Source organism: Scyliorhinus torazame, chromosome 11, assembly GCF_047496885.1.
Source record: "Scyliorhinus torazame isolate Kashiwa2021f chromosome 11, sScyTor2.1, whole genome shotgun sequence".
Lineage (NCBI taxonomy): Eukaryota > Metazoa > Chordata > Chondrichthyes > Carcharhiniformes > Scyliorhinidae > Scyliorhinus > Scyliorhinus torazame.
In genome coordinates, this window is record NC_092717.1 from 238,714,418 (window position 1) to 238,858,596 (window position 144,179).

General features: G+C 47.0%; 2 protein-coding genes across 4 annotated transcripts; one reads left to right on the top strand and one right to left on the bottom strand.

The window, feature by feature from the left end:
• Positions 1–341: 341 nt before the first annotated feature.
• pop1 (POP1 homolog, ribonuclease P/MRP subunit) lies at positions 342–76,532 on the bottom strand. 2 transcript variants are annotated; one of them, XM_072468465.1, is made up of 16 exons: positions 76,399–76,532; positions 70,569–70,736; positions 55,260–55,427; positions 48,061–48,233; positions 46,651–46,899; positions 42,333–42,420; positions 40,379–40,554; positions 37,264–37,511; positions 33,502–33,595; positions 30,284–30,398; positions 27,242–27,361; positions 21,977–22,092; positions 15,911–16,102; positions 11,784–11,938; positions 9,854–10,222; positions 342–1,658 (listed from the first exon to the last, which is right to left on the bottom strand). In XM_072468465.1, the coding sequence occupies exons 2-16, from the start codon at positions 70,732–70,734 to the stop codon at positions 1,004–1,006; spliced, it is 3,084 nt and encodes a 1,027-aa protein (XP_072324566.1). In that variant the 5' UTR covers positions 70,735–70,736; positions 76,399–76,532; the 3' UTR covers positions 342–1,003. The 2 variants fall into 2 exon arrangements, with proteins under 2 accessions (XP_072324566.1, XP_072324565.1); XM_072468464.1 differs by having other exon boundaries at positions 33,442–33,595.
• A 55-nt stretch (positions 76,533–76,587) lies between these two features.
• rida (reactive intermediate imine deaminase A) lies at positions 76,588–105,848 on the top strand. Of its 2 annotated transcripts, none has more exons than XM_072468467.1 (6): positions 76,588–76,756; positions 95,037–95,142; positions 98,875–98,929; positions 99,717–99,785; positions 101,209–101,264; positions 105,672–105,848. In XM_072468467.1, exons 1-6 carry the CDS (start codon positions 76,692–76,694, stop codon positions 105,744–105,746), a joined length of 426 nt encoding a protein of 141 aa, XP_072324568.1. In that variant the 5' UTR covers positions 76,588–76,691; the 3' UTR covers positions 105,747–105,848. The 2 variants fall into 2 exon arrangements, with proteins under 2 accessions (XP_072324568.1, XP_072324567.1); XM_072468466.1 differs by lacking the exon at positions 76,588–76,756 and adding an exon at positions 80,335–80,470.
• Positions 105,849–144,179: the final 38,331 nt, after the last annotated feature.

Below are 144,179 nucleotides of genomic sequence, written 5' to 3' on the forward strand. Positions count from 1 at the left end.
GTAGGTTCTTTACTCAGATAGTAAGGGCGTGGAATGCCCTGCCTGCAACAGTAGTGGACTTGCCAACACTAAGGGCATTCAAATGGTCATTGGATAGACACATGGACGATAAGGGAATAGTGTAGATGGGCTTTAGAGTGGTTTCACAGGTCGGCGTAACATCGAGGGCCGAAGGGCCTGTACTGCGCTGTAATGTTCTATGTTCTATTATGGTCTTATCCCTATCTCTGACCTCATGAGTCGTGGAAGGTAACTGATGAAGCAACTGAAAATGGTTGGGCCTGGAACACTGCCCTGAAGAACTCCTGGGGGAAAAAAATTGAACACAACCATAAAACAAATTGGACCATTCACAGCAATTTTATTTTTTAAACTGTTCATGACAAAGTCTATTTGAGGTTGAAGCAAAGGGCAGATTATTTCCTGTTCAGAAATCCTCCACAATGATTATAATTATGCCAATGTCCATTTTAATGTTAATTATATGCTGCAGTTACACTGAAATTCATCTATGACAGCCGTAATTATTGGAAATGGTCTTCATCAGGAAGGTTGTCTTGTAGGTACGCCATTAATGGGAGCAGCATTTAAAAAAAAAAAAAAAATCAGACCAGTTGTAGATATCTTAGAAATGGAGCCAATTCTAGATTCCTCAATTCATCATCACTAGAATTCAAGTCCAAAAGGAGGTACAAAAGTGAGATCAGACAATGCCGGAAATACCCAGCAGGTCAGACAGCATCTGTGCAGAGAGAAACAGAATTAACTGTTTCAAAGAAACATTATCCTCTTCACAGCTGCTGCCAGACCTGCTGCGTTTTTCCAGCATTCTTTGCTTTGTTTCAGGTTTTTAGCACCTCCAGCGCTTTTGTTTTTGTAACAGGATTATATCGGTTATTTAAAAAATAAACTCTGGCCCTTTGAAAGGAAATGTAAACATTTAACTTCATTCATGCTTTGAGGTACTGTTTTAAATCGAACGGTCTGAAATTTGTGTCAGGGTTTATACCTCGATGTTGATCTTGGCAAATCGGTACTGCAGGGAAGCTGGGCTCCGTACCAGTGCCAGACCACGTCTCTCAGCTGGCTGGCTCAACACCATACGCAAAAGTCCCAACAAACTCACAAATCCCCATGCTTCCCCGCAGCCAACAGTTAGTGAGAAATCCCCTTGGCTGACATAGCCAATTGTTAGTCTGGAGCAGTGGGACATCACATTCAGTGGCTGAGTGGGCCATAACCCTCGAATTAAAACCTTTCCAAAGCTGGAAGCTGATTTCCGTTCCAAATCTCCAGCTGCAGTTTCTGAATCCTGCGGCAAAGTCCTTTTCTTCTGGCTCTTCCTCAGGGCTTTGCACTCCTGTTTGAACGGGTCCCTGTGCTTTGGTTCTTGAGGGCCAGAACAATTGGGCTCCGACGCCAACCGCTGAAGATCCTCTTTGGAAGGAATGCAAATGGTGGCATTAGCGACGGGGCTGCCTTTCTTCAGCAATGACAGCCTGACCCAGACGAGGAACCGGGGATAGGAGCAGATGACGGACTTCACAGTGTCTGCTGTCATCTGTACCGGTGCAGACCCTCTGTATTGTCGGGTCTGCTGACCCCTGCTGGATGTAGGTCGACACCACGCGGATACTTGCTTCAGCAACTTTCTATTCCTGGGACAACAGAAAAACATTCATGTCAACAATATGTCGCCTATTACAATTGAACTACGGTTTGAAATAAAAGGTATAAGCATACAATGCAGTTATGTTGGAAAGCTACTTTTCACCATTACTGACCATTTATTTGCGCTCTGCTTCCCCCCTCCACACCCAGATGTGGGCGGCTGATAGAATTCTTTGTCACTAAAACTCTGCTGTTGTTTCCCCAATCCTCTGCCCGAAGACAAACCTCCCAGCTCAGACCCCATTTCCTTCTCTAGTTTCTCTTCCATCTCGCCTCCCACTCGCCCCCAAACTGATTTTGCCCACAAATCCACTGCCTGTTTCTTTGAAGCCATCTTCACTAAAACTGATCACTCCATTCTCCTTCCTAATTCCTACGCTTTCTGATGTTGCAAACAATTCACTCTCCTTGGCGACTGAAAGGCAATTTTATTAATTAATCCATTCAAGGGATGTGGCCATCACTGGCAGGTCAATTCTTGCTCACCCCCAAGTACCGTTAAGAAGGTGGTGAGCTGCTTTTTAAAAATGGCTGCAGAGCATGTGCTGCAAGTACAGCACAGTGCTGTTCGGGAGAGAGTTCCAGATTTTGATCCAGTGACACTGAAGGGACAGCGATATGATTCCAAGTCAGGGTGCGGTGTAGCTTGGAGAGGGAGCTTCACACATCTGCTGCCCTTGTCCTACTAGCTTGGCCGTGGTCATGGGTTTGGAAGGCGGCTTGGTGAGTTTCTGCAGTAAATCCTGTAGATCACACACACGGATGCCAACTTGCACCAGTGGTAGAGGAAGTGATTGTTCTGGAGGTGGTCGGATGGGCTGCCAAACAATTAAGTGAGCTGCTTTAGAACATTACAGCGCAGTACAGGCCCTTCGGCACTCGATGTTGCGCCGACCTGTGAAACCACTCTAAAGCCCATCTACACTATTCCCTTATTGTCCATATGTCTATCCAATGACCATTTGAATGCCCTAAGTGTTGGCGAGTCCACTACTATTGCAGGCAGGGCATTCCACGCCCTTACTACTCTCCGAGCAAAGAACCTACCTCTGACATCTGTCTTATATCTATCTCCCCTCAATTTAAAGCTATGTCCCCTCGTGCTAGACATCACCATCCGAGGAAAAAGGCTCTCACTGTCCACCCTATCCAATCCTCTGATCATCTTGTATGCCTCAATTAAGTCACCTCTTAACCTTCTTCTCTCTAACGAAAACAGCCTCAAGTCCCTCAGCCTTTCCTCACAAGATCTTCCTTCAATACCAGGCAACATTCTGGTAAATCTCCTCTGCACCCTTTCCAATGCTTCCACATCCTTCCTATAATGCGGCGACCTTTGTCCTGGATGATTTGAGTTTCTTGAATGTTGTTGGATCTGCATTCATCAAGGCATGTCATTCATCACAACTAAGTCTTGCAGATGGTGGAGAGGCTGCTTTGGGGAGTCAGGCATCAAGATGAATGCAGCAGAATTCCTAACTTCTGACCCGCTTTTGCAGTCCGTGTTTATGTGTATAGGATTATATTCATTGGAGTTTAGAGTTTAGAAGAGTGAGGGGGGGGGGGGGGGGGGGGGGGGGGAAAATCGCATAGAAACTTATAAAATTCTATTAGCCCAGGTAGATTCAGAAAGAATGTTCCCAATGGTGGAGGAGTCCAGAACTAGAGGGCCATAGTTTGAAGATGAGGGACTTTCAGGACTGAGGCAGTTCCTAATATTGGGTGGAGTAAATCGAATTGGCTGAAGACGGACATTTGAGAGGTTGGGACTTCAGGAGGAGGCAGAGAGATTTGTGGCTGTAGATGGTCGCAAATGCTTCAGCCTGGTATTTCGCACTGATGTTCTGGGCTCCCTCATCACGGAGTCTCCTCAGTTAATTGTCCACCGCTATTCACTTTTGGCCGTGGCAGCGGCTTTGGTCTGGTCTATTGGTTGTAGAATTGCTCAGCCTTGCCTGGGGCCAATATCAGGGATTTAGAAATAGGAGCAAGAGAAGGCCATTCGGCCCTTCGAGCCCATCCGCCATTCATGATCATGGCTCATCATCCAACTCAATAGCCTAATCCCACTTTCCCCCATATCCTTTGCCCCAAGTGCTATCTTGAACTGCTTCTTGAAAACATAACAATGCTTTGGCCTCAACTACTTCGTGCGGTAACAAATTCCACAGGCTCACCACTCCCGTACCAGCCTCCCCGAACAGGCGCCGGAATGTGGCGGCTAGGGGCTTTTCACAGTAACTTCATTGAAGCCTACTTGTGACAATAAGCGATTTTCATTTTTCATTTCATTTTTTCACTGTGTGAAGAAATATCTCCTAATCTCTGTTCTAAATGTCTATCCCATATCCTCAGACTGTGACCCCTGGTCTGGACACACCCACCATCGGGAACATCCTTCTTGTATCTATCCTGTCTGGTCCCGTTAGAATTTTATACGTTTCGATGAAATCCTCCCTCATTTGTCTGAACTCCAGCGAAAACAATCCTAACCGATTCAATCTCTCCACATACGTCAGTCCCGTCATCCCAGGAATCAGTCTGGTGAACCTTCACTGCACTCTCTCTAGGGCAAGAACATCCTTCTTCAGATAAGGAGACCAGAATCGCACACACTATTCCAGGTGTGGCCTCACCAAGGCCCTGTATATTTGCGGCAAGACATCCCTGGCTCCTGTACTCTAATCCTCTCACAATGAAGGCCACCATACCATTTGCCGCCTTTACCACCTGCTGTAGGTGCATGCTGGTTTAGCACAGTGGGTTAAATAGCTGGCTTGCAATGCAGAACAATGCCAGCAGCACGGGTTCAATTCCCTTACCGGCCTCCCCGAACAGGCGTCGGAATGTGGCGACTAGGGGCTTTTCACAGTAACTTCATTGAAGCCTACTTGTGACAATAAGCGATTATTATTACCTTCAGTGACTGGTGTACGAGAACCCCCATGTCTCGTTGCAAATTCCCCTCTCCTAATTAATAATAATAGCTTATTGTCACAAGTAGGCTTCAATGAAGTTACTGTGAAAAGTTACATTATGGGCAGCACAGTAGCATAGTGGTTAGCACAATTGCTTCACAGCTCCATAGCCCCAGGTTCGATTCCGGCTTGGGTCACTGTCTGTGCGGAGTCTGCACATCCTCCCAGTGTGTGCGTGGGTTTCCTACGAATGCTCCGGTTTCCTCCCACAGTCCAAAGATGTGCAGGTTAGGTGGATTGACCATGATAAATTGCCCTTAGTGTCCAAAACTGCCCTTAGTGTTGGGTTGGGTTACTGGGTTATGGGGATAGGGTGGAGGTGTTGACCTTGGGTAGGGTGCTCTTTCCAGGAGCCGGTACAGCCTCTTTCTGCACTGTAAATTCTATGAATTCTATGATGCTGCATCTGCCATTCATTTGCCCACTCACTCAACTTGTCCAAATCACACTGAAGGATCTCTGCATCCTCCTCACAGCTCACCCTCCCACCCAACTTGGTGATATTTGGAGTTATTGTATTTTGTTCCATCATCTAAATCATTAATATATTGTGAATAGCTGGGGTTCCAGCACTGATCTCTGCGGTACTCCACTAGCCACCCTCTGCCAATTTGAAAAAGACCCGTTAATTCCTACTCTGTTTCCCGTCTGCCAACCAGTTTTCTATCCATCTCAATACACTGCCCCTAATCCCATGCGCTTTAATTTTACAACTCATCTCTTCTGCAGGACTTTGTCAAAAGAACGTCCAAATACACCACATCCACTGGTTCCCCCTCATCAACTCTACTAGTTGCATCCTCGATTTGTGAAGCATGATTTCCCCATCATGAATCCATGCTGACTCTGCCCGATCCTGCCATTATTTTCTAAGTGCTCTGCTATAAAATCTTTGATAATAAAGTCTAGAATTTCCCTCACTACTTAGGCTTACTGGTCTACAATTCCGTTTTCTCTCTACTTCCCTTTTTAAATTGTGGCGTTACACTAGCTACCCTCCAACCTTCAGGAGCTGTTCCGGAGTCTCTAGAATGCTGGAAGATGACCACCAATGCATCCACTATTTCCGGAGTCACTTCCTTAAGTACTCCAGGATGTAGGTTATCAAAGCCTGGAGATTTATCAGCCTTCAATCACAACAATTTCCACAACACCATTTCTCTACTAATATTGATCACCTTCAGTTCCTCCCTCTCACTAAACCCTGCGTCCTCCAACATTTCTGGTGTCTGATTTGTGTCCCCATTTGTGAAGACAGAACCAAAGAATGTATTTAGTTGCTCAGCCATTTCTTTCCCTCTATTATACATTCCCATGCTCTGACTGACTGTAATGGACTTACATTTTATAATATTAATAATAATCTTTATTCGTCACAAGTAGGCTTACATCAACACTGCAATAAAGTTACTGTGAAAGTCCCCTCGTCGTCACATTCCAGTGGTATGGGTTTCCCCCAAGCCACCCCACTAGGTGCCCTCTGGCCCCAGCCGACCATCAGTGGGATAGGCGCGCTCCAGCGCAATCAGTGCCGTCTGGTTGGCTGGGATAAGTATGCTCGGGGAGTGAAGTATGTATATGCGGCAGCAGTTTGTCGGCCTCCCGAGCGTCAAACACGGACCTGGCGAATCCCACACCTTTTTCCACGTGGCGCTTGTGTTAGCAACCACACCCCCCCCGCCCCCCAATTTGTGTAATTAGTTCATCTGCTTTATTGCGAATGCTCCGCACGTTAAGGCACAAAGTCTTTAAGCTCGTCTTTTTAACATTACTTGTCTCGCTCCCAATATTTTTCAGTGGCCCTGTTTGAATCTGGCTCTTGGTTTCTGTCGATCACTTTTCTTATTTCCCTTTCTGTCTTTTGTTTTTGTCTGTCCCCCTGCCATTTTAGTTTAAACCCTCCCCAACCACTCCAGCAAACAACCCCCCCCGCCCCCCCCCCCCCCTCGGAGGACATCAGTCCTGGTCCTGCTTCTCCCAGAACCTGTCCCAATGCCCCAGGAATCTGAAACCCTTCCCCTCACACCATCTCTGCCACGTATTGATCTGATGTATCCTGCTATTTCTACTCTGGCTAACAAGTGGCACTGGTCGTAATCCTGAGATCACTACCTTTGAGGCCGACTTCTCAACTTTCCACCTAACTCCTTACATATTCTGCTTTTAGGATCACATCCCTTTTTTTTTAAACCGATGTCATTGGTACCGATGTGCACCATGGCCACTGGCTGCTCATCCTCCCCCCCCCAGAATGTCTTGTATATCCACGACACTCTGTGCCTCGCGGATGCTCCACAGTGTCCCCAGTCACCACTCCAAAACCTGGGCTTCCAGGAGCTGTAGCTGGAGACACTTCCTGTACACATGCTGGGTCCAGGCACTAGAAATGTTCTCGGCTTCCCACAAGAGGAGTAAGAGGAGAAAACCAAGGCTTTGAGCTTTCCGGTCATCTCTTGCCCCTTTAAATTAAACCTTTGGAAGATGCTCGATACCAGATTAAATCCAATTCTCTATGGCCCTTCTTTCCTTCTCCTTCAAACAAAGAGCGATGAATACGTGAAATAGACTCCCAAGATAGTTTTTAAAATCTTGAATCATTTTGAAAATATGGTGCATTTGGGGTACTTCAGGTCTTTTTCGAACTGATGGATTGTGGAACTGTCTTCCACAGGGCATTTCAAACTGGTTGGCGGCTGTCGTGGGCTGATCGGTTGCGAGCGAAGGACTCAATGGCTGTGACCGGCTTTTAAGAATGCCAGCCGCTACCGGCTTTTAAGTGTGAATGATGCATTCCTCCTGGCAGAAGTGGCAGTGGGGAACAGGTCACGCGCCCGGCACATCAGTGTATATCCCTGCTTTTGTCAGAAATCACAGATGAGAGATTCCTCCATTTTCTAGCTGCGAGCAAGCAAATCAACAGGACTGTGAAGAAATAAAGATGGATTGTTTTGTTATAAGGAAGAGAGGGGATGAGGCACAAACAGATTAGGATCTCACAACTGAATCTGCTTGAGAGAGTTGTTAGGAAAGTCCATGGCAGGACAAAGCAGTGCTAATGTTAGCTGTATACAGAGCTCCAGAGCCTTTGGTGAACAGCCTAAGAAACTGAAATCGGAAACAAAGCAGCATAAAGATGATTTCTTGAGGTATGGCTTTGTTAATTGTGCCAATGCAAATCAGAATGCAAAGCACATGTGTGTTATATGCAGAGAAATACTGGCAAATAAGAGTTGGATGCTAAAAATAGCTCATCTTATAAAAGACCATAAGACATAGGAGCAGAATTAGGCCACTCGGCCCAACGAATCTGCTCCACCATTCAATCATGGCTGATATGTTTCTCATCCCTATTTTTCTGCATTTTCCCCATAACCCCATGTAACAGTACGGTAGCGCAGTGGTCAGCACTGTTGCTTCACAGCTCCAGGGTCCTGGGTTCGATTCCCGGCTTGAGCCACTGTCTGTGTGGAGTCGGCACGTTCTTCCTGTGTCTGCGTGGGTTTCCTCCAGGTGCTCTGGTTTCCTCCCACAGTCCAAAGATGGCAGGTTAGGTGGATTGGCCATGCTAAATTGCCCTTAGTGCCAAAATAGATTGGGTGGGGTTGCTGGGTTATGGGGATAGGGTAGAAGTGTGGGCTTAAGTAGGGCGCTCTTTTCAAGGGCTGGTGCAGACTCGATTGGCCGAATGACCTCCTTCTGCACTGAAATTCTATCCCCTTATTAATCAATAACCTATCTATCGCTGTCTTAAAGACACTCAGTGACTTGGCTTCCACAGCCTTCTGCGGCAATGAGTTCCACAGATTCACCACCCTCTGGCTGAAGAAATTCCTCTTCATCGCTGTTTTAAAGGATCGTCCCTTCAGTCTGAGGCTGTGCCATCGGGTTCTTGTTTCTCCTACTAGTGGAAACTACAATTGAACAGACTGAACTTCTGCGCCTCACCTGTGAGCACATTAAAAACATGCCACAAGTCCATGAGGCTGTCAGCATTCTGGGGTAGCGTCTTCGAGAAGTATCCAGCGCTGAGTAAAACAAGCATTTTGTTGCTATTGCCCTTCACAACGATCTACATGTGCAAGATTAGGCTTTCCGTCCTCACAAAGATGAAGTCAGCAAAGATGATATGCGCATTGCCCTCTCCTCCTGTGAACCTGATTGGAGTGAGATCGTGAGGACCAAGCAGGCTCACTTCTCGCATTAAAGTTAAGCAAAAAGTGGTGTGTTGTGGAGATTGCCCGGCATGGGTCATGAAGGTCGACCAGTTGGTAGAAGTGGGTCCCAGGAAAAAAAAGTTTGAAAAAGGTTGCCTTCCTGATCCATAATTATCTTGTGATTTTAAAAATGTTCTCCCATTTCCTGCATCTTGACCACACATCGCCCAGCTGATTTTTCTCTGGTTTTTTGGCAATGCACCTGATTCCCACACTTTTATGGCAGAGTGCTATTGTAAGCAGAAATGAATGCTATATTCTTCCAAGTACATTGAGACTCCAAATGCACCAACCACAGAACTGAGGTGACAATTTACTGTCTATATGCCTAGTTTTAACTGAAGGTGAAGAGAAGGGAAGGTAGTTTTGTGGTCACTAAGTACCAAGTTTCGTGAGAATGTCTCCCTAGTGAAATGGTCTCAGCTCCCAGTTAGTTGAAGCAATGGAAAATACCAATTCTGCAGGTGGATAGGAGCATTTATAAACTGCAGTTTATTCAAAGCACTTAACTATGTAATAGTGGTGCCTGCAGTGTGCTACTTCACCTGCATGTGTGTTACTTGACCACTGAATCATGCTATTGCCTAATACAGGCAGAGAATCATTTTAAGAATATTTTCACAATCATCAGGTGACTTTTAAAACATAGAACATACACTGCAGGAGGCCATTAGGCCCATCGGGTCTGCACCGACCCACTTTAAGCCCTCACTTCCACCCTATCCCCGTAACCCAATAACCCCTCCTAACCTTTTTGGACACGAAGGGCAATTTAGCATGGCCAATCCACCTAACCTGCACGTCTTTGGACTGTGGGAGGAAACCCACGCAGACACGGGGAGAACGTGCAGACTCCGCACGGACAGTGACCCAGCGGGAATCGAACCTGGTACCCTGGCGCTGTGAAGCCACAGTGCTATCCACTTGTACTACCGTGCTGCCCGATAAGATTTTAGATGAACTTAAAAAGAAAACATGCCATATACTGACCTCAAAATAGAAACGTGACCGCTTTTTGAGGAGCAGTCTCGATTACTTGGATTGTGGATATTTTTGCATCCTGTGTTCTGCTCAAGAGTAGTCATACTTTCAGATTCTTCCTCCATTTTCTCCTCCAAGTTTGGAGGTTTCTCTTCACTCGATATTTCCTCGAAAGCGCCCTTTTCGTGTACCCCAACGGCTTCCCTGTTTGAGGCCTGCAGTTCAGATCTCAGCCCTTGTTCTTGGTCACTCATAGTAGGTTTGATACCACCATCTTGGTTCTGGGTCTCCCAATCCTCTACTAGTCGTTGCCAAGGACAACGGAATGGAGTCATGGTGCCATGATGGATATAGTTAGGCCTCTTGGCTGGTGGGTACCTGTAGAGAAATTTGGTAACTTAATCTGTAGAAAGTGAATAAAACATAAACGATCTTTCGACATTATCAAGAGGATTGAAAAAAAGAACTACCGCACACAACTTGAGTAAGCCATGACATAAACCATAACCGTATGGTTTTGCTATGGATAAGCCAGTTTGTAATGAATGTCTTAGTTCAATTCGACTTCTATTGTGTTAGGTGATGGCTAGATATTTGCTAAATTAATTAATTACTTTCCTTAAAGTTGAACTTTTGAAGCAAGTACAAATCTGGGATGGAATAAGAAAACAAGCAAACAGGCACATGTGAGTGGTGCATCAAAAGATCAGGCTCAAAATCAACCAGCAGAAAATAGTCACTCTCTCTTTCACGAGATGGCCCAAGTGGTTATTAAAGCGCAGAGAATTCAGTGTGTTACCAATCACCAATTTGTAGCCAAGGATCTATGGAGCTATCAAGATAGTCAATTTGGTCATGTGGTCAATGGTTTTGTTGAAAGGGATTATAGATAAGCATTGGGGAAAATAATTAAAAAGGCATCTTCAATTTGACGATTAAAAGATAAAACAAAGCCATTTTCATGACATGTCTGCTGAATTCTAATTAAACAAGTGTGTTTCGTGTGATGCAGCGGCACTGTGGCACAGTGGTTAGCACTGCTGCCTCAGTACCAAGGATCCAGGTTCGATCTCGGTCTGACGCTGTGTGTGGAGTCTGCACGTTCTCTCCGTGTCTGCATGGGTTTCCTCCGGGTCCTCCGTTTCCTCCCACAGCCCAAAGATGTTGGGATAGGGCGGAAGAGTGGGCCTAGGTACGGTGCTCTTTCAGAGGGTTGGATCAGACTCGATGGGCTGAATGGCCTCCTTCTGCACTGTAAGGATTCTATGGTTCACAGTGAAGTACTGATGCCACCAGGATGGACAGAGCAGATAAAAACTTCAGGAAAAGCAAAATAGGCTGAAAAAGCTGGAGACACTGCAATGTGCTTCAGGGTTGAATTATAATGAGCACGGTGCAGAGTTTATCCAGATGTCTCAATTCGAGAAACGCCAGGTAGGCAGAGGAGATAACATTTAGCAGAGAAAAATAATTTGTCAGAATCAAATCAAGCTGAACTGAAGCAGTGAATCACAGAGTGCAGCTGTACTGAAATCTAGGATTCAGTCCACACAAAGCTGGTCAAACAAATTACAAGGACTTCAGTTAGAAAAAAATGGATGTTAAACAAAAGCAAAGAAGATTTTCCTGTTCCTGAAGGCATTAGAGAGACTGGGTGTAGCTAAAGTAGAAAAATATCAAACAGGGAGGATAGAAATACAGGGGCCAATGGTTTGCTGAGATACATTCATGGCTGGGCTCCATTGTAGGTGTGTATTCTTCAATACATGATTTGCCCGAATTTGCTCTGCCTAAGCCATCCGATCAGCCCAGATGCAGGGCCAAAATATTTGGTCCACAATGTTATGATGGGAGTTTTTGCGCAGTTTCAGCTTTTTTGTTTTTAAAAACGGCACGTCAAATTGTTACATTGCTCTCCGCGAATGGGCTGGTTGCTTACTTCTTATATTTAGCGATCAGTTCCTTCTCAGTCTCCTCACTGTGCTGCATGCCTGCTGGGCAGTCCGGGAAATCATCTGGGAAGTGTGGAAGCCCCTTGTACTGAGTGTGCTTGGCTCCTTCTTGCAAACCTCCTGCTCGAGCCCCCCTGTAGATCTGATAAAATGGTCACCGATTCAAAACCCCCCCCGAGGCAAAAACAAAATGCACAATATTCTATTCTAAGCATTTATGACTTACTGATCCATCGAAAATCAAGAACTATAGCCAAGATGCTGATCTGAAATTATTTCGGCAATTCAAAAAAAAACAAAGCACGTTTATTAAAAAGGAATTTCTTAAGCAATTTGCTACATGAAAGTGAAAGATGCCATTGTCCCCAAGGATCATAGGCTGCTCTCCCCTTTTGAAGGGGAGAGCTGACTGGTGATGATTTAACTGGAGGCCCGCCACATCTCAGGCGAGAGGCATGGTTGAGAAGGCAGGACGGGGCCTTCATGGATAACCTCAGTCGGTACGGAGGACATAACCGTTACAAATGGGATCCCTGCATGGTTATCAATCAATGATTCTTCATACAATTCAGATTTGTAAACGCTGCAGCTAATTTGCACTCAGCAAACAGCAGTGCGGTAGTGACCAGATAATCTGTTTGTGATGTTGACTGAGGGATAAATATTTTGTCAGAAATTATTCCCCTGCTCTTCTTCCAAAAAGTGCTACTGGGTATTTTTTAAACATTCACCCAAGCACGAGGCCTTGATTTAACATCTCAACTCCATTTTGGTGTTCAAGCCCTCGAGTAGTAATTTAATCGAGTAGTAATTTAATCTTGAACCTTGTGGTACTAACTGAACCACAGTTGACGGAGAGAAAAAGGCTCCAATCACATTCAAAATTTTTGGAGTGTGCAAATTGAGCAAGAGCACGGAGCAGCTGCCAATGTAGCAACACCTTTCAAAAACAGTAAAATCAGGCAACATTAGACTAGTCAGTCTTCAGTTGTGCATAAGGTTCTGGAGGTCATGCTAGGAGATAAAATTAGCAGTCACTTAAAACTATATTGGTTAATTAAGGACAGCCTGCAGGGATTTGTAGAAGTCAAGTTGTGCGTCACAAATTTAAGGTAAGTTTGTTACGGACGTTTTTCAGTGAATTGCGAAAGAAACAGGGTAGATTTTCAACAGGCATTCAACAAGGTGCTGCATGAGAGGCTAATTGATTAAAATATAGTATGAAGAGTGTGACAGCATGGCAGGAAGTTGGTCTTCTCCTTGTACAGCTAAATAATCTGGACTTGTATATAAGAAATGCAATATCAAAATTTACAAAGAAATCAAAGAGTGGTAGGTTAACTTTGAGGAAAAACTGTAGACGACTTCAGAAGGACATAGGCAATTTAGTAGATTGAGCAGATGGATGAAATTGAATGCAGAGAAGTGCAAGGAGAAATTTTGGGACTAAAGTACAAGACATGAATAAATAATAACAATAATAAATAAACAACTAAATAATAATAATCGTTTATTGTCACAAGTGGGCTGCAATGAAGTTACTGTGAAAAGCCCCTAGTCGCCACATTCCGGCGCCTGTTCGGGGAGGCCGGTACGGGAATTGAACCCGTGCTGCTGGCCTTGTTCTGCATTACAAGCCAGCTGTTTAGCCCACTGTGCTAAACCAGCCCCTAGTAAAACTTAAAGAGCTGACAAGAGGTGCCAGGGTTAGCAAGACAAATCATTATGAGCGACAAAATAGGCTGATAAAAACATAAGGGGCCCTGGGTTTTATAAATTGAGTTTCAAGTACATTGTAAAGAGATAATGCTAAACTTATCAATTAGGTGTCTTACTTCAATGAATGTTTGAACTAAAGAATAGACAATGAAGATATCAAGGCGCATGAAAAGGTGCAGAGAGATTCATGACGAGAGACTTTTGCTTACGAGGAGAAACTACATGAGCTGGGGCTTTTTATTCGTTAGAATGAGGGCTGAGCGGTGATCTGATAGAGGTGGTTAAAGCAATGAGGGACAAACTGTTTTTCGCTGCTTAGCGAGTCTGTCATTAAATTTAAATTTGAACAATAAACAAGAGAAAGAATGAAGTGAGAGCGTAGGAATTTTTAGTTGCGAGGATGTGAAATATCTTCCCAGAAATAAAGGGAAGAAATATCCACAGCAGTTTCAAAAGATAAAATGCATATAGATGAAAAGAAAGTACAAACGAATATACGAACTGGGAATAGGCTACTCGGCCCCTCGATCCTTCTCCGCCAATTAATAAGATCGTGGCTGATGATTGTAACCTCAACTCCACATTCCTTTCAGCCCCTTGCGTATCAAGAATCTATCTACCTCTGCTTTAAAATATTCAAAGACTCTGCTTCCGCTGCCTTTTCAGGAACAGTTCCAAAGACTCACCAACCTCTGGGAAAAAACAATTCTCCTCTGTCCTAAATGGTGACCTCTTATTTTAAACAATGATCCCCTAGTTCTAGATTCCCACAAGAAGAAACATCCTCGCCCCATCAACCCTGTCAAGACCCCTCACTAGCTTACATGTTGCAATCAAGTTGCCTCTTACTCTTCTAACCTCCAGCAGATACAAGCCGAGCCTGTCCAACCTTTCCTGACGAGACAACCTGGGGCTGTTTAGCACAGGGCTAAATCGCTGGCTTTGAAAGCAGACCAAGGCAGGCCAGCAGCACGGTTCAATTCCCGTAACAGCCTCCCTGAACAGGCGCCGGAATGTGGCGACTAGGGGATTTTCACAGTAACTTCATTTGAAGCCTACTTGTGACAATAAGCGATTTTCATTTCATTCCTGGAATTTGACTAGTAAACCTTCTCTCAACTGCTACCAATGTATTTACATCCTTCCTTCAATAAGGAATCCAATATTGCACTCATTACTGCAGATGTGGTCTCACCAATGCCCTGTACAATTGAAGCAAAACCTCGCTAACTTAGTATTCAGTTTGCCTCGCAATAAATGAGAACATTCTGTTAGTTTTCCTAATTACTTGCTGTACCGGCAGACTAAAATGCACAGAAACATACAAAGATAGAAAGAATAGGCTATTCGGCCCTTTGAGCCTGCTACGCCATTGATTATGATCATGCCATATCATCAAATTCAATACCCCCCCCCATATACTTTGGTCGCTTTAGCCCCTAGAGCTCTATCAAACTCTTTCTTGAAATTACACAATGTTTTGGACTCAACTACTTTCTGCGGCAATAAATTCCACAAATTCACCACACTTATGGATGAAGTAATTTCTCCTCACCTTCGTGCACGAGGGCCCCCTTATCCCTCTGCATCCTCTCAATTTAGATAATATACTTCCTTTTTACTCTTTCTGCCAGAAAAGGACAATTTCACATTTCATGGTCTCAATTATAACATTTTTCTTATGACAGATGTTTACCGAACTGGCCTGCAGTTTTATGCTTTGTCTCCTCGCTTTTTGAATAAAGGACTTACTTCAATCTAATGGAAGCTCCTCAGAATCTAGAGAACTTGAGAAAATTAAACCCAACATATTAACTATTTCACTAGCCACTTCTTTCAAGACCCCAGGATGAAGTCCATCAAGATCTAGCAACTTGTCAGCCTGCAGCTCCAACAGCTTGCTCAGTACCACTTCCCTAGCGTGACTGCAATTATTTCAAGTTCCTCCCACACTCCCATTTCCTGATTTACATTTATTTCTGGGATGTTATTTGCAACGATGATCACTGGACAGGGAGCCACAGTGTGAGGATTGCCCTCTTTCGATGCTACAGAATTCCTTAATTCTAGACCATTTGGAAATGACTTTAGTGATCCAACTCAGAATTAATACAGGTCTATCACTGAGAACCAACAGGGATATCCTAATATTCAGACTTTAAATTAAGTGCTAAAAATGTAAATGTCGCCATAGTCCCAGAGGATCATAGGCTTTTTGAGAAAGAGCGCACTCGGGCGAGGGCTAAGGTTGAGAAGGTGGGGCCTTCATGAGGAACCTCAGCTAGTACGGGTATGGGAATTGAACCCCCGCTGTTGACGTCGCTCCGTATCACGAACCAGCCGTCTAGCCAACTGAGTTAACCGACCCCCCCAAAAGTATTGCATGCATTAATACCAACGGGATCCAGAATGCCATTCCCCAGCCTTTTGGGATTAGGATATCCCAGCCACTCCCCCAACCTGTGTGCTCTTGTCCAGCCATCTTCCCAGGCTGCTGCACTAACAGGATGGGAATCTTGGATTCTTGTGGCCCTAGATCCAGGCGAGTCCCAGGGACCAACAGTTTGCTTCTCATGCCATTCAGTTCCTGGAATACAATAAAAATAACACAATCTTTATAACTTGCAGGTAGAAATATGTCGATGCCACTTTACTTGTTCATTTTGTGTTCTTAAAATAACAAAAACTAGTTTACTAGTTTGGCCAATTGGACATTTAAAGTTCATTGCAGATTTCTTTTACAATGGAGAAGGAATCTATTCAGTGTGACATTTCTTTACCAACTCTTTGTTAGAGTGCTCCAAAACTAATCCCATTGGCCCACTCTCTCGTCATATCTCACTCAGCTTCAATTATTTAATCGCTCCTTCGCAGAAAAGGTGGAGCAGTCTCTGCCCTAACTGTTCTGTGTAGGAAAAGAATTTGACTAATCAGACAGATATAGACCTCATTAAATACAACATTAATGTAGCAAGTACTCTCCATATTTTGGGTATATGCCCCGAGGGGTCCTGGCATTAAAAATGTGTATTTTAGACAGGCTGTTAGCAGCAAACAGTCCAGTAATCAGGTCTGAATGTGGAACTATTTCCCAATTAAACCAGAACAGAAATAACTGGGAATACAGGTACTGGCTGACCAGCTGTGTAAAGGGGAAAGGTTAGGAGACTTCACTGTGTTCCCTTTGTCAGCGTTGTTCATTTGGGGCTGGCATGAATCACATTTGCATGAATGATGTAGGATATATGCTCCAGGGTGCAGAATAGTTTCAATTCACTCAGCAAATACAATTGGTAGGATAAGAAGAAAATTGTTGCTGCTAAATGGATTACATGATAAAATGCTGCTGATTGAGAATAGACTCGATACATTGTGCTGGCCTTTTGTGTGCACTGTAACTAAGAAAATATGTCAGAGATTGAAGAGAAACTGGTTTCAAACTTCATATCGTATGTCACATCAATGGACAATCCAGAAAAATATACATTATGAATGTAACGATATTAAAAACATACTAAACAACAGCAATAGAACCAAAGAGGATATGTTTATAAAACCCATTATTTCAGTAACTATAACTTGTGACTCAAATCAGATCCAGTCAACAGGAGTTCCCCTGCTAGCTTCAGAGCCCTGACTCAAATATGTGGGGGACAGTTACTTACCCATTATCTTTCCAAAGAAAGTTAATAGCCAAAGGTCAGACACATCATCCAATGAAAGATGGCAGGAGGGCTCTGAACATTGGAGGGTTAATAGAAGAAGCCCATTCCCCTTCTTATCCCAGAAGTGGGCAGCACGGTAGCATTGTGGTTAGCACAATTGCTTCACAGCTCCATGGGTCCCAGGTTCGATTCTGGCTTGGGTCACTGTCTGTGCGGTGTCAGCACATCCTCCCCGTGTGCGCGTGGGTTTCCTCCGGGTGCTCCGGTTTCCTCCCTCAGTCCAAAGGTGTGCAGGTTAGGTGGATTGGCCATGCTAAATTGCCCTTAGCGTCCAAAATTGCCCTTAGTGTTGGGTGGGGTTATTGGGGTATGGGATAGGGTGAAGGTGTTGACCTTGGGTAGGGTGCTCTTTCCAAGAGCCGGTGCAGACTCGGTGGGCCGAATGGCCTCCTTCTGCACTGTAAATTCTATGATAAGAGCAGCAGCAAGATGCCATGGCAGATAGGTGAGCGAGGGGGCCCCCAAGATTTCAAATCGCAAGTAAACAAAAATCACACAGCTGGGCCACTAAGGCAGGCAGGAAGGGAAATCCTCTAAACGTTTGTGGACTACTGTCTACATGCACGTCACTGGGAACATGGAGGCTACTGGAAAATTCCAACTGGATTGAGCGGAGAAACCAGCGGCATGAAATTCCACACCCACCCACTTCTGTGCCTGTCTCCATTGGGACCTAAACGTTTAACCTTTAGATGCATCAATATATATCCATTGGAATTGATAAAATCAATACTGGACATGGTTCAAGTGTATATTATACAAAAGTTGCAATTAAGAATTGTTACATTTTGTTATGGTCACCTCATTTACATTAGCAGTGGTTAGCACTGCTGTCTCGCTGCGCCAGGGACCCGGGTTCGATTCCAACCTCAGGTAACTGGGTGTGTAGAGTTTGCGCATTCTACCAGTGTCTGCGTTGGTTTCCTCCGGGTGCTCCGGTTTCCTCCCAAAGTCCAACGACGTGCAGGTTAGTTGGATTGGCCATGCTAAATTGCCCCCAAGTGCCCAAAAGGTTAGGTGGGGTTACAGGGATTGGGCTGAGGTAGGGTTCTCTTTCACAGGGTCGGTGCAGACTCAATGGGCTGAATGGCCTCCTTCTACACTAGGGATTCTATGATTCTCTGATTAATTAAGTCACCATTAAGATAGCGGTTTCTTGCTGTATATGGGAAGCTGTGCTGCATTAAGTCACATCATAGAATCAAAGAATTTATAGTGCAGACGGAGGCCATTCGGCCCATCAAGTCTGTCCTTGGAAAGCAGATGCAATACCAGAAATTTCCACTGAGAAAAGAAACTGCAAACACAAATTACTCCCTATAAACTGTAACGTATAGAATAGCTGGGAGGATGGGTTTTCTAAAAATAAATTTAGAGTGCCCAATTCATTTTTTTTCCAATTAAGGGGCAATTTAGCGTGGCCAATCCACCTACCCTGCACATCTTTGGGTTGTGGGGACGAAACCCACGCAAACACGGGGCGAATGTGCAAACTCCACACGGACAGTGACCCAGAGCCGGAGGAGGAGTTAAAGGGACAAAACAATGTAGTTCGAAGAATCTAGGAGGTAAGGAGTGCTAACCATTGCAGTGCCCATTAATTAGTAAAGTCACCATAGTCCCAGATGACCATAGATAGGCTGCTTTCCCCTTCAAAGGGGAGAACTGACTGGTGGTGATTTAACCTGAGGGTCACCACACCTCAGGCGAGGGGAAAGGTTGAGAAAGCAGAGCCTTCATGGATAACCTCAGCCAGTACAGGAATTGAACCCACGCTGCTGGCCTCACTCTGCATTACAAAGTGTCCATTAATTACTAATACAAACATAGCTGTGTTAATCAGTATTAATGTTTCCAGAACTTCGGTGGTTTAAGAAAAGGTTTAACTTCCGAGGAGCCTAAGACAGGGCTACAATTGACCTCAACATTCCTGGAAATGGAAAAAGATAGGACCTCCTGATCATTGGGTAGCAACATGTGGATGCTGAGTGAGTTTTCTTTCAATTCTTTCATGCGATGAGAGTGTCGCTAGCAAACGTCAGCATCTGTTACCCATCCCCAAATGCCCTTCAACTGAGTGGCTTGCTCGGTCATTTCAGAGGGCAATTAAGGATCACCCACATCGCCGTGGGTCTGGAGTCACATGCAGGTCAGACCAGGTAAGGGCAGCAGATTTCCTTCCCTCCAAGATTTTAGTGAACCAGATTTTTTTTTTTTTTTTTAAAACAGCAATTGACAAGGAGTTCATCTATTCCAAAATATGTTACTGAATTCAAATTCAGTAAGAAATGCCGTGGTGGGATTCGAACCCGGGTCCCCAGAACATTATCCCGGAACACTGGATTACTAGTCCAGCAACAATTCCACAACACCACACTCTGCACCAACACCATTCAGACACAACACCCAGATTTTTTCCCAGATCTACAGAGAGAGAAACAACATTATAGAACACACAGAGAATGCAAATACAGGTGACACTGCACATTTACAAGTCGCAATTTGGAGGACATGAGCAGAAAAGCTGTGGGGTTGGAGAGTGGAAAGGGACCCAGACATAAAAGCAGCTGTGATAAGGCCACAGCTAACTGATGTTCTCCACTGTGGGTGGCACGGGAGCACAGTGGTTGCACTGTTGCTTCACAGCTCCAGGGTCCCGGGTTTGATTCCCGGCTTGAGTCACTGTCTGTGCGGAGTCTGCACGCTCTCCCCGTGTGTGCGTGGGTTTCCTCCGGGTGCTCCGGTTTCCTCCCAGAGGTCCCGAAAGACGTGCCGTTAGGTGAATTGGACATTCTGAATTCTTCTTCTGTGTACCTGAACAGGCGCCGGAATGTGGCGACTAGGGGATTTCCCAGTAACTTAATTGCAGTGTTAATGTAAGCCTACTTGTGACAATAAAGAAGATTATAAAGATTATTACATTATTATGTTCACAACCAAATAATTGAAAGAAAACAAGCCCCACATCGCTTTCCAATCAATGAAATGTTTTGAAGAGTAATCACTGTTGCGGCATTGGAAACATGGTCACCCATTTGTACACAGCAAGCTCCCAACAAACAGCTGTAATGTAAAGATCTAATCTATTTTAGTGATGCTGGGCGAGAACTAATTATCAGCCCAGAATGCCGTGGAACACTTGATCCCCCCTAAAACAAACCCTTTCAATGTCCACCAGTTTAATATCACATCCCATACTGCGGTACGCAGTCAGCACTGCACTTAAACACTGTTCTAGATTTTTACACAAGTCTCTGTATTGCAACTTGAACACATTCGGATTCAGAGTTTCAGTCACAGCTAATGTGAAGATGTCATCAAACCTGCAATGAAACTGCACAGCAGCACAAGCCAGTCATACAATGGAGTGGGAGGCATGGGAAGATATTTGGGGGTGTAGCCAGTTAAAATGGCTAACTCCCGATTTAGAATGGCTAACCCAGATTTAAAATGGCGAACGGCAAAGGCTGATGGGAAAATCAGCCAACAGGACGGTAGCCTTGTGGATAGCACAATTGCTTCACAGCTCCAGGGTCCCAGGTTCACGGTCTGTGCGGAGTCTGCACATCCTCCCCGTATGTGTGTGGGTTTCCTCCGGGTGCTCCGGTTTCCTCCCACAGTCCAAAGACGTGCAGGTTAGGTGGATTGGCCATGATAAATTGCCCTTAGTGTCCAAAATTGCCCTGAGTGTTGGGTGGGATTACTGGGTTATGGGGATAGGGTGGCAGTGTTGACCTTGGGTAGGGTGCTCTTTCCAAGAGCCGGTGCAGACTCGATGGGCCGAATGGCCTCCTTCTGCACTGTAAATTCTATGAGGACTAAAACAAGGAGCGACAGGTAGACTGTGTATTCACCTCTGGGAAGGCCGGACAAGATCGATACCAGTAACCATCAGCACAACAAAACACCAGCCATCTGCATACTTAATGAGCAATCCCCAGGAACAATGTGCAACATGTTAGAAACACAAAGCCAACCCAGACTCGGCGGCGCCAGCAAATGCCTACACAAAGGGAGGTGAACGACCACCTCAAGACCGCCCATCGATCAAGGAATCGCTCCAGCATTGGAGAATATCGAACCAAGTGATTGGGACAAAGTCCAATCACTTGGAACCAGGTACAGGGTCCGCCCCGAAAGGCGGGAAGCCCCTGGGGACGATAAGAATAGAGTCCAAGTTCAAATCGACCCTTCTGCTAGCCTTCTGCATCCTCCTGCACCCTGCTGCTTATTCTTCTGTCCGGGTCACTCAGCAACGCAGACCGACCCTTGACAGTGACCGGTCCAGCCATCGCGAAACATCCCATAAGTCTTACTTCAACGCTCGCAACGAGATAGGCGCTCCTAGCTATCAATCTGTACCAGCTTTGAATCCCGCAGGCAAAGAACCTGAAGGAAAGGCCATTCGTTTCCCTGACCTGGTGGGCCATTTCCAAGTTAAGTATTGGCCTGTTAGTTGTAGGAAATAGCTTAGACGTAGAATTTATGCATGAGTATTGATTACTGTATATAATAAATGTGCTTTGATTTAACTGTTACTAAGCGGTGTATTGGATTACTGATCATTACTTGGACTTGAACCATGTGGCGGTATCAGAAAGATACCTGGCGACTCAAGAGCAAAGGTAATAAAACAGAGCAATTAAACTGAGGCAAAAGTTAGCAACAACAAAATGCAAACATGGCGAATAATTTCCAATTTCAATTATTCGGCTTTTTCATTGCAGTCGAATTACCTGTTCAGTAATTTTAGTTTCTGTAACAATATTGCGGATGTTTCGGTCCCAGATCTGACTTTGAGCACACTCCGCACCAACGCCATTCAGACACAACTCCCTGATTTTCTCCAGATCTACAACGGAAGAGAAAAATCATTACAGAAGACGCAGAAATTGCAATTACGGGTGACGCTGCACATTTACAAGTCGCAATTTTCAGAGCATGTAGGAAAGCTGCGGGGTGTAAAGGAACCACAACACCATTCCTGTAAACAGCTCCAACTACAAATAGAAATTCAAGGGGTGCAACTGCATCAAGCCAGAGTCAATCCTCACTTTGACAATTAAAAAACAAAATTCCGAAGGAACTGTCCAGTGAAATATTACAGCCACACCATGACATTCAACATGAAGATGCAAACTCGCTACCCTCGCCAACTTCCAGCCTCAGGTTAAAAACTTATTATATTTTCAGAATTCTTCAAAACATCCTGAAAATGTTGCAAGTGGCTTCTCAAATTGAGGAGGAAGAGTGCGTTCTGTTTCTCCACAGCTCAAACACTTGTTGATACACGATGACCATGTTGGGCAGAACGGTTTTGGTTACCATTTGGACCACATTCAAAGAAAAGGGTATTGGTTATTTTTTTGTTTAAAGTTTCTTGAATTTATCCAAGCTCAGTTACTGGCAAGTACTAACATGTTTTTTTTTTAAAAAGCAGGGTTGTCTAAACTTTCAGAGTTGTAGGGTTGATACACATGGCAGAACCAGTGAATGGCTCACACATCACTGTGTGTAATACTGCAAGTTCCATACTCCAGAACGCAAGCCATGCAGTCCCTTCCACACACCAAACAGCAACATGTATATGACAAACATGCAACCGTTTAGCATTGTTAATGCAGAAAAACATCCAAGCACATCACTGAAGTGTATTCAGATGAAATTGGATTCTAAGAAAAGACATGAAAGATATTATGAGGGAGCTGACCAAAGGCTTGATTAAAGGGGGGGTGGGATTGTGGATAACCTTAATGGAGAAGAGGGAGGGATAGAGGTTTGGGGTAGGAATTCCAGAGCTTTGGGTCTAAATGGCTACGGTCATGGCCACCAATCATCTTGGGGATGGGGCAAATATACAAGAGTCAATGAAACGGAGAGTACAGTGGGCGATTTTCTTTTCATTCTTTCATGAGATGAGCGTCGCTAGCAAGACCAGCTTTGTTGTTCATCTCCAATTGCCCTCCAGGAGGCGGTGGTGAGCTGCCTTTTTGAATGGCTGCAGTTCAGAGTGAAGGCGATAGGAGGTTAAACAGAGAGGGAGTGGCCTGGCCAGAGAGTGATTTAAACTGGAGACCTTTTAGATCAGGAGAGTTTGATGGGCAGGACTCGATGTGGATTGGAGCAGTCAGCAGTGTTTTGGATAAGGAATGAGAATGTTCCCTTGAAATATGTTTCCCCCCCCCCCCTCGAATGAGATTGCACAGGATAGCCTGCGCTCGCTGTTTGAAAGAGCTGTCCAATTACTGCCAATCACCAATTCTTTCCCCAAAACCCTGCTATTTTCTTTCCTTTAAAAATAGCAATCCAACTCCCAGCTGAAATTTACCACTGAATCTGCTCCACACTCACTGCATCCACGTCATAACTTACTGAGTAAAAACAATTCTCAACTCCACCCTGACTTTTGTCCATTTCAAAATTGTCTCCTCTAGTTCCAGACTGTTCTTTATTTTACCAAAATGAAATGTCAGACTGAAATAATCTGCATTTAGACAGCACTTCACCCTGTCTTGCAGAATCATAGAATTTACAGTGCAGGAGGCCATTCGGCCCATCAAGTCTGCACCGACCAAAAGTAACCAAATTTGTCTCAAGAATGGTTACTGTTAAGCAGGTGAAAATTATATTACAGCTGTTAATGAAGTTATTTAAAACTAATTTCATTTCTCCTCTTTTTATCTTCCCACCTCCTTCTTTCTCTTCTGAACTGCTCCTCTACCTTCCTGCCGGAGCAGACTCGATGGGCCGAGTGGCCTAATTCTGCTCCTGTCTTATGGTCCTTCCTGTCTCCTGAGGCAGTCACTGCCTTTCTTGTACACTTAGTTCAGTGGCTGTAAAGTGCATTGAGATCTGGTTGGGGTCACAAAAGCAGTATAGAATTCATCAGCTCGGTTTAAAATTGCTGCTCTTGTGGGTGGGTGGGTAGGTGTTGTTGTAACTGCTATAGTGTTTCAGAACCTGCTGTCTCAGGACTGAGGCTGTGCCGGATTTCAGACCTTGTCGGATTTTGAGTTTGGTCTGCTGTCCATCCCCAATTGCCCTCGAGAAGCTGGTGGTGAGCTGCCTTCTTGAACAGCTGCTGTCCATCCAGTGGGAGGCTGTAGGAGGTCAAACAGAGGGGGAAGTACTTGGCCAGGAAGGGATTTAAACATTAGGATAACAATTTTATTCCGGAGGCCAGCTTGGTGCATGGGAATAGACTGGCGTGCAAACGGCAAAACGGATAACTGCTCCAACGCCATGATGCACCAATTCAGCTCCTGGTCAGTTTGTCCAGCGAAATTTTTTTTTTTTTTAAGCTTACTCAATTAAAATTGACGCACGGCACATTCTAAAACCGCCTGTTTTTCAGACCACCAGATTTGAGACACTGTACCTGTTTAACCTAGTCGGGTCTCTGTGGGCCAGATCGAAGCAGCTTGGGGGTCAATCCTGAATGTTAATGGTAGCATTTTTCATATATCAGTTAAATTCCCATTGAAGTTCATAAGCCGGTACACATACTAGAAATTTTTATTGAAACTGACCGAATTCAACCCAATTCACTGACCAAGCTAATCCCAGGCAGCAATGAAGGTCCGTTCTCACACATGCATTCCCATTCAGAAATTTCCACAAACTGTTTGCATGTTGCTTTTTAATGTGTTAGGGAAAAGAGAAAAACCATCACTAAATCTTTTGTGTTGGCCAGAAAAGCTGCCTCCTCGAAGAAAAAAAAAATCAAAGGCTCCAGAAATTTGTACTGTGTTTTGGGGAAGCCATCCAGTTGCAAAGTTGGAGCCAGAAATCACTTTTGGGTATTTAAGTTAAATGTCGATCGATAACACAGCTTAATCCTTGGAAATAGGAGGGTTCAGGAGTATTTCAAATTTTAATAATTGATAAAAGTGAACGCCATTGTGATTAAATAAAGTTCACGAAGTTTCACAGTTAATAATGTGACAACTGCTTAATATGACAAAAGATTCATTCCAAAAAATCAATAGGCTGCTAACGGTTAAATAGAACATATGCCACAAGCAATGAGCCAAGGATAGCGCTGTAATGTGTTCTCAAGTCATATGAATATTCTTACTGTCAGTTTAGATCTATCAACATATCACTCTACATAAACTCTTGTCGCAAACAGCACATGGTTGGCCTTGCCAGGATTCAAACCTGGAACATCTGCATGAAAGAACAGAGGCTCTCACTGAGCACAAGACCAGCAAAATGTGCCTAAATATTTGCTGTTATTGAAATCAATTAATAGTCTAAAACACGAACCAGGGCAGGTATAAATACTTGTGACAATACAAAGACTATTATTTTAAACAGGGATCCATTTGCAGGGCACTAAACTAAAAGCAGGCTATTTACATACAAAACATGCAAACATGACAGAGAAGGCCTAGTGTTCCATCCAGCCCGTCCTACACGGTTGTGATATATTACGTGTCACAATCTCCCCCACAATGAAACAGTAAAGAAGGGGGGGGGGCAATTGCCGGGTGAAAAGAAACAGCAGAATTTCTCTTTGGCACCCAGCTGGTTCACTAATGCCCTTTTTAGGGAAGGAAATCTGCCGTCCTTACCTGGTCAGACCCACACGGGACTCCAGACCCGCAGCGATGTGATTGACTCTTAACTGCCCCTCTGAAATGGCCGAGCGATGCACTCAGTTCAAGGGCATTTAGGGATGGGCACAAAATGCTGGCCCAGCCAACGGCAGCCACAACCCATGAAAGAATTAAAACCTCAGGCAAATCTAACTGACCCGATTTACACGAGAGGATACCCACCTGTTATACAAGGTGATCTCCACCCGGCCAGACACAGGCCTCGCTTGAAGGAATACAGCGAAATCAGCGTTCGTTGCCCGAAATGGCAACCTGTGCTACTGGTCGACTATTCTGTGAAAAGAGGACTCGCCTAACATCCAACCTCAGTTCTACATGTGCACAACTTCTAAGCCTGACCCTCCTCAACCTCCCTAATCTATTCATCGAAATAATCGTCGATATGAAGTACAATGCGGTCCCCCCTTTACTTGATAAATTGCAAATCACTCCCAAGTCTACACAAAGGTACAGGCATATCGAGCCTGTCGGAGTACCCACAGATTCATAAACTGGAAATCAATCTTACAGCTCTCCACCACAATTCTTCAAAAGACTTACATTTTCAATTTTATTTCTGTACTGCTGCCCCACACCCCCATTAGAGTATATCAAAGATCACGCCTCAAGTTTTAATAGAAAGACAATTAATAAAAGGACTGTAAAATGAATTCAATGATACGTCAAGCAGTTTCTCCACATTTCATGGTTATGACGATAGGATCGGTCATTTCCCTGAAGGGTCATTGATCCGATGATAGCCAATGAGAATTAACCAATCTTCACTATTCTGGATTAATGGTCACTAATGACAGCCATGATTTGGTAATAATGAAGTTGATTTTCCAAACTAAACAGCAATATCTTATTTGGTTGGGAGGTTGAGACGGGACAGGTTGTGTGGGGGTGGTTGGGGAAAGGAAGGCCGTGGAAAGGTTCAAGAATCTGCGTTGAATGTCAGACATGCCACCCCCGCACCCGTCTGTTCATCAACCTGTTTCAACGGAGTGAAAAATAAAAACCATTACAGAAGATTTGCTTTTCAATTTACATCTAATATGAAAGAAATGCATGCACAGAAACGGGCCTCAACATATTTAGGGTTTGCATATTCAAGATTCCATATGCAGGAATATAATTACACAGAAATGTCCGGCACAAGCAGGCTCTTGAAGACACAAGATCTACACAGACATTTATTCTCCATTCCAATCTCCTTTCACCCACTTTCATCTTACCCAGTCAACATGACCTTCAGTCCATTTCTACTGTGTTTATCTAGCTTGCCTTTAAACACATCAACTAGTCCCAGTTGCATTGAGTTCCAAATTCCAACCATACAACAGAAAATAATTCAGGATGTCTCAAGTTATACTCGAGAGTGTCACTGAGGGATACTACCTTTAGGCTGTGTTGGGTCTGGCATAGCCGTGGTTCTGTTTTTAGGCATGTTTAGACGAGGATCTCCCACAGTCAGTCCAAGTACAGTGCCTGCTGAAATTTCTGCTGGCGAAGCAATGCCTTCAAAGAATAAAACACAAAATTGTAGAAGTATGATTTTGGGTTAAATTACTTCACGTTTCTTTACCACTCAGCAGTTATTGCCAAGTATCCTATGAAACCTTTCAACTAATACAATCAGGGCATATACTGATTATGTTGTTCTTTCGCTCGCAAAATCTTGCAAAAATGTTGAAAGCTGGCAGGTTGTGAGAGAATAGTTGAACTAGTGACCAAAGCTAAGAACGGTCAGGATTGTAAAAGGATGAAGACATGATTGGGCCTGGCTGTGACAGCCTTCTGCAGATCAATGCCTCACCAAACAGGACATACGAATTATCCCCACTTGATCAAGGTCAATCAGTTCAAAACTGGGCATCCATAATGCGCATGTTATGGGCCACCAGCAGCAGAAACGTATTCAATCACAATCTGCCCCGGCATATCACCATCAAACCCGGATCAACCCTCAACTGAATCAATGAAGGGTGCAGGAGGGCAAACGAGGAGCAGCACCAGGCATACCAAAAATTGCGGTATCAACCTGGAGAAACTACAGCACAGGACCACTTGCATGCCAAACAATGGAAGATGGATAGAGCTGAGCGATCTCTCAATTAATGATCCGATCGAGACGATGCAGTCCTGACATATGCAGCCATGATCGGCATTGGACAATTAAACAACTAGCTGCACAAATATCCCCATCCTTAATGATGGGAAATCTCAGCACATCATTGCAAAAGACATTTGCTACAACCTTCAGCCAGAAGTGGTGTGTGGATGATCCATCTCAGCCTCAGATACTGCAAAGGCTATGGGCCCTGAAACATCCCAACAATAGTATTGAAAACTTGTGCTCCAGAACTAGCTGCGTTCCTAGTCAAGTTGTTTCAGTACAGCTACAACACTGGCATCCACCCAGAAACGTGGGAAATTGCTCAGCTATGTCCTGTCTACAAACAGGACAAATCCAATCCGACCAATTAGTCCACCCTCGATCATCAGAAAGGTGGTGGAAGGAATCATCAATAGTGCTATCAGGCAGCATTTTCATTGATTCCTGGAAGCCTATAGTGCAGAAGGAGGCCATTCGGCTCATCGAGTCTGCGCAACCCCCCCCCCCCCCCCCCCCCCCCACAAAACAAAAATCCCCAATAACTGCTCATCTAATCCACACATCTTTTTTGGACACTAAAGGGAAACTTAGCATAGCCAACCTGCATATCTTTGGACTGTGGGAGGAAACCGAAGCACCCGGAGGAAACCCACGCACACACGGGGGAAATGTGCAAACTCCACACAGACCAGAATTGAACCCGGGTCCCTGTGAGGCAACAATGCTAACCACTGTGCCACCCTAATAAGCAATAACCTGCTCACTGACCCTCAGTTTGGGTTCCACTGTGGCCACTTGGCTCCAGCTCTCATTACAGTCTTATTCCAAACATGGACCAAAGAGCTGAACTCAAAAGGAGATTGTGAGCAACTGCCCTTGACATCAGGGTGACATTTGGCTGACTATGGCATCAAGGAGTCCTGGCAAAACTGGAGTCAATGGCAATCGGGGGGGGGGGGGAGAACAACTCTTCAGGTGCTGAAGCAGTCTGCGTCCATATTCAACAAGACCTGGATAACATTCAGACTTCAGCTGATAAGTGGCATGACACACAGGTGCCAGGCAATGGTCACCTCCATCAAGAGTATCAAGATATCTCCAATAGATGTCAATGGCATTGCCATCACTGAATCCCCCATTAGCAACATCTTGGGGGTTACCATTGACCAGAAGAAACTGGACTGGGCCAGTCATATAAATACCGTGGCTGCAAATGGTCATTCCTTCACTGTTGCTGGATAAAAATCCTGTTCACCCCCCCCCCCCCCCAACTAACAGCACCGTGGGAGTAACTCTTCAGGTGCTGAAGCAGTCTGCGTCCATATTCAACAAGACCTGGATAACATTCAGACTTCAGCTGATAAGTGGCATGACACACAGGTGCCAGGCAATGGTCACCTCCAACAAGAGTATCAAGATATCTCCAATAGATGTCAATGGCATTGCCATCACTGAATCCCCCATTAGCAACATCTTGGGGGTTACCATTGACCAGAAGAAACTGGACTGGGCCAGTCATATAAATACCGTGGCTGCAAATGGTCATTCCTTCACTGTTGCTGGATAAAAATCCTGTTCACCCCCCCCCCCCCCCCCCCCCCCCAACTAACAGCACCGTGGGAGTAACTACACCACATGGACTGCAGCGGTACAAGGAGGTAGCTCACCACCACCTTCAAGGGCAATTAGGGATGAGCAATAAATGCTGACCTAACCAGCGGCGCCCACAATCCATGAAAATAATTTTTCAATAAGTGTTGCGGAAATCCTATTTCAGAAAGAAATTGTGCTTTCAGGAGAAGAATTGTGAAAAAAAATTGATGGAGGAAATTTCTCTTTTAAAAAGGCTACTTACAGATTCTGACATTCAAATCATAGAAACACATCGTAAAATTATTCATCGTCACACTGCATTGATCAACACAAAGCCCCATAAATGTGGAGCTCCAGAGTGGAGCTGAGTCCACAAACGATCAGCCATGATCTCATTGAATGGCGGAGCAGGCTCGAAGGGTCTATTCCTGCTCCTAGTTCTTATGTTCTTATAAGACTGCAAGTTCACATAAAGACACTGACTTCTGCAACATGCAATCCAGTAAATATACTTATTTTATGATGCTTTTATTGTTCCAAACTCAGTTGTCTCATAGCACAAAGTTGAGAATGAGATATTCTAATTTGGTGTTGGGTTACCCTGAATAAACACAAGAATACAAGAAGGTGCACACACAAAGACACAATTCAAACCCACAATTACTGATTCATATTTCTGTGGGATTCTGAACCAGTAACAATCACTTGTTTCTGAGCTCTCTATAACCCACCAGGCAGTAACAGAAGGACGCCTTCCTGACGGTTATGAAGGGTCACGTTTTCAGGACTCTCGCAATACTCGGACCACCAGGAGTGCAATCCCGTCTCTTCCCTCCCTTCGGAATTCTAAAGCCAGTTTAAAAACAAAGATGGCATGTCAGATGAGGAAAAACAAGAGCGGCAGGTGTACAGTAATACAGTAAACCCATCAGAATCTCTGGCTTAAACTGAGCATTTCCCCAGAATGGGTGGAATTTGTCAATAGTTGCATTGAGAAATTAGTTGGTGCGCACCCACCTCCAGCCCTCTTTCTAGCTGCAGACCAACATACATTGCGGAGTGGTTTATTTATATACAGCACATACAATGAGGTCCGTGGGACAAAGTTTAGAGATGTGCGCAAAGGGTGGTGAGCGCCTGGAACGCGTTGCCAGAGGTTGTAGAAGCAGATACGTTAACGGCGTTCAAAAGGCATCTTGACAAACATATGGATAGGATGGGTATAGAAGGATACATAAATTTTATAAAATTTACAGTGCAGAAGGAGGTCATTTGGCCCATCGAGTCTGCACCGGCCCTTGGAAAGAGCACCCCACTTTAGCCCACGCACAAGGAAGAGCTGAGGGTTTTGGCAAAGGTTAGTATCATGACCGGTACAGGCTTGGAGGGCCGAAGGGCCTGTTCCTGTGCTGTATTGTTCTTTGTTAGCACAGGAGAAAGCCATTCAGCCCATTGAATTCATGCCGTAACAATTCCCATTTATATGGCACTCCTCACTTTTTAGATCTCAGGGTACTTTAGAATAAGGATTAAAGCTGTCACCAGCTTGGAAAAACAAGAGAAATGGAAAGGTTGGGACTGGGGAACCAGAAAGAGACATTGAAAACCAGCAAAAGGTACTAACAAAGTAGAGGGAACGGGACACAAATTCCAGAAGGCAGCAGCAGCGCAGTCACACTATTTATATCAATGCTGAAAGGAACAAAACATGGGCAAACTTACAGTTTTCTCAGATTAAAATCTATCACTTAGGAGATTAACTCCTTGTGGATTTGTGTTGCATGCAATTTATCACAATATTATGGGAGGTAGTCATTGTGAGTCTCAGAGATGGACAGCAAAATAATGTGCAGTGTATGTGGGGAGGGAGAGTCGAGACCACACTCAGGTCAGCGGAGATATTATCAAATGGCGGAGCAGGCTCAAAGGAGCAGAACGGCCTACCCCTGCTCCTAATTCATATGTTTGTGTGTACGTTATACTGCGAGCTGAGACACAGGAATTGAAGATAAGCAGGATCGCAGAGTTCAGCATATAGGGCTAGAGGAACAAAGCTGACGTTTTATCACAATTAACACGTGACAGCAGTTACACCTCCGTTTACGGAGTAGTGTTGGATATACATCAAATGAAAATACAAAACGTCCTTCTGTAGTTTCTTTCCTTTTTTAAAACACAGCAGAGGTGCCTGTGCACAATACTGGCGTCTGATGCAGGAAGAAAAGGGAATGGAAGCTACCAGAATTTGTGCATCTCAAAACTTCAACTATTACCATTAAAACAACTGCTTACTCGGAAATATTTGGCTGCATTCGCCGTTCCTGAGGCTAAGTGCTGACGCCAACGGAGGATCCGTGGCGTTTTACGTTGGGAAAATAGGGGTGAAACCCTTACCGATCCCGGTGAGGGTCTAGCACCGGCACCGCGTGAAACACCAGTGGAACGGATGGAAAACGGTTCGGGAATCGCCGGACGGACGAGCTGCAGCCGCACGCACGCCTACACCCCCCACACGCCTACAGCCCCCTACACGCCTACACCCCCCACACGCCTACACCCCCCACACGCACCGATCGCACCAGAAAGGATGGCGCCAGCCGTGTTGGACTGCGTACCTGCCCACTCCGACCCCACTTCCTGGCCACCCCCCACCACTCCCTCCAGCCCTGGCAGAGGCCCCCCGGCCAGCGGCACGGATCTCGGCTGAGTGTGGCGGCGCTGGACAGTGTCCTCTCTCTCTCTCCGCACGCCAGGCTCCCGACCGCTGAGACCACACGCGGCCTGCGCCGTCGGGAACTCGGCCCATTGAAAGCAGAGCATCGCGGGTGGACCGGCTAATAACATTCCAATGGGGTTGCGACTGCACACGGCCCAATGACTCCGATTTGGAGGGGCGGAGCATCGCAACCCAACCGGCAGCTGCCCCGATTTCAGCGTTGGGCAATGGAGAATCCCGCCCAATACATCTACAATGCTGCAAAGTGTTTTTTAAATTCTGTATATCTCGTCAACATATTTCTTTATTCAGAGGTAATGTGGTAAAATGGCGAACGGCCTGAATTTTAGGCCCGATACAAAATTGGACACTTTAAATTAAACCAGTCAGAACCATAGACAGGCCTGATGGGAATTCAAACAGCAATGTTCGAATACATTGGACAGAGACAGGCAAGTCTGGACTTGTCCTGTAAACAGATCATCAAATAATTGGCCCCATTCAGATAGATCGATTGTTGTGGATTGCCCAGATGCAGCCAGACTTTCTGGCACCTTGAGTTTCTGGTGTTACCTTACAAGGGATAAGGTTACATGCGGACAATGGACCTGAGGAAGGGCCCCGGGAGGAGGGGGGGGGGGCGGGTCCTGGCGTCCTGTAGAGTTGGAATCGGCAACTCCATTGGGTAATGCGACCCCGAACCAGTGGCCTCATTGACTAAGGGCCAGAGAAACTTCTGGAAGGGCTTGAAGAGAGGGATAAGAAAGGACGCTTACAGACCTTCCCCAGCGAAGACTTGACAAGAAGACTTGACAGCAGACCAGAGAGCAGATGGGAGGGGCGTGCGGGAACCACCTTCACACAAGAGGGCCCTGGGACGCCCGAGGCGCAGAGGATTGGACCTGCAGCTCGATCAAGTTCATCGGCACGGGTAGCATTAGGATCTTGGGCAGATAATATTTGGGATAATTTTGGAGAATAACGGTTTTATTGTGCTTGTGAATAAATTTGGGGTGAACCGTGAACCTGTATTTGTCCTTTGTTCATCTTGCAAATAAGGGCGCCTGGGTTAAACGTTTTAATAATAAATAGTCGAAGGGTTTGATAATTTACAGACAACAGTAACATGGGGACTGAGTGAAACCCTGAATTATAATTAATGCAGTGCTCAACCTTTGAGGCCACAGTGAATCTTTCGTCTTCACAAAAGGCCATCTCCAACAAAAGACTCACTTTCAGGATACCAGCAGCTTGGATAGCTTCAAACATCACACAGTGGGATAGAGGGCCAATCAGTCGATACCTCAGAATTTCCATGGTCAGATCTCTGAAAAAGATAATCAACACGTTCTGCATTAAACAGCGAAGCACATACAATAAACTTATTCATTTGCGAACATTTACTGCTGCAGACTTCTCCCTTCTTGTTCAACCACGAACTTCTAAACAAATTGGTATAGCCCTTTTAACATAAAACTTCCCAAAGTGCTTCATAACAGCATTAGAAAACAAAGGGTTACACCAAGCCACAAAAGGAGGCATGAGGACAGATGAACAAAATCATCGGATTTAAGGAGTGTCCCAAGGTAGAGAGAGAGCACAAGAGGGATAGAGAGAGCGGGAGAGAGAGAGAGAGAGAGAGAGAGAGAGAGAGAGGGAGGGAGGGAGGGAGGGAGGGAGGGAGGGAGGGAGGGAGGGAGGGAGGGAGAGAGAGAGAGAGAGAGAGAGAGAGAGAGAGAGAGAGAGAGAGAGCGAGAGAAAGAGAGAGGAGAAAGAGAGAGCGTTAGAGCGAGAAAGAGAGAGCGAGAGCGGCGCAGGAGACAGAGGGAATTCCAGATCTTAGGGCACAGGCAACAGGTACAAAGGGTGGAGCAATTAAAATTGTGGATGCTTAAGAGGCTATAATTAGAGAAGCACATACACGGCAAGTCCTCGTTTTAAGTTGCCAGCGTCATTTACCTTCAGCATTACAAAAGGTGTTTACAGTGTGTCAGGACTTTCGTCTCAATGCTGTTTCGCCCTGAGTGCTTGCATGCCCTGATCAGTGGCATTTACAAGAGGCCTTTTCTGTTCACCGAGACTCTCCCACTCAATGCTTCCTTTTCCGACTCAACTGCTCGCAGTTCCTCTTAATAAAAATCTTTATTATTGTCACCAAGTAGGCTTACATTAACACTGCAATGAAGTTACTGTGAAAAGCCCCTAGTCGCCACATTCCGGCGCCTGTTCGGGTACACAGAGGGAGAATTCAGAATGTCCAATTCACCTAACAGCACGTCTTTCGGGACTTGTGGGAGGAAACCGGCGCACCCGGAGGAAACCCACGTAGACACGGGGAGAACGTGCAGACTCCGCACAGACAGTGGCCCAAGAGGGAATCGAACCCAGGTCCCTGACCCAAGGGGGAAATCGAACCCAGGTCCCTGGCGCTGCTTCCTCCCTCTCCTGAGCTCTCACTCACAGGGAACGTAGCGAGCGGGCAAATTGGTTAGTGAAGGGGCAAGTGAGAGTTGACTTTGCAAGGGGCAAGCAGAAAGTGTTTGCAAATTTCTTTTATATTTTTATATTATAAGTTTTAAAATTATTCGATGTAGAAATGGGTAGCCCGGTGGCGCACTGGTTAGCACTGCTGCCTGACGGCATGGAGGACCCGGGTTCAATCCTGGCTCCAGGTCATTGTCCATGTGGAGTTTGCACATTATTCCCGTGTCTGTGTAGGGCTCACCCCCACAATCCAAAGATATGTACGTCAGGTGGATTGGCCACGCTAAATTGCCCCTTAATTGGGAAAAAGAATATTGGATACTCTACAATAAAAAAAAAATTAAGAAAGATAGGAATTCAGGAATTTACAGTTAACAGGGTACAAGAATTTTTTTTTCTGGTGGGCAATGTCCTGCAGAACCCAACGACAGCTTTTACATCGGTTTCACTTAAACTTACATTTTTCAGGAACACGACGACAATGCTAAGAGAGGACTTGGAGGGAGATGCTGGCGCAGTGATAATGTCACTGGACTAGTAATCCAGAGACCCAGACTAACGCTCTGGGACAGGGGTTCAAATCCCATTATGAAAACCGGCAGAATTTGAACTCAATAAAATCTAGAAGTGAAAGCTAGATCAGTAATGGTGACCATTAAACTATTGATTATCATTAAAAATGTCCTTCAGGAAAATAAATATTTTGTCCTTTCCTGGCCTGGCCTACATGTGACTCAACTGCCCTCTGAAAGCCAATCAGTTCAACAAATGTTGACGTTGACAGTGATGCCTACTTCCCACGGCAGAAAACATTTTAAAAAAGGATTTCTGGATTGCAGTATATTACAGAGGGATTTGAAAACAGTGATGAGAACTTTAAAATCGAGACCAGGACCAAAATGGAGACCTGCAGCGGGATTCTCCCTTCTGGGGACTAAGTACCCAGGCCAGCAGGAGAACCGGCGCCAAACACTCCGGCGTCAACAGTCCCCGAAAGTGCGGAATTCTCCGCACTCCCAGGGGCTCGGTGGACGCCGGAGGGGTTGGCGCCGCTCCAGCCAGCGCCGAAGGGAATGCACGAGTTTGCGCATGTGCCGAAGAGCCGGCGTGATCTCACGCATGCGCGAAACTGCCGCAGTGGTTCCACGCATGCACAGACCGGCCGGCATATTTTGCCGCATGCGCGGGTAGTTCTCTTTTCCGCGCCGGCCATGGCGGAGCCCTACAGGAGCCAGCGCAGAAGGAAGGAGTGCCCCCACAGCACAGGCCCGCCTGCAGATCGGTGGGCCCCAATTGCAGGCCAGGCCACTGTGCCCCCTCCACCACCCCAGGTCGGATCCCCCCTCCAGTTCAGATCCCCCCGCGTGCGCCCCCCCCCCCCCCACCCCCCACCACGAGGACCGCCCTTGCCGCCTTACCTGCCAGGTCTCGTAGTGTGGGACCATGCATAACCCACGCTGACGGGACTGGCCAAAGACGGGCGGCCGCTCGGCCTATCGGGGCCCGAAGAATTGCCAGGGGGGCCTCTGCCAATGGCCCCGACCGGTGTGGCGTGAACCCCACCCCCGCCCAAAAACCGGTGCCGGAGAATACGGCAGCCGGCGCCGGGGCGGGATTCGCGCCGCCCCCTGGGGATTGTCCGACCCTGCGGGGGTTCGGAGAATCCCGCCCCAGGATTGAATACCGGTCAGCGAGCAGAGAGTGAATTATCACACAGGAAGCAGAGTTTAAGATGGCTGCACGTTGATAGAGGAAAGAATGTGATGCGTGTGTGTGTGTATATATGTATATATTAGAATACTCAAGTCTACAGGTAACAAAAACATGAATGAAGGCTTCAGCAGGTGAGAGCTGCGACAGAGCAAAACGAGCCTCGTATTTTGGAGCTCATGAGTCTCCGAATATACAGCTGTTTTTCCTGCTATAGCAAATGCATTGTAAATTGAGTTCATTCGAGGTTTGGGGGAATACAGCTTGCCAAACTCAGCCGTGCAATTTCTTACAAAGCATCCCCCAAACCTAGTTATCCAATTTTTGCATGAAGTATTCACACTATTGGGAGGCCTGAATAGGGACCCAGAATGAAGGCAAAAATTGCCGAAAGCTAAACAACCAATCAGCACCCGTTTCCCCTGTAGTATAAACTGTTGTGATTGTTTGAAATTTGGTATTCTTGTGTTTGTCCTGGAAGTGCAAGACAAAAAACTTCAGCTGCATGTCTTCTCTTTTTAACCAATATTCAAAAGCAAATTGTGTGGCAATAAGCAGTCTGCATTGGTTAATTGCTGGTAGTTCCTTGGTGATAATGCAGAGACTAGCTTTTCAATTCCACATCTATGAATTGATCTAATTTATTAATTACATTTAAATTCTCATGCATCAATCCAGGCTCCTGGATCACTACTCCAGTAACATTAATCAGTATGCTATCATCATCAACAATGCCATCTTGCTACTTGTCAACATGTAGATTTTGGGTCAAAGCTTTCTTCAGAAAGTTAGTGTACTCACTCTATTACAATGCCAGTAGTTAATGATGTCCAAATCACAGTTTCCAATGGATCTCTGGTCCCATTGCCTATAATCTTTTTCTCAGGTACGACCTGTTCCCCGGCTTTATCATGAAGTTTTCTTTTTGAGCCAATGACTTTGGCTTGTTTTACTGGTGTGCGTGTTACAGTTCTACATTCACTAGGAGCTGGTTCAGGTACAGGGACATCCAAACATTGACAGACCAATTGAAGCTCAGTTAATAAATCCTAAAGGGAAAAAAAAAGTTCAATTAAGAAAGTACGTACTCTAGATTACCCCGCAATCAGATTCAGGTGCAAAGAGATATACAAAAGCTTTTGCAAGAAGTTCACAGAGGATGCAGATGCACTGAGAGCTACTCCAGCCAGGATTGTACTGGATCTAAGAATTAATGTGCATACTGCACATGAAATGAATGAAAATCGCTTATTGTCACAAGTAGGCTTCAAATGAAGTTACTGTGAAAAGTCCCTAGTCGCCACATTCCGGCACCTGTTCGGGGAGGCTGGTACGGGAATTGAACCCACGTTGCTGGCCTGCCTTTGGTCTGCTTTAAAAGCCAGTGATTTAGCCCAGTGTGCTAAACCAGCCCCTATGCAACTAATCCTCCTTGATTATCCTGGTTATTGAAGAAGAAATATTCCTGCAGCAAATATGCTGAAGCATTCCAACACTTCGTTGGAAGATTTTTAAAAAATATATATATTTTATTACAAAATGTATCAAAACAGGTTACAGCGAATAAACCACCCCAGGAAACATACTTCCCAACAATTAACTATACAGTCTGTAGATTTTTCCCCTTATTCACCACACCCCTCCCCCGCAACAAACAGCCCCTCAAACACGGTCACAAACATCCCCCACCTTTCCTCAAATCCCCTTGAGCCCCTTAACTCATACTTTATCTTCTCTAATCGCAGGAAGTCATACAGGTCACCCAACCATGCCGCTATCCACAGTGGCGATGCCCGACTGCCACTCCAGCAAAATTCGCCGGCGTGCAACCAGAGAGGCGAAGGCCAAGACATCGGCCTTCCTCCTCTCCATGAGCTCCGGCTTCTCTGAAACCCCAAATATCGGCGCCAAAGGGTCCGGGTCCACCTCCTCCTCTACTATCCTGGCTAATACCGCTTCCAGCCCAGAATCTTCCTAATTTTTTGCACCCCAAAACATGTGCGTGTGGTTCGCTGGTCCCCGCCCACACCTCTCACACTCACCTGCTACCCCCTGAAAGAACCCACTCATTCTTGTCCGAGTCATAGGCACCCTGTTCACCACCTTAAACTGTATCAGGCACATCCTTGCACAAGAGGTGGTCCCGTTTACCCTTCGCAGTGCCTCACTCCATACTCTCCAATTGATCTCCCCTCCCAACTCCACTTCCCATTTCTCCTTGATCTTCACCACCCGCTCGCCTCCCTGCTCCCCCAGCCACTTGTATATATCCCCAATTCTTCCCTACCCTTCCACATCCGGAAGCAGCAGTTTCATTAAAAGATTTACACAACTTATTGAGTCTGAAAAAATACACATCAAAATGTTGTTAAAAAGTAAATGTTCTCATCCTAAAGCTTCTTATATAGTTATTTATATATACTTTGATCTACCTCTATCCAATATTTGTTGAAAAAGCAAGTACTTATTAAATTCCCCCTTCCCAAATGTTTTTTCTTAGTTGTTTAGACAACATCCTCCTCTGCTCTTAGTGCAACACAAAAACACCCTTAAAAAGAATCCCGGTTTGACGAATACTTTTAATTAAATTTAACATTTGAAACACACACGCACTTTATCTGTTGTTCCACCTCTTAGCACTTTGTAAATATCCTGTCTGGCATAAGTGCATGTTTTTCCCTTTCAGTTGGCTGGTGAGGTTTTACGCTTACTTGAGCATGTAGATGTGACCTCAGTTCAGCAAATAAAAATACAGCACCTCCCAAAAACAAAAGGTGCACACCTACTGCATTGTAGTGTCGGTCTACATTATATACTCTCGTCCTGCCTCTGATCTTCCCACCAAGTCAAATTGGCATTGGAAAAGTACTCAGAACTTTTACTAGACAGAGAATCATAGAGTTTACAGCGCAGAAGGAGGCCATTCGGCCCGTCGAGTCCGCACAGCCCTTGGAAAGAGCATCCTACTTAAGCCCACACCTCCACCCTATCCCTGTAACCCAGTAACCCCACCTAACCTTTTTGGACACTAAGGGCAATTTAGCATGGCCAATCCACCTAACCTGCACATCTTTGGACTGTGGGAGGAAACCGGAGCACCCGAAGGAAACCCACGCAGACACGGGGAGAACGTGCAGACTCTGCACAGACAGTGACACAAGCTGGGAATCCAACCTGGGGCTCTGGAGCTGTGAAGCAACAGTGCTAACCACTGTGCTACCGTGCCGCACAGCACAGACTGCTGTTCGCACGAATATACAAATCGGGAGGAGTAGGCCACTTGGCCCCTCGAGCCTGCTCTGTCACTCACTAAGCTCATGGCTGATCTGACTGTAACCTCAATTCCATACTCCCACCTACCCGATATCCTTTTGTCTGCATCATCAAGAATTCAGCTCTGCCTTAAAAATATTCAGATTCTGCTTCCACCGCCTTTTGAAGAAGACCATGCCAAAGACACTCAGCCCTCGGAGAAAACGTTTCTCCTCTGCTGTCTTAAATGGGCGACTCCTTGTACAGTGACCCCTAGTTCGAAGTTCCCCCACAAGATAATCCTCCCCATTTCCACCCTGTCAAGACCCCTCAGGATCTTGTATGCGTTAATCAAGACGCCTCTTACTCTTCTAAACCCCAACAGGTCAGTGTTGATTTGTGTGCACAAGAGCCTGCCTCTGCCCATTTTCACCTAATCCCATCAACGTATTATTTGACTCCTTTCTCTCATGTGTTTATCACGAGCGTTACATAACATTCTTCGAAGCTAGAACAATGAATTAAAGTAGAAGCCATACCTTGTTACAAATCTATTTCACATAATTTTACCTGCTCTGCAAGTTACATTTCTGGCCAATTTCCTTGAAAGTAATGGTGCAAATCTTGACATTTAATAGCAGTGTGTACAATGAAAATTAGTTACCATTTTTAATGCTGGATGTGCCCATATCCAAAGCTGTCTGTTTTCAGATAGTGTCTTAGGCCTCCATAGGAATGTAACTGGGCCCAGTGGCTTCTCAGGATATTGGTCTGCCTTGTAAAGAACCAGTGACCCTTGACACTTCCCAGACAGGCAGGCCACAGAGGCAAAGGTTGTACCTTTAGTACCACACAAAAATAAAATTAGCAGGCTTCAATAGACCAATTAAGGGTAGGAGTGCCACAGAAAACGTTTTATGTACATTGAAAAATTAAGACAACAAAGATTACAGGTTTAGATTAGTCATTCCTACAATAGGTATTATTAAATGGCTTTGATAACTATGGCTAGTTGAGTTTCGACAGAATTCCACATGGCAAGTCAAGATCAACAGTGTTGATGCAGATGTAGGGAGTGGAGCAGAAATTTTCATTGGTAGGTAGTAGGTAATCAATGCAGACAGACTCCACTGACCTGAAATGTCTTATTTAAAGGTCATTCGCCGTTACCAGCTTGGAGGAAGAGGGACTGGTGATGTTGTTCCAAAGCCCAACAAACAAACACAAAGAGTAGGGGGTTTGGGCCATTAAATTATCTTAAGCTAGTGAAGTCTCTTAATGTGGTGGTGGGGAGAGTCAGCACCTGTTCATTTTCTCACAGGGTTTTGTTAAATTCTTCCCCAGGTTAGATTCTAGGCTAGCATTTATTACCTGACACGAATTGCCCCTGGTGTGGTGGTTAGCTGCTGTGTGAACCGCTGCAGTCCATGTAATGTAGGTACACCCACAGTGCTGTTAGGGAAAGATTTTGACCCAATAGTTAGCACAAGATGGTGCCAGAGCGAGGCGACTCTCCGTAACAGATCCACTTTTTACTTAACTTATAATTGTTGTATGTATTTTCTTTTATTTCCTTTTCATTTCATGTACTTAATGATCTGTTGAGCTGCTCGCAGATAAATACTTTTCACTGTACCTCGGTACACGTGACAATAAACAAATCCAATCCAAACCAGCAACAGTGAAGGAACGGCTACAGAGTTCTAAATCAGGATGGTGAGTGACTTGGGAGGTGATGGGGCTCCCATGCAACTTCCACTCTTGTCCTTCCAGGTGGTACAGGTCACAGGTTTGGAAGGTGCTGTCAAAGGAGCCTTGGTGAGTTACTGCAGTGCATCTGGTAGATGGCACATATGGCTGCCACTGTGCATTGGTGGTGCAGGGAGCGAATGCTGAAGGTGGTGAATGGGGTGACAATCAAGTGGCTTGCTTTGCCCTGGACGTGTCGAGCTGCACACATCCAGGTTAAGTGAAGGGTATTCCATCACACTCCTGACTTGTGCCTTGTAGATGGAAGACAAGCTTTGGGGAGTTACTCGCCACAGAATTCCCAGCCTCAGACCTGACCTTGGGGTAGCCATATTTGTATGGCTTGTCCAGTTCAGCTTCTGGTCAAAGGTAACCCCCAGGATGTTGGCAATGGGCGATTCAACAATGGAAATGCCATTGAATGTCACGGGGAGATGGTTAGATTCTCTCTTCCCAGGCAAGCTAAACTCTCTTCTAGATTGCAGCAGGGAAAAAGAAACAGAATATTTAGCTGGAAGTTCATTTGTAATTAAACAAAAAATAAAAAAGTTTAAATCCACTCAAACAGATGTAACATGGAATTGTTCTTTGTATTATTTCAGAGGGGCTATTATGAATTGGATCCAGTGGTGTGGCGAATTAACACAAAATGTCAAAGAGATAGTACGGCACCCAGGGGTTCTTAACCTTTATCAGACCATCACGGGGAGGTTATACCAGTACATTTCGCTTCCTACCTACCATGACTATCTCCTTACATCTGTGCCAAAAGTCTGGAAACTTGCTGCATTGATTCACCAACAAGAAACAGCAGAACAACATGGACCCTGATGTTTAAATGTTCTGGACTTGAATAACTATGAAAATACCTGCTTCTCTGCTACTCAAACATGTAAGCGTCTTCAGGAGATTATCCTCTGTACCATTCAGTTCCAAGCAGCAATAGTAAGACAAATCCTGAAAGAATTGCAGGCAGAAAGATTTACCAATGAAAATTACAGCCAAAAGCTCCCAGAATATGAACTGGTAATTATATAGTGATACAATTCTAAAGGTGCCTCAGGGGCAGAGGGACTTGGCGTGGATGTGCACAAATTGATGAGCTGGCAAGCAGGTTGACAAGGCAGGGTCCCGGGTTTTATCAATAGACACATGGAGTACAAAAGCAAGAAAACTATGATGAACATTTATACAATGCTTGTTCAGCCTGAATTGGAATCATGTCGAGTTCCAGGCACCACATGTCAGGAAAACTGTGAGGGTTTTGAACAGGATGGAGAAAGGATTTACGAGAATGATTCCAGGAATGAGGGAGTTTAGTTACATGGATAGTTTGGAGAAGCTGGGACTGTTCTCCTAAAAGAAGAGACGGTTAGAGGAGATTTGATAGAGGCATTCAAACTTATGAGGAGATTGAGCAGAGTAGATGGGGAGAAACTGTTCCCATTGGCAGAGGGGTCAAGGATCAGAAGACACCAATTTAAGATGAATGGCAAAAGAACGAAGAGCAACAGGAGACCAAACTATACATTTGTTACATATACCCAGCCAGTGGTTAGAGGTTGCATCGCACTGCCTGAGAGTGCGATGGAGGCGGATTCAATCATGGTTTACAAAGGAAATCTTTGTAGGGTTACGGGGAAAAGGAAGAGGGAGTGGTACTAACTGAGCTTCTCCTGCAGAGACGAGGCGTGGATATGACGGGCCGAATAGATTCATTCTGTGCTGTAACCAGTCTATGATTCTAACTCTATTTAAATTGATTCAAACCATTTTCTTCATGGTGCATAGATAAACATAGTTGTATTTTGTCTTTAAAAAGTACATTTACTCTTCAACACAATTTTTGATTTCCAGATTTTAAAAAGATTCTTTCATGAGGTGTGGGGGTCCCTGGCTGGGCCAGTATTTGTTGCCCTTCCCTAATTGCCCATGAATGGAGTGGCTTGCTGGGCCATTTTAGAGGGCAGTTTAAGAGTCAACCATGCATTGCTGTGGGTCTGGAGTCACATGTAGATCAGATCGGGCAAGGACAGCAGATTTCCTTCCCGAAAGGACATTAGTGAACTAGATGGGTTTTTACAACAATCAACAAAGTCTCTTGATTGTTGTTAGAAAGATTGTTGTTAGTTTTCTTGCTTCGGGAGAAAGCGTACGTACCCCGCGGTACGGTAGCCAGCCTTTCTCGTGGTTTGAATGGCAGTCATTCATTTTATACTTTGGGTTCACAATGGGCCCAGATACAAAACAATTATCACCGTGTTATCTTTAAACAGCCACTTCGGGTTCACAATGAGCCCAGATCATATTGGGAGTCAAATTCCACCATCTGGTGGGATTCGAACCTGGGTCCCCAACGTATTGCCGTGGGTCTCCAGATGGATGGATGGATTTGTTTATTGTCACATGTACAGAGGTACAGTGAAATGTATTTCTCGACGAGCAACTCAAACAGATCATTTAGTGCATGAAAATAAAATAAAATAAAAAGAAAATACATAATAGGACAACACAAGGTACACAATGTAACTACATAACACCGGCATCGGGTGAAGCATACAGGGGTGTAGTGTTAATGAGGTCAGTCCATAAGAGGGTCGTTTAGGAGTCTGATAACAGCACCCGGTGAGAATATCACTGCGCTATATGAGAATATCACTGCGCTATCCCCTCCCCTAGTGAAACTGAGTAGTCAAAAATTCTCACTCACTTGGATCACAATACATAAGAATGAACTTATTGCATCAAAAACCTTAAATAGTTTATTTGAAAAGTCATCCAGATATAACGTTCTCTCGGGTCTCAGGAAGCTGAATAATTTCCAGACAAAAGGCAGGGGACAAAGTGCAACTTCAGGCTCCACTTGAAAGTGGCCGTCTTAATTTTCATAAACTGATCAATTTTCCTTCAACAGCACCTTTCAAACCTTCCTAACAACTTGGAAGGGCAAGGACAACCGACACAGGAGAATACCACCACCTGCAAGTTCCCCTGTGTTGTGGGAAAATCAACCACTTCATGAGTAAGACTTGCTGTGTCCAATTAGTGCAGTTTATTGTTACACGAAGCTTCGGGAGAAAGCGTACGTACCCCGCGGTACGGTAGCCAGCCTTTCTCGTGGTTTGAATGGCAGTCATTCATTTTATACTTTGGGTTCACAATGGGCCCAGATACAAAACAATTATCACCGTGTTATCTTTAAACAGCCACTTCGGGTTCACAATGAGCCCAGATACAAAACAATTATCACCTTGTTATCTTTAAACATTTTATAGATTGTACATCGCTATTTGTAAGCGTTTTGCCATTTACACATGGTTATAGTTAAAGAGGTTTTACAGGTTACAGGTAGCAGCAGAAAAGCAGTATCGATTGTCCCTTTGTTTTAGGAAATGGCCCAAGACATTCGTATTAGCATATCATTGTGTACACCTTGGCTGAAGTCAGCTTTATTCAAGTGGTGTCCCGCATTTATGTATTTCTTAATCTTCCTGTCTGGCTCCCTGTGTCCTGGATCTGTTCCTATCTGTCCCACTGGCACCCCGCTGGGCTCCAGGCATCAGTTGTCTGCTTTATTCTCTGTGTCTTCATCTTGTGTGTCAGGCAGCCATCTTCTGTGCCAAGTGACCTTCTGAACCATTTCCCACTTCACCCTCCAAGTCACACACCATCCTTTTACTGTCGCTGGGTTAAAATTCTGGAACTTCCTCCGTAACAGCACTGTGGGTGTGCCTGCAACACATGGACTGCAGCAATTCAAGGCGGCGGCTCACCACCACCTACCCAAGAGCAATTAGGGATGGGCAATAAATGCTGGTCTAGCCAGCTACGCCCAAGTCCCATGAAAATGTCAAAAGAATTATAGCACATTAGAAGCTCACTACATAGATTTGTAATGCAAATTTGGAAGAACTCTTAAATGGTTTAAGGATTCTTCTGCAGTCTGACTGCTACATTCCAAAGTGATTGCTCTTCAAGGCGATGGCATCATTAAACACCATATGTAAACAAAATGCAACGACCGAGAGTTAGGGTCAGTTGAGAAATAGGAGCAAGCAAATTGAAACATGATGTTGTGCACAACCTTTAGACCCTCGTATCTTTCCAGTGACTATGTTCACCAGTGAACCACGTAGCGCTGACACTGATCCAGAATTCTCACAACAGTATATGAGGGAGACAACCTTCCTTGTTTTTTTCTCCCATACACTGGAGATGGGGGAAGAAGGAAGAGGAAAGTATTAAATGCTAATGCAATCTCAAGCATAGCAAAGCACAAAGGAAGGCCACTCGATCCACCTAGTTCAGGACAGCTCTCTTCCAAAAGCAATTTAGCTAGTCCCATTCCTCAGCTCTTTTCCTATGGCTCTGCATATCCAATTCTCTTTTTAAAGCTTTTGAAAGGGTGATAAGAGGCAGATTCATCACCGCATTCAAAATTTACAACCACTAGCTGCGTAAAAATAATTCCTCACGCTGCCTTTGGTTCTTCTGTCAAAACCCTTAAATGTTTCCTTAACCCCTTGGCCAAAGAGAACAGTTTCTTCGCATCTACTGTGTCTAAAGCCCTCATGATTTTGAGCACCTCTATGAAACCTTCTCTTCTCTAAGAAGGCCAGGCCCAGCCTTTTCAGTTTATCATCGTAACTGAAGTTCCTCATCCCTGGAATCATCCAGTAAATGTTTTCTGCACCCTCCCTGAAACCTTCATCCTTCCTAGAGTATGGGCGGCACGGTAGCACAATGGTTAGCACAGGATCCCAGGTTCAATTCACGCTTGGGTCACTGTCTGTGCGGAGTCTGCACGTTCTTCCCATGTCTGCGTGGGTTTCCCCCGGGTGCTCCAGTTTCTTCCCACAAGTCCCGAAAGATGTGCTTGTTAGGCAAGACATCCTGAATTCTCCCTCTGTGCACCTGAACAGGCAACTAGGGGAATGTGGCGACTCGGGGATTTTCACAGTAACTTCATTGCAGCGTCAATGTAAGCCTACTTGTGACACTAATAAAGCTTATTTAATATTATTATTAGAACTGGATACAGTACTCCAGTTCAGGCTGAAATCAGTATTTTGTGCTCAATACAAAGATGATTTTGTAAGCGGTGTTCAATTATAGGAATTTTGCAAATTTAACTCCAGTTCGGAATGCCACAAAGTGATTAAAAAGAAAAAACAGATTTTCGGTTACCTGCAGGAGACATTGCTTCGACATAGCACGATAACATGCTCTGTAACTTTTAGTGGTTGGTTTAGTGCCCAAACAGTATCCCCACTTTTTGACCATATGGAATCTTTTTGCATGCCATATGTGAGTCTCTAGCCAAATGTTCTTCCGCTGTCTTCGATTAAATTCCATCAGTAAGTTCCCATGTCGTCGACGGGCTTTGCGAGACTTGCTCTTTGATTGCTCCTTTTTCAGCTGGGCAATCTTTTCCACCTGTACAAAAGGTTTAGTCAGGAAGTTACTAAATTAGGGCATTCGTAAAAGGAGCTTCACATTGTTCTTCCACAGAATTGCATTGCCCATCCAACAACAACATCATTTATCAATACTCAAATAAAAAGTTTAAGGCGACAAAATTATCAGCTGGTGTTCTTAAACAACCGCATTCCAGCTTATATAATAAGAGGACATAATTAAAAGCATTATTAATTAAAAATATTTTTTAAATGCTAATCTCGAAAATAAAATTTTTATTGTCTACCCTAGAACAAACAAGGCAAGGCCTCACTAAAATTCACCCATTGGAAATCAGGGGCTGGATTCTCTGATTTTGAGGTCCCAGCACCGACCCTCCGACCTGTGAGGAGCTAGCAGCTGCGGCACGTAAAACACACGGCCTTCGCGAAATAGATGGCCGGGGAATTGCTCGGGCCGTGGACGCGCGCGGCAACGACCTGCAGTGGTCACACCGTACAACATGGCGCCGGCCACGCGTGAACCCAACGTGCCAGATAGTGCCTCCCTGGACCCTCCCTCGCCAACCCCCACCAGTCCCCCCGGCCAGCGACACGGTCCCCCCCTCCCCTACTGTGGCAGCGCTGAACGCAGTCCACAGTGGCCACATCAGGTTCATGAAAACAGAGCACAAGGGAACCACGCCACATGAACTCGGGCCATCAGGGCGGAACATCAGGGCCTTCAGGTAACATCCTGAGGGAGTCCAAACGGCCTGCGGCATACTCCCCGATCATGCCGTTTTGGAGGGGCGGAGCATCCAAAAACAGGCTCCGCCCCCAATTCGGGCGTAAAAAGGGATTCTCCGTCCGATGACCGATTATGAAATCGGCGTCGTGGAACGGAGAATCCCTCCCCATAACACTAAAATCAACCCATTGGAAATCAGAACAGAGGGCATGAACCCTTAATTATACCAATAGTCATGTTAATACGGAATCTAGCGGCAAAGTCAAGTAGTATGTGGAAGATAGAATTACAAATGACAAACGTCATTCAACTCAACTAGCCTTTGCTTTACAAAAACACAACACAACAATCATAGCAACTAACAGACAACTGAGCAACTTCAAGAATTACTGTCTCCATTCCTTTACCCAGAAGAGCATTCCGGGTACTTTGATTGGTTTATAGCTTTACCTCTTTCTTTGCAATTTCCCGAAGCCTTCTTGGGAGACGTTTAAGGTTGTGACTCATAGCTCTTCTGCGCATCGCTGGTGGTAGTGACTGCAGAAACTGAGAACCAGACTTGTGTGTGACAGCTTTTAACATGGCATTGATTTCAGCAGCACGGGCTTGTGCAAAGTTTGTTGCTGCAGTATTAAAAATAAAAGTTAAGAAATTAATATTTAGAGCTATAATTTTAAGGTTTAAAAAGTTTCCCATTTTCCAACTTCTTTCCCCTGGTTTAGCACAGGGCTAAATCGCTGGCTTTGAAAGCAGACCTAGGCAGGCCAGCAGCACGGTTCAATTCCCGTACCAGCCTCCCCGAACAGGCGCCAGAATGTGGCAACAAGGGGCTTTTCACAGTAACTTCATTTGAAGCCTGCTTGTGACAATAAGCGATTTTCATTTCATTTCAGATTTTCTTGCCAATCTCACCCCTTTTATATCATATCTAAAAGGTCACAACTTCATAAACCATGTCACTTCAATACTTGGCAAACCTCGGACAATAAATTTAACTAAACTAGGTTTTTAGAAGAGACCCTACATACATACGAATGCACATTAAGGCCACAGCCGGAGTACTGTATGCAGCTCTGGTCACCTCATTACAGAAAGGATTTAATTCCACGAGAGAGGGTACAGAGTAGATTTCCAAGGATGGTGCCGGGTTTGGAAAACTGGAGCGATGGGGAAGGATTCAAACAGAGGAGGCCAAGGTAAGACTTCATTGAGAAGTGTGCATATTACAGAGGAGGTGGTGCTGGAAGTCTTAAAGCGCATCAAGGTAGATAAATCCCCGGGACCTGATGAAATGTATCCCAGGATGTTGTGGGAGGCTAGGGAAGAAATTGCGGGTCCCCTAACAGAGATATTTGAATCATCGGCAGCCACAGGTGAGGTGCCTGAAGATTGGAGAGTGGCGAATGTTGTGCCCTTGTTTAAGAAGGGCAGCAGGGAAAAGCCTGGGAACTACAGACCGGTGAGCCTAACGTCTGTAGTAGGTGAGTTGCTAGAAGGTATTCTGAGAGACAGGATCTACAAGCATTTAGAGAGGCAAGGACTGATTCGGGGTAGTCAGCATGGCTTTGTGCGTGGAAAATCATGTCTCACAAATTTGATTGAGTTTTTTGAGGGGGGTGACCAAGAAGGTAGATGAGGGCAGTGCAGTAGACGTTGTCTACGTGGACTTTAGCAAAGCCTTTGACAAGGTACCGCATGGTAGGTTGTTGCAGAAGGTTAAAGCTCACAGGATCCAGGGTGAGGTTGCCAATTGGATTCAAAATTGGCTGGACGACAGAAGACTGGTTGTAGAGGGTTGTTTTTCAAACTGGAGGCCTGTGACCAGTGGTGTGCCTCAGGGATCGGTGCTGGGTCCACTGTTATTTGTGATTTATATTAATGATTTGGATGAGAATTTAGGAGGCATGGTTAGTAAGTTTGCAGATGACACCAAGATTGGTGGCACAGTGGATAGTGAAGAAGGTTATCTAGGATTGCAACGGGATCTTGATCAATTAGGCCAGTGGGCCGATGAATGGCAGATGGAGTTTAATTTAGATAAATGTGAGGTGATGCATTTTGGCAGATCGAATCAGGCCAGGACCTACTCAGTTAATGGTATGGCGTTGGGGAGAATTATAGAACAAAGAGATCTAGGAGTACAGGTTCATAGCTCCTTGAAGGTGGAGTCGCAGGTGGACAGGGTGGCGAAGAAGGCATTCGGCATGCTTGGTTTCATTGGTCAGAACATTGAATACAGGAGTTGGGACGTCTTGTTGAAGTTGTACAAGACATTGGTACGGCCACACTTGGAATACTGTGTGCAGTTCTGGTCACCCTATTATAGAAAGGATATTATTAAACTGGAAAGAGTGCAGAAAAGATTTACTAGGATGTTGCCGGGACTTGATGGTTTGAGTTATAAGGAGAGGCTGGATAGACTTGGACTTTATTCCCTGGAGCGTAGGAGGCTTAGGGGTGATCTTATAGAGGTCTATAAAATAATGAGGGGCATAGATAAGGTAGATAGTCAACATCTTTCCCCAAAGGTAGGGGAGTCTAAAACTAGAGGGCATAGGTTTAAGGTGAGAGGGGAGAGATTCAGAAGGGCCCAGAGGGGCAATTTCTTCATTCAGAGGGTAGTGAGTGTCTGGAATGGGCTGCCAGAGGTAGTAGTAGAGGCGGGTACAATTGTGTCTTTTAAAAAGCATTTAGATAGTTACATGGGTAAGATGGGTATAGAGGGTTATGGGCCAATGCGGGCAACTGGGACTAGCTTAATGGTAAAAATTGGGTGGCATGGACTGGTTGGGCCGAAGGGCCTGTTTCCATGCTGTAAACTTCTATGATTCTACAGAATTGAAGGGCCTGGATAGATTGGATGGAAAGAGCCTATTTGCTTTAGCAGAGAGTTCAGTGACTAGTGGGCAACGATTTAAAGTGATTGGTGGAAAGATCTGAAGGGAGACAAGGAAGGGATTTCTCAGCGAGAGAGTTGTCGGGATCTGGAACTCACCGGCCGAAAGGATAACAGAGGCAGAAACCCTCGATTCATTTAAAAAAACGGTGCTGAATCTGCATCTCGAGTGCCTTAACCTGCAGAGCTGTGGACCAAATGCTGGAAAGTGGGATTGGGCTGGGTGGCTTGACTTGCAGCTGGCGCAGACATGAAGAGCAAAGTGGCCTCTTTCTGTACCGTGAACTATGATTCCACTATTCTATAAACTTTCAGGTACTTGCTGGTAAGGTTTCATGGGCCACGTGTTCAGTGGGAGCCATCTCTAGTTGGTCCCAAGCCCCTGACCATTCCCCATAACCCTAATATTTTTCCTTTCAAATATTTATCAATTTCACATTTAAATCTCTCGCGTAGTACATTTTTGATCATTACTAATCTCTGTGCTGTCAATTTTCCCTCATGTCAATCACCTTAAACTTGTCTCCATTGGTTACCTACCCTTCTGCCATTGGCTAATTCAACATATACAGCAAATCTCCCCTTAACCTTCTCTATTTTGAGGAGAACAATCTCAGTGAAGTCCCTCTCTCCTGCAACCATTCGAGTAAATTTCCTCGACAACCACTCTCAAGGCTTCAACATTCTTCCTGCCGTGCGTGGAATTGGCTACAACATGAAGTGTCCAGTTTAATGGCCATTTTCTGAGCTATTCCCAGTGCCTCCAAATGGCAAGAGTTGGGCTTTACTTAAAAATAGTCAACTGAAAAAAGTTATGCAAAACAAAAACCTCAGTAAATCAAACTTCTTCAAGGTCACTTCAGCAACAGTGGAGATAGAACATAAGAACTAGGAGTAGGAGTGGGCCATCTGGCCCCTCGAGCCTGCTCCACCATTCAATGAGATCATGGCTGATCTTTTGTGGACTCAGCTCCACTTTCCGGCCCGAACACCATAACCCTTAATCCCTTTATTCTTCAAAAAACTATCTATCTTTATCTTAAAAACATTTAATGAAGGAGCCTCTACTGCTTCACTGGGCAAGGAATTCCATAGATTCACAACCCTTTGGATGAAGAAGTTCCTCCTAAACTCAGTCCTAAATCCACTTCCCCTTATTTTGAGGCTATGCCCCCTAGCTCTGCTTTTACCCGCCAGTGGAAACAACCTGCCCGCATCTATCCTATCTATTCCCTTCATAATCTTATATGTTTCTATAAGATCCCCCCTCATTCTTCTAAATTCCAACAAGTACAGTCCCAGTCTACTCAACCTCTCCTCGTAATCCAACCCCTTCAGCTCTGGGATTAACCTAATGAATCTCCTCTGCACACCCTCCAGCACCAGTACATCCTTTCTCAAGTAAGGAGACCAAAACTGAACACAATACTCCAGGTGTGGCCTCACTAACACCTTATACAATTGCAGCAGAACCTCTCTAGTCTTAAACTCCATCCCTCTAGCAATGAAGGACAACATTCCATTTGCCTTCTTAATCACCTGTTGCACCTGTAAACCAACTTTTTGCGACTCATGCACTAGCACACCCAGGTCTCTCTGCACAGCAGCATGTTTTAATATTTTATCATTTAAATAATAATCCCTTTTGCTGTTATTCCTACCAAAATGGATAACCTCACATTTGTCAACATTGTATTCCATCTGCCAGACCCTAGCCCATTCACTTAGCCTATCCAAATCCCTCTGCAGACTTCCAGTATCCTCTGCACTTTTTTGTGATGTAGGAATTCCACTTCAAAGCAGAAGAGTTTGAGTCTTAGAATGTCAAGGCTGAAGAACTATGATTGAAGGAATTCAAGATCAAGGTTATTTTATTTTGTTTTATAAATTTAGAGTACCCAATTCTTTTTTTTCCAATTAAGAGGCAATTTAGCATGGCCAATTCACCTAACCTGCACACCTTTGGGTTGTGGGGGTGAGACCCATGCAAAAAGGGGAAGAATATGCAAACTCCATACGGACAGTGACCTGGGGCCGGGATCGAACCCGGCTCCTCACCGCTGTGAGGCAGCAGTGCAAGCCACGGAAGATTATGCGAACTACTGATTAGACTTCAAAAGAACATTTCTAATATACTACTCCTCAGCACATGCCAGGACATAGTTGTAATTTTATCATTTCCAATGTGTTATTTAAACTTAATGGATTGAGGGTGGGAATATCAAATCTTAGTTTAGTGTTGGATCTTCAGATGTACACCAAGCAACAGTGCAAAAAAAAAAATGTTGTCATTGGTCTCCTTCATGACCTTTCATTGGAGCAATATGTAGTGATTTAGCAATTACTCGAAGAATAAAATTTGTATGCGTGAAGGACATGTGAATAGGTGGAATTTCTGAATGGTTTGAAGATCCAAAAATTAAATAAGTTGCTGAACAAAATTGGCATTTACAATTCAATGTCAATTAGTTCACAGAATACAGGGTGCTGTTGAAGGTCATAACCCCATTCACTGCAACTCGGACAGCAGAGTAGCACAGTGGGTAGCACTGTTGCTTCACAGCTCCAGGGTCACAGGTTTGATTCCCGGTTTGGGTCACTGTCTGTGCGGAGTCTGCACGTTCTCCCAGTGTCTGCGTGGGTTTCCTCCGGGTGCTCCGGTTTCCTCCCACAAGTCCCGAAAGACGGGCTGTTAGGTAATTGGGACATTCTGAATTCTCCGTGTACCCGAACAGGAGTGTGGTGACTAGGGGATTTTCACAGTAACTTCATTGCAGTGTTGATGCTAGAGTTAATCCAAGCTAGAGTCACAGACAGACTCTCGGAGATTGTGGCAAGGACTAAACAACATAACGGGCTACAAAGCGAAGCCGAGCAGTATCTCCGGCAGCAGCGCGCCCCTCCCCAATGAACTCAATGCATTCTATGCTCGGTTCGAGCAGGTAACCAACAATTCGCTGTCGAGTGCCCCAGCAGCCCATAACTCACAGGTACCCACCATCACAGCTTCCGAAGTCAGATCGGCCTTCCTGAAAGTGACCCCTCAGAAGGCGACGGGCCCGGACGGGATCCCTGGTTGTGCACTCAGAGTCTGCGCGGACCAGCTAGCAAAGGTGTTCGAGGACATCTTTAACCTGTCCCTACTCCACTCCGAGATCCCCACCTGCTTCAAGAAGACCACCATCATACCGCTGCCAAAGAAGAATCAGGCAACGTGCCTCAATGACTACCGTCCGGTGGCCCTGACTCCAGTCATAATGAAGTGCTTCGAGAGGTTGATCATAAAGCACATCACCTCCATACTCCCAGAACGCCTTGATCCACTGCAATTCGCATACCGTCGCAACCGGTCCACAGCAGACGCCATTTCCCTGGCCCTACACTCATCCCTAGAGCATTTCGACAACAAGGACTCCTACATCAGACTCCTATTTATTGACTACAGCTCCGCCTTCAACACCATAATCCCAGTCAAGCTCATATCAAAGCTCCAAAACCTAGGACTTGGCTCCCCACTCTGCAACTGGATCCTCGATTTTCTGACCAACAGACCACAATCAGTAAGAAGGAACAATAACACCTCCTCCACAATAGTCCTCAATACCGGGGCCCTGCAAGGCTGCAAACTTAGCCCCCTACTCTACTCCCTGAACACACACGACTGTGTGGCAAAACTTGGTTCCAACTCCATCTACAAGTTTGCTGACGATATGACCATAGTGGGCCGGATCTCGAATAACGCGAGTCAGAATACAGGAGGGAGATAGGGAACCTAGTGGAGTGGTGTAGCGACAACAATCTCTCCCTCAATGCCAGCAAAACTAAAGAGCTGGCAATTGACTTCAGGAAGCAAAGTACTGTCCACACCCCTGTCAGCATCAACGGGGCCGAGGTGGAGATGGTTAGCAGTTTCAAATTCCTAGGGGTGCACATCTCCAAAAATCTGTCCTGGTCCACCCACGTCAACGCTACCACCAAGATAGCACAACAGCGCCTACACTTCCTCATGAAACTAAGGAAATTCGGCATGTCCACATTAACTCTTACCAACTTTTACAAATGCACCATAGAAAGCATCCTATTGGGCTGCATCACAGCCTGGTATGGAACTGCTCGGCCCAGGACCGCAAGAAAGTTCAGAGAGTCGTGAACACCGCCCAGTCCATCACACGAACCTGCCTCCCATCCATTGACTCCATCTACACCTCCCGCTGCCTGGGGAAAGCGGGCAGCATAATCAAAGACCCCTCCCACCCGGCTTACTCACTCTTCCAACTTCTTCCATCGGGCAGGAGATACAGAAGTCTGAGAACACGCATGAACAGACTCAAAAACAGCTTCTTCCCCACTGTTAGCAGACTCCTAAACGACCCTCTTATGGACTGACCTCATTAACACTACACCCCTGTATGCTTCATCCGATGCCGGTGTTATGTAGTTACATTGTATACCTTGTGTTGCCCTGTTATGCATTTTATTTCCTTCCCTTTTCTTCCCATGTACTTAATCTGTTAAGCTGCTTGCAGAAAAATACTTTTCACTGTACCTCGGTACACGTCACAATAAACAAATCCAATCCAATCCAATGTAAGCCTACTTGTGACAATAAAGATTATCATTACAAGGCACCCAGATTAAAGAGCATCATTAAATAAACAGTCAGAGAGGAGCAGAGCTTTAGAAGCCGGTATTTTAAAATTCATTAGTTCCAACAGTGATAAAAACAAGCTTCTATTTACTGCAGAACACCTACCAGTTATGATTTTCGGAATTTCTTGAGAATAACTACGATAACTTCCTCTCGAGCTCCCTCGTTGCCCTCGGAAGCCTCCTCTGTGTGAACCCCTCTGTCGGTCACCGTAACTGGATGGCTGATGGCTGGATCCCACCTGCTGCTGTTGCCCATGATCACCATTAACACCTGGATTTTTAAAAGAAAAAGGCCAAAATGGTGAAAAAGAATTCCTGGAGTTCTGAAACAAATGGCCAGCAAGCCTGTTCCTTTTTGATCAGATCTCAATCCCAACAATCCGCCTTCGCACAAAATTCCTCCAATCTCAACTCCCCACAAACACACCCGATTGGCTGTTTGAAACTAATTTATACTAAAGCTTCAATGGCATTCTCTGGTACTTTATTTTGATAAAAGGAAGGCGGACAAAACGTAACAACTGAACAACAAACGTGAAGGCCAAGATAAAGCTTTTGGCCAATTTTGTATTTATAAAAAAATGCCAGAGAAGGTTCGCAAGTACCCAATCAAATGTGTTGAACATGAACCTGAGAAAATGCAAACACCTGACGGTAACGGTTAAGCCAGCTTTCCAATGATTGAGTCAGCCAACTGTGGTTCCAAGTGATTGTTAGCATGCGATAGCAGCCACACTCTGATAAAGCAGTATTTAGCAGGCTGGTGCAGTTACATTTCTAGTCAATGTTCCAAGCTGTTGACAGTGGGGAACTCAGTGAAGGCAATGTTATTGAACATCAAGGGAAGATGGTCAGATTCTCTCCTTTCATTGCACGTTACGATCCCAGTTAATGTTAATGCTGGGCATGTCAGAGCCCAGAGTGAAAATTGATCCGAAATTACTTTTTAGAAACTGTGGAGGAATGTTACTGAACAAATTCTTTTTTTTAAATAAACAATTTATTGAAGTATTGTTGGCATTATAGCAACAAGAAAATAAACAATGTACATGAAACTATAAACATAGTGCAAAAGCCGTCTCTCTCCCTTACAGGTCCCACCTTTATTAACCCCCTACTCTTAGCTAAACTAACCCACCCCCCCGCCTTCTGCTGACGATTAATTTTCCGCAAAGAAGTCGACGAACGGTTGCCACCTCCTGGTGAACCCTAACAGTGACCCTCTCAAGGCGAACTTGATTTTCTCCAAGCAGAGAAAGCTAGCCATGTCCGATAGCCAGGTCTCCGACTTCAGGGGCTTTGAGTCCCTCCAAGCTAATAGTATCCGTCTCCGGGCTATCAGGGAGAACGTCTGCCTCTTTCTCCTCCTGGATTCCCGGGTCTTCCGACACCCTGAAAATCGCTACCTCTGGACTCAGTGCCACCCTTGTTTTTAACACCGTGGACATGACATCTGCAAACCCCTGCTAAAATCCCCTAAGCTTCGGACAGGCCCAGAACATGTGGACATGGTTCGCTGGTCCTCCCACACATTTTGCACACCTGTCTTCCACCCCAAAGAATCTGCTCATCCGGGCCACTGTCATGTGAGCCCGATGAACGACCTTGAATTGTATCAGGCTGAGTCTAGCACATGTTGCGGATGCATTGACTCGACTCAACGCGTCTGCCCATAGACCATCCTCTATCTCTCCTCCCAGCTCCTCCTCCCACTTGCGCTTCAGCTCCTCGGTCTGCATCTCCTCTGACCCCATAAGTTCCTTGTAAATGTCAGAGATGCTCCCTTCTCCTACCCACCCCTTGGAAACTACCCTGTCCTGAATCCCCCTTAGGGGTAGGAGCGGGAAGGTTGACACCTGTTTACGTAGGAAGTCCCGCACCTGCAGATACCTGAATTTGTTTCCCCTCGCCAACCCAAACTTCTCCTCCAGTGCCCTCATACTCTGAAAGCTCCCCTCTATAAACATATCCCCCATCCTCTCAATCCCTGCTCTCCGCCATATCCGGAACCCCCCAACCATACTTCCCGGGGCAAACCAGTGATTATTACAGATTGGGGACCAGACCGATGCTCCCTCTGCTCCCACATGTCTCCTCCATTGCCCCCAGACTCTCAGGGCCGCCACCACCACGAGGCTGGTGGAGTACCATGCCGGTGGGAACGGCAGAGGCGCAGTTAACAACGCCCCCAGACTGGTGCCCTTGCATGAAGCCACCTCCATACGCTCCCATGCCGACCCCTCCCCCACCACCCACTTCCTGATAATGGTTATATTCACCGCCCAGTAATAGTTACTACAATTTGGCAGCGCCAGCCGCCCTCTCCCCGACTCCGCTCAAGCATTACCTTCCTTAATCGTGGGGTCTTGCCTGCCCAAACAAAGCCAGTGATCACTTTGTTGACCTGTTTAAAAAAGGACCGCGGAATAAAGATGGGGAGACATTGAAACAGGAATCTCGGGTGGACCGTCATCTTCACCGTCTGTACCCTCCCGGCCAGTGACAACGGAAACGTGTCCCACATCCGAAAATCGTCCTTCATTTGGTCCACTAGTCGGGCCGGATTTAATTTATGCAGCCGGTCCCATTCCCGCGCCACTTGAATGCCTAGGTACCTAAAGCTCCCCCCCACTAATCTAAACAGCAGCTCCCCCAATCGCCTCTCCTGTCCCCTCACCTGGACTGTAAACATCTCACTTTTCCCCATATTTAGCTTATACCCCGAAAACTGGCCAAATTCCTCTAGAATCCTCAGGATTTCTTCCATCCCCTCTATCGGGTCCGATACATACAGAAGCAGGTCGTCTGCATAGAGCGAGACTCTGTGCTCTCCCCACCCCCCCTCCCCGCCCCCCAAACCAGCCCCTGGAGGCACTCCGAGCAATTGCCAACGACTCTATAGCTAGCGCGAACAGTGGGGAGAGGGGGCATCTCTGTCTCGTCTCCCGGTACAGTCTAAAATAGTCTGATGTTGTCCTATTCGTCCGCACGCTTGCCACAGGAGCCTGATACAGCAACCTGACCCAGTCAATAAAGCCCCGCGCAAATCCGAACCGTCCCAGCACCTCCCACAGATAGTTGCATTCTACCCGATCAAAAGCCTTTTCTGCAACCATTGCGATCACTACCTCCACCTCCCTACCTTCCGGGGGCATCATGATCACGTTTAACAACCTTCTTACATTGGCCACCAACTGCCTACCCTTACAAACCCCGTCTGGTCCTCCCCAATAATGTCTGGAACACAATCCTCAATCCTGGAGGACAAAATTTTGGCCAGCAATTTGGCACCCACATTCAACAGGGATATCGGCATGGTCTGAGATTGTGATCGCCGAGTACCCCGTGTCCACCACCCCTGCCAGTAAGGCCCTGTCAAAATAAAGAAATCAATCCGGGCGTACACTTTATGCACGTGTGAGTAGAAGGAGAACTCCTTCACCCTCGGCTGCCCAAATCTCCATGGATCCATCCACCACCACCACCACCCCCGCCATCTGGTCCATGAACCCTTTTAGTTCCTTTGCCATTGCTGGCACCCTGCCTGTTTACGAGCTTGACTGGCCCAAGCCAGGGTCAATAACTGTGTTGAAGTCCCCTCCCATGACCATCCTGTGCGAATCCAGGTCCAGGATCTTCCCCAGCATCCTCTTTATAAACTCCACATTATCCCAATTTAGCGCATACACATTTACTAATACCACCTGCATCCCTCCAGTTTCCCACTGACCATAATGTACCGACCTCCCGCATCCAAAACTATTCTACACGCCTCAAACACCACCCGCTTATTGATCAGGATCGCAACCCCTCTAGTCTTTGAATCCATTCCCGAGTGAAAGACCGGACTCATCCAGCCTTTCCTCAATCTAATCTGGTCAGTTACTCTAAGGTGCGTCTCCTGCAACATTACCACGTCCGCCTTCACTCCCCTAAGATGCACGAACACACGTGCCCTCTTGACCGGCCCATTTAACTCTTGAACATTCCAGGTGATCAGCCTAGTTGGGGGGCTCATTGCCCCCCCCCCTTCGCCGGTCAGCCATCCCCTTTATTCGGCCCGCCTCCAGCCCATGCTCCGCGCCTCTACCGGCCCGCCCCTAGGCAGCCTCTGCCCCCAACCTCCTCTCTGCCGCTTAACCCAAGTCCCTCCCTCGTCAGCAGAACATTTACCCCCCCCCAGTAACAGCACTCTGTAATCCAACCCCTTTACTAAACCGAACATATGCACACCCCCCCCCCACTGCGCTTCCATGAGCTAGCCAGCCCAGCTAGCTTGGTGACCCCCTTCCCTGGTGCTGGATTGTCTCCCACCCATTGTTCCCCCCCCCCCCCGCTCATACAAACATACTCCAACATCAAACAATCCCCACGCAATTGCCCGACAGAAAAACATCAAGATCTAAACAAGCACACCTCCATCCCCCAACAGTGCAAATGAAAACTTTAACTCACTCAGCTCTACCGCTGGTCCCAAATCAATGCAAAAGGCATTACAAACAGCTTCCACAAAACGAGAAACTTTTTTTAAAAGAACAGAAAAAAAAACATGAACGCTGCAGCAAAGTTCAAAAGTTCTCAGTCCACCACCAGTCCTTTCCTTTTCGCAAAGTCCAGCGCGTCCTCAGGTGACTCAAAATAAAAGTGCTGTTCCTCGTGCGTGACCCAGAGACAGGACGGTACAACAGTCCGAACTTCACCTTTTTCTTAAAAAGGATCGACCTAATCTGGTTGAAGCCTGCTCTTCTCCTGGCCACCGCCACACTCAGGTCTTGGTAAACCCGCAGGATACTGTTGTCCCACTTATAGCTCCGTAAGGCCCACTGTAGAATGCGCTCCTTATCCACGTACCTGTGGAATCTCACCACCATCTCCCATTCACGGCTTCCTCGCGAGTACTCTGTGAGCCCTGTCCACCCCCAAGGGCCGGGAGAATGCCCCATCCCCCAGCAGCTTCTCAAACATGTCTGCGATGTATGCCCCAGCGTCCGGTCCTTCGGACCCCTCCGGGGCCGAACGATTCTCACGTTCTGCCGGCGGGACCTATTTTCTAGGTCCACCACCTTCTCCAGGAGCTTCATGAGGTGAGGGACGTCAGTGTCCCTGTTGATTTCACCTGTGGGAAGTGCACCCATCTCCAGCTCCTCAGAAACCGCGTTAGGGAACTGGAGCTGGATGAACTTCGGATTATTCGGGAGGCAGAGGTGGTCATAGATAGCAGCTTCAGGGATGTAGTTACGCCGAAGAATCAAGATAAATGGGTGATGGTGGTAGGGGCTGGGAAGAAGCAGTCAGTGCAGGGATCCTTTGTGGCCGTTCCCCATAGTCACAAGTATACCACTTTGGATACTGTTGAGGGGGAAGGCCTACCAGGGGTAAGCCACGGAGAACGGATCACCAGAACGGAGTCCGTCCCTGTGGCTCAGAAGGGAAGGAGGGGGAGCAGGAGAGCAATAGTTATTGGGGACTCGATAGTTAGAGGGACAGATAGACGGTTCTGTGACAGCGAAAGAGACTCACGGATGGTATGTTGCCTCCCGGGTGCCACGGTCAGTGACGTCTCGGACCGTGTTTTCAGAATCCTTAAGGGGGAGGGGGAACAGTCACAAGTCGTGGTACACATCGGTACCAACAACATAGGTAAGAGAAAGGACAGGGATTTAAAACAGGAATTTAGGGAGCTAGGGTGGAAGCTGAGAGCCAGGACAAACCATGTTCTCATCTCTGGTTTGATGCCAGTGCCACATGCTAGTGAGTTGAGGAACAGGGAGAGAGTGCAGATAAACACGTGGCTGCAGGGATGGTGTAAGAGGGAGGGTTTCAGTTACGTGGATAATTGGAGTACATTCTGAGGAAGGTGGGACCAGTATAGACAGGACGGTTTGCACCTGAACCAGAGGGGCACCAATATCCTGGGAGGGAAATTTGCTACGGCTCTTCGGGGGGGGGGGGGGGGGGGGGGAGGGGGGGGGGGGGGGGGGGGGGGGAGAAGGAGGATTGGTACTTGGGACTACGATGTTGTGGCCATTACGGAGACATGGTTAGAACAGGGACAGGAATGGTTGTTGGAAGTTCCGGGTATAGATGTTTCAGTAAGAGTAGGGAAGGTGGTAAAAGAGGTGGAGGAGTAGCATTGTTAATCAAGGATAGTTTAACGCCTGCAGAAAGGCAATTCGAGGGGGATCTGCCTACTGAGGTAATATAGGCTGAAGTTAGAAACAGGAACGGAGCGGTCACGTTGTTAGGAGTTTTCTATAGGCCCCCAAATAGTAATAGAGATGTGGAGGAAGAAATTGCAAAACAGATTATTGGTAGGTGTGGAGGTCTCAGGGTAGTTGTCATGGGTGACTTTAACTTTCCAAATATTGATTGGAACCTCTATAGGTTAAACAGTTCAGATGGGGCAGTTTTTGTACAGTATGTGCAGGAGGGTTTCCTGACACAATATGTGGATAGGCTGACAAGAGGTGGGGCCACATTGGATTTGGTACTGGGTAATGAACCGGGCCAAGTGTTAGATTTGTTTGTGGGAGAGCACTTTGGAGATTGCTTCGGTGTCTTTTCACTATTGCAATGGAGAGGGATAGGACCATACGGCAGGGCAAGGTTAATAATTGGGGGAGGGATAATTATGATGCAATTAGGCAAGAATTAAGGAGCATAAGATGGGAACAGAAACTGTCAGGGAAAGGTACAAATGAAAAGTGGAGCTTGTTCAAGGAACAAATACTGTGTGTCCTTGATAGGCATGTCCCTGTGAGGCAGGGAGGAAATGTCATGTGAGGGAACCATGGTTCACAAGAAAGGTTGAATTTCTTGTCAAGAGGAAAAAGGAAGCGTATGTAAGGATGAGAAAACAAGGTTCAGTTGGGTCACTTGAGGGTTACAAGGTAGCAAGGAATGAGCTTAAAAAAGGGCTTAGGAGAGCTAGGAGGGGGCATGAGAAGTCCTTGGTGGGTCAGATCAAGGAAAACCCCAAGGCTTTTTACTCTTATGTGAGAAATAAAAGAATGACCAGGGTGAGGTTAGGGCCGGTCAAGGACAATAGTGGGAACTTGTGCATGGAGTCAGAAGAGATAGGCGGCGTTGAATGAATACTTTTCTTCAGTGTTCACCAAGGAGAGGGACCATGTTTTTGAGGATGAGAGTGTGATACAGGCGGGTAGGCTGGAGGAGGTAGATGTTCCGAGGAATGATGTATTAGCAATTTTGAAACCTTAGGGTCGACAAGTCCCCTGGGCCAGATGGGATATATCCTAGGATTCTTTGGGAGGCAAGGGTTGAGATTGCAGAGCCTTTGGCTTTGACCTTTGGGTCCTCACTATCCACGGGGATAGTGCCAGAGGACTGGAGAGTGGCAAATGTTGTTCCTCTGTTCAAGAAAGGGAATAGGAATGACCCTGGTAATTATAGGCCTGTTAGTCTTACTTCGCTGGTCGGCAAGTTAATGGAAAAGGTCCTGAAGTATAGGATTTATAAATCACTTGGAAAGATGCAGCTTAATCTGGGATAGTCAACACGGATTTGTGAAGGGTAAGTCTTGCCTCACAAATTTGATTGAATTCTTTGAGGTGGTAACTAAGTGTGTAGATGAAGGTAGAGCAGTTGACGTTATATAAATGGATTTTAGTAAAGCGTTTGGTAAGGTTCCCCATGGTCGGCTCATGAAGAAAGTAAGGGAGTGTGGGATAGAGGGAAATTTGGCCAATTGGATAAGTAACTGGCTATCACATAGAAGACAGAGGGTGGTGGTGGATGGAAAATTTTCAAACTGGAGACCAGTTACCAGCGGTGTATCACAGGGATCAGTGCTGGGTCCTCTGCTATTTGTGATTTTTATCAATGACTTGGAGGAGGGGGCTGAAGGGTGGGTCAGTAAATTTGCTGATGACACCAAGATTGGTGGAGTAGTGGATGAGGTGGAGGGCTGTTGTAGGGTGCAAAGAGACATTGATAGGATGCAGAGCTGGGCCGAAAAATGGCAGATGGAGTTTAACCTTGATAAGTGCGAGGTGATTCATTTCGGTAGGAATAATTTGAATGCGAATTACAGGGTCGACGGCAGGGTTCTGAGGAATGTGGAGGAACAGAGAGATCTTGGGGTTCATGTCCACAGATCTCTGAAGGTTGCCACTCAAGTGGATAGAGTCATGAAGAAGGCTTATAGTGTGTTACCGTTTATTAACAGGGGGCTTGAGTTTAAGAGCCGCGGGGTTATGCTGCAACTGTACATGACCCTGGTGAGACCACATTTGGAGTATTGTGTGCAGTTCTGGTCACCTCACTATAGGAAGGATGTGGAAGCATTGGAAAGGGTGCAAAGGAGATTTACCAGGATGCTGCCTGGTTTGCAGGATAGGTCTTATGAGGAAAGTTGAGGGAGCTAGGGCTTTTCTCTTTGGAGAGGAGGATGAGAGGCGACTTAATAGAGGTTTATAAGATGATGAGGGGATAGATAGAGTGGACATTCAGAGACTATTTCCTCGGGTGGATGTAGCTGTTACAAGGGGGCATAACTATAAGATTCAGGGTGGAAGATATAGGAGGGATGTCCAAGGTAGGTTCTTTACTCAGAGAGTGGTTAGGGTGTGGAATGGACTGCCTGCTGTGTTAGGGAAGTCGGACACTTTAGGAACTTTCAAGCGGTTATTGGATAGGCACATGGAGCACACCAGAATGACAGGGAGTGGGATAGCTTGATCTTGGTTTTGGTCAAGGCTCGGCACAACATCGAGGGCCGAAGGGCCTGTTCAGTGCTGTACTGTTCTATGTTCTTCTGCTGGTCTCTCTGCATCCCCACCTCCAACTCCACCGCAGTTTGATGTTCCTCCTGCTCAGCCAGCGCCTTCTCTACCTTCTGGATCGCCCGATCTTGGGCGTCCAATCTAAGTTCCAGCCGCTTAATTGACTCTTTTATCGGGTCCAAACAGTCCCGTTTCTGCTGAGCAAAGCCTTCCTGAATAACTTGCATCAGCTGCTCCATTGACCGCTGAGTCGACAAACCAGAGGTCCGGTCCTCCGCCATGCTGTCTCCTGCTGCAGCTTCAGCCCAAGCCTTCTCTGTCTTTCTGGTTCTGTCTTTACGAGCACTTCTAGTCCTTCTCTCCATGCACCGATGTGGGAATTCAGTACACAATTGCTTCGGTCATCAGTTTTAAATTCAAGCCCGGTAGAAAATCGGGGGAAAAGGTCCAAAAGTCCGACCCAAGCGGGAGCCACCAAATGTGCGACTTATTCCTTCATAGCCGCCCCCGGAAGTCGTTACTGAACAAATTCTGATGAACTTTTAATACAAAGGAATAAAAAATTACTCCAATAAAAGATACATCTACAATAAAAGAGAATCAAACAAATAACCCCATGACAGTCAATGGTATTACCATCACCGAATCCAAACTATCAACTACATGGGGGCTACCATTGGCCACAATCTGAGCTGAACTAGCCATATAAATACTGTGGCTACAAGAGCAGATCAGAGGTTAGGAATCCTCCAACGAGTAACTCACCTCCTGACTCCCCAAAGCTTGTCCACTATCTACAAGGCATAAGTCAGGAGTTTAATAGAATACTCTCCACTTGCCCAGGTGAGTGCAGCTCCAATAACACTCAAGAAGCTCAGCATCATCCAGGACAAAGTAGCCCGCTTGTTGGCATCCCTTCCACAAGCATCCATTCCCTCCACCACCAGCGCACACAACAGTGTATACCATCCACAAGGTGCACCGCAGGAACTCACCAAGGTTCCTTGGGGAGCACCTTTCAAACCCGTGACCATTATCATCTAAAAGGACAAGAGCAGCAGATACATGGGAACCCCACTGCCTGGCGCTCCCCCTCCAAGTCACTCACCATCCTTTTTTTTTTTAAATTTCGAGAACCCAATTAATTTTTTTCCAATTAGGGTGCAATTTATCATGGCCAATCCGGGCGGAACCCACGCAAACACGGGAGAATGTGCAAACTCCACACGGGCAGTGACCCAGAGCCGGGATCGTGGCGCCGTGAAGCAGCAGCGCTAACCACTGCGCCACCGTGCTGCCATGTCACTCAACCATCCTGACTTGGAAATATATCACCGCTCCTTCACTGCTGCTGGAACCCCCGCCTAAAAGCACAGTAGGTGTACCTACACCACATGGACGTCACCAGTTCAAGAGGGAGGTTCACCACCACCTTTTCAAGGGCAATTAGGGATGGACAATAAATGCTGGCCTCGCCAGAAAGTCCACATCCATAAAAAAAATGAACTTAAAAAATAAGAAACATGAAAAATATCAGACAAAAAGGTCGGAGAGATCTCAATACAAACACAAGATGACGATTCAAATTCCCACTATTCCTTTACCCCAGCAATATCTTTACAGGCAGATATACCAGTGAAGAGTTACAAGCTTGACACAGAGGTTTCTCGTTTGGGGCTGACACAGTTGCAACTGGCTTTCTTCCAGTTAATTCCTGATCATTCATTCAATGCTTCACACCCAATTTGTAGCCTCCATGAGATACCCAAAAGCCACACTCTATATTTATTGTTTCAACTGTAGAGAAAACATCAAGCTCCCTAAACTCAGTCTTAAAGTGGCACCTCTGCTAAACTGATCATTTTACGGAGTCTGAACAGATTACTCAGTAAACCAGTCTCAATAGCCTTGGAGCTTTTTATCCCAGGGAGCTTAAAATCCCAGAACTCCCTCTGACACATACTGAACACTCCACAATGACAGGTGCGACCAAAGCAGATTCTATGGATTTGGGTTTATTGTCACGTGTACAGAGATACAGTGAAAAGTGTTGTTCTGCGTACAGTCCAGGTAGATCATTCCAGTCCAGGTAAATCATTCCATGCATGAAAAAAACATAGGACATACGATACGATGTAAATACATCGGGTGAAGCATACAGAGTGTAGTACTATTCGGCACAGATGATGTGTGGAGAAATCAGTTCAGTCCATATGAGCATCATTCACGAGTCTGGTAACAGCGGCGAAGAAGCACTTTTTGAATCTGTTAGTGCGTGTTCTCAGACTTTTGTATCTCCTGCCCTATGGAAGAAGTTGGAAGAGAGAATAACCCAGGTGGGCAGAGTCTTTGACTATGCTGCCCGTTTTCCCAAGGCAGCGTGAGGTGTAGACAGAGTCAATGAATGGGAGGCGAGATGGACTTTGCTGTGTTCACGACTCTGCTGTGTTCACGACTCTGTAGTTTCTTACGGTCTTGGGCCGAGCAGTTGCCATACCAGGCTGTGATGCAGCCCGATAGGATGCTTTCAATGGTGCTTCTGTAAAAATTGGTAAGAGTCAATGAGAACATGCCGAATTTCCTTATTTCCTGAGAAAGTATACGCGTTGTTGTGCTTTCTTGGTCAGAGTCGGCATGTGTGGACCAGGACAGATTGTTGGTGATGTGCACACCTCGGAATTTGAAGCTGTCAACCATCTCCATCTCGGTACCATTGATGCAGACAGGGATGTGTATGATACTTTGCTCCAAGACGTTAATGACAAGCTCCTTAGTCTTGCTGACATTGAGGGAGAGATTGTTGTTGTTATACCATGTCACTAGGTTCTCTATCTCCCTCCTGTACTCTGACTCATCATTGTTTGAGTTCCGACTCACTACGGTCGTGTCGTCAGCAAACTTGTAGATGGAGTCGGAGCCAAGGTTTGCCACACAGTCTTGTGTGTATAGGGAGTATAGTAGGGGCTAAGTGCACAGCCTTGCTGGGCCCGGTTTTGAGGATTATCGTGGAGGTGGTGCTGTGGCTTATCGATGGGTCAGGAGGTCGAGGATCCAGCTGCAGAGGGAGGAGCCAAGTCCTAGGTTTTTGAATTTCGATCAGAGTTTGGCTGGGATTACAGTGTTGAAGGCGGAGCTGTAGTCAATTAATAGGAGTCTGACGTAAGAGTCCTTCTGTCGCGATGCTCCAATGATGAGTGTAGGGCCAGGGCGATAGCGCCTGCGGTGGACCGGTTGTGAATTGCAGTGTATCAAGGCATTGTGGAGTATGGAGCTAATGTGTCTCATGACCAACCTCTCAAAGCGCTTCATAATGATATATGTCAAGGCCACCGGGCGGTAGTCGTTGAGGCATTTTGCCTGGTTCTTCTTTGACACCAGTATGATGGTGGTCTTCTTGAAGCAGGTGTGGGCCTTGGAACGGAATAGGGAGAGGTTGAAGATGTCCACAAACACATCTGCCAACTGGTCCGCGCAGGCTCTGAGTGCATGACCAGGGACTCCGTCAGGATCCGTTGCTTTCCGAGGATTCACTTTCAAGAAGCCGGATCTGACTTCGGAAGCTGTGTCGGTAGTTATGGGTGTGTTCGATGCTGCTGGCGCAGTTGACAATGGTTTGTTGGTTTCCTGCTCGAAACGAGCATCAAATGCATTGAGTTCATCAAGTTTGAGTTTCTCTCAGAGCGACAGGTGGCACAGTGGTTAGCACTGGGACTACAGCGCTGAGGACCCGGGGTCAAATCCCGGCCCTGGATCACTGTATATGTGGAGTTTGCACATTCTCCCCGTGTCTGCATGGGTTTCAGCCCCACAACCCAAAGATGTACAGGTTAAGTGGATTGGCCATGCTAAATTGCCCCTTAATTGGATAAAAAATAATTGGTTACTCTAAATTTATTTTTTAAAAGTTTGTGTTTTTCAACAACTATACCAGACATCAATGCGAGCCAATCAAACTCACTGAAACTTCGAATTTCCAATCACCATATCTGGAGCTCTTACCTCAGAATTCTTTCCACAAATCCTCCTTGGGAGGCTTCAACAATGGCCCACTTTGCAGGGTTTTAATCTCACCTTCTAAGATTCCGTCCCCCTTGATTTTGAAATACTCAAGTGTCATTTTCCATTTAGGACACTAAAAGATTTGTTCCTTAGGGGCTCTTTTGCAGGATTGAAGGAGCTGGGAGCGAAGTATGGGCTGGAGCAGAGGGAAATATTTAAATACGTGCAGGTTCGAGACTTTGCCAGAAAGGAGATACAGAGTTTCCCAGCAGAGCCGGCTTCCACATTGCTGGAGGAGGTTCTGACGACAGGAGGACTGGAGAAGGGGGTAGTACCGGCGGTTTACGGGGCTATTTTGGAGGAGGAGAAGGCGCCACTAGATGGGATCAAGGCGAAGTAGGAGGAAGAGTTGGGAGAGGGTATGGAGGAGGGGATCTAGTGTGAGGTGCTCCGGAGGGTGAACGCCTCCACCCCGTGTGCGAGGTTGGGGCTGATACAGCTGAAGGTGGTGTATAGAGCGCACCTTACAAGGGTGAGGATGAGCCGGCTTTTTGAGGGGGTAGAAGATGTGTGTGAACGTTGCGGGGGGGGGGGGGGGGGCCAAACCACATTCCTATGTTTTGGTCCTGTCCAAAGCTGGAGGATTACAGGAAGGAGGTGTTTAGGGTAATCTCTAAAGTGGTGCACGTGAAACTGGACCCGGGTCATCGGGAGGCCATGTTCGGGGTGTTGGACCAGCCGGGGCTGGAAACGGGTGCGGAGGCAGATGTCGTAGCCTTCGCCTCGTTGATTGCCCAAAGGCGGATCCTGTTAGGGTGGAGATCAACCTCTCCACCCTGTGCCCTGGCATGGCGGGGGGACCTGCTGTAATTCTTGACGCTTGAAAAGGTCAAATTTGAACTGAGGGGAAGGATGGAGGGGTTCTACAATTCATGGGCGTTATTCATTATGCACTTTTGAGAATTGGATCACATCGAACATTGGGGAGGGGGGGGGGGGGGCTGGGAGGGTTTGGGAGAGAGGGACTGTATGTGTTAATGGTGACTATGGGCGATTCCCGGTTCCTTTTTGTCATTTGTTTATGTTAACATGCGGGCCAATGTCTGGGGTTGGGTGGGAGGATGGGATCATTATTATTGCTATGGGGATTGACATTAAATTCGTTACTGATTATTGTTGGGTGTAAATTGGGAGAAAATGTGAAAAAGGAGAATTAAAAATATATATTTTTTAAAGTGTCATCTTCCAAGCACAGTTTTCGGATCTTCAGCCGTGTCAAGCAGAACACCACTGCTTCAATGGGGTACATCTTTGCCCCAACTGCCCACAGGGCAGTCACCAGCCTTCAGCTACCTTCTTGGATCTTCAGAGCTTCTCTCATATAGAATTCATTTTAATTGTCCTCCCAGCAGCTCTTTATATTGGAGCCCATTTCTCTGCTCTTTGAGCTCAGCGTACGGGACCTATTCCTGATCCCTGTATTTGTCCCTCACCTGGGGACTTCCTTTTGGGACCTCTCAACTGCTCCCCTCCTTGAATCGGGACCTTCCCTTTGGGACACCTACTTTGTAATGGTGCCCCAGTTCTGATCATCTGACCTGTTTCTTCACACTGTTTGACCTTCCTTGCATCTGTGCAGTACTGTCTCTTGGACCTGAAGGTGGTACGAGAAACAAACTGTCCAGGTGCAGCCATCTCCTGGCCAGCACAAATGCAAAATGCCTGAAGTTCAGTGGAAACTGGAGTTCCCGACCTCTGATTTCAGATTACGGTAAATATCCTTGTGTGGTACAAATGTTTCTTCCACTTGTCAGCCTAAGCTGAAATATTGCTCCGGTCTTGCTGCATGCAGGTATGGACTGCTTCGGTGGTGGAGGAATTGCGAATGGTGTAAAACACTGTGCAATCATCAGTGAACATCCCCATTTCTGACCTTGAACTGGAACCAAGGCTGTAATAAGATCTCGAACCAAGTGGCCCTGGTGGTACCCAATTGAACATCAGTGAGCTGGTTATTACTGACTAAATGCCTCGTGACAGCACTCCCAAAGACATCTTCCATCACTTTAATGATGATTAAGTAGACGCAAAGAGATATTAGGGTAGCTGAGCAAACATTTGTTCAAAGGAGGTAGGCTTTAAGACAGGTCAAAATATTTTAGGGAGAAAAATCATGAGTTTCTGGCCTGGGCAGCTGAAGGCAAAGCGGAAAATCGCAGAGTGATTAAAATTGGGGAATTACGCGAGTGTAGCAGGATTGCCAGTGGTTAGGGAGATGCAAGGCCAAGAAGGAATTTGAAAACCAAGATGAGAATTTTTAAATGGAAGATTTATTGGACTGGGGGTTCAGGCAAATCAGCGAGAACAGGGTTGATGGAACAAGATTTGATGCAAGTTATGTTCAGCGCAGGCTTATGGAGGATGACAAATCAGAGGTAAACCAGGAATTCCATAGTTCGGGGTGAGAATTATCTGTAGCGCTGGAACAGAAGCAGAAAGGAGGGCTCTGCATTGCAGACTCAAAGGCAGGCAGCTTGGATGGAGCCAAGCCATTAGGACCTACAGATAACAAATTTCACCAACATGAATGGATCAGTACTTTCACTTTTTACCCATAAGCCAAAGAAACGCTGCTCAAAACTTCAAACTATACAGAGATTTTCTTTTACCTTGATGACTTGTAAAGCAGCTATAATTCGGATTATCGGTCTGTGGTTCGGATGGCCCCATTCCAGATCTGCCAGCCCCTGGATCAGCCGAGGAAAAGGTGAAATTGCTGGGCTGGTTTCTCATCAACTTGGCATATTTCTTTTCTTTCCGATTGACTCCAGACATAGCTTTACAGAGAAAATGCAATTAACACACTTTCACATTTACACACAATGAACCTTTACAAGCTGCTGTTCCACAATTAAATATGTTTCTATGTATACACAGCATTGGAAGAGACATTTAAAGGGCTGCTGTGGAAATTGGCCTGTTCAAGGCAGAAATCGATAGGTTTTCTGAATACTAATGGCATCAAGGGATATAGGGATTATGTGGGAAAGTGGCGCTGAGGTAGATGATCAATGATGATCTAACTGAATATCAGATCAGGCTTGAAGGGCTGAATGGTCTACTTTTGCTCTTGTGTTCCCATGTTAATCAGCTATTTACTGTATAATGCTTGCCAGTCAAAGGGTATTTAGCATCGTTAAGATAAACAAACAAACTTCCGGACATAATAGTCTAAAAATGTTTAAAGATCATTTAGTAAAATTGTGCAATAACATGGAACAGTATGATATAACCTCGCATTGATTTAAGGTGATTGGCAAAAGAAGCAAATGGCAACATGAGAAAAAAAACATTAAGCAGCGATTGATTTATTGATATTTATTACCACATGTACCGAAGCACAGAACATAGAACATTACAGCACAGTACAGGCCCTTCGGCACTCGATGTTGCGCCGACCTGTGAAACCACTCTAAAGTCCATCTACACTATTCCCTTATTGTCCATATGTCTATCCAATGACCATTTGAATGTCCTTAGAGTTGGCGAGTCCACTACTGTTGCAGGCAGGGCATTCCACGCCCTTACTACTCCCTTGGCCGCAGAGAAAAGTATTTTTCTGCGGCCAAGGGAACGTGCACAGTACGTACATAGTAGACAAAGAGAATAATTGACAATGGTACATCAACAAACAGTGATTGGTTACAGTGCGAAACAAGGGCCAAACAAGAGCAGCATAGGGTGCAACAGTGATAAGATATAAAAGAAAGGGGTCTGGTTGAGAGAGCTCGCAGAGTCGCCTTGCTCCGGCGCCACCTTGGACTCATTTAGCCAGATCCGGAATACACTGCCTGACAAACGTGCTGGAGGAAGATTCAATCAGGGCTTTCAAGAGAATTGGGCCATTATCTGAAGAGGAAACATTTTCGGAGCTTCTGGGAAAAGGTGGAGGATTGGGACTAAGTGAATTGCTCTTGGTGAGCCAGCACAGACATGATAGGTTAAATAGCCTCCTTCTATACTGTAACCATTCTATGATGGAAGTGGTTTAAGAAAATTTGTTTTCAACTGCCTGTGTACTTGTGTGGAGGTTGCACTTTCTTCCCGTGTCTATGTGGGCTTTTTCCAGGTGCTCACGTTCCCTCCCACAGTCCAAAGATGTACAGGTTAGGCGGATTGGCTATGCTAAATTGCCCATCAGTGTCCAAACTTTGGGTGGGGTTATGGGGATAGAGCGGGATTTGGGCCTAGGTAGGGTGCTCTTTCGAAGGGCTGGTTCAGACTTAATGGGCCAAATGGTCTCCTTCTGCACTGTAGAGATTCTATGGATTCGCAAGGGGAGAATCTAGAACTCAGGCAGAATTTCAAAGTAAGAGTTTCTCATTTCAGAAGAAGACAAGGAGGAATTTCTTCCCTCAGAAACTGCATAAATTATGAAATTCTCTATTCCCAGAAAGCAGTGGAGACTGGAACATAAATTAGACAGATTTTCAATCTGCTTGCGAGTCAAAGGTTAAGGGGGAACATGTGGGAAAGTGGCGTTGAGACCACAATCAGGTCGCCCAATGTATGATAGAACAGGCTTGAGGGGCCAAATTGAGGGGCAGGCTTGGGCGGCGCGGTAGCACAGTGGTTAGCACTGTTGCTTCACGGTGGCAGGGACCCGGGTTCGATTCTCGGCTGGGGTCATTGCCTGCACGTTCTCCCCATGTCTGTGTGGGTTTCGTCCGGGTGCTCCGGTTTCCTCCCACAAGTCCTGAAAGCCGTGCTTGTTAGGTGAATTGGACATTCTGAATTCTCCCTCTTGTGTACCCGAACAAGCGCTGGAATGTGGAAACTAAGGCGTGCTTGTTAGGTGAATTGGACATTCTAAATTATCCCTCGTGTACCCGAACAGTGGCGACTAGGGGATTTTCACAGTAATTTCATTGTCGTGTTAATGTAAGTCTACTTGTGACACTAACAGAAGATTATTATTAATTGCCTACTCCTACTTGTTGTGTTTAATTGTACAGGCTTTGGTGGGACCACACCCACAGCATACAGCTCTGATCTGATCTGCTTACCCAAGGAGATATGCTTGCTTTAGAGGGGGTGCAAAGATTAATTGGTGGTGAATTGATTTAGAACATAGAACATACAGTGCAGAAGGAGGCCATTCGGCCCATCGGGTCTGCACCGACCCACTTAAGCCCTCATTTCCACCCTATCCCCGTAACCCCATCTAACCTTTTGGACACCAAAGGCAATTTAGCATGGCCAATCCATCTAACCTGCATGCCTTTGGACTGTGGGAGGAAACCTACGCAGACACGGAGAGAACGTGCACACTCCGCACATACAGTGACCAAGCAGGCAATCAAACCTGGGACCCTCGCGCAGTGAAGCCACAGTGCTAGCCACTTGTGCTACCGTGCTGCCCCTTTGGCCTACTCTGGAGTTTAAATGCTTGAGGGGATCTTGTTGAAAATGGAATTCCTAATAGGTGCGACAGGGTAGGTACTGAGAATCTAGAAGTAGGGGGTCACAGTCTTAAGATAAAGGGTCAGCCAATTAGGACAAGATATTTTTTAAATTATATACCGTTCTACACACCACAGGATGACCCAAAGTATTGTTTAGTCACTTTTATAAGATAGAAAACACTCCACACAAGCCAATTTACACATAAGCAGCTCCACAAAAAACAATGATCTGATAACCTGTTTTGAGAATGTTTGTTGAGATAAATCTTGGATCGGAGAGGGAGAAATCTCCTTCCTATTTTTCTTCACTATAATTCCATGAGATCATTCATGTACACCCGAGGAGGCAGTTGGAGCCTCAATACAATGTCTAATTCAGCATTCAATTGAGCAATAGAATATTTGCTAGACATGTTTTGTTCAGGAATCTTGACTCTATCATCATCCTGGGCGTTATCATTGCACAGAAAATGAATTGGACTACTGTGACACGAGTAGGTCAAAGGCTGGGCTTCTGCAGCCAGTAACTTACCTCCTGACCCTCCAAAGCCTGTGCACCATCTACAAGGCACAATTAGGGGTGTGATGGAATATTGTCCACAATACTCAAGAAAACTTTTTCCTTCAGGAAAAAAAAACAGCCCACTTGATTGACCCCCACACACATTCTTCAACACGCGCTCCCTCCAGTATGCATCATCTACAAGATGCACTGCATCTTGCAAACCCATGACCTTTACCTTATCTGCAAAGGGCTGCAGATATATAGTAATGATGTGGAGGTGCCGGCGTTGGACTGGGGTGAGCCCAGTAAGAAGTCTTACAACACTAAAGGAGCAGTGCTCCGAAAGCTAGTGTTTGAAATAAACCTGTTGGACTTTAACCTGGTGTTGTAAGGCTTAGACCATAAGACATAGGAGTGGAAGTAAGGCTATTCGGCCCATCGAGTCCACTCCACCATTCAATCATGGCTGATTTCAACTCCATTTACCCGCTCTCTCTCCATAGCCCTTAATTCCTCGAGAAATCAAGAATTTATCAACTTCTGTCTTAAAGACACTCAACGTCTCGGCCTCCACCGCCCTCTGTGGCAATGAATTCCACAGACCCACCACTCTCTGGCTGAAGAAATTTCTCCTCATCTCTGTTCTAAAGTGACTCCCTTTTATTCTAAGGCTGTGCCCCCGGGTCCTAGTCTCCCCTGCTAATGGAAACAACTTCCCTACATCCACCCTATCTAAGCCATTCATTATCTTGTAAGTTTCTATTAGATCTCCCCTCAACCTCCTAAACTCCAATGAATATAATCCCAGGATCCTCAGGCGTTCATCGTATGTTAGGCCTACCATTCCTGGGATCATCGGTGTGAATCTCCGCTGGACCCGCTCCAGTGCCAGTATGTCCTTCCTGAGGTGTGGGGCCCAAAATTGCTCACAGTATTCTAAATGGGGCCTCACTAATGCTTTATAAAGCTTCAGAAGTACATCCCTGCTTTTATATTCCAAGCCTCTTGAGATGAATGACAACATTGCATTTGCTTTCTTAATTACAGGCTCAACCTGCAAGTTTACCGTTAGAGATTCCTGGACTAGGACTCCCAAGTCCCTTTGCAAGTCAGCATTATGAATTTTGTCACCGTTTAGAAAATAGTCCATGCCTCTATGCTTTTTTCCAAAGTGCAAGACCTCGCACTTGCCCACGTTGAATTTCATCAGCCATTTCTTGGTCCACTCTCCTAAACTGTCTAAATCTTTCTGCAGCCTCCCCACCTCCTCCATACTACCTGCCCCTCCACCTATCTTTGTATCATCGGCAAACTTAGCCAGAATGCCCCCAGTCCCGTCATTTAGATCGTTAATATATAAAGAGAACAGCTGTGGCCCCAACACTGAACCCTGCGGGACACCACTCGTCACCAGTTGCCATTCCGAAAAAGAACCTTTTATCCCAACTCTCTGCCTTCTGCCTGACAGCCAATCGTCAATCCATGTTAGTACCTTGCCTCGAATACCATGGGCCCTTATTTTACTCAGCAGTCTCCCGTGAGGCACCTTATCAAAGGCCTTTTGGAAGTCAAGATAGATAACATCCATTGGCTCTCCTTGGTCTAACCTATTTGTTATCTCTTCAAAGAACTCTAACAGGTTTGTCAGGCACGACCTCCCCTTACTAAATCCATGCTGACTTGTCCTAATCCGACCCTGCACTTCCAAAAATTTAGAAATCTCATCCTTAACAATGGATTCTAGAATCTTGCCAACAACCGAGGTTAGGCTAATTGGCCTATAATTTTCCATCTTTTTCCTTGTTCCCTTCTTGAACAGGGGGGTCACAACAGCGATTTTCCAATCCTCTGGGACTTTCCCTGACTCCAGTGACTTTTGAAAGATCATAACGCCTCCACTATTTCTTCAGCTATCTCCTTTAGAACTCTAGGATGTAGCCCATCTGGGCCCGGGGATTTATCAATTTTCAGACCTCGTAGTTTCTTACGATATATAGTAACATCACCACCTTGGAAGTTCCTCTCCAAGCCACACACCATTTAAATATATTGCCGTTCCTTCCGTACTGCTGGGTCAAAACCTTGGAACTCCCTCCCTAATGGCACCGTGGGTGTACCTACACCACAGGGACTGCAGCCGTTCAAGGTAGCAGCTCACCACCACCTTCTCAAGGGGCAATTAGGGATGGGCAACATATGCTGGTCCAACACGTCTCATGAAAAAAGTAACAAAAAAAGTTTAAGTTCCCATATTTGAGTCCCAATTGAGCACCTCCATCGTTGGCGAATCAGGCACTGCCCAAACAGGGCATCAGGTGAGGATCACGTGACTGCAGACAGACATCACGGCGCGAGACAGCTGTGGCTGAACTGCGCATGCTCGAAACCGGTGCGGCAGGACCACGCGGAGAACGGATGTAATAACCCCGCCCGCCGGCCGATGCTGCCGCAAGCATCAAAACCGTATTTGGCCAGGAAAATACCCCAAATGATCTGCCGCATCCGGTCACATTGCGAACAAATACCTACCGACGGCAAGTTCTCGGTTCAGAGAACGGACGCTGCAGTCAGGCGGGCCAACCTGGTCGACTCAGACCAACCGTCAACCACGTGAGCCGCTGCGCCTCCACCTTCTGACGACCGGCAGGCAGTGCGGCTGCGCGGCAGGGGCGGGGTTTAGTTCAGGGGGATCGTGGGAGATGGGTCCAGCTGGAACTACAATTCCCGGGCTGCTGTGCGGCCCTGGCGCCCGCATGCGCGGTAGTGACTGGTAGGTCTGGAGGGTCACGTGGCTGCCCTGTTTGGAATCTTGCCCGGAGAGAATGGCAGCGTTGGTGAGGAGGATCGTCAGTACCACCAAGGCACCGGGTGCAATCGGTCCCTATAGGTAAACCCTGCTCAGTAACGTTTGATAAGGAGGTGGAGCGGGATTAGATAGCTTTTAAACAATACTATAGGTTGGCAATTCATATCAGCATATTGGAACGGCTGTGTTCTTGTAAAATAGTTTCATTTAAACTAAAGGTCAACACGCCAGAAGTACTTAATTGGCTGTAAAGTGCTCTGGAGGTCGTGAAAGATTCTATATAAATGTACATTCTTGCTTTGAAACAAGTAGCCCAAATGTAAAGTACAAAGTCCGATGGATTTCCGAAGAAGCGTCATATTGGACTCGAAATGTTAGCTGTTTCCCTCTCCACAAATGCTGCCAGATCATAGATCATATAATTTACAGTGCAGAAGGAGGCCATTCAGCCCATCGAGTCTGCACCGGCTCTTGGAAAGAGCACCCGGCCCAAGGTCCACACCTCCACCCTATCCCCATAACCCAGTAACCCCACCCAACACTAAGGGCAATTTTGGACACTAAGGGCAATTTATCATGGCCAATCCACCTAACCTGCACATCTTTGGACTGTGGGAGGAAACCGGAGCACCCGAAGGAAACCCACGCACACACGGGGAGGATGGGCAGACTCCGCACAGACAGTGACCCAAGCCAGAATCGAACCTGGGACCCTGGAGCTGTGAAGCAATTGTGCTATCCACAATGCTACCGTGCTGCCCACTGCTACCGTGCTGCCCACAATCTGCTGAGTTCTGCTGAGTTTTTCCAGCACTTTTTGTTTTTATTTCAAATCTCCCAACAGCTGTAGTATTTTACTTGTATTTGAGCAACCTGTGGACGAACATAGCCCCCCCCCCCCCCCCCCCCTTCATTGAACAGGCCATTCAAGTTTAATTATATTACGTAGTATTATGCATTAGAAGTCGTTTGCACATCCTAAAGTCCTTCGCCATCAATGCATTACTTTTCCAATGTATAGTTTGCAGCCTTTGATGACCAGAGAAAGTCCCAAAACTTCCTACAGGAAATACAGTATTTTTTTATGTCACTGCTTAAAGCAGGAGTCACGGCAGCCACTTTCTGCTCAACAAAGCCCCACAAACAGCATTGAAACGATGACCAGATAACCTTTTTCCTACTTACACACTCCGGCAAATCTGTGCTTGACTTCTGTCAGCTTGGATACGTGTGGTGTCTTTTTCATATTTGGATAGATGGAGACTGTAGCCCAGGTTTTTATGGATAGATGTGAATGAACAGTGTTTCCCATCCATTACATTTCCCCACAGACTTGCTGAGCGTTTTATATTTGTGTTTTGTAGTAGTTAGATAAGACAGTGTCTCGACAGTAAGCCAAGGAAGCCACTGTGTATCTCAACCAATCAGATTGAAGAAACGTGAGCAGAGAAAAGGTAAAGCTGAAGCAGTTCCGTTAACAAAATGAAGATGCATTTTATTTGTATTGGAAAACAAGATATAGTTTTACGTAGGTTTGATTTAACATGTCTGTGCCTGGAAGGGTAAAACCTACAGTTAGATTCATGTTGGATACGGTTAGATTCATGCTGGACAAAGGTGTTTGTAAGGATGGGGATTGGTTAAGTTCCAGTTGTGTTTATATGGTGCTTCCAAGAGAGGGCTACAGCATGAAGAATAAATAGGCTAGCCGAGTCCTTATTTAACATTACTCCCATTTGGAAGCAAATGGACGTATTAGTGAGAGGCAGCATGGTTTTGTGAAGGGGAGGTCGTGTCTCACTAACTTGATAGAGTTTTTCGAGGAGGTCACAAAGATGATTGATGCAGGTAGGGCAGTGGATGTTGTCTATATGGACTTCAGTAAGGCCTTTGACAAGGTCCCTCATGGTAGACTAGTACAAAAGGTGAAGTCACACGGGATCAGGGGTGAGCTGGCAAGGTGGACACAGAACTGGCTAGGTCATAGAAGGCAGAGAGTAGCAATGGAAGGATGCTTTTCTAATTGGAGGGCTGTGACCAGTGGTGTTCCGCAGGGATCAGTGCTGGGACCTTTGCAGTATATATAAATGATTTGGAGGAAAATGTAACTGGTCTGATTAGTAAGTTTGCAGATGACACAAAGGTTGGTGGAATTGCAGATAGCGATGAGGACTGTCAGAGGATACAGCAGGATTTAGATAGTTTGGAGACTTGGGCGGAGAGATGGCAGATGGAGTTTAATCCAGACACATGTGAGGTAATGCATTTTGGAAGGTCACAAATGCAGGTAGGGAATATACAGTATACAGGCATATGTCATGCTTGCCTTCATTGGCCGGGGCATTGAGTATAAGAATTGGCAGGTCAGGTTGCAGTTGTATAGAACCTTAGTTAGGCCACACTTGGAGTATAGTGTTCAATTCTGGTCGCCACACTACCAGAAGGATGTGGGAGCTTTAGAGAGGGTGCAGATGAGATTTACCAGGATGTTGCCTGGTATGGAGGGCATTAGCTATGAGGAGCGGTTGAATAAACTTGGTTTGTTCTCTTTGGAACGACGGAGGTTGAGGGGCGACCTGATAGAGGTCTACAAAATTATGAGGGGCATAGACAGAGTGGATAGTCAGATGCTTTTCCCCAGGGTAGAGGGGTCAATTACTAGGGGGCATAGGTTTAAGGTGCGAGGGGCAAGATTTAGAGTAAATGTAAGAGGCAAGTTTTTTACACAGAGGGCTGTGTGTGCCTGGAACTCGCTACCGGAGGAGGTGATGGAAGCAGGGACGATAGTGACATTTAAGGGCATCTTGACAAATACATGAATAGGATGGGAATAGAGGGATATGGACCCAGGAAGTGTAGAAGATTGTAGTTTAGTCGGGCAGCATGGTCGGCACAGGCTTGGAGGGCCGAAGGGCCTGTTCCTGTGCTGTACTTTTCTTTGTTCTAAATGTCTGATGCCATTTTAATACGATCTACAAATTGAGAGTTAAAGCAATCGTGAGCAGTTTGCACAGCAGTCGAGGCAATTTCTAACGGGGTTAGTGTAAAATCCTGGACTGGATGCACTGTTAAAAGTGGAGCAGAAGTTTTGTTTAAAAGTGTCCTTTGGAAAACCTGGTCTGCATTTTGGAATGCAAACCGCTAAGGAAATACATTATTACGAGCAAAGATTTTAAAGTTGTCTTTTTGGGAGTGGAGTTTGGAAACTCTCATGTGACAATCATCTGGGGAATTCTGTGGGGACATCCACAAGCATTCACTTGAGTTCAGAGTGTACTTGCCCACAGTCATCTTGTGTGCTTAAAAGGGAACTTTGTGTTAATCAGACCACTATAGATTAAGATGTGCTTTGTAATCTGTGTTAATTCTGAAACTTGTGTGTAATTGTTAAGCTAAGGGGTACAATAAAGTTGTATTGTATCATAGTCTAATTTTTTCATCTTTATTAAATGTTTTTTCTTGTTAAATCCTGTGACTGTTCCTCCAACTTCTTTTTAAAAAGTTATACAGTCTCTTGAGCCAGGGTTCCATTCTGGGATCTCCTCATCCAGTTGTAACGTCAACTGGAATCAGAACATTTTCTGCAAACTAATCTTGGTCTTGATTAAAGAGTCACAAAATCCAAAGTATGGACGAGAAGTGTTTATGACAGCCATAAAATTCTGACAATGTATTCCAAAGGTCACTTAGCTTTAATATTAATCTGATCCTGGGAGTGAGGATGATATCGACAATGGCTACAAGGAGAGTTTGTACCTATACTCCCAAAGCTCCAGTCAGACTTGGAATTAACAGGTACCAGAGAACGGCAGAACTGAGTGTGTGTTGGACTATTGTTCAAATAGGGCACTTTGTTTTTTGAGTGTACACTGATGGTCAGATTTACTTTATATTGTTAAGATTGGTTTAACAGGGGTGAACTGACTTCTCTCTTTTATTTAGAACAAACTAAAGTGGGACAGAGTTTGGATTTATGTATTTAGCTGTGCATATCTTGGTTCAAGAAAGATTCAAGAAATAAGCCAATCTTAAATTAACAATTAAAGAATTTAATTTACGGCTAAAATTCATTCGGGTAAAAGTTTAAAATATATAAATATATCAAACTACCCACGAATACAAAAAAAAATACACAAGTGTACAAATTTTTTAAAATTAAAAATCTTGACCTTGCAACAAGTAAAGTCAGTCATAACAATCGTTGTGTTTAGAGGGTGGATTACAGATGAAGGGTCCCGGTCCACAATGGTTGCTGATTCTTGGGGCTTCTCTCTGGAGACAGCGGAGTCAACCACATTGTTGTGGGTCTGGAGTCACTTATAGCCCAGACTAGGTAAAAAGGCAGATTTCCTTCTCTCAAGGACATTAGTGAATCAAATACTTTTTATTCAATGGTAGTTTCGTGGTCATCATTTCTGAGACTTATTTCAGTTCCAGATTGTTTAACTGAATTTAAGTTCCACGAGCAAGGTGGGATTTGAACTCTCGTCCTCAGATCGATAGTCACCCCTCTGGATTACTAGTCCAGTGATATTACCACTACCTCCCTGTAACATAAGAACTCGGAGCAGGAGTAGGCCATCTGATCCATCGAGCCTGCTCCACCATTCAATGAGATCATGGCTGATCTTTTGTGGACTCAGCTCCACTTTCCGGCCCGAACACCATAACCCTTAATCCCTTTATTCTTCAAAAAACTATCTACCTTTATCTTAAAAACATTTAATGAAGGAGCCTCTACTGCTTCACTGGGCAAGGAATTCCATAGATTCACAACCCTTTGGGTGAAGAAGTTCCTCCCAAACTCTGTCCTAAATCTACTTCCCCTTATTTTGAGGCTATGCCCCCTAGTTCTGCTTTCACCCGCCAGTGGAAACAACCTCCCCGCATCTCTCCTATCTATTCCCTTCATAATTTTACATGTTTCTATAAGATCCCCCTCATCCTTCTAAATTCCAACAAGTACAGTCTCAGTCTACTCAATCTCTCCTCGTAATCCAACCCCTTCAGCTCTGGGATTAACCGAGTGAATCTCCTCTGCATACCCTCCAGTGCCAATATGTCCTTTCTCAAGTAAGGAGACCAAAACTGAACACAATACTCCAGGTGTGGCCTCACTAACACCTTATACAATTGCAGCATAACCTCTCTAGTCTTAAACTCCATCCCTCTAGTAATGAAGGACAAAATTCCATTCGCCTTCTTAATCACCTGTTGCACCTGTAAACCAACGTTTTGCGACTCATCGAGGGCTTGTGTCCTAGTTTTCTAATAATTCCACACCCACTACCACCTGTTAGTCAACAACAGCCAAGGAAAATTGGCAGCAGGATTTGGAACATTAATAGTTTTAAAAACTGATAACCTGTTCTGGATATTAATAGCGTTAAGATGTTTTTGGTCTGTGTCAGTATGAACAGCAGTTGCTGTGTGTGTGTGAATGTTGGTTGTTAACATTTGCATTGTTCACATGGTCTGAACCTGTCTGATTTTTCAGGGGCAGAATCACAAGTGAATTTTATACCTCTTGCTGTCTGTTTCATAGCAATCTGGTAGTTTCAAAATCATTATTAAAGAGACTAGCCTTTTATTCAAGATTTATTAATGAATGCATTCTCCCCCTACGTGGGTCTCACTCCCGCAACCCAAAGATGTGCAGGGTCGATGGATTAGATTGGCCACGCTAAATTGCCCCGTGATTGGAAAAACTTAACAAAAGATTTATTAATTAATTCAGCTGCCCTGGTGCGATTTGAACTTGTATCTTCCAGAGCATTCTCCTGGTTTGTTAATCCAGTGACATTACCCCTATTTTACCATTGCCTCTTGCCCTAGGCCTTAAGTTCTGGAATTCTATCCCTAAACATCTCCACTTCTCTACCTCCCTCTCCTCTTTTTAAAACCTACCTTTTTGACCAAGCTTTTGTTTACCAGGCCCTAAATCCCCTTATGTGGTTCACTGTATATATTTGTAATGTCTCACTTTGTGAGTAAATCTAAAACTGAGTAAAGATTGACTTCTGGGGCGAAATTCTCCTACCCGCCCCGCCACATTTCTGCGCCGACCGGCCGGCTGGAGTCTCCGTAACGCCGGCGGGAGTCTCCGTAACACCGGCTGGTCAATGGGGTTTCCCATTGCGGGGCAGCCCCACGCCGTCGGGAAACCCCCGGGCGCCGGCAAAACGGAGACTCCCGCCGGCGGAGAATGACGCCCCTGGTCCTCTTCCCCCACCACTGGTTGCAAGAAGTTTAGCTGTGGGGTTATTTATTGCAGTGAAAATGTGTTTATAACTCTTAATTGTGCAATCTGCACAATACAGACTTTGCAATGTTAGATCATTTCTTGACCTATCTTGTATTTATTGTTAACTATTAATAGGTGTTTAACATGCCAATGCCATGTGATTGTTAGGAATAAATTAGTGCAGTTTGCAGATGCATCACTTTCTTTCATTATTCTACTGTTCTCCAAATAGTTTTCTCTTCTGCCTCCCCAGTCTCATCCACCCACCCCATCTCTGGAGTTTAATTCCATATTCATCTTACCACAGTAGTCCTTCATCCCTGCGCTATGTTTGCTTGGATTTTGCAGTAATCAGGGAAGAGGGGTGCTAACAGTTCACCTCACTCACTGACAGTTGACCACAGAGCTTTTACCATAAGATGTAGGAGCAGACGTAGGTCATTTGACCCATCTGCTCTGCCATTCAAAGCAGTCATGTTTGATCTGATATCCTCAGCTCCACTTTCCTGCCTTATGCTTGGCACAGAGGTAGCACTGCCGCTTCACACCACCAGGGACCCAGGCCTGATTCCCACCTTGGGTGACTCTCCTCGTGTCTGTGTGATATTCCTCCTGTGCCCTGGTTTCCTTCCACAGTCCAAAGATCTGCAGGTTAGGTGGATTAGCCATGCTAAATGTCGCTTAGTGTCCAAAGGGTTAGGTGGGGTTATGGGGATAGAGCAGGGGAGTGGGCCTAGGAAGGTGCTCTTTCGGAGGGTCAGTGCAGACTCAATGGGCCGAATGGCCTCCTTCTGCAGTATAGGAATTCTACGATCCCCATAACCCTTGATTCCCTTACTGATTACATATCTAGCTGAATTTAAATGTCTGTCTCAGCCTTGACCATACTATGACCCCAGCCTCTACAGCTCTCTGCGGTAAAGATTTCCACAGATTCACTACCCTCTGAGAGAAGAAATTCCTCCTCATCTCTGTTTTAAGTGGGTGACCCCCTTACTCTGAGATTTTGCCCTCTGGTCCTAAACTCTCCCACAAGGGGAAACATTCTCTCAGCATCTACCCTGTCAATCCCCCTGAGAATGAATCCTATATGTCTCAATAAGGTTGCCTCTCATTCTTCTAAACTCCAATGAGTACAGGCCCAACCTACTCAACCTCTCCTCAGAAGAAAATCCCTCCACACCCGGGATCAACCTCGTGAACCTCTGGACTTCCTCCAATTCCAGTACATCTTTCCTTTGATAAAGGAACCAAAACTGTTCACAGTATTCCAGGGGTGGGCTAATTAATGTCTTGTATAGTTTTAGCAAGGCGTACCTATTTTCATATTCCATTTCCTAAAGGTCAACTTCCATTTTCCTTTCCTATTAACTGCTGAACTTGCATTCTAGCTTTTTGTGATTTATGAATCAGATCCCCTCAATCCCTCTGTGCTGCAGTCTTTCCCCATTTAAATAATATTCAGCTCCTTTATTCTTAACAGTGCATAACTTCACATTTTCCTATATTACATTCCACCTGCCAAGTTTTTGCCTACTCAACCTGTCTATATCCCTCTGTAGACCCTGCCTTTTGCTCCATTTTCACCACTTACATTCCCAGCTACCCGTCCTAATATACTCACCCCAACAACATGGGGCGTCATTCTCCGACCCCCCGCCGGGTCGGAGAATGGCCGTTGGCCGCCGTGAATCCCGCCCCCGCCCCCGCCGAAGTCTCCGAAGGGAGAAAAGTCGGCGGGGCGTTAATGGCGCCGCTGCCGCGGAGAATGTCACGGGTCTGCGCAAGGCAGCCGATTTTCGGCCTGCCGATATTCTCCCTTCCGGATGGGCCGAAGTCCCGTCGACGTGATGACCGTTCACGTCGACGTGAATCAAACCTCCTTTTCATCGGCGTGACCCGGTGCTCCAGGCTCACGCCGACCAGCGAGGAGGTGAGTGACGGCCTGGGGGGTTGGCTCTGGGCAGGAAATGGCGTGGCCGCAGACTGATTGCCTGAGGAGAGGTGTGTCTCGGCTTGTGTGTGTGTGCGGCGGGGGGGGGTGGTTAGAGTAGGCTGGGCTCCGGGGGAGTGCCGGGAGGGGGTCCGTGCCGGGGTGGAGGTTGGGGGTTGTGGAGGGGGTCCGTGCCGCGGTGGAGGTTGGGGGGGGGGGGTCCGTGCTGGGGTGGAGGTTGGGGGTTGGGGAGGGGGTCCGTGCCGGGGTGGAGGTTGGGGAGGGGGGGTCCGTGCTGGGGTGGAGGTTGGGGGTTGGGGAGGGGGTCCGTGCTGGGGTGGAGGTTGGGGGTTGGGGAGGGGGTCCGTGCCGGGGTGGAGGTTGGGGGTTGGGGAGGGGGTCCGTGCCGGGGTGGAGGTTGGGGGGGGGTCCGTGCTGGGGTGGAGGTTGGGGGGGGTCCGTGCTGGGGTGGAGGTTGGGGGTTGGGGAGGGGGTCCGTGCCGGGGTGGAGGTTGGGGTGGGGGTCCGTGCCGGGGTGGAGGTTGGGGAGGGGGTCCGTGCCGGGGTGGAGGTTGGGGAGGGGGTCCGTGCCGGGGTGGAGGTTGGGGAGGGGGTCCGTGCCGGGGTGGAGGTTGGGGAGGGGGTCCGTGCCGGGGTGGAGGTTGGGGGTTGTGGAGGGGGGTCCGTGCCGGGGTGGAGGTTGGGGGGGGGGGGTCCGTGCTGGGGTGGAGGTTGGGGGGGGGTCCGTGCCGGGGTGGAGGTTGGGGGTTGGGGAGGGGGTCCTTGCCGGGGTGGAGGTTGGGGGGGGGTCCGTGCCGGGGTGGAGGTTGGGGGGGGGTCCGTGCTGGGGTGGAGGTTGGGGAGGGGGTCCGTGCCGCGGTGGAGGTTGGGGGGGGGTCCGTGCTGGGGTGGAGGTTGGGGAGGGGGTCCGTGCCGGGGTGGAGGTTGGGGGGGGTCCGTGCTGGGGTGGAGGTTGGGGGGGGGTCCGTGCCGGGGTGGAGGTTGGGGGTTGGGGAGGGGGTCCGTGCCGGGGTGGAGGTTGGGGGGGGGTCCGTGCCGGGGTGGAGGTTGGGGGGGGGGGGTCCGTGCCGGGGTGGGTGATGGGAGGGCAAATGAGTTGGTCCACCTGGCCAGGTGCCAGCCTCCAACAGTTGGACCCATGCGGTCCATGCCACCTGGCTGGGGGGAGGAGGGGATATGGGCAATGATGACATGTCGTCGTTCCCCTCCCCCCCCCCCACCAGGCCGTCATGTTTTCAGACCATCCAGCGATGTTGGCCGCCGTGGTGGCAGCCGCTCATGTCTATGTTGCCCTGGATGAGGAGGAGGAGGAGGAGCGTGCCAGAGAGGCGGCGCAGGCTGCCGCAGAGGGGCAGGCGGCAGCCGCCCAGGCTGGAGGGACACCTGACCGACAGGACGAGGAGGGGGAGGAGGACGTCGCGGCCCCACTGCAACGGAGGCACCCGAGGGCGCCCCGTGTGTACCGGCCCCGGCAGTCATACCAGGACCTCACGGACCGGGAATGCAGGAGGAGACTCCGGATGAGCCGGGAAACCGTGGCACACATCTGCCACCTGCTGGCACACCTGTCACCGCGTGGCACTGGCGGGGGACACCCTCTCCCCGTGTCCGTCAAGGTTACGGTGGCCCTGAACTTTTATGCAACGGGGTCATTCCAGGCACCGAGTGGGGACCTGTCCGGCATATCGCAGACATCGGTGCATCGGTGCATCCGGGCAGTGACAGATGCCCTTTATGCCATAGCGCACCGCTACATCCGCTTCCCCGTGGACCGGGCCAGCCAAGATGCCCGGGCCGTGGGCTTCTCTGCCGTTGCCGGGTTCCCCATGGTCCAGGGCGCGATCGATGGGATGCACGTCGCCGTGCGTCCACCTGCAGATAACAGGGCCGTGTTCACTAATAGGAAGGGGACCTATTCGATGAACGTACAGGTGGTCTGCGACCACCGCATGATGATCCTGCACGTCTGCGCCCGTCACCCAGGCAGTGTACACGACTCATTCGTGTTGTCGCGGTCATCCATCCCCGGCATGTACGAGGGACGCCATCCCCGGCTGACGGGCTGGTTGCTGGGCGACAGGGGCTACCCATTGCGATCGTGGCTGATGACGCCTATACGGAGGCCACGCAATGAGGCGGAGAACCGCTACAATGATGCCCATGTAGCGACAAGGGGAGTGATCGAGAGGTGCTTTGGCGTGCTGAAGATGCGTTTCAGGTGCCTGGACCTCTCTGGGGGCGCCCTCCAGTATCGGTCAGATAGGGTCGGCCGCATCATTGTGGTGTGCTGCGTCCTGCACAACATAGCCCAGCAGAGGGGCGATGTGCCGCAGGCAAGGGAGGGCGGAGTGGAGGAGCAGCAGGAAGAGGCCCAGTCCTCCCCAGATGAGGGGGATGGGGGCAATGGTCAGGGCAGACGGGGTAGACACAGACGGGTGGCTGTCCACCGTTACCGGCTGGCCCAGCGGGCACGGGACAGACTGATAGACGCCCGCTTCACTGACTAGATGGGCGTGGGAATCGGGTAGTATGGCCACAGACCGCACACCATGACAACAGCCGACCACCCACACCCCCCACCCATCCACCCACCCAGCACCCTCACCCCCCTCCCCAACCCCACACACCCCACCCGCATGCACACCACCCCCCCACTCCCAATTGCCGATCCACCGGCGGCACAACGGGCCGGGCTCACCCAGTTGCGGGTGGACGCGTGTCTATCGCAGGCCATGGAGAATGATGACAACCCGCCTCCGATGAGCTCCTGGCTCTACATCGTTGGACTATGTCTGACCCATGGCCACAGTACCACCATCCACCCGGACCATCCCTGCATGCGGCTGTGACACTGCAGCGCACGGTCCCGTCCTCTGCCCGGGGGATGTTGATGGCGGCCCAGGGGGAAGGGGGCAGACTCACCTGGGGCTGAGGTAAGACCACCCCTCACACACACACTTGCGCTCAACGTTCATGACACCCCCGCACACTTTGGACAGAGCACAAAGGCAGCTTCGGTAGGTGTAACATTGACTTTAATAACCAAAGGAGTTCATGCACGTGCCCTAGCGCCTAAAACTCATCTGTGCCCTGCACCCGTGCCAACTTACTCAGTGTCTAATTGTTTGGCCTTACGGGCCCTTTGACTACGTCTCCGTGGTTCCCCAGACGGTACAGCAGAACTGGAGGTGGACTCCTGTGATTCCTGCCCTCTGACACTGGATCCCTTTGGCGGCCGTTTCCTGGGGCGTCCTGGCCTAGATGGGCCAGGCTGCGGCCCGGGCGACTGGGATGGCGAGCTGCCAGCCTGTCCTGCCCGTTGCCCACCCGATGCACCTGGGACGGAAGGGGGGGGAGTCCGAGGTGTCGCGGTGTACCGGGACCTCCCCTACAGAGGGAGCCGGGACGGACCACACCACCTCCTCCTCCCTCGGGGTGCCCGATGGCCCCCAGGCCTCTACATGGGTGGGGGATGCGAACGGACTGGCCATCCGACGCGCCCCCGACATCTGGCGCTGCCAGTCCTGGAGGCCCGTGCTGGTATCGACAGGGGTCTGCAGGTTTGCAGCCATGGAGCCCAGGGGGTTGTCGAACCCTGTCTGCGACAGTGCGACGCCAGCTCGCACATGGCCACTGGCGCCGATGCCCTCAGCGATGGCCTGCTGAGACTGGGCCATGGCCTGCAGAGACTGGGCCATGGCCTGCAGAGACTGGGCCATGGCCTGCAGAGACTGGGCCATGGCCTGCAGAGACTGGGCCATGGCCTGCAGAGACTGGGCCATGGCCTGCAGAGACTGGGCCATGGCCTGCAGAGACTGGGCCATGGCCTGCAGAGACTGGGCCATGGCCTGCAGAGACTGGGCCATGGCCTGCAGAGACTGGGCCATGGCCTGCAGAGACTGGGCCATGGCCTGCAGAGACTGGGCCATGGTCTGCAGAGACTGGGCCATGGCCTGCTGAGACTGGGCCATGGCCTGCTGAGACTGGGCTATGGCGTTGAGCGCCTCTGCCATCTGGCGCTGGCACTGGCTCATGGCCTCCTGTGAGAGGGCAGCCATTTCCTGGGCCACAGACGCCGCCTGCACGGAAGGCCCCAGGCCTCGCAAACCGTTCCCCATGTCTGACACCGTCGCACCCATTGCCTCCACCGCGGACGCCACCCGTGCGGTGTCAGCCTGGGTGGCACGCATGACCGGGACCACTCCCAGCTCCTGGACGCGGGTGGACTCCTCCACCTGCGACCGCAGCCGCCGCAAGCCACCCGTCACCCTATTCGCTCGTCTCCGTGTCGGTGGTTGCATCGGATCTATGTGTGGGTGTGGTAACTGCAGGAACCCGGGATCCATCTGGGCGGCAGATGTTCGCTTGGCCTGGGCTGCCCTCCGACCGCCCGGTCCCTCTGCTGCTCCTACCTCCACCTGCTGTACCGGGACGGCTGTGTTGTGCGCACCAGTGAGTGTACCAGACGCCTCATCACTAAAGTGCCCAACCGTGGTGAGTGTTTCTGCGATGGTGGAGGGTGTTGGTGACAGCAGTGGCGTTGTGTCGTGCTCTTCGTCCCACTCTGAGTCCATGGCACTTTGGGGTGGGGGTTCGTCTCCACCCATCCACTCTGAGTCACTGTCCGGTATTTCATCTTCCCGGGTAGTGCTGTCCCGGGTAGTGCTGTCCCGGGTAGTGCTGTCCCGGGTAGTGCTGTCCCGGGTAGTGCTGTCCCGGGTAGTGCTGTCCCGGGTAGTGCTGTCCCGGGTAGTGCTGTCCCGGGTAGTGCTGTCCCGGGTAGTGCTGTCCCGGGTAGTGCTGTCCCGGGTAGTGCTGTCCCGGGTAGTGCTGTCCCGGGTAGTGCTGTCCCGGGTAGTGCTGTCCCGGGTAGTGCTGTCCCGGGTAGTGCTGTCCCGGGTAGTGCTGTCCCGGGTAGTGCTGTCCCGGGTAGTGCTGTCCCGGGTAGTGCTGTCCCGGGTAGTGCTGTCCCGGGTAGTGCTGTCCCGGGTAGTGCTGTCCCGGGTAGTGCTGTCCCGGGTAGTGCTGTCCCGGGTAGTGCTGTCCCGGGTAGTGCTGTCCCGGGTAGTGCTGTCCCGGGTAGTGCTGTCCCGGGTAGTGCTGTCCCGGGTAGGGGTGTCCCGGGTAGGGGTGTCCCGGGTAGGGGTGTCCCGGGTAGGGGTGTCCCGGGTAGGGGTGTCCCGGGTAGGGGTGTCCCGGGTAGTGGTGTCCCGGGTAGTGGTGTCCTGGCTCGGATGTGACGGGGGCCTGTGGCTGCCCCCCTCATCGCTGGGTGGTCGCTCCCGCACGTGACGGGGGTGTCGTCTCCCTGTTGCTCCAGGTCTCTCCGACTCCCGTGGTCTCCGAGGGGCATCCTGCGGGCGTCGCATGCTGGAGGGTTCGGGTCTCTCCGTCTCCCGTGGTCTCCGAGGGACATCCTGCGGGCGTCGCATGCTGGAGGGTTCGGGTCTCTCCGTCTCCCGTGGTCTCCGAGGGGCATCCTGCGGGCGTCGCATGCTGGAGGGTTCGGGTCTCTCCGTCTCCCGTGGTCTCCGAGGGGCATCCTGCGGGCGTCGCATGCTGGAGGGTGCGGGTCTCTCCGTCTCCCGTGGTCTCCGAGGGGCATTCTGCGGGCGGTCTGCATCTGCGGGGATGGGTGCCTGGACGTTTGGTCCTGCGATACACAATGAAGCATGCATGGTTAGACATCAGGCAGTGATCAGGTGATACGGGAGAGGGGGATATAGGGGAGGGGGGATATGGGGACGGGCTGTTGGTGGCTCACTTGCTCGTGGGGCCCCGACCTCTGCATCAGCAACCTCCCGGTCCTCAGGTCCGCCAGCCAGTTCCAGGGCCCTTTCCTCGTGTACGGTCAGTGGCCTCTCATCAGCGGGCCCTCCTCCAGTCCTCACATGCTCCCTATTGTTGTGTGCGCGCTTCTCCTGGGGGGGGGGGGGGGGTGGCAGGGGTAAAAGGCAACAGTGTTAGGCAGGTATATGAATGCACGCCATCGGTTGCGCGTGCATTGCAGAGGTTAAGGTTAGGGCTGGATTCACTTGGGGATATGGGGGATATGGGGGAGGGGGGGGATATGGGGGAGGGGGGATATGGGGGAGGGGGGATATGGGGGAGGGGGTATTATGGGGGATATGGTGGAGGGGGGATATGGGGGAGGGGGGATATGGGGGAGGGGGGATATAAGGGAGGGGGGATATGGGGAGGGGGGATATAGGGAATATGGGGCAGGGGGGATATGGGGGAGGGGGGGAATATGGGGGATATGGGGGAGGGGGGAATATGGGGGAGGGGGGAATATGGGGGAGGGGGGATATGGGGGAGGGGGGATATGGGGGAGGGGGGGATATGGGGAGGGGGGATATGGGGGATATGGGGGAGGGGGGATATGGGGGAGGGGGTATTATGGGGGATATGGTGGAGGGGGAATATGGGGGAGGGGGATATATGGGAGGGGGGATATGGGGAGGGGGGATATAGGGAATATGGGGCAGGGGGGATATGGGGGAGGGGGGAATATGGGGGAGGGGGGAATATGGGGGAGGGGGGAATATGGGGGAGGGGGGATATGGGGGAGGGGGGAATATGGGGGAGGGGGGAATATGGGGGATATGGGGGAGGGGGGATATGGGGGAGGGGGGGATATGGGGAGGGGGGAATATGGGGAATATGGGGAGGGGGGGATATGGGGGAGGGGGGGATATGGGGGAGGGGGGGATATGGGGGAGGTTGATATGGGGGAGGGGGGGATTTGGGGGAGAGGGGATATGGGGGGTATGGGGGACGCTCACCCTGCCTGCTCTGACGAGGTCGTTCACCTTCTTGTGGCACTGGGTGCCTGTCCGTGGTGTTAGGGCCACAGCGGTGACGGCCTCTGCCACCTCCCTCCACAGACGCCGGCTGTGGCGTGGGGCAACTCTGCGGCCGTGCCCGGGATACAGGGCGTCCCTCCTCTGCTCCACCGCATCCAGGAGCGCCTCCACATCGCGTGACTCGAACCTCGGGGCTGAGCGACGGCCAGCCATCAAGTCGGGTGTTGCGGTCGGCTGTTCCGGTCGGGTGGGGGGGAGCTGCGCGGCCTTATGAGCCGTCACGCCGTGCAGCGCGTATGACGCTGCACGGCGTGAACCACTGCGCAAGCGCGGATCCCGTTACGTCGCTGCTAGCCCATTTCGGGCCGCAGACTATCGGCCCATTTTTATGACGTGACGCAAGTGGGATTTGCGCCGTTTTTTGCGCCGATCGGCGGAGTTTCCGCCGATAACGGAGAATTTCGCCCATGGTCTCTTTTATCTTGTTAAATAGCCTTTTGTATGGTACCTTATCGAACACTTTTTGGGCATCCAAGGATATTACATCTACTTGTTCCCCTTCATCTATCCTGCTCGTAAATTCTAATAAATGTGTCAGGCACGATTTCCTCTTCATGAATCCATGCCAACTGCTTGATTCTCTGCATTTCTAAATGCTCTGCTATTACATCCTTTATAATGGACTCAACATTTTCCCAATCTCTGAAGTCAAGCTAACTAGTTACTTGTATTTTGTCTCCCTCCCTTTTTGAATAAAGATGTTACATTGGCAATTTTCCAATCCTCTGGCACTTTTTCAGAATTTAAGGATTAAAAATTTTTTTTACAGTACCCAATTCCTTTTTTCCAATTAAAAGGCAATTTCGTATGGCCAATTCACTTACCCTGCACATCATTTTGGGTTGTGGGGGTGAGACCAATGCAGACACTGGGAGAATGTGCAAACTACACATGGACAGTGACCCAGGGCCAGGATCTATCCCGGGTCCTCGGCGTTGTGATGCAGCAGTGCTAACCACTGTGCTGCCCCGGATTTAAGGATTCTTGGAAGATTACTACCAGTGCATCCACTATCTCTGTAGCTACGTCCTTTAATATCCTGGGATGCAACCTATCAGGCCCAGGGAACATATCGGCCTTTAGCCCTGTTAGTTTCCTTAATGCTTCTTTCCTGGTGTGATTGTATTTATTTCCTCCTTTTTTTCCATCTGCCCATTGATTATTTAGTATTTTTGGAATGTTATTAGTGTCTTCCACTGAAGACTGATACAACGTACTTGTTTAACTCCTCTGCCATTTCCTTGTTCCCCATTATTATTTCCCCAATTTCATGCCCTGAAATATATAGAAAGGAAGAGAGCCAAAGTCAACGTGGGTCCCTTGAAATGAAATAAATCGCTTATTGTCACAAGTAGGCTTCAAATGAAGTTACTGTGAAAAGCCCCTAGTCGCCACATTCCCGTAACAGCCTCCCCGAACAGGCGCCGGAATGTGGCGACTAGGGGCTTTTCACAGTAACTTCATTTGACGCCTACTTGTGACAATAAGCGATTTTCATTTCATTTCATTTCAAGAGACCCACGTTCACTTTGGCTCTCTTCCTTTCTATATATTTAAAAAAACTCTTGCTGTCTTTTTTTATATTACTTGCTAGCTTACCCTCATAGTTTATATTTTCCTCTTTTTTTGTCATCTTTTGTTGGTTTTTAAAACTTGCCCAATCCTCTCGCTTACCACTAATCTTTGCTGCATTGTATGTTTTTTTCTTTCAGTTTAAGACTATCCTTAACTTTTCGGTTAAACATAGTTGATTTATCCCCTTCCTAGAATCATTCTTCCTCACTGGGATTTTTCTTTGACGTGAGTCATGACCTATTTTCAGAAACATCTGCCATTGCTGATCAACCATCTTTCCTGTTTAGCTCCTTTCCCAGTCAACTCCAGCCAACTCTGCTCTCATTCCTTTACAATTACTGTTATTTAATTGTAACACAGTTGTTTCTGACCCAAGTTTCTCACTCTCAATGCTAAATTCCACCATGATATGGTCACTGCTTCTGAGGGGATCTTTTGCTCATAATTTAGTAAACCTGCCTCATTGCACATTACCAAATCCAAAAAAGCCAGATCCTGGTTGGATCCAAAATATTGTTCAAGAAAACTGTTCCAAATACGCTCTTGTGAATTTTTCCTCCTGGCTACCTCTGCCAATTTGAATTTACCAATCTACATAAAGATTGAAGTCACCCGTGATTAAGGTGCTGTTGTTTTTACAGGCCTTTATTATCTCCTGATTTATTCCCCGTCCTACAGTCTAGCTACTGTTTGGGGGCCTAAAGATTACTCCCACCAGTGTCGTCTTCCCCTTGTTATTTCTTATCTTCACCCAAGATACTTTCTTGCTATTGTACTTATTTACAAGCCTTGGAGAAGAGACTTGCTCCAATCTGGTCTTGGGCAGCACGGTAGCATAGTGGTTAGCACAATTGCTTCACAGCTCCAGGGTCCCAGGTTCGATTCCCGGCCTGGTCACTGTCTGTGCGGAGTCTGCATGTTCTGCCTGTGTGTGCGTGGGTTTCCTCCGGGTGCTCCGGTTTTCTCCCACAGTCCAAAGATGTGCAGGTGGATTGACCAAGCTAAATTGCCCTTAGTGCCAAAATTGTCCTTTGTGTCCAAAATTGCCCTTCGTGTTGGGTAGGGTTACTGGGTTATGGGGATAGGGTGGGTGTGGGCTTGGGTAGGGTGCTCTTTCCAAGAGCCGGTGCAGACTCGATGGGCCGAATGGCCTCCTCCTGCACTGTAAATTCTATGAAATCTATAAATTCTATGAAATCCCACACAGTGCGCTCTCCAGGAGGCCTGTAAACTTCAATCTGGGCCAATGTTTATGTTGCTGAATGTAACATCCCTGGCTATCATTGTGGATAGGATAAGCCCATGGATCTAATCTGAGAGCTGCTGATGTATAGCTGCACAATTTTAAGAGATGCAATTCAATGAAAGCTTCATGAGCATATAATGCTCCAGTAACATTAATTGTTAGGCATTGAATCAGGGCATAAGGAAAACTCTATTGACCTTAAAAGACTCTATCTGGAGTCTTTTTCTAAAGTTGGAAGAGGTATTCATGGAGCACCTCTAATGTAGTAAAACATCCTAAGGTTTGTCATAGAAGTCTAATCAAACAGAATTTGATGCTGAGCTACATAAGGAGATATTAGGACTGCCGACCAAAAAATGGATTAAAGAAGCAGAGGGAATTCTTGTATTTTGGGCCCTGCAAATGCCTTCCCTTACCCTTCTGAACTGTTTTTTGGTGTGCTGTATGACCAATCACTTTGTAAATGGATTTTATAGCCAAGCAGTGGTGGTGGATCGGACCATGTACATTTCCGGGCAGCTAGGGTTGGATCCTGCAACTGGACAGCTTGTGACTGGAGGAACAACACAGGAAGCTAAGCAGGTAATGTCTTTGCTTCATTAACAACAAATTTTTGCCTAATTAATACTGTACCTTGTGTATCGTAGAATACTGCAGCATAGAATCATAGAATTTACAGTGCAACGGAGGCCATTCGGCCCATAGTCTACTTTCGAAATGCAGTCCAGTTAGTTCCACTCGCCTGCCTTTTTCCCTATATCCCTGCAGTGTTTTTCATCTTCATGTATTTATCTGATGCCATTTTGAAGCCAAGAATGAGTTTGTATCCACCAAGCAGTGCATTCCAGATCATCAGCACTCGTCATGGAAAAGGTTTTTCATCATTGTCATTTGGAAAATCTGGATTGGATTTTGGAATGCAAATCGCTAAGGGAAAGCATAATTATGAGAGAAGATTTTATAGCATATTTTTTGGGGAGTGGAGTTTGAACAACCATCATTGGGAGGTGGGTGTTCTGAGGAGAAATCCAAAATCCACAGGCATTTACTTGGAGTTCAGAGTGGAGAGTGTATTTGACCACAGTCATCTTGTGTGCTTAAAAGGGACTTTGTGTTAATGAGACCATTGTAATTTAAGATGCAATTTGTAATAAGCCACGGGGGGAGTAAAGTAGTATTGTGTAATAATCCAACTTTTCATGTTTAATAAATTAATTTTCCTTCTTGTTAAAACTAATTAATGGTCCTGTGGCTCTGTTCCTCCACATTTTATGTTTAAAAAAAAACTAAATAAAAGTTCATGCTCTTTTGGGCCAGGATTCCATTCTGGGATCTCCTCTCCAATTAAAGCACCAACTGGGATTGTAACATTATCGAAAAAAGGATGTAGATGCTGTACATGGAGGAAGTGTAACAAAGGTTCACCAGATTGATAAAAGCAAATTACTGCGGATGCTGGAATCTGAAACCAAAGAAAAAATGCTGGAAAATCTCAGCAGGTTTGGCAGCATCCGTAGGGAGAGAAAAGAGCTAACGTTTCAAGTCCAGATGACCCTTTGTCAGAGCTTTGACAGAGAGTCATCTGGACTCAAAACGTTAACTCTGTTCTCTCTCTACAGATGCTGCCAGACCTGCTGAGATTTTCCAGCATTTTCTCTTTGGTTTCACCAGATTGATTCTTGGGATGGGAGGATTGTCGTATGAGTGACATTAGGTCCCTGAGTCCTGTATTCACTGGAATTCAGAAGAATGAAAGGGGATCTGATTGAAACATATAAAATTCTGACAGGGCTGGACAGGCTGGTTGCAGGGATGTTATTTTCCACTGGCTGGGGCTGGTCTAGAACAAGGGGGCACAGTCTCAGTGTATGGGATTGGCCACTCCGAACTGAGATGAAGAGAAATCTCTTCTCTGAGGGTAGTGAACCTGTGGAATTCGCTACCACAGAAGGCTGTGGAGGCCTTTAAGAAGGAACTGGATTTCTAGACTCTAAAGTTGTCAAGGGGTATGAGGAGAACGCGGAGTATTACGTTGAGAGTGGATCAGCCATGATCATATCAAATGGCGGAGTAGGTTTGAAGGGCAGAATGACCTACTCCTGCTATTTTCTATGTTCCTATAGATCGCAGATGCTCCTAAATGTAAGTGAGTTCTGTTGAAATGAAATGAAATCGCTTATTGCCACAAGTAGGCTTCAAATGAAGTTACTGTGAAAAGCCCCTAGTCGCCACATTCCGGCGCCTGTTCGGGGAGGCTGGTACGGGAATTGAACCGTGCTGCAGGCAGTTTAATGGAGTTTAATGCAGAAAAGTGTGAGGTGATTCATTTTGGAAGGAATAACAGGAAGGCAGAGTACTGGGCTAATGGTAAGATTCTTGGCAGTGTGGATGAGCAGAGAGATCTCGGTCCATGTACATAGGTCCCTGAAAAAGCCAGCTCCTTAGCCCTGTGCTAAACCAGCTCCTTACTAGGACACAAGTGGGTTATTCTTTGTAAACCACTGGTTTACTGTTCTGAAATCTGACATAAGCTTTCTATAGATATGTCGGGAATAAACAAATGACGAGGGTAAGAGTAGGGCCAGTCAAGGACAGTAGTGGGAAGTTGTGTTTGGAGTCCGAGGAGATAGGAGAGGTGCTAAATGAATTTGATTAGAGATAGTCAACACGGTTTTGTGAAGGGTAGGTCGTGCCTCACAAACCTTATTGCGTTCTTTGAGAAGGTGACCAAACAGGTGGATGAGGGTAAAGCAGTTGATGTGGTGTATATGGATTTCAGTAAAGCATTTGATAAGGTTCCCCACGGTAGGCTACTGCAGAAAATACAGAGGCATGGGATTCAGGGTGATTTAGCAGTTTGGATCAGAAATTGGCTAGCTGGAAGAAGACAAAGGGTGGTGGTTGATGGGAAATGTTCAGACTGGTGTCCAGTTACTAGTGGTGTACCACAAGGATCTGTTTTGGGGCCACTGCTGTTTGTCATTTTTATAAATGACATGGAGGAGGGCGTAGAAGGATGGGTGAGTAAATTTGCAGATTACACTAAAGTCGGTGGAGTTGTGGACAGTGCGGAAGGATGTTACAAGTTACAGAAGGACATAGATAAGCTGCAGCGCTGGGCTGAGAGGTGGCAAATGGAGTTTAATGCAGAAAAGTGTGAGGTGATTCATTTTACAAGGAATAACAGGAAGACAGAGTACTGGGCTAATGGTAAGATTCTTGGCAGTGTGGATGAGCAGAGAGATCTTGGTGTCCATGTACATAGATCCCTGAACGTTGCCACCCAGGTTGAGAGGGTTGTAAAGAAGGCGTACGGTGTGTTAGCTTTTATGGTAGAGGGATTGAGTTTCGGAGCCATGAGGTCATGTTGCAGCTGTACAAAACTCTGGTGCGGCCGCATTTGGAGTATTGCGTGCAGTTCTGGTCGCCGCATTATAGGAAGGATGTGGAAGCGTTGGAAAGGGTGCAGAGGAGATTTACCAGAATGTTGGCTGGTATTGAGGAAAGATCTTATGAGGAAAGGCTGAGGGACTTGAGGCTGTTTTCGTTAGAGAGAAGGTTAAGAGGTGACTTAATTGAGGCATACAAGATGATCAGAGGATTGGATAGGGTGGACAGTGAGAGCCTTTTTCCTCGGATGGTGATGTCTAGCACGAGGGGACATAGCTTTAAATTGAGGGGAGATAGATATAAGACAGATGTCAGAGGTAGGTTCTTTATTCAGAGAGTGGTAAGGGCGTGGAATGCCCTGCCTGCAACAGTAGTGGACTCGCCAACACTCAGGGCATTCAAATGGTCATTGCATAGACATATGGACGATAAGGGAATAGTGTAGATGGGCTTTAGAGTGGTTTCACAGGTCGGCGCAACATCGAGGGCCAAAGGGCCTGTACTGCGCTGTAATGTTCTATAACTAATCTGATTGAGAGAATTGGCTATTTTTCACTGGACCTACCCAGCTAGGTTTGACACAATCTGAGATTTTTGTGGTTGATCAACAGTTAAGACTTGATGACTATTGCCAATGCAGTAATGTGGGGGCACTTTATGAATCACTATGATCTATGACCTAATCTTTGAAGGTTATTTGCAGGTTTGGGCATGCAGACTGTGCTTTAATTCTGAAACATTTTCCAATCCAAGACTGTAACATAAATTAATCTTCACTTTGAAAAGCTTGTAGCTATTTAAATGATTGCAATCTAAAAAGATGTTTGAGGAAAATCTTTTTCAGGTTCCGAGTAAATTTACACAGAAAAATGACAAAAGAAATGGCTGATCATCTGAACTGATTTGTAATGTTCTCTGTGGCAGGCACTCATCAACATGGGAGAGATCCTCAAGGTTGCAAACTGTAACTACAATAATGGTATGAGGTTAAAATGTGGCGTTCCTCCTTTGTCGCACAGAGCCAGCAAGAGCGCTTTTTCAATCATAAACCAGGAAGACCAAAGTAGAGGGGGAGTAACCAAAAAATAAATGAATGATTTGTGCTTCGTAAGGAATATCACCAAATCTACTTTCAACTGGAACTGAGATGTTTAAAACAAAGCCAAATACTGTAATAGCCGTGGTACAACTGAGGAGGCTACGTGAGTGAGAGTGATGAGGTTACAAAAATGAGGTTAAACTGTGTGCAGGCACAGAGGTATATCATAGAGGTCATTGCTCTTCCCTAGGCCCCTGCTCCCAGGGCCACACGTTTTATTCCCATTGGTCAGGGTTCACGTGCTCCCACGCAATAGGCCCCAAGCGGGTAACGTGACCCGCGAACAATCATCCCTAAAGGGGGCCAAGCTACCACACTGGATGGCGGAATTTCTGATATAAAAATGGAAAACTTGCAGCACCTGTGGAGAAAGCAAAGTTAATGTTTCAGGTTGATGACCTTAAACTGCGAGCTCATTGACCTGATCTGTTAACTCGGTGCCTTTCTCTGTCAATACTCCTTAACCGGCTGACTATAGTTCTGGCATTTTCTGTTATTCAAATCTACTTAATGGAGTAATGTATTTTGTGTGGTAGTGCTGAATTTACAATCTGGCAGAGAATATTACTTAAATCGTGCTTTGGGAAGATAGATATTTTATGACATATTGACTTGGATTTAATTTTGAGCACTTACTGAGGAGTGTTTGTTTTAATTTACACTATAGTTGTAAAAACAACCGTTCTGCTGGCAGACATCAACGACTTCAACTGTGTTAACGATGTTTACAAGAAATGTGAGTATAGATCTCCATGTTTGGATAGCTTTATGGCAATGCAAGTGTAAGAACAAAATAAATAAGAGCAGGCTAAATTTCTACCTCACTCCACTTCCCCACTCGTATCGCCATATTCCTTTTAGTATCCAAAATGTAGCAATAGCAGCCTTGAATATACTCTATGTAAGCAATGACAGCCTCCCAGGGTAGAGAACCATAAAGGGTCACAACTGTGAGTGAAGAAGTTCCTCCTTCAAAGTGCTTATCTCTTATTCTGAGACTGTGACATCTAGCCCCAGATTCCCCATCTGGGGAAAACAGCCTTTTTTAAAAAAAATTCCTTCGTTTAACGTGGGTCTCGTTGGCACGGTTAACATTATTGCCCATCCCAAAATACCCTTTGAGAAGGTGATGGTGAGCTGACTTCTTGAACCGCTGCAGTCCATGTGGTGTAGGTACACCCATCGTGCTTTTAAAGAGGGAGGTCCAGGATTTTGAACCAGCAACAGTAAAGGAATAAGGATACAGTTCAAAGTTAGGAAGGTGTGGCGCTTGGAGGGAACTTGCAGGTGATGGCATTTCCATGCATCTGCTGCCCTTGTTCTTCTAGGTGGTAGAGATCATGAGTTTTGAAGGTGCTGGTGACTTGCTGCAGTGCATCATGTAGATGGTACACTGCTGCCATTGTTGATCACTGACGGAGGGAGTGAATGTTTAAGGTGGTGGATGGGGTACCCATCAAGCAGACTGCTTTGTATGGAATGGAGTTGAGTTCTTGAGTCTTGTTGGAGCGGCACCTATCCGGGCAAGTGGAGAGTATTCCATCGCATTCTTGACTTGTGCCTTGTAGATGGTGGACAGACGTTGAGGAGTCGGAAGGCGAGTTACTCAGGATATGAGCCTCTCAGCGTCTATCCTGTCAAAATCTTAAGAATTCTGTTTTAATAAACTCTCCCTTCATTCATCTAAATGGAGGCCTTGGGCTGTGAAATCCCAACAATCAGTCCAGTGAGCACTCATTGCATTCCCTCGAAAGCTAGTCTAGCTCTCATGTTTGTAAATGGATGGGTTTGGAGATTAATAACTCCTCGAATTATAATCCATGACGGCGAATGCTGAAGTGATTCTTACTATTTAACAGCGACACTTAAACACTTTCCTATTGACGATCAGAAATAGGACCCCCGTCTGACTTATTCCAGTTCATATAAAAAACATTTATTGCTTCTGACCAACGCATTGTCTTTTATTTTACTATAGAGTGGCTGAGGCGAATAGCATAGATGCATATAAGGGGAAGCTAGATGACAAAGAAAGGAACAGCAGGGTAAGAGGAGGCACTTGTAGGGCCATAAACACTTGGATAGAGTACTTGGACAGAATGACCTGTTTCTTATCTGTCAATTCTGAGTGAAGTAAACTTTTGTTTTTTTCTTCTCAGATTTCACAACTAACTTCCCAGCCAGGGCTGCCTACCAAGTTGCTGCATTGCCACGGGTAAGGTGGTTTGGTTGTTTGGTGTCTCTCATTGGCTTGTACTGGAGAACTGACCCAAAGCATTGGATCATGTGGGACGAATTAGGAAATGTTAAACGATTGGGAAGAAAAGCTGGTCGAAGACATACGAACAAGGAGCAGGGATAGGCCATTCTGGCTCTCGAGCCTTCCCCCATTTTTATAAGATCATGGTTGATCTGGTAGTAACTTCAATCTGAATTCACCTACCCCTGCTAACCTAGAACCCCGTGCTTACCAAGAATCTATCCACCTCGGTCTTAAAAATATTCAAAGACTCTGCTTCCACTGCTTTTTCTTTTTTTTAAATAACTTTTATGAAAGTTTTCACAAAATATCAGCAAACAAAATGTAAAAGGAACCCAATAGAGTTAAATACAAAACAAAAAAACCCAGTGCCCCCCTCCCCCCTATACATAAATAATAAATTAACACCCGCCGAAACACATAGCAAACATATACACCCCCTCAGATCCCCCAGTATAGACAGACAAAAATAAAATAGAACCTCTCCCCCCCCCCCCCCCCCCCCCCCCCCCCCCGGTTGCTGCTGCTGCTGACCATTGTCTACCGTTCTGCCAGAAAGTTTAAGAACGGTTGCCACCGCCTGAGAAACCCTTGCACCGATCCCCTTGAGGCAAATTTCACCCTCTCCAATTTAATAAACCCCGCCATATCGTTGATCCAGGATTCCACGCTTGGGGGGCCTCGCATCCTTCCGCTGAAGAAGAATCCTTCGCCGGGCTACTAGGGACGCAAAGCTTCCACTGCTTTTTCAAGAAGCGTTCCAAAGACTCACCACTCTCTTGAGAAAATGTTTTGCCTCACTTCCGTTTTAAATGGGTGTCAGTGACCCCTAGTTCTTGATTCTCCCACATCCGGGATCAAGTATGTTTCAATCACATCACCCCTAAAACTTCTAAATTCAAGTGGATACAAGCCAGCCTCTCCAATCTTTTCTCATAAGACAACCGTCCATTCCAGGTTTTAGTCTGGTAAACCTTCCTTTCAACGCAGTCACACCCCTCCTTAAATAAGGTGACCATACGGTATACAGTATTCCAGGTGTGGTCTCACTAGTATTCTTTATAACTGAAGCATAACCTCACTATTTTTATATTCAATTCACCTTAAATATTCAAAATCAAATAACAAATTTAATGTTTTGCCCTGTATCTCTTCAGAATATTACAAATCTACTGCAAATTCAGTCTCTGGGAACATAAATCAGGATTTCAATTTCCTGCATGGATCTAACTTTGAATCTTAAAATTTACCGTTGGGGTTTGTTTGCCTGTTTTCCCACAACCCTCGCAAGCACTTTCTTTTTTTAAAAAAAAAAGCCCTCTCAGCGACCTTCCTGTTTTCCAGTGAGTCTTTCCTTAATGTCATCCGAACCCTCCGCCCACTCAAATGTCCCCTGGTATCCCCTAGCTAACTACCGTTTCCCACCCATTTCACATGAATGGCTGGTCAGCATGTAATTGAGGTCTCGGTGTTGATAATTACTCCAGACTTTAACCTCACTCGTGCTCTCAGTGCCTCCCATCTCTTTTTAAAAAATTAATTGACAGGATGTGGACGTCGCTGGGCCAGCACTCATTGCCCATCCCTAACTGACCTTGAACTGAGTGACAGTTAAGAGTCAACCACATAGCTGTGGCTCGGTAGTCACGTAGTTGCATGTAGGCCAGACCGGGTAAGGACGGCAGATTTCCTTCCCTAAAGGACAGTAGTGATAGGTTTTTACGACAATCGACAGTGGTTTCATGGTCATCGTTAGACTTCTAATTCCAGATTTTTATTGAATTCCAATTCCACCATCTGCCAAGGTGGGATTTGAACCCGGCCCCGCAGGGCGACATGATAGCACAGTGATTAGCACTGTTGCTTCACAGCGTCAGGGTCCCAGGTTTGATTCTGGCTTGGGTCATCGTCTGCACGTTCTCCCCATGTCTGCGTAGGTTTCCTCCGGGTGCTCCGGTTTCCTCCCACAAAGTCCCGAAAGACATTCTGAATTCTCCCTCCGTGTACAGGTGCCGGAGTGTGGCGACTAGGGGCTTTTCACAGTAACTTCATTGCAGTGTTAATGTAAGTCTACTTGTGTCCGATAGTAGTAGCGGCGTTGAAAATCTGGAGACAGTTGCGCCAGCACTTTAGGCTGGGGGCGGGGTCAATGGAAGTGCCGATTCAGGGGAATCACATATTTGAGCCAGGGAAGTGGGATGGGAGTTTTCGGAGATGGGAGGAGAAGGGAGTCCGGGCACAAAAGGATTTCTTTCTAGGGGGCCGGTTTGCAGGACTGAAGGAGCTGGGGGCAAAATATGGATTGGGGCAGGGAGAAATGTTTTGGTAAATGCAGGTCTGAGATTTTGCTGAGAAGGAGATACAGAGCTTTCCAGTGGCGCTGGCCTCCACGCTGTTGGAGGAGGTTCTGACGGCAGAAGGGAGTGGTGTCGCCGATTTATGGGGCGATTCAGGGAGAAGGGAAGGCACTGCTGGAGGGGATTAAGACAAAGGGGGAGGAAGAGTTGGGAGAGAGCATGGAGGATGGGTTGCGGTGTGAGGTGCTCCGGAGGGTGGTTGCCTCAACTTCGTGCGCGAGGTTCGGGCTGATACAGCTGAAGGTGGTGTTTTGGGCGCACCTCACAAAGGCGAGGATGACCGACTCTCTGAGGGGATAGAGGATGTTTGTGAACGTTGTGGGGGGCCTCCCGCAATTCACGTTCATATGTTTTGGTCCTGTCCCAAGCTGGAGGGGTATTGGAGGGAGGTTTTCAGGGTAATTTCAAAGCACTGCAGTGTCTTCCGAGATCAAGTTGTAGAGTAAGCCTTGAATCCACAGTCACATGACTCTGAAGTGAGAATGCTAGCATTCTGCCAAGCGTATGTTCTAGTTCTCCACTTCAGTTCCTCCTCATTACCTTTCGTGTTTGATCTCCTACGCTGTACAAGTCCAACAGGAACTTCCAAGAGCACCACTTCATATGAACCAGACTTGGGAGCTGGAATAGACTATTCGGCCCTTCAAGTCTGCTCCACCATTCAGTAAGATCATGACTGATGTGGTTGCGGTATCTGCTCCATTTTTCTGTCTGCCCCCCATAACCCTTGACACCCCCTCCTCTCCCCCCCCCCCCCCCCCCCCCGCTCTGTCCAACTCAGCCTGGAATAAATTCAAAGGCCCAGCCTCCACTACCACCTGGGAAAAAGAATCCCCCCCCCCCCCCCCCCCCCCCCCCCAATGATTCTGAACCATTCGTAAAGGGCATTGGTGTGGTTTTCTTAAAATCACCCATTCGCCAAGCTTTTTGATTTCAGATTTTTTAAATTGAATTTAAATTCCTCCACCTGCCTTGGTGGGATTCGAACCCGTATACCCAGGGCATTAGCCTGGCCTCTGGATTAGTCCAATGACAATACATCTAGTCCGCTGCCTCCCCAAATACTATAATGAGGGGATTAATTTTCTTAGTTTGCCATGGCGAGATTAGAATCCATGATTGTTAGTCCAGTAAAATAACCACGTGGCTGCTGTATCTTTTGATTCTTTGCCCTTATGCGCAATAAGAAAACAAGAAATTGAAAAGTGTGCCGTTTGTTTTGCTCAATTAATTAACCGTTCAGTTACCAAGATATATCTACTTGAAGGGAGTCCACACCAGGGACCATTTACACAAGATGGTCACAAGTTAATCCAATATGATTGTGATGAACTTCTTTACCCAGAACGTGGTGAGAATGTGGAACGTGCTGTCACATTTTAAGTTAATTTCTCCACAGGATATGGACATCGCTGATTAGACCAGCATTCATCCCATCCCTAATTGCCCTTGGGAAGGCGGTGCTGAGCTGCCACCTTGAACCGCTGCAATGCCTGTGGTGTAGGTGCACCCACCGTGCTGTTAGGGAAGGAGTTCAAGGATCTTAACCCTTGGTGAGGGAATAATTTAATTCCAAGTCCGGATGGTTTGAGGGGAACTTGCTGGTGATGGTGTCCCTGTGCATCTACTGCCCTTGTCCTTCAAAATGATAGAGGTCATGGGTTTGGAGGGTGCTCCAGATGAGCCTTGGTGAGTGTACATTGAGTGGTTGAGGTGAATAGCATAGATACATTTAATGTGAAGCTAGGTAAGCTCATGAGAAAGGAATAGGTGACTGATCAGGTGAGATGAAGTAAGCTGGGAAGAGCTCGTACAGAGTATAAATTCTAGCATGGAACATTTGGGTGGAATGGCCTGATTTTTGTGCTGAAAATTCTGTGTATCCAGAAGCATTGTGATCCCATAAGAATGTAATGGGCTGCGTTATAGAGCCCATGTCACTGATACATGTTTGTCTGTCAAATATTTGCCTAATTTTGTGATATTTTCCCCCCCTCCTGTGCAGGGAGGCCGAGTGGAGATTGAAGCTGTGGCTGTATTGGGACCTATTGTGGAAGGGGCCCTGGAACAAAAATTATAAATTGGAGACTAATACAGCAGCTACAAGAAATCACTGCACTACAATTTAAGTTTTTGTCTTGTATGGATCAATAATTTAAATAACACAACTTTAAAAATTTAACTGTGATTGTTCTTTTTTTAAAACCTCTAATTGTCTTTAACAAGAACCATTATTTTTTCAGTAGCCAATTGTGCTTTATATCCAATGATCAAAGTTATGTGAAATGCATATCATGTGAAATGAAGCGACTGGACTTATTTGTTTATTGATGTTTTGCTCCTTAGTTTTTCTCAAAAATCTAGGCTGGGAAATACTGAGCGAACTGCTGAAATGTATTTCAAGCAAGCTGCTAAACCAAGGTCCTGCCTGCCAATTTAGATAGAGATACAATTCCCATTTGGCAGTACTCGAAGAGGTGCACTGGTCTGCCTGTACACCCCACTCATCCATCCACCACTGCCAGAAACAGATTAGTGGCCAATTCATTTGATGCTTCTCTGATCTATTGAATTTTAATTGACATTATTTGAGAAATTGTTTTTTGCTTTAAAGTGCTATAAAACATTCTGAAGAGCGACGAGACACTTTAGGCGACCCATCACTGCCAAACTTGCACAAGTATCAGCTTGTGATGCTGCGAGAGCTCCACCAATTTAAATATTCCTGCATTCCCTGGACAGACTGGAGGCTGGAGAGGGAATATTATTGGCACAGGGTAGAATATCTGGCTGAGCAGCAGACTTGCTGCCATACTTCAAAGGAACTGGGGTCACAACTGTAGAAAATGGATGCTCAGTCATTGAATTTATTCAAGACAAAGACAGATTTTCAGACACCAAAGGAATCAAAGGATGTGAGGATCAGGCAGGAGAGATTTGAGTTAGAAGATTAACCGTGATTTTATTGTATGGCGCAAGAAAGCTCGAGGGGATGGTATAGCAAACTTCTCTAACTACTTCTCCAAGCAGCCAGGATAAAGGAGATGGCTTCTGCAGAGAATGATCTGCACGCAATGCAAAAAACAATGAAGCATTTTGTATATGTCTGACGTTATCTTCCTCTGAAGACTTTGACAAATAGTTTGGTAAGATTTACGTAGGTCAGTTCACATTGTGCTTGGTGTCAGGAATAGCCAGTGAGTTATGAACAAAATTATGCACAAAGTGTTTCCTGTGTCTTGCGGCATCAAGTTAAATGGCAGAGCATGCCTATAATCAGTAATGCTGCCTCTGCTGACGCCACTTCACTTGATATACATATTTCCCATGTGGGAAACATGGACCATTACATTAATGTATGACACAATTTTTAATCTTCCAAGGAAATTCTGAAAATAACTCACTTATTGCCAAAGTCAGAGTCGCAACATCCATCCATCAGCGTGTTGGACTTTTCAACTTCACGTTGTTCGATGGCAGGAAAAGAAGCCCATTACACCAGGGCATTCATCGAATATACAGCGCAAAAACAGGCCATTCAGCCCAGCAGATCCAAAATGAGCCTTATGCCCCATACGAGCTTCCTCCCAATTTGCAGCATATCATTCTATTCCTTTCTCCCTTGTGTGGTTATCTAGTTTTCCCTACAATCTATCTGTTGATCACCTCAACCACTCCTTGTGTTAAGGTGTTTCTCGTTCTAACCACTCTCTGGTTTATCTTGGAGCCCTACTGGATTTATTATATTTATGGCCACTAATTTTGATCATGATAATTTTGATCATAAGTGGAAATATCTTCTGTGTTCAGCCGGTTGAATCTCTTTCGTAATCTTAAATCATAGATTATCATAGAATTTACAGTGCAGAAGGAGGCCATTCGCCCCATCGAGTCTGCACCGGCTCTTGGAAAGAGCAGCCTATCCAAGGTCAACACCTCCACCCTATCCCCATAACCCAGTAACCCCACCCAACACTCAGGGCAATTTTGGACACTAAGGGCAATTTATCATGGCCAATCCACCTAACCTGCACATCTTTGGACTGTGGGAGGAAACCGGAGCACCCGGAGGAAACCCACGCACACACTGGGAGGATGTGCAGACTCCGCACAGACAGTGACCCAAGCCGGAATCGAACCTGGGACCCTGGAGCTGTGAAGCAATTGTGCTATCCACAATGCTACCGTGCTGCCTCTATTGGATCACACTTCAGTCTTTGTTTTCCAGATGAAAAGAGATTCAGTCTGCAATGATATAAACCTCTCTGTTCTGGGAATGGCCCGATGCCCATAATCAAACGGAGCAATTAACGAAGATCATGCAGGACATAACTACGTTGGTGTGCCTGTACTCATCATTTTGTACCTTTCGAGACATTTTACAAGGAGTTGTTGCCAATTCCATGGTAATGCAGGTGGGATCCTAAAGTTCCTCTTCCTGACTGCTGTCCCGTGATACCTCATGACACATGTCTTGTCACTGGCTATGTTCAGGATTGGGTGCAACACATTCCATCAACACCAGCTATCCTTGGCTCACTGTCCTAAAATGCTGCAATTTTAAATTTCTAACCCTTGTTTCAAATCTCTATCCTCATCTTGTACCTAACCTCCTCTGGCCCTACAACCCTCCAAAGTTTTATTTTATTCAAGGATGTGGGTGTCGCTGTCTATGCCAGCATTCATTGCCCATCCCTATTTACCCTTGAGAAGGTGGTGGTGAGCTGCCTTGAACTGCTGCAGTCCATGGGGTGTAGGTAAAGCCACAGTGCGCTAAATAATCTTATTAGTTTTGCAACTTCAACGAAGTTACTGTGAAAAGCCCCTGGTTGCCACACTACGGCGACTGTTCGGGTACACAGGGAGAATTCAGAATGTCCAATTCACCTAACAGCACATCTTTCGAGACTAGGAGGAAGTTGGCAGTGTTGGATTTGTCATGCTCTTTGTGGACAGGATGTACACCTGGGCAATTTTCCACATTCTGGGCAGATGCCAGCATTGTAGCCGTACTGGAACCGCTTAACTAGGGCCGTGACGTTCTGAAACAAGTCTTCAGTACTATTGTCAGGCTGTTGTCAAGGCCGATAGCCTTTGCAGTCTCCAGTGGAATGAATTGAATTAGCTGAAGACTTACATCGGTGATGCTGGGGACCTTCGGGGGGGGGGGGGGGGGGGTGCAAGATTGGTCAGCTGCTTGGCACTTCTGGCTGAAGATTGGAGCAAATTCCATCTTTGCACTGATGTGTTGGGCTCCCCATCATTGAAGATGGGGATATTTTGTAGAGGCCCCTATTCCAGTGAGCTGTTTAATTGTCCACCATCATTCACAGCTAATGTGACAGAACTGCAAGGCTTAAATCCATTGGTTGTGGGATGGCTTGGCTCTATCACTTGCTGCTACTGCTGTTTGGCACGCAAGCAGAGCTGTGTTACAGTTTCATCAGATTGACACTTCACTTCTCTTTTCGGTATTTCTGATGCTGGTCCTGGCATGCCCTCCTGTAATCTCCATTGAACTACGGTTGATCCCCTGGCTTGGTAGTAATGATAGAGTGAGGGATATTCTGAGCTATGAACTTACAGATTGTGGTTGAATACAACTCTGCTTTTGCTGATGGCCCGCAGCGCCTCATGGATGCCCAGTCTTGAGTTGCTAGATATGTTCAGAATCTATTCCATTTAGTGACACACATGATGGAGGGCATCTTTGATATGAATATGGGACGTTGTCTCCACAAGGACGGGGTGCTGTATTTGGTAATGGTTTCCTTGCCCATGTTCGACCTGATGCCATGAAACTTCATCCGCTCTCGATGTTGAGGACTTGTACGGCAGTCGCCTTCTGACTATACCACTGTGCCGCCACCCCTGCTGGGCCTGTCCTGCCTGTGGCACAGGACATTCCCCAGGGACGGCATTGGTGGTTTCTGGGACACTGTCTGTAAACTATAATTCCATCAGTACAATTATGTCAGGCTGTTGCTTCCATCACCTGTGTGACAGCTGTCCTAATTTTGATACAAGCCCCCAGATGTTAGTAAGGAGGGCTTTACAGGGTCAACAGGGCTGGATTTGCCGTTTCCCATGCATAAGTCAATGCCAGGTGGTCCATTTCAAAGGGTCAACCACATTAGAATAATAGAAGCCTTACAGTGCAGAAGAAGGCCATTCGGCCCATCGAGTATGACCGGTGCACCGAAAGAGCACGCCGCCCAAACGCACTTCCCCGCCCAATCCCTTAACCTGACCTACACACCTCTGGGCATGAAAGGGAAGTTTAGCAGAGCCAATCCTCCTAACCTGCATATCTTTGGACTGTGGGAGGAAACCATAGAACCCAGAGGAAACCTACGCAGACACAGGGAGAATGTGCAAACTCCGCACAGTCACCCAAGACTGGAATTGAACCCTTGCCCCTGGTGTTGAGAGGCAGCAGTGTCAACCAGCATGCTGCCCCCAGAGCAGCATGTAGGCCAGAACAGGTAAGAACAGCAGATTTCCTCCCGTGAAGGACATTAGTGAACCAGATACGACAATCGACAATGATTTCATGGTCATCATTAGATTTTTAATTCCAGATTTTGTGTTATTGAATTAAAATTCCACTATCTGTGGTAGGATTTGAGCCCCGGTCCCCATAGAATTATCCTGGTCTCTAAATGAAAAAAAATGAAATGAAAATCGCTTATTGTCACAAGTAGGCTTCAAATGAAGTTACTGTGAAAAGCCCCTAGTCGCCACATTCCGGTGCCTGTTCGGGGAGGCTGGTATGGGAATTGAACCATGCTGCTGGCCTGCCTTGGTCTGCTTTAAAAGCCAGCGATTTAGCCCTGTGCTAAACCAGCCCCATTACTAGTCCAGTGTTAATACTGCTCCACCGCCTCCCCAAACAAGTTATCTGCACTCCTTCAATTCTGATGCCATGTGCATTAATCTTTTAAACTCTTCACTATTGGTGGCCAGTCCTTCAAAGGCCAAGACTCCAAGCTTTGGAAATCCCTCCCTGCGCCAGTGTCTCTCTCTACCTTTCCTCCTTTGAAGATGGTCTTTAAAACCTATCCATTTGACGAAGGCGTTGGTCATCTGTCCAAGTGACATTTTTGGAGCTCAGTGGCTCGTGTTAGATTTTGTCTGATAATGCTCTTATGAAACACTTTGGAATGTTTTACCATATTAAAGAATGTGGTTTAGTGAAGTACAGCAATTGGTCGTGACCTGTCCTGGACCAGGGACACCAAGTTGCCCAAGCTTTCTATTCCTGATACTAACCAGCAGCATCTGCCACTCATTGGCAGAGCATGGGATTGGCCTCCGCAATGAGTCCATGTGATCAAATAGCCTAGCAACACTGTTAAAGGTTAATCCATAAAGCAAAGGAAATGTTCAACTATTCATGTCATAAAAACCTGCGTACCTTTTATGCAACTTGAGTACTTTTCAGGTCTATGCAATGACTATTTGCTCTGCATTCTGCCAGTTTCTCCTTTGGCATGTCGAAACATGTTCTAGTTATTCTTTCACTTATTGTGAAGGACTTCAATGAGCAGACACAGTTCCACTAATAATGGATCAGATGTTAAAAAAGGAATAATGACGTGATTTCTTAAAATACGGTTTGAGCCCATAATACAAGAGTGATCCGTACTAGACCTGACAGTCCAAAGATGTGCAGGTTAGGTGGATTGGCCATGATCATGGCTACAGGGATAGGGTGTGGGGGTGGGGCTGGGTAGGCTACTCTTTCGGAGGGTCAGTGCAGACTCAATAGGTCGAATGGCCTCCTTCTGGACTGTAGGGATTCTATGACATACCATGCAAGACTTGTGGGTCATAAATTCCTCGTTAAATGCAACTATATCAGCTTTACTACCTTTACGTGTCAATTTTTCATGAGGTTGGGAAACTTTCATTGGGAAACCATAAATAAAACATTGCACTGTATTTTTGTGAAGTCTAGGCTGAACTGCAATTAAGAATAAACCACGCAAATTCCAGAATATTGTTAAAAGCTGATTTATATTTCATATTCTGCAGTATTTACTCTTTAAATCAATCAATATACAGACTATTTTAAGGAGGTTCATAGCTGTTGTGATGTTGTCATTTTTTTCTTCCAAACACTGGGGTCCTCCCTGCTTCCCCTCCCAGCCCTTGAGTCTGTTCCATTATTTAATTAGATTATGGCTGATCGATCTATATCTTAGCTCCATCTACCCACCTTGGTTCTGTAATTCTCAACACCCTTGACTTACAAAAGTCTTATTGCTAAATGTGCTTAAATGATATGTTTACTAATATCTGATGTACTAGAACAGGAGTATATTTATAAATATAAACAGTGTTCCATCGTTTTTGATATGTATCCAATAATTTATAAAATTCTCAGAGTTCCCTAAAATAATTTGCATCTATAGAACATTTGCATTGCACATCGAAAAGGTCATTTTGGGGAGCACTTTATCGAACCTTTGCAGCATCATTGCTGCAAACAACTTGGCAGTGATCCTGAAAGCTTCTATCTCCCAACGGCAAAAATACACAACACATGGTCCTGTATAAAGTCATGAGCATGCAAGTGTTACCCCACCAAAAAAAAATCATTTAAAAAAAATTGCTACTAAGTACTGCAAGCATAATTACACATAAGACGCTGTCCAGATTGGTACACCTCTTTCCATTAACAGATGATGGTACAATACGGGTTTGTCCCTATTCCTTTTTGTTTCATTGATCTCTTGTTGCCTTTCATGTAGTGAATAAATGCATGAATTAAATTCTTTCACCGGCCAGGTTACAGGCCCAGGTTTGCAACTACACACAACGGCATGTTCCACGATTACTTGGACCTAAAACGGTTGCAAATATAGTGAAAGAAACAGCTCCCGAGAACGATTCAGTTACTCTCATTTGATAGCAGTGACATTAGCGGACAGCCAATGGGTGTCGTTAACGCACCGCGTTATCCAGTCGAATGATTGCTTGGCTGTGGCTTGGCAAGTGATGTGTGTAGAAACCCCAGAATAAATGTTGACGATTCTGTAGAATTGCTGAGGGCCGCTGTTAAAATCTCTTATCATTGAGGACAGTAGGATATAAAGCAATTTTACAGATTCCAGGTGAGCAGAAATGTATCTTCCGAGACTTGAATAGCAGACATTTAATCTTCCTTACTTTCTGTCAATGAAAAGAAGAAACCATTAAACGTGAGGTAATCAGCATCTGTTATTTAATAAACAAATAGTTTGCTGCGATGTGTTGTGTGGGGAAAAAAATAATATTGAAAGGAAGATTACTCTGTGGCCAATTGTTTGACATCGGAAAACTGGGTAAAATCTTCCTGATCGACCACATTTTTGTTTTAAAAAGTTTCACAAGGTAAAGGGGCAGCACCGTAGCATAGTGGTTAGCACAGTGGCTTCACAGTGCCAGGGTCCCAGGTTCGATTCCGGCTTGGGTCACTGTCTGTGCGGAGTCTGCACGTCCTCCCCGTGTCTGCGTGGGATTCCTCCGGTTGCTCCGGTTTCCTCCCACAGTCCAAAGATGTGCAGGTTAGGTGGATTGGCCATGCTAAATTGCCCTTAATGCCAAAAAGGTCAGATGGGGTTACTGGGGGCTTTGGCAGGATGCTCTTTCCAAGGGCCGGTGCTGACTCGATGGGCCGAATGGTTCTGCACAGTAAAATCTATGAACTGTAAATAATCTTTAGTGTCACAAGTAGGCTTACATTAACACTGCGATGAAGTTACTGTGAAAAGCCCCTAGTCACCACACTCCGGTGCCTGTTCGGGTACACCGAGGGAGAATTCAGAATTCTCAGCTGGTACGGGAATTGAACCCGTGCTGCTGGCCTTGTTCTGCATCACAAACCAGCTATCTAGCCCACTGAGCTAAACCAGACACCAGTTACAGAACAGCATCAGGATTACATAGAAAAGATCAAAAAGACCTGGGGCGGGATTCTCTGACCCCGACGGGTCAGAGAATTGTGGGGGGGAGGGGGGGGCAGCGTGAATCCCGCCCCCACCGCCCGCCGAATTCTCCGGCACCGAACATTCGGCGGGAATCGCGCCGCGTCGGTCGGCGGGCCCCCCCCCTCGGCGATTCTCCGGCCCCCGATGGGCCGAAGTCCCGCTGCTGTCATGCCAGTCCCGCCGGCGTGAATCAAACCACCTCCCTTACTGGCGGGACCAGTGGCACGGGCGGGCTCCGGGGTCCTGGGGGGGGGCGCGGGGCGATCTGGCACGAGGGGTGCCCCCACGGTGGCCTGGCGCGCGATCGGGGCCCACTGATCCACAGGTGGGCCTGTGCCGTGGGGGCACTCTTTTCCCTCCGCCATGGCCGATGCGCAAGTGACCCCCCCCCCCCCCCCCCCGCACATGCGCGGGGAGGACGTCAGCAGCCACTGACGCTCCCGCGAATGCGCGGACTTCCGCCGTCCGGCGGAGTCCCTTCGGCTCCGACTGGCGTGGCACCAAAGGCCTTTCCCGCCGGCCGGCGGGGCGCCACCCACTCCGGCGCCATCCTAGCCCCTCAAGGTGAGGGCTTGGCCCCTAAAGGTGCAGAGAAATCCGCCCCCTTGGGGCGGCCCGGCGCCGGAGTTGTTCATGCCACTCCATCCCGCCGGGACCCCCCGCCCCGCCGGGTAGGGGAGAATCCCGCGCCAGGTCAGTACACTGTGCAGCAAGAAATCCTGCAAGCTTGCTACTCTTAGAGTCATAGAGATTTACAGCACAGCAAGAGGCCCTTCGGCCCATCGTGTCTGTGCCGGCCATCAAGCACCTATCTATTCTAATCCCATTTTCCAGCACTTGGTCTGTAGCCTTGTTTTCAGTGTCTGGCCGAATATAATAATAGAGAGGGCCAAACTTAATACAATAAAGCAAAGACCAGGCAAAAGCATAGATTCATTCATCAACGAACTCCATTAGTTGGCAAGGAACTGCAATTAAAGCATCTTAAAGGTTGAGCTGATTTACAACATGTTTAGGGGTCCTAAACAAAGCATTGTCAGATTTCTTACAAGAGGGGATTTAACACTTGTGAGTGCAGTGCACCCCGCAATGCAAACGGAAGTCAGGAAACAGAATCGGGCGTTTGTTCAGCAGAAGAGATCTCATGGAGAAGGTCGAGTGGAACGATGCCGTGTGCAGGCTATAAAAGAAATCCTGCCAAAGCCCAAACCAGCCAAAAAGGGGGGGGGCGGGGAAGCACACCAACCTCCATTTTGAAATGCATGGCAGGAACAAACCACACAAACAAAAAGGCTGTGGAAGGTTAGGTTCAAGGAGGGGAGAGTGGGGTTACAGATGAACCACAAATGTGGAAAAATAGGCCATTTCAAAACTGTCGCTCGAAAATGCTGCCAACCTGTGAAAAGAGGGCGAACATTTTATAACAGGGCCACATGGAAGAGGTGCAAGAACCACAAGTTAAGGAACTAACTTTCCTGAGGAGGTAAGTGATTACAAACAAAACAAACATTTGAGCGTTAAGGTTGAGGAAGCAAGGATCTGGCACAGTGAGAGTAGGGCCGATCAGGGATAGTGGAGGGAACTTGTGCCTAGAGTCTGAGGAGATAGGGGAGGCCCTAAATGAATATTTTGCTTCAGTATTCACTAGAAAGAGGGACTTTGTCGCTCATGAGAACAGCAGGAACCAGGTTAATAGACTTGAACAGGTTGATATTAAGAAGGAGAATGTGCTGGAAATTTTGAAAAGCATCAGGATAAGTCCTCTGGGCCAGACGGGATATACCCAAGGTTACTGCGGGAGGCAAGGGAGGAGATGGCTGCACAATTGGCGATGTTCTTTGCGTCCTCACTCTCCACTGGAGTAGTACCGGATGATTGGAGGGAGGCAAATGTTGTTTCCCTATTCAAGAAAGGGAATAGGGAAATCCCTGGGAATTACAGATCAGTCAGTCTTACGACTGTGGTGAGCAAAATACTGGAAAGGATTCTGAGAGACAGGATTTATGATTATTTAGAAAAACATAGTTTGATTAAAGATAGTCAGCATAGCTTTGTGAAGGGCAAGTCATGCCTCACAAGCCTCATTGAATTCTTTGCGGGTGTGACAAGACACATTGATGAAGGTCGGGCAGTGGATGTGGTGTATATGGATTTCAGTAAGGTATTTGATAAGGTTCCCCATGGTAAGCTCATTTGGAAAGTCAGGGAGCATGGAATACAGGGAAATTTGGCTGTCTGGATACAGAATTGGCTGGCCGAAAGAAGACAGCGAGTGATAGTGGATGGAAAGTATTCCGCATGGAGGTCAGTGACCAGTGGTGTCCCGAAGGGATCTGTTCTGGGACCTCTGCTCTTTGTGGTTTTTATAAATGATTTGGATGAGGAAGTGGAAGGGTGGGTTAGTAGGTTTGCCGATGACATGAAGGTTGGTGGAGTTGTAGATAGTGTTGAGGGTTGTTGCAGGTTACAACAGGACATTGACAGGATGCAGAGCTGGGCTGAGAAGTGGCAGGTGGAGTTCAACCCAGATAAATGTGAAGTGATTCATTTTGGAAGGTCAAATTTGAATGCTAAATACAGGGTAAAAAAAGGCAGGATTCTTGGACGTGTGGAGGAACAGAGGGATCTTGGGGTCCACGTACATAGATCCCTCAAAGTTGCCACCCAGGTTGATAGGGTTGTTAAGAAGGCGTATGGTGCGTTGGCTTTCATTAACAGGGGGGTTGAGTTTAAGAGCTGTGAGGTTTTGCTGCAGCTTTATAAAACTGTAGCTAGACAACACTTGGAATATTGTGTCCAGTTCTGGTCGCCTCATTATAGGAAGGATGTGGATGCTTTGGAGAGGGTATAGAGGAGATTTACCAGGATGCTGCCTGGACTGGAGGGCATGTCCTATGAAGAAAGGTTGAGGGAGCTAGGGCTTTTCTCACTGGAGCGAAGAAGGAAGAGAGGTGACCTGATAGAGGTGTACAAGGTGATGAGAGGCATGGATAGAGTGGATAGCCAGAGACTTTTCCCCAGGGCGGAAATGGCTGTCACGAGGGGACACAATTTTAAGGTGATTCGAAGAAGATATAGGGGGGAATCATAGAATTTACAGTGCAGAAGGAGGCCATTCAGCCCATTGAGCCTGCACTGGCTCTTGGAAAGAGCACCCTACCCAAGCCCACACCTCCACCCTATCCCCATAACCCAGTAACCCCACCCAACACTAAGGGCAATTTTGGACACTAAGGGCAATTTATCATGGCCAATCCACCTAACCTGCACATCTTTGGACTGTGGGAGGAAACCCACACACACACGGGGAGTACGTGCAGACTCCGCACAGACAGTGACCCAAGCCAGGAATCGAGCCTGGGACCCTGCAGCTGGGAAGCAATTGTGCTAACCACTATGCTACCGGGATGTCAGAGGTCGGTTCTTTACACAGAGAGTGGTGAGTGCATGGAATGCACTGCCAGCAGAGGTGGTGGAGTCAGAGTCATTAGGGACATTTAAGCGACTCTTAGACAGACACATGGACAGCAGCAAATTGAAGGGGTGTAGGTTAGGTTGATGTTAGATTAGGATAAGTGGTCAGCACAACATCGTGGGCCGAAGGGCCTGTACTGTTCTACGTTCTATGTTAAACACAGAAGTGGATGGACATCCCGCAGAATTTTAACTTGATACAGGAGCATAGGTTTCTGTTTTATCAGATGACGTCAAATGGCTCAAGCAGATTACAAAGTGTCGATTTCAGCGGGAGCGGAGCAGGTTAGTCAATTTCAGCGGGAGCAGTGCGCAAGTGATTTCTGGGAGGTAAGTTTCTCCTTTAAAAACACTTGTCTCTGCAGGAGCAGGCCAGTCGATTTCAGTGGGAGCGGAGCAGATTAGTCAATTTCAGCGGGAGCAGTGCGCAAGTGATTTCTGGGAGGTAAGTTTCTCCTTTAAAAACACTTGTCTTTGCAGGAGCAGGCCAGTCGATTTCAGCGGGAGCGGAGCAGGTTAGTCAATTTCAGCGGGAGCAGTGCGTTAGTGATTTCTGGGAGGTAAGTTTCTCCTTTAAAAACACTTGTCTTTGCAGGAGCAGGCCAGTCGATTTCAGTGGGAGCGGAGCAGGTTAGTCAATTTCAGCGGGAGCAGTGCGCAAGTGATTTCTGGGAGGTAAGTTTCTCCTTTAAAAACACTTGTCTTTGCAGGAGCAGGCCAGTCGATTTCAGCGGGAGCGGTGCGTTCGTGATTTCTGGGAGACCTTCACAGGAGCAGGCTAGTAAATTTCAGCGGTAAACACTTACCTGGTCCCGTTTTCGGTCCCTCTTTGCTGTTTTAAAAAAAATTTTAGTGTTTAAGGCGGGATCAGGAAGTTCGACCCGCGGACTTCTGGGAAGTCCCTCACCAATAAATTCTGGTGAAGAGGAAACCCGAGACACTACACGTGTAGTGTCTCCCACCCGCCCTCCTCCTCTAACCTAATAATAAAACCCATTGGTGTGAGGTAAGTACCATATTTTATTATTATTTTTTAAAAATTTAATTTAGTTGTTAGCCAGATCTTGGTAGAAAGTTAGAGGGATGGCAGGGAAGGGAGTGCAATGTTCCTCCTGCAGGATGTTTGAGGTGAGGGATGCCGTTAGTGTCCCTGCTGATTTTACCTGCAGGAAGTGCTGCCATCTCCAGCTCCTCCAAGACCGAGTTAGGGAACTGGAGCTGGAGTTGGAAGAACTTCGGATCATTCGGGAGGCAGAGGGGGTCATAGATAGCAGCTTCAGGGAATTAGTTACACCAAAGATTGGAGATAGATGGGTAACTGTAAGAGGGACTGGGAAGAAGCAGTCAGTGCAGGGATCCCCTGCGGTCGTTCCCCTGAGAAACAAGTATACCGCTTTGGATACTTGTGGGGGGGACGACTTACCAGGAGTAAGCCATGGGGTACGGGCCTCTGGCACGGAGTCTGTCCCTGTTGCTCAGAAGGGAAGGGGGGAGAGGAGCAGAGCATTGGTAATTGGGGACTCGATAGTCAGGGGCACAGATAGGAGATTTTGTGGGAGCGTGAGAGACTCACGTTTGGTATGTTGCCTCCCAGGTGCAAGGGTACGTGATGTCTCGGATCGTGTTTTCCGGGTCCTTAGGGGGGAGGGGGAGCAGCCCCAAGTCGTGGTCCACATTGGCACTAACGACAAAGGTAGGAAAGGGGACAAGTATGTCAGACAGGCTTTCAGGGAGCTAGGATGGAAGCTCAGAACTAGAACAAACAGAGTTGTGATCTCTGGGTTGTTGCCCGTGCCACGTGATAGTGAGATGAGGAATAGGGAGAGAGAGCAATTAAACACGTGGCTACAGGGATGGTGCAGGCGGGAGGGATTCAGGTTTCTGGATAACTGGGGCTCTTTCTGGGGAAGGTGGGACCTCTACAGACAGGATGGTCTACATCTGAACCTGAGGGGCACAAATATCCTGGGGGGGAGATTTGTTAGTGCTCTTTAGGGGGGGTTAAACTAATGCAGCAGGGGCATGGGAACCTGGATTGTAGTTTTAGGGTAAGGGAGAATGAGAGTATAGAGGTCAGGAGCACAGATTTGACGTCGCAGGAGGGGGCCAGTGTTCAGGTAGGTGGTTTGAAGTGTGTCTACTTCAATGCCAGGAGTATACAAAATAAGGTAGGGGAACTGGCAACATGGGTTGGTACCTGGGACTTCGATGTTGTGGCCATTTCGGAGACATGGATAGAGCAGGGACAGGAATGGATGTTGCAGGTTCCGGGGTTTAGGTGTTTTAGTAAGCTCAGAGAAGGAGGCAAAAGAGGGGGAGGTGTGGCATGCTAGTCAAGAGCAGTATTACGGTGGCGGAGAGGATGCTAGATGGGGACTCATCTTCCGAGGTAGTATGGGCTGAGGTTAGAAACATGAAAGGAGAGGTCACCCTGTTGGGAGTCTTCTATAGGCCTCCAAATAGTTCTAGGGATGTAGAGGAAAGGATGGCGAGGATGATCCTGGATAAGAGCGAAAGTAACAAGGTAGTTATTATGGGAGACTTTAACTTCCCAAATATTGACTGGAAAAGATATAGTTCGAGTACATTAGATGGGTCGTTTTTTGTACAGTGTGTGCAGGAGGGTTTCCTGACCCAATATGTTGACAGGCCAACAAGAGGCGAGGCCACGTTGGATTTGGTTTTGGGTAATGAACCAGGCCAGGTGTTGGATTTGGAGGTAGTGGGGACAGTGACCACAATTCGGTGACGTTTACGTTAATGGTGGAAAGGGATAAGTATACACCAAATGGCAAGAGTTATAGCTGGGGGAAGGGCAATTATGATGCCATTAGACGTGACTTGGGGGGGGATAAGGTGGAGAATTAGGCTGCAAGTGTTGGGCACACTGGATAAGTGGAGCTTGTTCAAGGATCAGCTACTGCGTGTTCTTGATAAGTATGTACCGGTCAGGCAGGGAGGAAGGGGTCGAGCGAGGGAACCGTGGTTTACCAAAGAAGTGGAATCTCTTGTTAAGAGGAAGAAGGAGGCCTATGTGAAGATGAGGTGTGAAGTTTCAGTTGGGGCGATGGATAGTTACAAGGTAGCGAGGAAAGATCTAAAGAGAGAGCTAAGACGAGCAAGGAGGGGACATGAGAAGTATTTGGCAGGTAGGATCAAGGAAAACCCAAAAGCTTTCTATAGGTATGTCAGGAATAAGCGAATGACTAGGGAAAGAATAGGACCAGTCAAGGACAGGGATGGGAAGTTGTGTATGGAGTCTGAAGAGATAGGCGAGATACTAAATGAATATTTTTCGTCAGTATTCACTCAGGAAAAAGATAATGTTGTGGAGGAGAATGCTGAGACCCAGGCTAATAGAATAGATGGCATTGAGGTACGTAGGGAAGAGGTGTTGGCAATTCTGGACAGGCTGAAAATAGATAAGTCCCCGGGTCCTGATGGGATTTATCCTAGGATTCTCTGGGAGGCCAGGGAAGAGATTGCTGGACCTTTGGCTTTGATTTTTATGTCATCATTGGCTACAGGAATAGTGCCAGAGGACTGGAGGATAGCAAATGTGGTCCCTTTGTTCAAAAGTCTTGGAGAGGATTATAAGAGACAAGATTTATAATCATCTAGATAGGAATAATATGATCAGGGATAGTCAGCATGGCTTTGTGAAGGGTAGGTCATGCCTCACAAACCTTATCGAGTTCTTTGAGAAGGTGACTGAACAGGTAGACGAGGGTAGAGCAGTTGATGTGGTGTATATGGATTTCAGCAAAGCGTTTGATAAGGTTCCCCATGGTAGGCTATTGCAGAAAATACGGAGGCTGGGGATTGAGGGTGATTTAGAGATATGGATCAGAAATTGGCTAGCTGAAAGAAGACAGAGGGTGGTGGTTGATGGGAAATGTTCAGAATGGAGTTCAGTTACAAGTGGAGTACCACAAGGATCTGTTCTGGGGCCGTTGCTGTTTGTCATTTTTATCAATGACCTAGAGGAAGGCGCAGAAGGGTGGGTGAGTAAATTTGCAGATGATACTAAAGTCGGTGGTGTTGTCGATAGTGTGGAAGGATGTAGCAGGTTACAGAGGGATATAGATAAGCTGCAGAGCTGGGCTGAGAGGTGGCAAATGGAGTTTAATGTAGAGAAGTGTGAGGTGATTCACTTTGGAAGGAATAACAGGAATGCGGAATATTTGGCTCATGGTAAAGTTCCTGGAAGTGTGGATGAGCAGAGGGATCTAGGTGTCCATGTACATAGATCCCTGAAAGTTGCCACCCAGGTTGATAGGGTTGTGAAGAAGGCCTATGGAGTGTTGGCCTTTATTGGTAGAGGGATTGAGTTCCGGAGTCAGGAGGTCATGTTGCAGCTGTACAGAACTCTTGTACGGCCGCATTTGGAGTATTGCGTACAGTTCTGGTCACCGCATTATAGGAAGGACGTGGAGGCTTTGGAGCGGGTGCAGAGGAGATTTACCAGGATGTTGCCTTGTATGGAGGGAAAATCTTATGAGGAAAGGCTGATGGACTTGAGGTTGTTTTCGTTGGAGAGAAGAAGGTTAAGAGGAGACTTAATAGAGGCATACAAAATGATCAGGGGGTTAGATAGGGTGGACAGTGAGAGCCTTCTCCCGTGGATGGAAATGGCTGGCACAAGGGGACATAGCTTTAAACTGAGGGGTAATAGATATAGGACAGAGGTCAGAGGTAGGTTCTTTATGCAAAGAGTAGTGAGGCCGTGGAATGCCCTACCTGCTACAGTAGTGAACTCGCCAACATTGAGGGCATTTAAAAGTTTATTGGATAAACATATGGATGATAATGGCTTAGTGTAGGTTAGATGGCTTTTGTTTCGGTGCAACATCGTGGGCCGAAGGGCCTGTACTGCGCTGTACCGTTCTATGTTCTAAAGTCCAGTTTGCTGATGGCATTTACAACACCATTCAGTCATTATTGTTTCAACAGCACCAATAACCTTTGGAATAGCGTCTGCTCCAGAAATCTTGCAGAAAACAATGTCTCACATTCTCGAAGGCGTGGAAGAGTATTATGCCATATGGAAGACACATGGCTCCATGACAGAAGAGCACGATTGCAGAGTCAGAGCTGTCCTCAGAATCCTACAGGCCTAACACGTGAGTTCACCAAACCTATGATCACGTTTCTAACTCACACATCGCAAGCCAATGGAATCACGGGTAATCCACAAGAAAATAAAGTACTCAGAGAATTTCAACAACCCAAAGAATATAAGTGAGCTTCAAAGATTCAAAGTGGGCACAGAACAGGCGGGTTACCAGTGCTGAAGCCCAGGGGCAGAGCATGAATCCGCGACCCAACAAAAGGATGGCACAATCGTTCCAAAAGAACTCCGCACCGCGATCATACAGGATTGAAACAGTTCATAAGGAGAAACCACAGAGACTTGAAATCCTTGGAGAGGAAGCCAGCAGAAACTTGGGCTTACTACTCAGATCCTGGTGAAGAAGGAGAAAGATTTACTACACTCAAGCCAGGAAACGAACACTCACAATTGACAGAAGGGACCTCGAAAGAAGGTCAGATGAGATCAGGGAGATTGAAATGAAATGAAAATCACTTATTGTCACAAGTAGGCTTCAAATGAAGTTACTGTGAAAGCCCCTAGTCGCCACATTCCGGCGCCTTTTCGGGGCGGCTGTTACGGGAAATGAACCGTGCTGCTGGCTTGCCTTGGTCTGCTTTCAAAGCCAGCGATTTAGCCCTGTGCTAAACAGCCCCTTGATTGGTCAAGACACCTCAGAGACTAACCCTGTGAAGTCTGACACCTTGGCAGGGTGCGGGGGAGATGCAGCAGGGTGTAAACATGATAGGGATAAAGACTAGGGGGAAAGTGTACAGTCCATTTTACTGAATTCTTCAATTTCAGACCATGGAATTGCCAAATGTAACAGTTATCACAAGGACACAGTGTGTCTGAGAAGCCAGTTTCCAGGCACAGAAACTGCATATGTTACAATTCAAGATCTATTCTCCAATGTGTAACAAGGTCCTGTTGTGACGGCCTCAGTAAGTCTGCTGATAGCAAAAGCGAGATGGTTTAATGGCTACACCCAGTTATCGGTCCACCCTCATCACTAATTGCAAGACAACATTCGTGCCTTTGTAATGATTGGATAGTTTAATTAAGCATGCGGACCTTTAATGTGATTGGTTAAGTATTCGCATATACTATGCATGATGTAACCTTAATCGATAGTCATGATTGGATATAGATAACTAGTAACAAATGCTCCTTGGATGCTAATTTCTTGTAATTGAATCTCAAAGTGTAAGTGTCTGTATCATTCTTGAATCTGAGCTTTTTGGTGTCCTCATTAGCATGACGATAGCCCTCGCTATAGCTTTTAAATAAAGACTAGTTTTTAACTCCAAGGGTCTTCGTCTGGTCCCTCATGAGAGTGAAGATGAAGTACACTACAGTCAAATAGCGGCACAATTTTTCCCTCAACAATAATGATGTCAGGTCACATGAAAAGGAAGTGAAGTTCCAACCTTGTGTCGAGGTCCAGGTGTGTAAATACTTGCTGTAAATAAAGAGCAATCATTCTGGGAAACTACCGACTGGAGCAGCAGAATAGAAAACCCTCAAAACCCTGCCTGGACCCTGACCACACAGAAACACTTTTGATTGATTGATTGATTTATTGTCACATGTACCGAAGTACAGTGAAAAGTATTTTTCTGCGGCCAAGGGAGCGTACACAGAACGTACATAGTAGACAAAAAGAATAATCAACAGAGTACATTGACAAACAGTGATTGGTTACAGTGCAGAACATGGGCCAAAGAAAGCAACAGCAGCAGAGGGTGTCATGAATAATGTTCTTACAGGAAACAGATCAGTCCGAGGGGGAGTCGTTGAGGAGTCTAGTAGCTGTGGGGAAGAAGCTGTTCCTATATCTGGATGTGCAAGTCTTCAGACTTCTGTACCTTCTGCCTGATGGAAGGGTCTGGAAGAAGGCAATGCCTGGGTGGGAGGGGTCTCTGATAATGCTGTCTACCCTCCTGAGGCAGCAGGAGGTGTATACAGAATCAATGTGGGGATGGCAAACTTGTGCGATGCGCTGGGCTGAGTTCACCACACTCTGCAGTTTCTTGCGATCTTGGGCCGAGCAGTTGCCATACCAGGCTGTGATGCAACTGGATAGGATGTAGTGGTTTGTGAGAGTCGATGCAGACATGCCAAATTTCTTTAGCTTCTGTAGGAAGTAGAGAAGTTGTTGGGCTTTCTTGACTGTTGCATCAAGGTGAGTGGACCAGGACAGACTGTTGGTGATGGTGACCCCCAGGAACTTAAATCTATCAACTATCTCCACTTCGGAGCCATTGATGTAGACGGGGGTGTAATATGCTGCGTTTCCTGAAGTCGATGATCAGTTCCTTGGTCTTGTCGATATTTAGAGAGAGGTTGTTTTCGGTACACCATGCAACCAAGTGATCTATCTCCCTTCTGTAGTCTGATTCATCGTTGTTTGAGATACGACCCACCACAGTCATATCACCCGCAAAGTTATAGATCGAATTGCAGTTAAATCACACAGTCGTGCATGTATAGGGAGTACAGTAGAGGACTGAGCACACATCCTTGCGGGGCCCCGGTGTTGAGGATGGCTTGCAATTGTGAGAATAACCATTTCCATTTAGATAGCACCTTTAGTGTAGACAGATGTCCCAACGTGTTTCACAGGAACAACTGTCAATACAAGGTTGACGCTGAACCGCCTGAGGACATATTAGGGCAGATGACTAGAAGCTTGGTCAAAGACATAGCTTCAAAGGAATGTCTTGAAGGAGAGAAAGTGAGTGACGCGGAGAGTTTAAGGAGGGAATTCCAGAACTGAGGGCCCAGGCTGCCAATGATAGGGTGATTAAAGTCAGGAGTGCGCAAGGGCCCAGAGCAGGAGGGGGGCAGATATTACAGAGGGTTGTCAGGCTGCCGGACGTTACATCGATAGGGTTGAGGCCAGGGTGGGATTTGAACACAAGGATGAGAGTTTTGACCATTTTTAATTCACAGAGTTATTTTACTGGGACAAATCAGGTGAAAGGTTAAGGCACACAGAGCAGGACACACCTCCAAGGAAGAAAGATGAGATTATTTTCAGGGTACCCAGTGATGAAGTGACAAGCTTGGGTTTAAAAAGCATTATTGATTAACCAAAGGACGGAGCACTGTAATTGTGAAGTCCTGGTGAAAGATGAGTTAGAATGGGAGATGGTGCAGGGACTATTCACCCCAACAAGAGTGAGTAATGTTGGTGCAAGTGTGGGGACTCAAGACCTTGAGAATCTAGATTGCTCACGAGATGATGTGTTCTGTCTATCAGCCTGCCGTGTTTAATATGGTGGAAGTAATTAGTACAAACAGTAATTGTTTAATTTTCAACTTACTCATCTCTGTCACTTCAGGAGCCTCAGCGACTTCTGTTGCCTCTTCTTTTGTCTCCAGCTCTTCCATCCCAGTGTCGACATTTATCTCGCTCTCCAACCTCTCTCCAGTCTCACCTGGATACAGTAACCATGCAACCTGAATCAAATTTTACATCCAACACCCGGACACATTCTTATCTCCCAGCCAGCTGACTTTCCAAAGGCCTTATCCCTGAAACATGGAAAGGTAAACAGTGCTGACGCAAAGCTAGCTGGCGTATTGTGTCCACTTCCGAGCACCACACTTTTAGAGCGAGGGTTCGGAAGAGATTTACTGGAACAGGACCAGGAGCGCAGAGACTCCAGTTATGTGGAGTGACCACAGAAGCTAGGTTTGTGCGCCTTGGGGCAGAGAAGATTTATGGGAGAGATTTGAACGATGTGTTTAAGACCATGAGGGGTCTTGATAGAGTAATAGTGAGACACTTTACATTTCCAGAAAGATCAATAACCAGAGGACACAGGCTTATGGCAGTTGATAATAGAACCAGGGCATTTAAGAGTCAACCAAATTGCTGTGGGTCTGGAGTCACATGTAGGCCAGACCGGGTAAGGGCGGCAGATTTCCTTCCCTGAAGGGCATTAGTGAACCAGATGGGTTTTTACAACAATGGTTTCATATAGAACATAGAACATTACAGCGCAGTACAGGCCCTTCGGCCCTCGATGTTGCGCCGACCTGTGAAACCACTCTAAAGCCCATCTACACTATTCCCTTATCGTCCATATGTCTATCCAATGACCATTTGAATGCCCTTAGTGTTGGCGAGTCCACTACTGTTGCAGGCAGGGCATTCCACGCCCTTACTACTCTCTGAGTAAAGAACCTACCTCTGACATCTGTCTTATATCTATCTCCCCTCAATTTAAAGCTATGTCCCCTCGTGCTAGACATCACCATCCGAGGAAAAAGGCTCTAACTGTCCACCCTATCCAATCCTCTGATCATCTTGTACATAGATCCCTGAAAGTTGCCACCCAGGTTGAGAGGGTTGTTAAGAAGGCGTACGGTGTGTTAGCTTTTATTGGTAGAGGGATTGAGTTTTGGAGCCATGAGGTCATGTTGCAGCTGTACAAAACTCTGGTGCGGCCGCATTTGGAGTATTGCGTGCAATTCTGGTTGCTGCATTATAGGAAGGATGTGGAAGCATTGGAAAGGGTGCAGAGGAGATTTACCAGAATGTTGCCTGGTACGGAGGGAAGATCTTATGAGGAAAGACTTGAGGCTGTTTTCGTTAGAGAGAAGAAGGTTAAGAGGTGACTTAATGGTCACCTTTTAATTCCAGATTTTTAAAATTGAATTCTAATTTCACTATCCGCCATGGCAGGATTTGAACCCAGGTCCCCAGAGCATTACTTTGGTCTCTAGATTACTCGTCCACCGATAATACCACTACGTCACCGCCTCCCCTGCGGCGATGCACTAACTGAAAGGGTGGTGGAAACAGACTTGAAAGTAAACTTCAAAATTGGATAAATGCTTGAAAGGGAAATATTTGCAGGACTGTGGGGAAAGAATGGGAGAGTGGGACTAATTGGACAGCTCTTTCAAAGAGCTGGCAGAGACAGAATGGGCCAAATGGCCGTATCCTCTGTGCTGTGTGCTTCGATTGGAGCCTTTTTCTCTTTTGTAATTGGGCCATTATCTCCCCTGCAACACGTATACCGACCGCCAATGCTTCCTGAGAGAAATGATTGTGATTCCCAGTATCCCTGCCATGCCAAAGCTAACTTAGAATTAGCTGGGCGAGATTCACCTGCAACTGTGGGCCTTCTGTGCCTGCAGGGCCACTAGATCAAGTGGCTCTTGTCACTGTGATCATCAATATGACGCATGCGCTCAGCATGCAATGAAAGGGAAAGAATCATCTTGGGGGCGAGCAGAAGGAGCCTTGTCGAGTTGCTGCAGTTCATCTTGTAGATGGAATATCCTGCAGCCACTGTGTGTCAGTGGTGGATGAGGTGCCTATCGAGGGGGCTGCTTTGTCCTGAATGGTGTGGACCTTCTTGAGTGTTATTGAAGCTGTACTTATCCAGGCAAGTGGAAGTATTTTGTGCTGACTGAAAGTTCAATTTGGCCAGGAAAACCCCTGTTTTTCTTCAAAATTGAGACATGGGATTTTTTTTTTAATGTTTTCTTGGTTTAACAGCGCAGCTGAAAGATGGGACCTCTGAAACTCCCTTCATACTGCTCCGGAGTGTCAGCCTTGATTTTTATGCTCAGGACCTGGGGCGAGACTCGAACTCGCAACTTTCCCACTCGGAGGTTCAAGTCAGACAACTGAGTCACGCCTGGCAGAGAACTACTTTAACGTTTGAGAACCTATCAACATTCTGTTAACGCTGCCCACGAAATCGTGACAGAAATAACCGAAAGGGAATTTTAAAAATCCTTTTTATTTATTGAGTCACTTAGGGGGGCACAGTGGTTAGCACAGCTACCACACGGCGGCGAGGACCCGGATCCGATCCCGGCCCCGGGTCACTGTCCGTGTGGAGTTTGCACATTCTCCCCGTGTCGGCGTGGGTTTCACCCCCACAACCCAAAGATGTGCAGTGTAGGTGGATTGGCCACGCTAAATTGCCCCATAATTGGATACCCTTAAAAAATAAATGTTTTATTACTTAGTCACTTGTCAAATCAATGACTCTTGTTTGAAGTGCAATCATTGTTATGCATGCAAACTGGCAGCCAATGGTCAGAGTCCATGAGACTGTGGGTGGGATTTTCTGGCCCCCTGCCCCCCACTGCAGGTTTCTCCAGTGCCGGAGACAGGCCCTCCATTGGCCGGAGGGGAATTTTCTGGTCCCACCCACGTCTACAGGGTGTTGCGTGGCCTGGGAAGCTGCGGCGGAAGTTTGTCATTGGCAAGAGTGGAAGATCCCACATTGCTCCCTATGTATATTGATACACATGTTTCAAAGAACAAAGAACAAAGAAATGTACAGCACAGGAACAGGCCCTTCGGCCCTCCAAGCCCGTGCCGACCATACTGCCCGACTAAACTACAATCTTCTACACTTCCTGGGTCCGTATCCTTCTATTCCCATCCTATTCATATATTTGTCAAGATGCCCCTTAAATGTCCCTATCGTCCCTGCCTCCACTACCTCCTCCGGTAGTGAGTTCCAGGCACCCACTACCCTCTGCGTAAAAAACTTGCCTCGAATCTTGCCTAGTTTCAAATGACTAATGTATCATTTAAGGGAGGCAGTGGCGTAGTGGTCTTGTTGCTGGACTAATAATCCAGAGACCCAGCGTAATGCTCTGAGGACCCGGGTTCGAATCCCGCCAGGGCAGATGGTGGAATTTGAATTCAATTTTTTTTAAAAGTCCAATGGTGACCATGAAGCCATTGTTGTAAAAACCCATCTGATTCACTAATGTCATTCAGGAAAAGAAATCTGTCTTCCTGGCCCACAAGTGACTCCAGATCCACACCAATGTGGTTGACTCGAAAATGCCCTCAGGGATTGGCAATAACTGCCGGCCCAGCCGGCGACGTCCACATCCAATGAACGAATAAAACAATTTCCTTTATCATTTGGGGTTTATTTGAGATTAAATAACATTTAATAGCAGGTTTACAATTCTACCATTGCGTTTAGTGAAAACATTGGGGATTCAGCTCGTGATTTCCCAGTACATTTTCCCAGTAGTTAAAGCTGGATGATTCATCCATAGTAACACAGTGGTTATGTTATTGTGCTGTTACTCCTGAGTTACGGATGAATGCTCGGGAGAACCAAGTTCAAAGCCCACCCGAGTAACTGGGAGAATTTCAACTCAAATTAATGAGTGAATCTGGAATAAAATGATAGTCTTGTTAATGATGCCGCAATAGTTTAGTGCAAAAGCCCACCTGGTTCGTAAAATCATAAGAATTAGGAGCATGAGTAAGCCCTTGAGCCTGTTCTGCCGTTCCATAAGATCGGGGCTTAACCCCACTTTCCTGCCTTTCCCTCATAACCCTTAACTCCCTGACGATCAGAAACCTGTCTAGCTCAGCCTCGAATATATTCAATGACCCAGTCTCCCTTCCCTCTATGGATGAGAATTACAAAGATCAAGAACCTCAGAGAAGAATTTTTCCCTGGCTCTGCCTTAAATGAGAGTCTCCTAATTTTAAAACTGTGCCCTCCAGTTCTAGATTCCCCCATAAGGGGAAACATCCTCTCAGTATCCACCCTGTCAGGCTCTGGCAGAACCTTATATGTTCCAATAACGTCACCTCTCATTCTTCTAAATTCCAGTGAGTTCACTAATGACTTTACGGAGGGGAAATCTGCCATCCTTACCCGGTCTGACCTACATGTGACTCCAGACCTGCAGCAATGCGGTTGACTTTAACCAATGACCCAGTGGTCAGCACTGTTGCTTCACAGCGCCAGGTTCCCAGGTTCGATTCCCGGCTTGGGTCACTGTCTGTGCGGAGTCTGCACGTTCTCCCCGTGTCTGCGTGGGTTTCCTCCGAGTGCTCCGGTTTCCTCCCACAAGTCCCGAAAGACGTGCAGGTTAGGTGAATTGGGCATTCTGAATTTTCCCTCAGCGTACCCGAACAGGCGCCAGACTGTGGCGACTAGGGGATTTTCACAGTAACTCCATTGCAGTGTTAATGTAAGCTTACTAGTGACAATAATAAAGATTATTATTAAGTGGCTCACCGCCACCTGCTTAAGTGCAATGAAAGATGTGAAATGAATTCTGGCCTTTCCAGTGGTGGTCACATTTCAAGAAGAAATTTTTAAAAATTAAATAAATCTGGGCATACTAATTAACTATTTAAAACATTGATGGCTAACACTGAATGCCATCTGTTAATCACTGGGAACCTCACATTCATAGGTTCTTTGGTCTAAATGGCTCGGGTTACGATGCAGGCTGTTTTCATTTATTTAAACAACCAAACCTGCCGGTCATACCTTTTGAGGCTGGCCCTCCCTTTTGAGTCCCGACATGTGGTAAATGTTATATTAATTACACCTTATGGTAATATGCCGTTATTCTTTGCCTTGTGATCCAGAATGATCTGATGAGTTGATGATAAAGAAACCAGCAATCTTTCGATTAAAGCAAAACTAATTTATTGAACGATTAAATTAAATAGAATTTGCACACTCTACAGAGCTATAACTATTAATGCAGTAATCTATAATCTAATATTAATTAATGATGTACTCGTGATACTTCTCTCTAATCTATATTACTCCCTGAGCTGTGATCAATACTTCTCTCTCTCTGCTGACACTCACTCATCTTCTACCCAAGATTCCCTGAGGTCTGATATTTATACTGGGAACTGGTGGTGCCCTCTAGTGTTTGAATTACACCGAGATGTAATAAGTAACCCTTCACCGGCGTCCCTATATACATATCATTACAGTAAACACTGCTTGTCGCAACAGCACAATGTTAGGCCACAGCTGCCAGGTTACCTTCGGTCTGTTCCTCCGCCTCCAAGGGCTGTGCATCTGCGTCAGAAGGAGATGTTGCTTCCATTGAAGCCTCCGAGATCTCCGCTTCGGGTTCATCAATAACCAACTCTGCAGCAACAGAACTGAGGCCGGCCTCAGCAGCCGCCTCCAACACTCCAACCGTTTCCGAAGGGCCCGGCTCGCTGGTGACCACCTCATCTGGGGCAGTGTCAAGTTCTTTGGTGTCCAGTAGTTGGGAGTGATCTGGAATTGTTTCACTTTCATCGATAATGGGGCCATTTATACCTGGAGCAACTGGTTTCTCACCATGGATCACCAGGCCCATTAAAGGACAGAAACAAGAAAATTTAGTTCGATTAAAACGTTCCCAATAATCTGATGTTTTTATCTTTCATACGCACATCAACAACAAACCGCATTTATATAGCACCCGATGTGTGTTGGGAAGCGTCTCAAATCACTTCACACAAGGAGATGTTAGGACAGCTTAATAAAAACTGGGTCAAAGATAGGTTTGAAGCAGCATTTTAAATGGAAGAGGGAGAGAAATAAAGAGGCGGAGCTGTTTAGGGTGAGAATTCATGAGCTCAGGACCGGGGCAACTGAAGGCACAGCCAACAGCGATGAGTAAAGAAAACTGGGGATGTGCATGCGGCCAGAATCACGGAGTGTAGAGATCTTGGAATGTTGTAGGGTTGGAGGATGTCACAGAGATAGGGAGGGGTAGAGGCCACGGAGGGAATCAAAACAAGGGCGCGAATTTCAAAATTGAGGAATTGCTGGATTGGTAATCAGTGCTGTCCAGACAGCACAGAGGTCAGGTGGTTCAGTGCTGTCCAATGAGCACAGAGTCAGGTGGTTCAGTGATGTCCAGACAGCACAGGGATCAGGTGGTTCAGTGCTGTCCAGACAGCACAGGGGTCAGGTGGTTCAGTGCTGTCCAGACAGCACAGGGGTCAGGTGGTTCAGTGCTGTCCAGGGAGCACAGGGATCAGGTGGTTCAGTGCTGTCCAGTGAGCACAGGGGTCAGGTGGTTCAGTGCTGTCCAATGAGCACAGGGGTCAGGTGGTTCAGTGCTGTCCAGACAGCACAGGGGTCAGGTGGTTCAGTGCTGTCCAGTGAGCACAGGGGTCAGGTGGTTCAGTGCTATCCAATGAGCACAGGGGTCAGGTGGTTCAGTGCTGTCCAGACAGCACAGGGGTCAGGTGGTTCAGTGCTGTCCAGTGAGCACAGGGGTCAGGTGGTTCAGTGCTGTCCAGACAGCACAGGGGTCAGGTGGTTCAGTGCTGTCCAGACAGCACAGGGGTCAGGTGGTTCAGTGCTGTCCAGTGAGCACAGGGGTCAGGTGATTCAGTGCTGTCCAATGAGCACAGGGGTCAGGTGGTTCAGTGCTGTCTAATGAGCACAGGGGTCAGGTGGTTCAGTGCTGTCCAGTGAGCACAAGGGTCAGGTGGTTCAGTGCTGTCCAGTGAGCACAAGGGTCAGGTGGTTCAGTGCTGTCCAGTGAGCACAGGGGTCAGGTGGTTCAGTGCTGTCCAGTGAGCACAAGGGTCAGGTGGTTCAGTGCTGTCCAGGGAGCACAGGGGTCAGGTGGTTCAGTGCTGTCCAGGGAGCACAGGGGTCAGGTGGTTCAGTGCTGTCCAATGAGCACAGGGGTCAGGTGGTTCAGTGCTGTCCAATGAGCACAGGGGTCAGGTGGTTCAGTGCTGTCCAGGGAGCACAGGGGTCAGGTGGTTCAGTGCTGACCAGTGAGCACAGGTGGTTCAGTGCTGCCCAGGGACCACAGGGGTCAGGTGGTTCAGTGCTGTCCAGGGACCACAGGGGTCAGGTGGTTCAGTGCTGACCAATGAGCACAGGGGTCAGGTGGTTCAGTGCTGTCCAATGAGCACAGGGGTCAGGTGGTTCAGTGCTGTCCAATGAGCACAGGGGTCAGGTGGTTCAGTGCTGTCCAGGGACCACAGGGATCAGGTGGTTCAGTGCTGTCCAGGGAGCACAGGGGTCAGGTGGTTCAGTGCTGTCCAGTGAGCACAGGGGTCAGGTGGTTCAGTGCTGTCCAATGAGCACAGGGGTCAGGTGGTTCAGTGCTGTCCAGTGAGCACAGGGGTCAGGTGGTTCAGTGCTGTCCAATGAGCACAGGGGTCAGGTGGTTCAGTGCTGTCCAGGGACCACAGGGGTCAGGTGGTTCAGTGCTGTCCAATGAGCACAGGGGTCAGGTGGTTCAGTGCTGACCAGTGAGCACAGGGGTCAGGTGGTTCAGTGCTGTCCAATGAGCACAGGGGTCAGGTGGTTCAGTGCTGTCCAGGGACCACAGGGGTCAGGTGGTTCAGTGCTGTCCAGGGACCACAGGGGTCAGGTGTGAACAGGATTTGGTGCTAATTAGACATGTACTACAGCGATTTTGATGAACTTGGGTCTCGAGATGACATGAGGTGGGAGGCTGATGAGGAATATTTGAATAATCAAGTCTGGTGGCTCAAATACATTTAACCTTCTCACCTTGTGGTGTCATAGAACACAGAACATACAGGGCAGAAGGAGGCCAGTCAGCCCATTGAGTCTACACCGACCCACTTAAGCCCTCACTTCTACCCTATCCCGTAACTCAATAAGCCCTCCTCACCTTTTTTGGACACTAAGGGCAATTTAGCATGTCCAATCCACCGAACCTGCACATCTTTGGACTGTGCGAGGAAACCGGAGCACCCAGAGGAAACCCACACAGACAAGGGGAGAACGTGCAGACTCCACACAGTCAGTGACCCAGTGGGGAATCGAACCTGGGACCCTGGCGCTGTGAAGCCACAGTGCTAACCACTGTGCTACCATGCTGCCCTTTAATGAAAGTGAAGAATGTGTGCATTGATCCCACTACCTCTCACATGCTAAGCGAGCGTTCTACCATTTGAGCTAATTCCCCCAATCTAAGTGCCCTCCACTTCATCTGCACCACACACTAATGAACTCTGTAAATCATACCACTAAAGGGGGCAAAGTGACAACTGGCATTCAAAGGACAGCCAGCTGGATGGTGTTTGAGAAATCTCATTTAATGAGGTGACATGCGAAATGCGATGGATGCAGTGTACATGGACTTTCAGAAATTCTTCACCAAGGTGCCATGTAGGAGACGTCTGTAGATTTGGGGATATGGAATTAAGGGATGGCAATTAACTGAAGTAGAAACTGTCTAGAAGAGAGAGAGCAGAGCTTGGGAGTTAATTTTCTCAGATTATTTGGAAGTAGATTGTGGTGGCAAAAGTGGTACGAGACCGTGGGCTGAAACTTTCATTGCAGGCTCCTGTCCCTTTCCAGAGCCAACAGCTCTGACGGGCAGTGGGATCCTGGGCAGCATTTTGTCGACAGCCGCCAATTAATAGGAGGACTTTGGAGAGGGCGTCCAATTGATGATGTAACCCCCCAATCAGAGTGCTGGCAGCTTAGCTGTGCGACTGCTCCCGGTGGCCATTGCTGAGGGATGCAACACCGGGGAGGAGGTGTCTCAATGCTGAGGCGCCTTCAGAACCCTCTAAGTTTCTTTTTTTTAAATTTAGAATGCCCAATTCATTTTTTCCAATTAAGGGGCAATTTAGCGTGGCCAATCCACCTACCCTTAATATCTTTTGGGTTGTGGGGGCGAAACCCACGCAGACACGGGGAGAATGTGCAAACTCCACACGGACAGTGACCCAGAGCCGGAATCGAACCTGGGACCTCGGTGCCGTGAGACAGCAGGGCTAACCACTGCACCACCGTGCTGCCCTCTTCTAAGTTTTTTTAAGGGAGTGGAGAACGGGCCCCCAACAATGGGATGGGGAGAGAGGGGTGGAGTATGGGTGGAATTGGAGGTGGTGGTTGTTCCACGACGAACTTGGGGTTCAAGACAACCACTGTCACTGCGGGGTGAGCCATGGAATTCAGGAGTCCTCCTTCCGCCTGGCTCTGGGAATCTGCTGGAGGCCCAGATAGTCTCAGCCTGTGGCAGAGGTCCCTGCTGATGTGGGCAAAATGCTGACGAGGGCAGGCACAGTTGGCCACCCAATGGGCAAACATTTAACCAAGTTTCCCACCTCTGATAACCTACCATGGCTGTGAAAAGCTGTTGGGCTCCCCTCCCAACACCCTCTAGCCTTCCTGCCTCCCAAGCCAGCCCCAGAGATCCAGGGAAATCCAGCCCCAGCCCCACTTCTGTTCATTGACATCAGTGGAATTAGGACGCACACTGACTTTCCAGATACTGGAGGAAGAGGAGGAGGAGTGGTAAATCATTCTGAGGAACAAAAGGAGTTATTGACAATGTCCTTTAGGGAGAGAAATCTGCCGGCCTTACCTGGTCTGGCCTACATTTGACTCCAGATCCACAGCAATGTGGTTGAGACTTAACTGCCCTAGTTAATGGCCTAGCAAGACACCCTGTTGCATCAAACCGCTAAAATGTCAATAAAAACAATGCAACTGGATGGATCACCCAGAATTGACCTTGGCACTGGAAACAACAACGGAAAACTCAGCCTCATCGAACCTGCAAAGTGCTCCTTACCAACCACTAGGGACTTGTGCCACAATTGTGACAGCTTTCGCACAGTGTTGTCAAGCAACAGCCGACATAGTCATAATCACAGGTAATGTCCCAGACACCACCATGTCTATTCCTGGGTATGCCATGTCCCACGACAGACCCAGCAGAGGTGGTGGCACAGTGGTGTACAATTGGGAGGGAGTTGCCCTGGGAGTCCTCAACATCGACTCCGGACCCCATAAAGACTCTGGGAATCAGGTCAAACATGGACAAGGAAACCCTCCTGCTGATGACCATGTACCTCCACCCACTCCCCTCCCTCAGATGATGAATCAGGACTCATCCATGTTGAACACCATTGGGAGGAAGCGCTGAGGGTGGCAAAGGTACAGAGTGTACACAGGCGGGGGTCCATCGCCAGGGTGACTCAGCAGAACCAATACACACTGAGCCCGAGCGGACATAGCTGCTAGACTGAGTCAGCGGCAGGAGGAGAGGGAATCAATAAGAGGGAAAAACCTGCTTGACCTCATCCTCACCAGCCTGCCTGCCACAGATGCATCTGTCCACGACATGATCAGTCGGAATGACCACCTGCGGACGCGAAGTCCTGTTTTCGCATTGAAGATACCCTCCATCGTGTTATGTGGCACTACCAAATGCCAAATGGGGTAGATTTTGAACAGATTTCGTAACTCAAGATTGGGCATCCATGAGGTGCTGTGCGCCATCAGCAGCAGCAGAATTGTACTTGACCGCAAATAAAAGTTGGAAGGTTGCTTAGCCAAAAATCTAATGGAAGGATCGCAATAAAATATTACCTAGGCAAATAACTAGAACACAGAGGAGAATTCAAGTGAATTCTGGAGGGCTGTGGCATGTGTTGTGGGTGTGTTTCTAAAGAAGTGAATGAACTTCCAAGATTTTTATAATGGAGGAGGGAATTCCTGGGTGGGGACAGATTGAAAAGTACAACTGAATTCAGAGCATAAATAATCAGAAACATAATACCACTTGATTTGTTTAATTTTCATATACAATTAAAAGTTTGTGTTTGAAATCCTGTGGCATACATCTGTCAGTTAATGATGGGGTGTTCGGATTTCTCTTAAGTTAATGGTCCCTAACAAGATTGTAACAAGTATTTGAGCATACACATCCAGGCTCATGCTCCAGTGCAGTGCCGAAGGAGCGCTGCGCTGTTGGAAGTGCTATATTTTGGATGAGAGATTAAACTGAGGTTCCCATGGGCAGCACAGGTAGCACAGTGGGTAGCACTGTTGCTTCACAGCTCCAGGGTCCCAAGTTCGATTCCCGGCTTGGGTCACTGTCTGTGCGGAGTCTGCACTTTCTTCCCGTGTCTCCGTGGATTTCCTCCGGCTGCTCCGGTTTCCTCCCACAAGTCCCGAAAGACGTGCTGTTAGGTAATTTGGACATTCTGAATTATTCCTCCGTGTACCCAAACAGGTGCCAGAATGTGGCGACTCGGGGCTTTTCACACTACTTCATTGCAGTGCTAATGTAAGCCTACTTGTGACAATGAAAGATTATTATTATCTTCCTGCTTGGGTGCGTGAGAAAGATCCGATGGAACTACTTCAAAGAAGAGCGGGGGAGGTTTGCTTATTGTCCCGCCCAAGATTTATCTCTCCATCAACATCATAAAACACAGAATATCTGGGCATTATCACATTGTTCTTTGTTGGGGTTTGCTGAACGCAAATCGAATGCGACGTTTGCTACATTAGAACAGTGACTATACTTGTGCTTCTTTGGAAAGCGCCGTGGGATGTCCGGTGGTCATGAAAAAAGTCCCATTTAATGGAATTTCCTTTTTGAAGCTAATCACTTTCGATTTTTCTTCCTGATTCTTTTTGTGCACCATTGGTCCCTGTTGTTGTAAAAGCTTAATACAGAATAAACCATCTCTGACAGGCAACAATAACAGCAAGATTTACAACCCCCTTTTTTGAAACACTTGGCAGAATCTGGCTCCAGTAGTATTAATTTATTAGGCACACTTGCTCGATTTTATTGCAATCACATCTTTGCAAGTTTATTGACCTGACGTGATTCAACCCAGAACAAAAATCAGAAACATAATAGCTTCTAATCCCTGGACAAAAAACATTGTTTGATTATTCAGCCTGATCGAGGCCACATTGCTGACGGTTGCATGTGGGGAGAACTGAGAGCTGTTAACCCGTGCGTTAGAAATGCATCTTCATTGCTATAAACTTTTTTTAAAGACTTGCATTTACATAGAACCTGTCACAATCTCATGGTATCTCAAAGCCTTTATGGCCAATGTCCTACTTAAGAGTTGTATGGAATGGAAATGTGAGGTGAAGGATGGAAAGTTGAACTGAGGCCCTGTCTGTCCTCTAGGGTGGCTATAACAGATCCCATTGCACTATTTTGAAGAAGACCAGGGTTTTGTGGTCAATATATTATCAATCAACCAACATGGCAAAAATAAATCATGATGTGGAGATGCCGGCATTGGACTGGGGTGGGCACAGTAAGAAGTCTTACAACACCAGGTTAAAGTTCAACAGATTTGTTTGGAATCACTAGCATAACTCCTTCATCGGGTGAGTGAAGAGGTAGGTTCCACAAACACAGCACATATAGACAAAGCCAATGATGCAAGATGATACTTTGAATGAGAGTCTTTGCAGGTAAATTAAGTCTTTACAGGTCCAGACGGTGCGACAGGAGAGAGGGGTAACCCCAGGTTAAAGAGGTGTGAATTGTCTCAAGCCAGGACAGTTGGCAAAATTTTGCAAGCCCAGGCCAGATGGTGGGGAGTTATATATAGTGAGACATGAATCCAAGGTCCCGGCTGAAGCTGGTCTCATGCGTGCGGAACTTGGCTATCAGTTTCTGCTCGGCAATTCTGCGTGGTCGTGCATCCTGAAGGCCGCCTTGGAGAACACTTACCCGAAGCTCAGAGGCTGAATGCCCTTGACTGCTGAGGTGTTCCCCGACTGGAAGGGAACATCAGTTAACCTGTTCTTTATCATAATTCTGTATGTGAGTGCGGCACAGTGGCGCAGTGGTTAGCACTGCTGCCTCACGGCACCAAGGAACCGGGTTAGTTCCCGGCACAGGGTCACCATCTGTGTGGCGTTTGCACATTCTCCCCATGTCTGCGTGGGTCTCACCCCCACAACCCAAAGACCCTCACAGTGTTGATAAATGTGAGGTTATCCATTTTGGTAGGAATAACAGCAAAAGGGATTAGTATTTAAATGATAAAATATTAAAACATGCTGCTGTGCAGAGAGACCTGGGTGTGCTAGTGCATGAGTCGCAAAAAGTTGGTTTACAGGTGCAACAGGTGATTAAGAAGGCAAATGGAATTTTGTCCTTCATTGCTAGAGGGATGGAGTTTAAGACTAGGGAGGTTATGCTGCAACTGTATAAGGTGTTAGTGAGGCCACACCTGGAGTATTGTGTTCAGTTTTGGTCTCCTTACTTGAGAAAGGACATACTGGCACTAGAGGGTGTGCAGAGGAGATTCACAGAGCTGAGGGGGTTGGATTACGAGGAGAGGTTGAGTAGACTGGGACTGTACTCGTTGGAATTTAGAAGGATGCGGGGGGATCTTACAGAAACATATAAGATTATGAAGGGAATCGATAGGATAGATGCGGGCAGGTTTTTTCCACTGGCGGGTGAAAGCAGAACTAGGGGGCATAGCCTCAAAATAAGGGGGAGTAGATTTAGGACTGAGTTTAGGAGGAACTTCTTCACCCAAAGGGTTGTGAATCTATGGAATTCCTTGCCCAGTGAAGCAGTAGAGGCTCCTTCATTAAATGTTTTTAAGATAAAGATAGATAGTTTTTTTGAAGAATAAAGGGATTAAGGGTTATGGTGTTCGGGCCGGAAAGTGGAGCTGAGTCCACAAAAGATCAGCCATGATCTCATTGAATGGCGGAGCAGGCTCGAGGGGCCAGATGGTCTACTGCTACTCCGAGTTCTTATGTTCTTATATGCAGGGTAGGGCGATTGGCCACACTAAATTGCCCCTTAATTGGAATTTTTTTTTTAAAAAAGCAATGCTGTGTGTGGGAGCTTGCTATGTGCAAATTGGGTGCCGCGTTTTCTAGACACATACGAACATACTACTTAGGAGCAGCAGTGGGCCACTCGGCCCCTCGAACCTGCTCCCCCATCCAATAAGATCATGACTAATCTAAATGTAACCTTAAACCTACATTGCTGCTACCCACGATAACCTTTCAACCCCCCCCCCCCTTCTTAATCAAGAATCTAATGAGCGCTGCCTTAAAAATATTCAAAGATACTGCTTCAAGGGGATGGCAGCACGGTGGCGCAATGGTTAGCACGGCTGCATCACGGCGCTGAGTCCCAGGTTCGACCCCGGCCCCAGGTCACTGTCCGTGTGGACTTTGTATATTCTCCCCAAAGATGTGCAGGGTAGCTAGATCGGCCACACTAAATCGCCCCTTAATTGGAAAGAATTAATCAGGTACTCTGAATTTCTTTTAAAAAAAGATACTGCTTCCACTGCCTTTTGAGGAAGAGAGTTCCAGAGACTCACAACCCTCTGAGAAAAAAAAGTTCTCCTCATCTATGTCTTAAATGAGAGACCTTTTATTTTTAAAAAGTGGCATTACAACAGTGACCCCCACCTCAATGGTGCTTCCTTCGCTGTACTGAGGGCGTGAAAGAAATGCACGAGTCTCTGGTCTAGTAGACAAGCAGTCGACCTCCTCCAGGCCGCACTTGGAATATTGCGCACAATTCTAGAAGGATGTGGAGGCTTTGGAGAGGGTGCAGAGGAGGTTTACCAGGATGTTGCCTGGTCTGGAGAGTGTTAGCTATGCGGAGAGGCTGAATAGACTCGGACTGTTTTCACTAGAATGACGGAGGTTGAGGGGTGGCCTGAATAATAATAATAATAGCTTATTGTCACAAGTAGGCTTCAATGAAGTCACTGTGAAATGCCCCTAGTCACCACATTCCGGCACCTGCTCGAGGAGGCCGGTACAGGAATTGAACCCACACTGCTGGCTTCTGTTCTGCATTACAAGCCAGATGTTTAGCCCACTATGCTAAACCAGCTCTTGATGGAGGTCTGCAAGATTATGAGGGGAATAGATAGAGTGGCTGGGCAGGCACTCTTTCCCAAGGTGGAGGGGTCAGTCACCAGGGGGCATAGGTTTAAGGTCCATGGGGCAAAGTTTAGAAGAGATGTGCGAAGCAGGTTTTTTACACAGAGGGTAGTGAGTGCCTGGAACGCCGATGCACTATCAATTACAATGAGACGAGAGTAGAATGTAATTGAGGCTTTATTACGCAGAGATGTGGAGCCTCCCGCAGCTGCTGCCGAAATGGCTGCAGCTCGGAGTGCCCACACATTTATACTCCACCTACTGGGCGGAGCCAGCAGGCAGGGATCTACCCCCATACCTGTAGTACAGGGGCCTTACCATAATACCCCACGTATGCGGTTTATACAATACAACAGTGGTGACTACCACAAACACGTTGCCAGGGGAGGGTTTGGAAGCAGATACATTAACAGCGTTCAAAAGGCATCTCGACAAATACATGGATAGGATGGGTATAGAGGGTTACGGAACCAGGAAGTGCTGAGGGCTTTGGCCAAGGGTGGTATCATGACCGGTACAGCCTTAGAGGGCCAAAGGGCCTGTTCCTGTGCTGTATTGTTCTTTGTTCTTTGTGTCATAACCAGCCAATAGAACGGTAGTAAAGAGGACTATTCCTCACACTGTAATCCCATCTGAGTGAAAAGCACGTGGCCAAAGTGAGAGGCTTCCTCACACTGACAGGGCTGCCGGTTTTGAACTCGTGTGACCGGAAATTATAATAAGGCCCAGGGGAGAATGGAGGGAGGAGAAGCAGAGGCAGACCCCAGTTCAATGGTGCTTCACCCCATGTATTTTCTTCCATGAAGAGATGAGGATGCCCAAATTGTCTGCCCACCACTCTCACTTCCCCACTTTGTCAAGTTGTCGGGCCTGGGGGCAGTTCCTGGTTTATTTACATACAGACATATGAATTAGGGGCAGGAAGAGGCCACTCGGCCCCTCGTGCCTGCTCTGCCATTCAATAAGATCACGGCTGGTCTGATTTTAACCCCAACTCCACATTCCTGCTGACCCCTGATAACTTTTCACTCCCTTGTTGCTTGGGAATCTATCTAGCTCTGCTTTAAAAATATCCGTAGACTCGGTTTCCACCGCTCTCTTGAACCGTTGCAGTCCATGTGGTGTAGGTGCACCCACAGTGCAGTTAGAGAGGGAGGATTTTGACCCAGTGAAGGAACGGTGATATATTTCCCAGTCAGGATGGGGTGTGGTTTGGATTGGAATTTGCAGGTGTCGGAGCTCCTGTGCATCTGCTGCCCTTGCCCTTCTGGTGATCGAGGTTGCAAGTTTGGAAGGTGCTGTCGAAGGAGCATTGGTAAATTGCTAAGGTGCATCTTGTAGATTGTATACATTGCTGCCACTGTGCATTGGTGGTGGAGGGAGTGAATGTTGAAGGTGGTGGCTGGAATGCCAATCAAGTGGGCTGCTTTGTCCTGGATGGTGTCAAGCTTCTTGAGTGTTGTTGAAGCTACACTGTAGACCATAGTGGACCACAATAATGTATATAAACCAGCCATATAAATACTGTGGCTACAAGAGAAGGCTGGAAGCCTGTCCTTCCTGACAAGGCACAAATCAAGAGTGTGATGGAATACTCTCCATGTGCCTGGTTGAGTTCAGCTCCAACAACACTCAATTAAGGGGCAATTTAGTGTGGCCAATCTACCTAGGGCAGCACGGTAGCATAGTGGTTAGCACAATTGCTTCACAGCTCCAGGGTCCCAGGTTCGATTCCCGGCTTAGGTCACTGTCTGTGCGGAGTCTGCATGTTCTCCCCGTGTGTGCGTGGGATTCCTCTGGGTGCTCCGGTTTCCTCCCACAGTCCAAAGATGTGCAGGTTAGGTGGATTGGCCATGATAAATTGCCCTTAGTGTCCAAAATTGCCCTTAGTGTTGGGTGGTGTTGCTGGGTTATGTGTATGGGGTGGAGGTGTGGGCTTGGGTAGGGATGCTCTATCCAAGAGCCGGTGCAGACACGATGGGCCGAATGGCCGCCTTCTGCACTGTAAATTCTATGAAAAAGGCCAACAAAAAACAAGGGGCGTCATTCTCCGCCGGCGGGAGTCTCCGTTCTGCCGGCGCCCGGGGGTTTCCCGACGGCGTGGTGCTGCCCCACAATGGGAAACCCCATTGACCGGCCGGTGTTACGGAGACTCCCGCCGGCCGGTCGGCGCAGAAATGTGGCGGGGCGGGTAGGAGAATTTCGCCCAAGATACTTGATCAGCACCTCATTTAAAATGTTCCCTCCCTCCACCAACGACACACATTGGCAGCAATGTGTGCCATCTTGGCAGCTCACCAAGCCTCCTTCAACAGCATCTAGCAAGCTTTCCACCACATAGAAGGACAATGGTGGCAGTCACGTGGGAACACCGCCACCTGCAAATTTCCCTCCAAGCCACACACCATCTTGATTTGGAACCATATCACCGTTCCTTCGCGGTCCTGAAACTCCCTCCCTAACAAGCTCATGTGGACTGGAGCAGTTCAAGGAGTCAGCTCACCACCACCTTCTCAAGGGCAATTAGGGATGGGCAATAAATGCTGTCCTAGCCAGCGACACCCACATCCCGTGAAAGAATAAAAATAAAACTGAAGAACAGACTCTTTGTTATTTTATTGTTGACAGACGCTCAACAATCATCCAGTCTTTCCTCCTCATCGCCAATAATCTTTTTTTTAAAAAAGTGTTGAACAAGAAGAAAAAAAAACATTTTGATTAATGCTCAGTGATTATTTTCTCCTGGGTGTTGCTCTCTGTAGTGTTCTCATGATTAACATGTAAATTATTGAAGCCTTAGCACAATTCTGGAGGATTGACAACTCTGAGTGGGCACCTCAACAACTTACGAAGACCGTTGCGAATCCGGGCAACCAAAATCATCCCTTTTATTTCTGGCCATCAGCCTTCCGGGATATTACAGGAAGCTGGATGGAATGTTGTACGGTTCGGCCTCTGTATTCCCAAATTAAACTAATGACCAGTCCATCAAATTCTTGGGAAAATTCCCCCCTCAAGACGGAACTTTGTATGGGCTAAGCCACCAGTGTGATCACGATTATATGACCATGTTTTACACAGAGAAAATACCATAGTTTAACCGTAGCTTGAGAGTTACCAATGTGCTGTGTTTCCACTGCAAAATTATATTAAATGCACAGATATCAATTCCCACAATTTTTACATTTGCATTTTATACGAGTTGTTATTTGCTACCAGCTTTTGTTTTGAGCTGCACCTTTCAAGATATAGATCAGCAATCATCTAATTGAATGGGGACGAGGGTTGAGGAGCTGAATAGCTTCCCCCTTAGTCTACTGACACCTGTATTTGTGTCTTATATGGACTACTGGAAAGATTTGTGCAAATAAAAGTACAAGAGTGATAAAATGAGCCGTTAGTCAGCAAACACATCTGGAAAGTGAAGACCACATAGGTAGAATTTACTTTAAGAAGGACACACTAAGAAGTTCAAACATGGATCTTGACCCTCCAGTCACACATTTTGG

Bases quoted from the DNA above. Each gene is read 5' to 3' on its own strand.
- pop1 (XM_072468464.1), bottom strand. From the start codon at position 70,734: ATGTCTGGAGTCAATCGGAAAGAAAAGAAATATGCCAAGTTGATGAGA. The intron at 42,421-46,650 runs GTAACCGAAAAT...CAATTCTTTCAG, and splicing joins CGAAGCAATGTCTCCTGCAG to GATTTGTCTTACTATTGCTG. The intron at 22,093-27,241 runs GTAGTATCCCTC...CTTCCGTTGTAG, and splicing joins AGACCCAACACAGCCTAAAG to ATCTGGAGAAAATCAGGGAG.
- rida (XM_072468466.1), top strand. From the start codon at position 80,397: ATGATATCGACAATGGCTACAAGGAGAGTTTGTACCTATACTCCCAAA. The intron at 80,471-95,036 runs GTACCAGAGAAC...TGGATTTTATAG, and splicing joins GTCAGACTTGGAATTAACAG to CCAAGCAGTGGTGGTGGATC. The intron at 98,930-99,716 runs GTATGAGGTTAA...TTTACACTATAG, and splicing joins AAACTGTAACTACAATAATG to TTGTAAAAACAACCGTTCTG.